This window comes from Nycticebus coucang, chromosome 21 (genome assembly GCF_027406575.1).
Source record: "Nycticebus coucang isolate mNycCou1 chromosome 21, mNycCou1.pri, whole genome shotgun sequence".
Classification (NCBI taxonomy): Eukaryota; Metazoa; Chordata; class Mammalia; order Primates; family Lorisidae; genus Nycticebus; species Nycticebus coucang.
Genome location: NC_069800.1, coordinates 65,780,051 through 65,903,794, shown reverse-complemented (window position 1 = coordinate 65,903,794; position 123,744 = coordinate 65,780,051). Strand labels below are relative to the sequence as shown.

At 50.5% G+C, this 123,744-nt stretch overlaps 1 protein-coding gene across 2 annotated transcripts; it reads left to right on the top strand.

Annotated features, from left to right (window-relative positions):
• Positions 1–35,266: 35,266 nt before the first annotated feature.
• TAF4 (TATA-box binding protein associated factor 4) lies at positions 35,267–121,607 on the top strand. 2 transcript variants are annotated; one of them, XM_053574169.1, is made up of 16 exons: positions 35,267–35,560; positions 35,636–36,634; positions 81,352–81,518; positions 82,648–82,767; positions 86,674–86,793; positions 88,203–88,325; positions 90,449–90,538; positions 91,338–91,583; positions 93,393–93,540; positions 93,944–94,058; positions 96,728–96,897; positions 97,441–97,571; positions 98,403–98,528; positions 99,157–99,213; positions 99,671–99,790; positions 120,112–121,607. In XM_053574169.1, the coding sequence occupies exons 1-16, from the start codon at positions 35,284–35,286 to the stop codon at positions 120,277–120,279; spliced, it is 3,177 nt and encodes a 1,058-aa protein (XP_053430144.1). In that variant the 5' UTR covers positions 35,267–35,283; the 3' UTR covers positions 120,280–121,607. The 2 variants fall into 2 exon arrangements, with proteins under 2 accessions (XP_053430144.1, XP_053430143.1); XM_053574168.1 differs by having other exon boundaries at positions 35,267–36,634.
• Positions 121,608–123,744: the final 2,137 nt, after the last annotated feature.

The following is a 123,744-nucleotide window of genomic DNA, read 5'->3' as shown; positions in this document are numbered from 1 at the left end:
GGATGGCAGACTGCTCCCTAGGCTGGGTCAGACAAGTTCTCTACTGGGAATTTGGACCTGGGGCTTTGTGGGGCAGAGGTGGATGTGGACTTGCTCAGGCTGGTCTCAAACCCTTGATCTCAGGCAATCCACCTGCCTCTGCCTAACAGAGTACTGGGATTACAAGCGTGAGCCACCTGTCCTGGCCCTTTGGTCAGTTTTGAGTTAGTTATCATGTATGGTGTGAGGTAAGACTCCAACTTCATTATTTTGCATGTAGGCATCCAGTTATCCAACATCAATTTTTTTTTTTTTTTGAGACAGAATCTCACTCTGTCACCCTGGGTAGAGTGCCGTGGTGTCATAGCTCACAGCCACCTCAAATTCCTGGACTCAAGTCAGCCTCCCCGGTATCTGGGACTATAGGCGCCCACCACAACACCTGGCTATTTTTAGAGATGGGGTCTTACTGTTGAACAGGCTGGTCTCCAACTCCTTAGCTCAAGCAATCCACCCTCCTTGGCCTCCTAGAGTGCTGGGATTACAGGCAGGAGCCACTGCCCCCTGCCCCCAACATCATTGGTTGAAGAGACTGTGCCCACTGAGTGTTCTTGGCACCCTTGTCAAAGATCAGTTCCCACAGTGTGAGGTTTTCCTTCTGGGCTCTCTGCTGTATTTCCTTAAATGTATATATGTCTGTCCTTACCCCAGAATCACAGTCTTTTTTTTTTTTTGAGACAGAGTCTCACTATGTCACCCTCGGTAGAATGCAGTGGCGTCACAGCTCACAGCAACCTCAAACTCTTGGGCTTAAGCGATACTCTTGCTTCGGCCTCCCAAGTAGCTGGGACTACAGGTACCTGCCACAACGCCCGGCTATTTTTTGGTTGCAGTTGTCATTGTTGTTTAGCAGGCCCAGGCTGAGTTCGAACCCATCAACCTGGGTGTATGTGACTGGCACCCTAACCACCGAGTGTGGGCACCACCCAGAATCACAGTCTTGATGACTACAGCCTGGTAGTAAGTTTTGATTTTGGAAAATATGTGTTCTCTGACTTTGTTCTTTTTCAAGATTGCTTTGGCTATTCTGAGTTCCTTAATATTCCATATGAATTTGAGGATCAATTTGGCAGTTTTTGCAAAGAAGCTAGCTAGGAGTTTGATAGGGTTTGTGTTAAACCTGATATGCCCATGGCATTGGGGAAGTTCAACTAGAAATCAGTTTGGGGAGTGCTGCCCCATTATAAGTATCAGTTTTCTTTTCTTTCTTTCTTTCTTTTTTTTTTGTAGAGAGAGAGTCTCACTTTATTGCCCTTGGTAGAGTGCCGTGGCGTCACACAGCTCACAGCAACCTCCAACTCCTGGGCTCAAGTGATTCTCTGGTCTCAACCTCCTGAGCAGCTGGGAGTACAGGAGCCCAGCTATGTTTTTGTTACAGTTTGGCTGGGGCTGGGTTTGAACCCACTACCCTAGGTATATGGGGCGGGTGCCCTACCCACTGAGCTACAGGCGCCGCCCTAAGTATCAGTTTTCTAATCTGTGAATGTAGACTGTCCTTCCATTGATTTATACCTTCTTTAATTTCTTTCATTGCAGTTTTCAGAATATGTTTTGTACTTCTTTTAAGTTTATTTCAAAATGTTTTATGGAATTATTTTCTTTTTTTGTTTATTTTTTATTTTTTATTTTTAGAGACAGTTTCACTTTGCCGCCGTTGGTAGAGTGCCATGTGTCACAGCTCACAGCAACCTCCAGCTCTTAGGCTTAGGCGATTCTCTTGCCTCAGCCTCTTGAGTAGCTGGGACTACAGCGCCAACCACAACACCCAGCTATTTTTTTTTGTAGTTTTTGGCCAGGGCTAGGTTTGAACCCGCCACCTCCGGCATATGGGACCGGCGCCCTACTCCTTGAGCCACAGGCACCACCCACCCAGCTATTTTTTTAATTGAAGTTTGTCAGGGGCTGGGTTCGAGCCTGCCACCCTCCGTATATGGGGCCGGCGCCCTACACACTGAGCCACAGGTGCTGCCCTTAATTTTCTTTTTTTGAAATAGAGTCTCACTCTTTTGCCCAGGCTAGAGTGCCAATGGCATCAGCCTAGCTCAGCAACCTCAAACTTCTAGGCTCAACCAATCTTCCTGCCTCAGCCTCCCAAGTAGCTGGGACATGAGGGGCCCACTTTAATACCCAGCTCATTTTCTGTTTTTGGTAGAGATGGGGTCTTGCTCTTGCTAAGGCTGGTTGGTCTTGACTCCTGAGCACAAGGGATCCTCCCGCCTTGGCCTTCCAGAGTGCTAGGATCACAGCGGTGAACTACTGCAGCCAGACTTGTTTTCTTTCCTTTTTTCTTTGGGAAAAAACAGAGTCTCATTCTGTTGCCTTGGGTATAGTGCCATGATGTCATAGCTCACACCAACCTCAAAATCCTGGGCTCAAGTGATCCTCCTGCCTTAGCCTCCTGAGCAGCTGGGACTACAGGTGCCCACCACAATGCCCCGCTATTTTTAGTAGAGACAGTGTCTCATCCTTGCTCAGGTTGATCTCGAACTCTTAAATTCAAGCAATCCACCTGCCTCCACCTCCCAGAGTGCTAGGATTACAACCATGGGCCACTGGCCTGGTTGCCCTTGTTTTCCTGATTTCATTTCTGGTTTGTTAATTGCTACTATGTAGAAACACAATTGATTTTCGTATATTGATTTGGTATCCTGTACCCTTGCTGAATTTATTTATTAGTTCTAATAAATTTTTAGTGGCTTCCTTAGAATTTTCTATGTTCAAGATCATGTCATCTACAAATAGAGATGATTTTAACTCTTCCTTTTTAATTGGTTGCCTTTATTTTGTCTTCTTGTTTAATGGCAAGCTCCCTCTCTTTTATGCATGGAATCAGAGAAAAGACTTGCTGGGTTGCATAGTTGGGGACTGGCAGCTGCACCTCCTATTTAACAGAACTGACTGGTTCCCACTGGTCTTTCCCTCCCCTTCTTGGTCGCTGTCTCTTGCTCCCGGGGGTCTTCACTGGAGTCCTGTGGTCCCGGGGTCCCAGGACTGAGCAAGTCAAAGGCTGGTGTGGCAGCCATGATGGGAAGGACCCAGGGTGCTCTAACATCTCTAGAAGAGCCTGCATTTTCCCATCTCCTCTCACAGGACTCCCTGGGGTCTTCCTTATCTCATAGCTTCTGGGTGGTGGAGGCTGGCCCTTAGCGGTCAGCACATGGCAAGCTGAGTCCTCAGCATTAGATGGGAAAATGAGATGCCTCTTCAGGGTCCCTGGACACTTCTGTTCCTGTGCATTGTTATCCCCGAGAGTCAAACCGGGGTAAGACGCTGACCTTGCAGGCAGGGGCAGTGGTGGACAGGCTTAGGCAGTCTCCTCTTGGGGCAAAAGATCCCAGCCCAGCACACACTCTGCCCCCATGGTAGCCTTTCTGGGGCCCCAGGAGGAACGCAGCCAGGAAAATCAGGCTGGGGCTACTGTCCTGGAGCCTCTAGGCAAGAGAGGAAGGAGAGAAGAACCAGATGGTCACCTGAGTGACCATGACAGAGGGTGAAGCTGGAGCAGAGGAGGAAGGAGAAAAGGGAGTACTGGAGACCTGATCCTGTATGGGAGTGACAGGAGACTGCATGCCAAGTCCCTGTGGTGGAGGGCAGTATGGTGTCCTTGTGGAACCAGGAAGGGGTCAGAGTGGCTGGTGTGGTGGGAATGAGGGCAGAGGTTGAGGAGCAGGGAGAGGCTGGCCAAGGGGCCCTGGTGACTTCAGAGGATTCGAGTTAGGCCACCATGCCTGAAGTGGGGATGGTTTGTACAAAATGCACCCCTGAACCTGGCCTCACACTCAAGAGGAGCTCAAAGAGAACACTCATCACCTCCATGATTAAGCTCCATCTGGAGTCGAGACACAGCTGATTGACTACTCTGCCCGGGGGCTGCAGTTCAGACAGGATGTTGCCCCTTGAAGTATTTGTAAGCTAAATGTTTAAACACGAATTTAGATAACAATGTAAGATTATTTGTACTTATGCCCTGAAATAAAGGTTACAGGCGAGAATTCCTTGAGAAAAAAGAGAATGAAAAAAATGTGAGAGGGAAGTTGGGAGAGAGTTTGTTGGAGTGGGAAAGGCAACCCGGTCCTAGAAAAGGGGATCAAACAGATGTTTCTCCACCATCCACCTTCCATTCCCTTACACAACCACCTGTTCACTCATGCATCTGTCCATCTATCTATCTGTCCATCATCCATCCTTCTATCCATTTATCTATCCATCCATCCGTTCATCCATCCATTCTTCTCCCCATCCATCTATACATCCATCCTTCCATTCATCCACATACCCACCTATCCACTCACACTCCTGTTCATCTGCCCATCTATCTGTCCATCCATCTATTCATCCATCCATCCATCCTTCTATTCATCTACACATCCATCCTTCCATTCTACACACCCACCTATCCACTAATGCATCCTTCCTTCCTTCCTTTCTTCCATCCAACTACACATCCACCTACCCACTCATGCACCTATCCATCTGCCCATTTATCCATCCATTTATCACACCCATCCTTCCATTCATTTATCCATTCTTCTATTCATTCATTCTTCCACATCTATCCACTCATGCACCCATCATCTGCCCATCTATCTGCTCATCCATCCATCCATCCCTCCTTCTATCCATCCTTCCTTCTATCTATCCCTTCTTCTATTCATCTATCTATACATCCATCCTTCCATTCATCCACACACCCACCCACCTGGTCATGCACCCATCCATCTGCCTATCTATCCTCCCTCCCTTCCTCTCTGCTTTCCTTCCATCTATCCATCTACACATCCACCTATTCATCCATCCATCCATCCATCCAGTCTTCTATTTATCCATCTATACTTCTGTCCCTCCATCTACCCACCTATCCTTCCATTCATCCATCCATTCGTCCTTTCATGCAGTCTTCTGTTTTGTTTTTTGAGACAGAGTCTCACTTTGTTGCTCTTGATAGAGTGCCATGGCATCACAGCTCACAGCAACCTCCAACTCCTGGGCTTAAGCGATTCTCTTGCCTCAGCCTCCCAAGTAGCTGGGACTACAGTGCCTGCCACAACACCTGGCTACTTTTTTTTTTTTAAGAGACAGGGTCTCGCTCTTGTTCAGGCTGGTCTTGAACCTGTGAGCTCAAGCAATCCACTCACCTTGGCCTCCCAGAGTGCTGGGATTGCAAGTGTGAGCCACCACGCCCAGTGATGCAGTCTTCTGTTCATCCATACTTTCATTCTTCCACATACCCACCTATCTGCTCATGCACACATCCATCTGCCCATCCATCCCTCCATCCATCCATCCATCCATCCCTCTCTTCCTCCCCCCCTCCTTCTGTCCATCTGTCTATCCATCCATTCTTCTATTCATCCACACACCCACCTGTCCACTCATGCACCGTGCATCTGCCCATCTATCTGTCTATCCATCTATCCATCCTCCTATCCATCCATTTGCATATCCACCTGTCCACTCATGCACCCATTCATCTGCCCATCTATCTGTCCATCCAGTTATCTATTCATTCAACCATCTTTCTGTCCATTCACCAGCCATCCATTTATATTATTAATTCATATATTTACTGTATGTCTGCCATGTGTTAGGCACATGTTTGGTGCCAAGAACACAATTGTGAGCAAACCATGCTGGTGCTCTCCCTAGCATTACCCATACAGCTGGTGGCAGAGACCACCATTACACACTAGTACCTGGTTGCAAGGGGTTAAGGCTGCCTGCAGGGAAGATACAGCCAGCAGGGAGCTGGTGGAAGTGGGGGTTAGGCACTGCTCCATCTGTAAAGGTGAGAAGGCCTTCCTGAGGAACAGGTGTGATAGGTCTTCCCTCTGGGGACACTCCCTTGGTTCCCAGGCATATGCTGTGAGGAAGGCTGGCCCAGCTTGCAGACCACATGCTGAGGCCTCCCAGCAGATAGCCAGCATCACCCCAGCCATGGAAGTTACTGAGCCCCAGATGTGCAGTAGCAGGCAGGCACATGAATTTCTGTCCCTGAACTCTGAGCCTGATGAATGGGTCTGTCACACCACTATGTTCTGGGATAATATATTATGCAGCTGTGTTACTGGGCCTGGCACTCACTGATGGGTTCAGATGACCATGCACTTTGGAAGAATCCTTAGCTGGGAGCAGGGGACAGTCTTCAGTAAGGGGGTTCCACTGCCCTGGTGGGGTAGCCAGGCGGGCCTCTTGCTCCTGAGTAGATGGTGACTTTGCCCTCTGGGCCTGAGAAGAGGGACTGGGTATATCTGCAGGCACAGACCTTCCCCTAGCTTGGCTGCTACTCTTCCTCCTCCTCTGTCTGGGGCCTCTGCTGAGCCCATGGTCCTGCCTAGAAAGCCAGCCCCTCCTCTCTCACTGTGGCTGACTTCTGCCCACACTCGCAGCTCTCCCAGGAAGCCCTCCCAGATTGGCATCCACAGTGACCTGTGTTTCTTGGAAGCTCTGAGAGAACTCACTGTTTGGATGAAGAAAGCAGTGTCTTTCCCCAACATGTGTTGGATGACTTCACTGTGTTTACCATCTTTGGTTTTATTCCAAAGCAGTTTGGCTCCTTTAGGCTGTAAAAAGTTGAGCCTGAGTGTGTGACAACATGGTCACTGTGTTCCGGGCTGAGTCCAAGTCCTACAGCTTCCTGTCCACCCCCTCGTCCTCTCTCCTCTTCCCCTCCTGCCTTCCCCCAGCCCCTCCACCAGCTCGTGTCTTCTTCCATGTCTCCAACTCTTCAGAATCATCAGCTTTCCCCTCTCACTTGGTTGCACAGGCATGAGCCCTCTTTTTCACCCGCAGGGTCACAAACATCCTGCAGTTTTGTCTCCTCTGATCTCCTGACAGCAGCCTGGACTAGCTGGTCCCTGTCCTTCTGCTGCCCTCTCCAGTGGTCTCCTAGAGAGTGGATGCTTTCTGTGATCATCACCCATTCTGCATCCACTCAGCCCAGTAGGCTTCCACCTGGTCAAGGTCCCCATGACCTCTGGGAGGTTAAGCCCCTTAAGCTGCCCTCTGGGGGGAGCTCAGCTGTGATCCTCCCTCCACCCCCCTTCCCAGCCAGCCTTGCTTCTAGGTCTTCCTTGGTTCCCTTCCAGAGCACAGCACTCTGGCCTGAGCCTGTGCATATTCTCCTGTGGAACCTGCCCATGTAGGGGCTTCTCCTGTGGGCTGCTTGCTACCATGGCCCATGATCTATGGGCCCTGGGACAGAAATCCCCTCCTGCAGATGGCCCCATCACTTGGTTGCACAGGCATGAGCCCTCTTTTTCTCATGCCTGTGGCCAGGAATTCCATTGCCCTAATTTTCAATGTGTTTGCAAAGCCTTGGCCAGCTTTGCTCGCCTTCCTTGGTGAGCCTCCACCTGCCCTGACATGCACAGGTGCCTTGGCTGTGCCCCATCTGCCCATCTCACCCCCTGGCACCTGCCCTGCTATGTGGGTCTCCTGGCTGACCCCTAATTCTGCCCCTTCTGCCTCTGTGCCCCTCTCTTTGCTGTTCCCACTACCTGGACACCTCCCAGACCCCACGTGGCTCAGTGCTGGCTGCGTCTGTTCTGCTGTCATCTTCTCAGAGATGCCACCACCTTTTAAAAACGTCAAAGCAGCCCCAACCTGACATGCCTGCCCCTACTTTTGCGTGACCGGAGACACGAACAAACAGCAGCTTTGCCGTAGGTGTAAACTTGCTCCTGTAATTATTAAGTCAAGAAACAGAGTACATGGGATGGGATGGCGTGTAGCGAAATTCTTTATTCAGGGTTTTGATTTTATACCTTTCTAGTCAGGTACACACTTAATCTATTATCTGTTAGTTTCACCATTACCTCATTTTACCTATCTGAAATTAACTTGAAAGGAAATGTCCTGTTATCATATCAACACAATCACTTTTGCAGTAAACATCTTCTTCTAGACACTGACTAATCTCTGGGCAGGTATCTAAATAAAGATCACAAAGAAGAAAGTAGCCATAGGGGAACAGAGTTAATGGAAGAGTATCTTCAAACATTCACTTAGTTTACTCAGTATGAAGTAACGACTGTGTCTTTTCCTCAGGGCAGAGCACCTATAGACCTCTGACAATATGTTGTTAACATACATCAACCCTCTGGCCTGTATCTCTGAGGAAGGGTGGCATGCCCTTTGATCTCAGGCTTCGCGGGGTGCACAGCTTCAGAGAATGGGCTTGTGGAATTTTTAACTCCAGGCAAACCAACTCTGTGTGTGTCCTGGGGGGCCCAGGTCCCTTAAGCCTCTGGAAAAAAAGCAAGCCATTTTAAACTTATGCTGAGTTCACTTTGTGTGCTCGATGTAGGATATGTTTATTTCCAAATATTATCCTACACCTACTGTGTGTGTTTTCTGTCCCAGGTTCTGCAGCAGTGTAGGCAGGCGTGCTACAGTCTTGTGCTGCCAGAGGGAGGTGTGGGGATCCTGGGGGGCTGCCCACAGGTACCATGACACTGTGGACCCAGGGCTTGCACACTAGAGGGGACAGCAGTATGTCTGGGGCCGCTGGATTTGGAAGGCACTGACCCGATGTAAGTGGGAGGCAGTGGTTGCCCTAGGCCATTTTTTTACAAATTAAAATTTGGCCAGGTGCAGTGGCTTACACCTGTAGTCCCCAGCATTTTGGGAGGCTGAGACAGGAGGATCACTTGAGGCCAGGAGTTGAAGACTGCTGTGAGCTATGATGAGTGAGACATTGTTTCAAACAGAAAAAGAAAAGTAAATTTTTATTTTACAGATAAATGCATTGCTGCTTCATGGGACTCAAGTCTAGAGCTGCTTTTTAGGAGAAACTAGAAATTTGAATTTTGTAAGAAACGCCCTGATTTTATTTATCATCAACTCATACAACTATACTAAAACACCATACCCTGGACTCCTCTGAGCTGGGGAGTGGGTGGTGGGCACACGTGGCCCTGGCAGTCATCCCTCCCCCAGGTTTTGGCTCTCAAGCTGGACCTGCATTTTCCCTTCTTTTTCTTTTGCAGGTAAGCATTTACATAGGTGACATTTCTTGATGTCCTCAGGCTTCCCACCCTCTGGCCACTGGTTCTTCGTGGTGGCACAGGCAGTTATGATAGTAATATCAGGGGCTAATAAGGTACTCATATGAAAATGCATCCAAGGGCTTGGCACCCATAGCACAATGGTTACGGCACTGGCCACATGCACTGAGGCTGGTGGGTTCGAACCCGGCTCGGGCCAGCTAAAACAACAATGACAACTGGAACAACAACAAAAAAAATAGCTGGGCCCTTGGGCGGCGCCTGTGGCTCAGTCGGTAAGGTGCCGGCCCCATATACTGAGGGTGGTGGGTTCAAACCCGCCCCGGCTGAATTGCAACCAAAAAAATAGCCTGGCGTTGTGGTGGGCACTTGTAGCCCCAGCTACTCGGGAGACTGAGGCAAGAGAATCACTTAAGCCCAGGAGTTGGAGGTTGCTGTGAGCTGTGTGATGCCACGGCATTCTACTGAGGGCAATAAAGTGAGACTCTGTCTCTACAAAAAAAAAAAAAAAATAGCTGGGCCCTTGTGGCAGGCGCCTTGTAGTTCCAGCTACTCAAGAGGCTGAGGCAAGAGAATTGCTTAAGCCCAAGAATTTGAGGTTGCTGTGAGGTGTCACGCTACAGCACTCTGCCGAGGGCGACATAGTGAGACTCTGTCTCAAAAAAGAAAAAAAACAAAATGCATCTAAGGCTAGGTGTGGTGGCTCACATCTGTAATTCCAGCACTCTGAGAGGCTCAAGCCTGAGTTCACAGGTTCAAGACCAGCCTGAGCAAGTGTGAGACCCCCGTCTCTAAAAAATAGCTGGGCATGGGCGGCGCCTGTGGCTCAGTCGGTAAGGCGCCGGCCCCATATACCGAAGGTGGCAGGTTCAAACCCGGCCCTTGAACTGCAACCAAAAAATAGCCGGGCGTTGTGGCGGGCGCCTGTAGTCCCAGCTGCTCCGGAGGCTGAGGCAAGAGAATCGCTTAAGCCCAGGAGTTGGAGGTTGCTGTGAGCTGTGTGAGGCCACGGCACTCTACCGGGGGCCATAAAGTGAGACTCTGTCTCTACAAAAAAAAAAAAATAGCTGGGCATTGTGGCGAGTACCTGTAGTCCCAGCTACTCAGGAGGCTGAGACAAGGGGATTGCTTGAGCCCAAGAGTTTGAGGTTGCTGTGAGCTATGATGCTGCAGTACTCTACTGAGGGCAACAAAATGAGACTTTCTCAAAAAAAAAAAAAAAATGCATCTAAGACTACTCCAAAAGTAAAGGGGTAACTTCCAGGTCAACATGGTGCAAGGAGCTCACACCCCTCTCAGAATCTACCTTGATGACCACAGAGGGACACTACTGATACCTCTTACCTGTGGGCAGAATCTGTCTGTTCAGCTGGAAGATAGGTGGCTGGGAGCCACCAGCTGGACAGTGCACGGGATGGGGAATCCCAGACCCCCAGACAGGCTCCTATTGGAAGAACAGGTGCCTCTGACAGGGTGTGGGCTGGGACTGAGACTCCAGGTCATGGGCTGTGGGCTCTGGTGTTAGGGGAGGTAGTGTCCAGAGTAAGGTACTGAAGAGGCAACAGAGAGGGTGGGTAACAGGCCTGGGTGGTGTCCTGAACAGTGACCTTAGCCCCTCACCCCCTTCGCCTCCCAGAGTGCTGGCAGCCAGGTGTATCTCCCAGGCAGGACCAGGGGTGCTATGGAATTGGAGCAGTGGGCATCTGTTCGGACCCTGCTGTTTCGCCCCACAGGTCCACCTTGATCAGTCCCCAGCCTGCCCCACCCATGCTGCTTCACCTCAGCACTCATGAGCCTCTCACAAAGATATGTGGACCTCAAGGACACTAGATTTGAGGGAAAAACAACTAACACGAAAGACAGATCCTCAGACCACCAGAATGTGGGAGCTCGGAGGAAACAGAAACTACAGGAGAGCAAAACACGTAACAAAGTAAAAATCCTACTGCTGATACCCTTGGAGAAAGAAGACAAAACATCACATCCATGACCTAAGAACCGGGTGTTATAAAAAAGGAACAGAGAATGAGAAAGAGCTCTTGGAAAGTAAAAACAAAAAAATAGCAGAAATGAACAATTCGATCAGATACCTTTCTCATAGAGTAGAAAAAAACGAAAACTAGGAGAGAAAACATAGAATTATACCATTAGTCTGAGCAGTCTAACATGTAATTAATAAGAGTTCCAGAAAGAGAAAGCAGAACGGATAGCAACAGGGAGCAAATAATTTACCAGAAACTGTCCTAGAGGGAAGGTGTGAGGCTCCAGGCTGAGTGAATGAAAGAAGATGGGACCCTGCCTGGCACCCTGAAACTTGCGAAATCAGGGGACATGAGGTCAATTCCAGCTGCTGGAGGGCAAGCAGGTCCCACAAGGGAGCTGGAAATCTGCTGGGAGCTGGGTCTTGAGGGGACACATGTGGACACAGGTGTAGCAGGCACAGAACTTCTCCTCTTTACATAAGAATCCTGAAGAAGGGCCCTGAGGACAAGGCCTTGAGCACCTTTCTCAGGAAACTGTGGGAAGACCCCGGCAGGGAATGAGCAGGGACGGATGTCAGCAGACCTGAGTTCATCGTGGGACAAGTCCTGAGACAGGCGTGAGAGCCCGGTGCCTGTGGGCAGTAGGTGTGAAGAGCAGCCTGCTGAGTGGGAGCCAGAGCCAGCATGCCCTTGGGGGTCCAGCCGAGGAGGGGCTGAGGGCCATCTGGCTCTCCAGGGGGGAAGGTGACCCAGAGTCCCTCAGGAGCTTCAGAGATGGAAAAGAGCCAAGCACATGGGAAATTGACCACAGGAACATGCACACCAGGAAAACGGGGGTGCTCTTCGGGCCTTCATGGGCTCAGGGGTATCCACCATGGTCAGACAGAGGAGGAAACTGGATAGTAGGGGTCCTCTAGGGGTAGGAAGAGGGAGCAGGCTGGGCTATGCTTTACCTGTGTCCTTACCTGTGCATTCACCTCTGCACTTACCTGTATGCTTACCTGTACACTCACCAGTGTGTTTACCTGTACACTCACCAGTGTGCTTACCTGGGCACTCACCAGTGTGCTTACCTGGGCACTCACCAGTGTGTTTACCTGGGCACTCACCAGTGTGTTTACCTGTGCATTCACCTATGGGCTTACCTGGGCACTCACCAGTGTGTTTACCTGGGCACTCACCAGTGTGCTTACCTGGGCACTCACCAGTGTGTTTACCTGGGCACTCACCAGTGTGTTTACCTGTACACTCACCAGTGTGTTTACCTGGGCACTCACCAGTGTGCTTACCTGTGCATTCACCTATGGGCTTACCTGTGCACTCCCCTGTGTACTACATGTGTCCTTACCTGTGTCCTCACCTGTGCACTCACCTGTGATACCTGCAGTGGTTGCTGCCACCCCCAAGCACAGGGGTGGGGCTGGGAAGCCCAGGGCAAGGTCCTCCACCCTGCTGTGCCTTGGACTCACCTGGGAGCTCAGAGGCCACCTCCAGGCATCTGGCTCAATTGGCCTGGGTGGGGCCCACTATGAGGGTTTTTCAAAGCTTCCCAGGTGTCCTCAGAGCTGCCAACCTGGGGTGAGCTGGGAAAGGCTTCTGAGGCACCTGAGAATCAAGGAAGAATCAAGGAGGCTGGGACGAACAGGAGCTGAGGAACTAGCTATGGGAGCTGGTGTGAGGATAGGCTCCAGGCTGTGAGAAGGTGGGAGCACCCTGTGTGGGAGGGCCAGCTGGGGAAGGGCATGAGGGGAGAGCCAGGGGCTACAGGAGACGCTGGCAGAGGATGGAGTGGTGGACATCACCATGTGGGCAGGGTCAGGAGGCCGGCAGGAGCTTCCAGACCCCTGGTGACAGCAAGGCCTCCCGGGACCATCGTGGGCTGGATGTTGGTGGTCAGTGTATGGAGTGACCAGCATGGTTTTCAGATATTATTCACAGCTTGGACAGGACGCTGGTTCTGATGAGTAAGGGGTGACCCTCACTGGCAGGTGGTGGAGTTGGTGTCAGCTCAGGAGCAGCCCTCTCCAGGAGGTCAGTTCTAGGGAGAGCTGGTTGGTTCTAGACAAACCCTGTGCTCAGAGAACAGACTCACCCCCAACCCAATTCTGTTGTTTTTTTTTTTTTTTTGGCCGGGGCTGGGTTTGAACCCGCCACCTCCGGCATATGGGACTGGCGCCCTACTCCTTGAGCCACAGGCGTTGCCCCCAAATTCTGTTGTATTTTTAAACTCTCAGCCAAAGGGACTTCCTCACCATCACCCCTGGCTCTCCTGAAAAGTATTTTTGTTTTGTTTTGTTTTGTCTTTTCTGGCAAAGGAAAATGAAGGGAAACAAAAGATTCATCTCATCCCAGGTTTCCCTTCCACAAGAGTCCCCTGGGGGAGGAGCAGCCTGGGCCTTAGGGTCTTTCCTTGCCTTTCACTCCTGGGTGTGAGAGGACGCTGGAGTCACTGTGGCTTAACAAACAGCTGTCCATGGCAGGCCCTTCCCCACAGCCACCCACGGCCAACTTGCCTGCATTAGAGCTGCACACTTGTGTTGGGCAGAGGGACAGTCCTGGGGGGCCCTGCCCAGCCACTGCCCCTCTTCCCCCAGCCATTGTCCCACAGCAGCCCTGGCCCAAGGCCCACACCCCCACCCCGGCATCCCCCAGAGCTGGGCTCGGGCACATCGAAGACTAGACTTGAAGGATGACAATGTCCACTCTGCTTCAGAAATCCATCTGACACTAGAAAGGCCACAGCATATTCTCTAGAGAAGGCCGCCTTCTCTGCTGTTCCTCTGTGATGGGCCCGTCTGCCCATGTGTAGATGCCTCTCCTCTGCCTATCTTCCCTGGAGCCTTCACTCTGCCTCTGGCATCACCCCACCCCTTCCATGGGGGCCTGCACTCCTCTCTCCTCTCACCCCCCACCCATCTGCTTTTTCCTCTCACTAGGGGGCAGATCTACCCTGGGGGTCATTTCATACCTCATGGTGGGTCCCTCCAGCCTGGCCCCCAATTCAAGCCTGCCATGATCCATCGCTGCAGGAACTCCAGTGCACCGTGTCCAAAGTTGCCACCCAGGGCTGGGTGTGGTGGCTCATGCCTGTAATCCCAGCACTCTGGGAGGCTGAGATGGGTAGATTGCCTGAGTTTAGGAGTTTGAGACCAGCCTGAGTAAGAGTGAGATCCTGTCTCTAAAAATAGCCAGGTGTTGTGTCAGGTGACTGTAGTCCCAGCTACTCGGGAGGCTTAGGCAAGAGGATCACTTGAGCCCAAGAGACTGAGGTTGCTGTGAGCTATGATTCCAGGGCATTCTACTCAGGGCAACAGAGTGAGACTCTGTCTCAAAAAAAAAAAAAAAAAAATCCAACCAAAGTTGCCACCTAACCTGCCACTATGCCCAGTTTGCCCCAAGTGAGGCATCAGTGCTTGCACAATCTTCCCAGAGAAGCCTCTGACAACTGTGCTTTGCTTGGGATCCAAATTATCCATCACTGCACCTTTGGGGTGAGGGGCAGGCTGGACATCGGGTGGCACTGAGGAGGGGACACCCCCAGCACGGGGACAGGTAGAACTTAGGTCAGGGCCCCTGTCACTATTGCTAGGACATTCTCACTCCCCTCTCAGGAGCGCTGGGGACTCTCCAGTCACACTGAGTGTAGGATAATATTTAGAAATAAATTTATCCTACATCAAGCACACAAAGTAAATTCAGTGTGAGTTTAAAATGACATGCTTTTCTTCCAGAGGCTTAAGACACTTGGACCCCCCGGGTTACTCACAGAGTTAGGTTTTTTTGGAATTGTAAAAATTCCTTAGGCCTTTTCTCTGAAGCAGTACACCCCGTGAAGCCTGAGATCCAAGGGCATGCCGCCCTTCCTCAGAGATACGGGCCAGAGGGTTGACATATGTTAACAACATATTGTCAGAGGTCTATAGGTGCTCTGCCCTGAAGGAAGGTCACAGTCGTTACTTCATACTGAGTAAACTGAGTGAATGCTTGAAGATATTCTTCTATTAACTCTGTTCCCCTATAGCTGTTTTCGTCTTTGTGCCCTGCTCGGAAAACTAGTCACTGTTTAGAGGAAGAGATTTACTACACAAGTGGTTACATTGATATGATAAATATTTCCTTTCAAGTTAAAATTCAGCTAATAGATAATGGATTAGGTGTGTACGTGACTGGAAGAGTATAAAACTTAAACGTGGAATAAAGAACTTTGCTATATGCCATCCCATGGTGTATAGTCTGTTTCTTGACTTAATAATTACAGGAGCGAGTTTACACCTACAGCAAAGCTGCTGCTCATTCGCGTCTCGGTTCACGCAACACTGAGGTTATGTGACCTTCATCTCATTACTTAACCTCGCTATGTCTTGGTTTCTTTTTATTCAGAATATTACAAGGGTGCACATCTTTTGGTTACATAATGTGCTTTTGCACATTTTAACTAAAGTTGTAAGTGTGCCCTTCACCCAGAATATGGACATTGGCTTATTTATCTTCAAAAAATAAAATGGGTACCAGACGCAGTAGCTCACGCCTGTAATCCCAGCACTTTGGGAGGCTGAGGCAGGGTGAGCACTCGAAGCCAGGAGTACAAGTACAGCTTGGGCAACACAGCAAGACCCCTGTCTCTACGAAAATAAAAATAAAAAAATTAGCCAGGTGTGGTGGCACACCGCAGTCCCAGCTACAGGGAGGCTGAGGCAGGAGCTTACTTGAGCCCAGGAGTTCAAGGCTGTAGTGAGCAAGGATTGTCCCACTGAACTCTTCTAGCCTGGGTGACAGTGAGTCCCCGCCTCTAAAAAAAGTGGAGCAAGGGGTGTGGCCCTTAGAGAGGGAGGGATGTCTGTTATCTACTGACAAAAACTATTCACGCCAAAACTCAGCGAGTCATGGGGCAATTGTTTTATCCTCTCTGTTTCTGTGGTCAGGGATCCAGGCAGGGCACAGTTGGGAGGGTTGGCTTCTGCTCCTTGGAAGACTCTGAACCCTTCTGCTCCATGTGATCCCAGAGGAATGTGCCCCAGTGGACAGAGGCTACCTCCTCTGCCCTATCAGGCACAGAGGGGGCAGGAACGGAGTAGACGGATTCACTTGCCAAGGTTTGTGGTTGAGAGCCGGGCATCTGGTGCTCTCTCCCTTCTCAGACCAGTGGGGGCCAAAGTCAAGGGTCAGGGGGGAGGGATTTGGTGACAGCGTTGCGGACTGGAGGGACAGGAAAGTTTGAAATTCTGCAGTTGCTTCAACTTAAAATACAGAGCCTCACTGCCATTAATGTCCAAGTTTCATCAGGGGTACTTCTGTTATTCTGGCTTTTCACTGTGGATCATTTTTATGACATTAGTCGTACAAGACTTTCTCCTCAAGAAATGCTCAAACAGCATGCAAAAGGCCACCTTCCCGGTGACTGCCCCTGTCCTCCAGGGATTCTTTCCCGAGGAGATGCAGCCGTCTCACTAGGCTTTGAAATCATTATTGAGACAGCAACTCGTGCAAATGGCAGTCCTTGTCTCTGTGGTGCTGCCCCCCATGTCCTGCCCTTCCTGTCCCAGCCCAGCCCAGCCTTCTTATCCTCTTTGAGCCTACACAGGTCCCTAAAAATCCTGAAAATTCTGGAGACCAACACAGCCCAAAGTGATCTGAGGCCCTTGAGGTCTCCAGGGCCCAAGACTGGGAGGGCCTGGAGGGCTTTGTGCCCCAGTGTCCTCCCTAAACTCTACCTTGAAATCTTTTATAACGTTTGATCAAGAAACCCACAGGCCTGTCCTGGGGGTGCTGTGACAAACTGCCAACGGGTGCTTAAGACAACAGTTCTGGAGGCCAGAAGTCCCAAACTGGGGTGTGAAAGCCTCCTGGAGATTTGAGGGAGACTCTGCTCCCTGCCTCCCTGTGCTCTTGGTGGCTGCAGCTTGTGGAAGTGTCACCCTGTCCCTGCTTCCGTCTTGATGTGGGCTCCCTCCGCAAACTTCTATGAGTCAAGTCTTCCTCTCCTTGCTCTTAGGAAGACACTGGCCACCGCAGTCCAGGCAGCCGTAGGTCCAGGATCCGTAGTTCCAGGATTATCATATCTTAAAATCCTTAATTATATTTTCAAAGACTATTTCAAAATAAGGCCACAGGCACAGGCACCAGAGGGTTAGGACTGGGGTGTGTGTGTGTGTGTGTGTGTGTGCACTATATGTAAATATATGTGTACACAGAATACACAAAGCTGAAACCCCATGTCCATTAAAAAAAGTGTCCTGGGTGGTGCCTGTGGCTCAAAGAGTAGGACGCCGGCCCCATATACCGGAGGTGGTGGGTTCAAACCCATCCCCGGCCAGAAACTGAAAAAAAATAAAAATAAAAAAATAAAAAAAGTGTCCTATTCACCCCGTCCCTGGTAACCAGAATTCTACTTTGTTTCTGTAGATTTGGTTACTTTAAATACCTCATTTAAGTAGAACCATGCAGTATTCACCTGTATATGACTGGTTTAGTTTTTTTTTTGGACAGAGTCTTACTCTGTCACCCCAGATAGAGTGCAGTGGCTTCATAGCTCACAGCAACCTCAAACTCCTGGGCTTGGGCCTCTTGCCTCAACCTCCCGAGTAGCTGGGACTACAGGTGCCCCCCCAAACACCCACGTAATTTTTATTTATTTATTTACTTATTTTGTAGAGACAGAGTCTCACTGTACTGCCCTCGGGTAGAGTGCCGTGGCGTCACACGGCTCACAGCAACCTCTAACTCTTGGGCTTACTTGATTCTCTTGCCTCAGCCTCCTAAGCAGCTGGGACTACAGGCGCCCGCCACAACGCCCGGCTATTTTTTTTGTTGCAGTGTGGCCGGGGCTGGGTTTGAACCCGCCACCCTTGGCATATGGGGCCGGCGCCCTACTCACTGAGCCACAGGCGCTGCCCATTTTTTCCTATTTTTAGTAGACAAGGAGTCTCACTCTTGCTCAGGCTGTTCTTGAACTCCTGAGCTCAAGGGATCCACCCACTTCAACCTCCCAGAGTGCTGGGATTATAAGCGTGAACCACTGTGCCTGGCTCCACGACCGTTTTATTTTGCTTAGCATTCAGTGTTTATTTACTTTGCCACGTTTCTTTATTTTTTGAGACAGAGCCTCAAGCTGTCACCCTGGGCAGAGTACTGTGACATCACAGCAACCTCAAACTCCTGGGCTTAAGTGATTCTCCTGACTCAGCCTCCTAAGTAGCTGGGACCACAGGCGCCCACCACAACGCCTGGCTATTTTTTGGTTGCAGTGTCATCATTGTTTGGTGGGCCTGGGCTGGATTCTAACCTGCCAGCTCAGGTGCATGTGGCTGGTGCTCCAACCGCTTGAGCCACAGGCGCCGAGCCCGCCATGTTTCTTTTTTTTTTCTTTTTTTTTTGTAGAGACAGAGTCTCACTTTATGGCCCTCGGTAGAGTGCCGTGGCCTCACCCAGCTCACAGCAACCTCCAACTCCTGGGCTTAAGTGATTCTCTTGCCTCAGCCTCCTGAGTAGCTGGGACTACAGGCGCCGGCCACAACGCCCGGCTATTTTTTGGTTGCAGTTTGGCCGGGGCCGAGTTTGAACCCGCCACCCTCGGTATATGGGGCCGGCGCCTTACGGACTGAGCCACAGGCGCCGCCCCATGTTTCTTATTATGGTAAAATACACATAACATAAATTTATCACCTTAACCATTCTCTCAAAAATTTTATTTTTGAATGGCAAATAGTTGTATACATTAATATTTATGGGGTACAATGTGATGTTTTCATACATGTATATATCACGGAATGATTAAATCTGGCTACCTAACATATTCACTACCTTACATACTTATGGTTTCTTTCTGGTGAGAACACTTAAATGCCACTCTTTCAGCAATTTTCTCTTTCTTTTCTTTTGTACCCACCACCCTCCCTTTCTTTCTTTTTCTTTTTGAAGCAGGGTCCCACTCGTTGACTAGGCTGGAGTGCAGGGGTGTCACAGCTCACTGCAATCTCTGAACTCATGGGCTCAAGCCATCCTCCTATCTCTGCCTCCCAAAGTGTTGGACTACAGGAGTGAATCATGGCACCTTTTAGCAATTCTTTTAGCAATTTCAAATTATACAAAGCTCCTTTTTTTCTTTTGAGACAGACTCTCCCTCTCTTGTCTGGGCTAGAGTGCTGTGGCCTCAGCCTAGCTCACGGCAACCTCAAACTCCTGGGCTCAAGTGATCCTCCTGCCTCAGCCTCCTGAGTAGCTGGGACTACAGGTGCCCATCACAACACCCAAGTAATTTTTCTATTTTTAGTAGAGACAGGGTCTCACCCTTGCTCAGGTTGGTTTTGAACTCCTGAGCTCAAGAGATCCTCCTCCCACCTTGGCCTCCCAGAGTGCAGGGATTACAGGAGTGAGCCACCTTATTGTCAACTGTGGTCACCATGCTGGGCAGTAAGAGCTCCAGAATGATTCCTCTTGACTAACTGCACCTCTGTAGCATGTCACCCCTTCCCTGGCCACCTCCCACCATTCTGCTCCCTGTCTCTATGAGCACGCACGGTCATCAGGGTCCTCCAGAGAGATAGACCCAACAAGATATCTGAGAAGAGAGTCATTAGGGAAACTGGCTCGCAAGGTTGGGAAATCCCATGATAGCTGGAGACCCAGAGTAGCTGCCCGGCCCAGCCCATGTCCAGGAGCCTCAGAACCAGCAAGGCCAATGGCTCAGCCCCCAATGAGGCTGGGGATCTAAAAGCCTCTGGGCGGGAGGCTGCTGGTGAGAGCCCCAGACTCTGAAGGCCAAGGAACCTGGAGTGTGATGTCCAAGACCAGGATTAGGGTGGGAGAGATAAAGAGAATCCCCCCTTACACCTGTCTGTCCTATCCAGCCATGTGGACAGTGCTACCCACACTGGTGGGGTCTTCCTCTCCAGTCTGCTGACTCGCAAGCTAGTGACCCCTGGAAACACCTCACAGACTCCCAGAAACAGTGCTCACTGGCCAACGTGGTGTCTGTCACCTCAGGCACATTAACAGCTGAGTGTCACCACCGAGTGCATTTGGTTCTCACATGCCACATGCAGTGAGGTCACTTGGCACCTGCCTCTGTGCCCAGCTCCCATCGCTCAGCATGACGCCCTCCAGGCTCATCCGAGTTGTTGCAGCTGGGAGTATTTCCTTCTTCTTAAGGCTGAGTAGTATTCCATCGTGCACATCACATTTGCTTTATCCTTTTGTCCGTTGGTGGTCATTTTAGGAGTTTCCAGGTCTTGACTATTTTGAGCAGTGCCAGGGTGAACGTGGGGGTGCAGGGGTCTCACAGACAATTTCAGTCCCTCTGGCTACGTGCCCAGGAGTGAGATTGCTGGATCAGGTGTCATTCTTTTTTTTTTTTTTTTGAGTCAGAGCCTCAAGCTGTTGCCCTGGGTAGAGTGCCATGGCATTACAGCTCACAGCAACCTCCAACTCCTGGGCTCAAGCAATTCTCTTGCCTCAGCCTCCCAAGTAGCTGGGACTATAGGCGCCCGCCACAACGCTCGGCTATTTGTTGGTTGCAGCCATCATTGTTGTTTGGTGGGCCCGGGCTGGATTCGAACCCGCCAGCTCAGGTGCATGTGGCTGGCGCCTTAGCAGCTTGAGCCACAGGCGCCGAGCCTCAGGTGTCATTCTATTTCCACTTTATTTTTGTTTTTTTCTTTTCTTTCTTTCTTATCTACATGACAGTTCACCTTGTGTAGTTTTGTTTTTGAGAAGGAGTTTCACTCTGTTGCCCTGAGTAGAGTGTCGGGGCATCACCATGGCTCACAGCAAATTTGAACTCCTGGGTTCAAGTGACTCTCCTGCCTCAGCCTCCCAAGTAGCTGGGACTACAGATGGCTGACCCAACATCTGGCTAGTTTTTCTATTTTTAGTAGAGACAGAGTCTCGTTCTTTCTTAGACTGGTTTCAAACTCCTGAGCTCAAGGGATTCTCCCACCTTAGTCTCCCAAAGTGCTAGGATTATAGGCATGAGCCACCCTGCATGGCCCCTTGTCTAGGTTTTTGAAGAACTTTCATGCTGTTCTCCAAAACGGCTGCACTTTTTTGCATTCCTGACCACAGTGTGCACACTCTTGACCAACATTCATCTTTCACCTTCTTTTATAATCACCGTCCTAAAGGTGTAAGGTGCTCCATCCTAACCACTTTAAACATGCAGCTCAGTAACGCTGAGTCCACTCACAGTGGTCATCAATGCCATCCGTCTATGGCACTCTCTTTATCTTGAAAAACTGAATCTCTACGCCCATGAAACACTAACTTCCCACCCCCCTTCCTGAACATTTCTTTTGTGGGGACACTACTCAACCTGCCCCAGAGCCCCACATCTTCATTTTGCGCTGGGCCCCTGTAAGTTCTGCAGCTAGACCAGGCTGAACCCCACTCCAAGTCCTCCTGTCTCTGGGAAGAAGTTGTCCCCGTCCGGACTTCTGTGTGTGCTCTCAGACTGGCGCATGGTGTTAAGGAGAAAGGAGCAAGCCAAGTGTTTCATGCGCTGCCTTCAGCTCACAAGCGCCAGCTGTGGGTGTCATTCTGCCTCCGCGTTCTGTGGCATCAGACGGGGACCCTGAAAGCAGCCATGTGGGAGCGCAGACACCTCAGAACCTGGTAGATGCTGTGGATCAGGGCTGTCTCCTCCTCAGAGTGTGAACACTCACCACACCCAGCCGCGTGACGTCTGACTCTAGGACCTCATGGTGTATTTCAGGTGGTAAAAAGTTTAAAATAACAAGAATGTTGATGAAACTGCTTTTGGATATATATTCAAAAGAACTGCACACCTGCGCGCAGAGCTGTGTCGTTCCCAAGAGCTGAGAGGTGAGAGCGAGTCAGGCGTCCATCGACAGGTGAGTGACGGAAGTGGGACGTGGTCCAGACACATGCTAGAATATTACTTAGTCTTAGAAAAGGAAAGAAATTTTGTCACATACTAGAGTGTGGATAAACCTTGAGGTCATTATGCTAAGTGGAATAAGCCAGTCATAAAAAGACAAATACAGCAGGAATCCACTTAAAGGAGGTGTCTAAAGTGGTCCCATTTGGAAAAACAGAAAGTGGAATGGTGGTGGGGGAGGGGAAACGGGAGCTGTGTTTAAAGGGTGCAGGGTTTTACAAGACGAAAATCGTTTAGAGAGTTGATGGGCAATGATGTGCCCTTTCTTTTTTTTTTTTTTTTTTTGTAGAGACAGAGTCTCACTTTATGGCCCTCAGTAGAGTGCCATGGCATCACACAGCTCACAGCAACCTCCAACTCCTGGGCTTAAGGCGATTCTCTTGCCTCAGCCTCCCGAGTAGCTGGGACTACAGGCGCCCACCACAACGCCCGGCTATTTTTTGGCTGCAGTTTGGCTGAGGCCGGGTTTGAACCCGCCACCCTCGGTACATGGGGCCGGCGCCCTACTGACTGAGCCATAGCGCCGCCCCTGATGTGCCCTTTCTTAACAGCACTGAACTGTACACTTAAACACAGTTCAGATGCCAAAGTTTGTCTTTACGTCTGACCACATTTAAAAAAATCGATGAGAGCAGATTGCTGGCTGGGAATTCAGGAAGTCTGAGTTTTGGTCCCCACTCTGCCATTCCCTGGTGGCCTTAGACACATCACTACCTTTAATCTCTGGACTCGGGTTTCCTCTTGCAGAATGTCGGGTTTGTTTTAGGCTCTCCAGTGTAGACAGCTGACTGTGCACAGGACAGCTGGACATCCCTGGACTTTCAGTCACGCATAACATGCATAAAAAACACCAGGCATCCATTCTCAGACCAACTCTCCCACCTAACACTGCTATACCAACAGATGCTGTCTTCATCCATTTCTCCATTTACTGCTGATGGAAATTTGGGTGGTTCTACGTTTTGGTAATTAGGAACAGTGCTGCTAGGACCATTCAGGGTCTCCTCTTGGGGCACAGGACTCACTTCCGCTGGCTGCATGTGGGGTGGAGTGGCTGAGCCAGGTATTAAGCTATTATGTAGCTTTGGTAGAAATCACCCAATAATTCTGAAAGTGGTTGAGCCGATGTTCTCATCACCAACGCCAGGTACAGTCCTTCCTTTTAGTTCTGGTCATTCTGGGGGTCTGCAGTGGTTTTAATCTGCACTTCCCTGGTGACCAGTGAGGCGGAGCCTCTTCTCGTGTGCCTGTGGCCATTGGGCTAAGCTCTTGTGAAGTGCCTACTTTAGCCCTTTGTCTGTTTCCTTATAGGGTATTGCACTTGTGTCTTCCCACTGTGCCTTCCCATTCACTCTCTTGTTTATTTATTTATTGTTTTAGAGACAGAGAGGGTGGAGTGCAGTGGCATCATCACAGCTCAGTGTTGCCTTGAACTACTGGGCTTAGGTGAACTTCCCATCTCAGATTCCTAAGTAGTTGGGACTACAGGCAAGCACCACCAGGCCCGGTAATTTTCTCTATTTTTTATTGACCTGGGGTCTTGCTATGTTGGTTGCCCAGGCTGGTCTCAAAGTCATGAGCTCAAATGATCTTCTTGTATTAGTCTCCTAAATAGTTGGGGCTACAGGCACATGTTGCCATGCCCAGCTAATTTTATTTTTCGGTAGAGATGTGGTCTCATTATGTTGCCCAGGCAGGGCTCCAGCAATCCTCCTGACTCAGCTTCCCGAGTGCTGGGATTACAGATGTGAGCCACTGCACCCGGCCGGCCTTTCCATTCTCAGTTCAGTCTTTTCATGAGAAGATCTTAAGGTCATATAATTTACCAGTTTTTCTCTTTATAGGCTTTAGAATGTTTTGTGCTTAAGAAAAAATCTTTACTTTTTGCTAAGATTATAAACATTTTCTTCTAAAAGTTTTATTTCTTTACCTTTCACCTTTAGATCTTCAATCCAACTGGAATTGATTTTCCTGCATTTTGTGAGGTTTGCTCAAGACTCTTTTTTTCCCTTCGTGGGTAGCCTGGCACTAATTATTGCAAAGACCACCCTTCCCTCACTACCAGGCCCCCCCAATTTGTCATAACCAGGTGGAACGCACAGAGGCGCCTCTCCTGGTGAGTCTCTTCACTCCTGCACCAACACCATGCTGAGCTCTGTGATGGTGCCGGTGGTTCATTGAGTCCCCAGCTGTCTTCTTCTAGATTACCCTGGCTGTGTTTGACTCTTTGTGTTTCCATATGAATTTTAGAATTATCAGGTCAGTTTCTAATATAAGCATTTTATTTTTTATTTTTGTAGAGACAGAGTTTCACTTTATTGCCCTCCGGTAGAATGCCGTGGTGTCACACGGCTCACAGCAACTTCCAACTCCTGGGCTTAAGCGATTCTCCTGCCTCAGCCTCCCGAGCAGCTGGGACTACAGGCGCCCGCCACAACGCCCGGCTATTTTTTTCTTGCAGTTTGCCGGGGCTGGGTTTGAACCCGCCACCCTCGGCATATGGGGCCGGTGCCCTACTCACTGAGCCATAGGCGCTGCCCAGCACTTTAGATTAAAATTCTCTCTAGGCACCCCCCAAATCTTTTTTTTTTTTTTTTGAGACAGAGTCTCACTATGCTGCCCTGGGTAGAGTGCCGTGGCGTCACAGCTCACAGCAACCTCAAACTCTTGAGCTTAAGCATTTTCTTGCCTCAGCCTCCCAAGTAGCTGGGACTAGGGTGGCTGCCACAAGCCCGGCTATTTTTGTTGTTGTTGCAGTTGTCACTACTGCTTTTTAGCTGGCCGCGGCTGGGTTCAAATCCAACAGCCTCGGTGTATGTGCTGGCGTCCTACCCACTGAGCTACGGGTGCCGCCCACCCTCCAAATCTTGATATGTTATTTTATTAAGTTCAAGATAGTTTCTAATTTTCTTTGTAATCTCTTTGACACATGGGTTACTTAGCTACTTCTGAATATTCGGGGTTTTCCTAGTTATCTTGTTACTGATTTTAATGCTTGATCTTAGCCAAAAGGCCAAGACGCAATTTTACTGATTTTCAATTCCAGTGTAATTAGAGAACACATTCTGTATGATTTCAGTCCCTTAAAAGTTATTGAGACTCAGGCAGCGCCTGTGGCTGGGCGGGCAACATAGGCAAGTGGACAGAGCTTGCAGCTGGCACTGTTTGGGGTCTTGGTCTTTATCTCGTTGGGCTTTACGAGGGCCTGGACAGCTTCAGCGCGTGCACTCACGGCCTTGGTACTGCCGGCCTGCCTTCTCTAGGCCCTCAGGACCTTGGGATCCGCCCCTTGAGAAAGTCATATCTTTGTGCTCAGGTTTCTTTTTTTTATTTTTTTTTTATTGTTGGGGATTCATTGAGGGTACAATAAGCCAGTTACACTGATTACAATTGTTAGGTAAAGTCCCTCTTGCAATCATGTCTTGCCCCCATAAAGTGTGACACACACTAAGGCCCCACCCCCCTCCCTCCATCCCTCTTTCTGCTTCCCCCCCAATAACCTTAATTGTCATTAATTGTCCTCATATCAAGATTGAGTACATAGGATTCATGCTTCTCCATTCTTGTGATGCTTTACTAAGAATAATGTCTTCCACTTCCATCCAGGTCAATACGAAGGATGTAAAGTCTCCATTTTTTTTAATGGCTGAATAGTATTCCATGGTATACATATACCACAGCTTGTTAATCCATTCCTGGGTTGGTGGGCATTTAGGCTGTTTCCACATTTTGGCGATTGTAAATTGTGTGCTCAGGTTTCTTGATGCCATTTCTGTGCCACTTTCGGGACCGGTTGTGTGTGTTGTGGTTCTTGGACTTGGCCATGTCTGAATTGTGACCCGCGGCTGCCGAAGCCCCTGGGACTGGAAGAGAAAAGCCTTTCTAGCCTTTTAGTTGATGTGCTTAATCCATTAACATTTAACACGATGACTAATTTGGTGAGATTTTGGTCTGTCGTTTTACTTGTTGGCACACCCTACACTGACCACCTCCTTAAGTTGACCTAATTTTCATAGACTGGACATGCACCACGTGTACGTCCTGGCACAGCAGGCCTGACTCCGTAATGAGCAGTGTACAGTCCTTGGGAGGCAACTTGCAGAGGTTTTACTGCATTTGTTTTATGCTCGTTCCTTCTAAAATTTCCTACTTTCTGCTTTCTTTTAGATTATTTGAGAATTTTTTAGCATTCCATTTTAGTTTATCTGTTGGATTTTTAGCTATATTTCTTTCTAACACCTTTTTCTAGTGCTTTGCTTTAGGGATTAAAATATACATCCTATTTAACAGCCTTCTTTAATATTATACCACTTCAGATAAAATGTATAAATCTTTCAACCTCACAGGCTTGTTTTTGCTATAGTTGTATATATTGCATCTACATGAAATAACCCCCCCCCAATTCAATATTATAATTTTTGCACGTTTTTGTTGTTGTAGTTGTTTAGCTGGCCCAGGGTGGGTTTGAACCCACCACTTTTGGTATATGTGGCTGGCGCCATAACCACTGTGCTACGGGCACTGAGCCTATAATTTTTGCTTTAAACAGACATATATATTTTAAAGAAATTAAAAGAGGCTGGGCGTGGTGGTTCCTGCCTGTAATCCCAGCACTCTGGGATGGATTGCTTAGGCTCAATGAGTTTAAGACCAGCCTGAGTAAGAGCAGGACCCTGTCTCTGGTAAAAATGAAAAACTGAGGCAGAAGATCTCTTGAGCTCAAGAGTTTGAGGTTGCTGTGAGCTATGATGCTATGGCACTCTACCCAGGGTGACAGGCCGAGACTGTCTCAAAAAAAAAAAGAAAAAAGAAAAAGAAAGGGTAGCACCTGTGGCTCAGTGAGTAGGCCGCTGGCCTCATATACCGAGGGTGGCGGGTTCAAACCCGGCTCTGGCCAAACTGCAACAAAAAAATAGCCAGGTGTTGTGGAGGGCGCCTCTAGTCCCAGCTGCTCGGGAGGCTGAGACAAGAGAATCACCTAAGCCCAGGAGTTGGAGGTTGCTGTGAGCTGTGTGACGCACGGTACTCTACCGAGGGCGATAAAATATGACTCTGTCTCTACAAAAAAATAAAAAAGAAAAATTTTCTGAAATTTACCATTTCTGATGCTCTTTATTCCTTCCTGATGATCACATTTGTGCCAGGCATCCTCTGCCTCCAGCCTTAAGTCTCCTTCAGCGGTTCTTGTTACGTAGGTCTGCTGGTGATGGATCCTCTTCATTTTCTTTTATATGAAAATGTCTCTATTTAACCTCATTCTTGGAAGACAGGTCGATGGTTTGTTTACAAATGGGTTGAAAAGCTTTATCCCAGCATAAAGATGTTCCACCTTCTCCTGGGTTCCCTTGGTTATAAATGTATGTCTCTTACCAAATATAGAAAATTCCAGCCATTATTTCTTCAAATATTTTTTCCTGTTCCATTCTTTCTCTCCTCTCCGTTAGTAATTTATAGCACATATATAGTGCCCTAAAGCCACCTCTCAGGTCGCCATACATAGGGAAAATGGGAAATTGTACCTAAAGATACATTTACTTACAAAATATTCACTATAAAATTTTACGAAATATTCTCTACATGTTGATCAACTCTTTGTAAAATTTTGTAATGAATATTTTGTAGGTAAAGGTACCTTTAGCTACAATTTCCCATTTTCCCTACGTATGGAGACTTTGGCAGCAGGTTTGGGACACCCGGTGTAGACACTATGCCATTCCACAGGGCCGCAGGCTCTGGTTTTTCCTGACTCTTTCTCTTCCAGATTGATAAGTTCTATTGATACATCCCCAAGGTTGCTGACTTTTTCCTCTGTCATCTTCACTCTTCTGTTAGGCCTTTTCAGTTAACTTTATATCTCAGATATTTTCATTTTTAGAATTTCACTTTTAAGGTGTAGTTTCTAGTTATCTGTTGAGATTTTTAAAATCTTTTTTTTTTTTTTTTGAGACAGAGCCTCAAGCTGTCGCCCTGAGTAGAGTGCCATGGCATCACTGCTCACAGCAACCCCCAACTCCTGGGCTCAAGTGATTCTCCTGCCTCCACCTCCCAAGTAGATGGACTACAGGCACCCACCACAATGCCCGGCTATTTTTTGGTTGCAGCCGTCATTGTTGTTTGACGGGCCTGGGCTGGATTCAAATCTGCCAGCTCAGGTGTATGTGGCTGGCGCCTTAGACGCTTAAGCCACAGGCGCCAAGTCTATTTTTAAAATCTTTTCATTTGTTAAAAGCACATTTTCCTTTATCTCAGTGGTTATAGTTGCAATAGTTACTTTAAAAATCCTTGTTTGATGATTCATCACCTGCATAAGGGGTCAATCTCCATTTTTTCTTGAGAATAGTTAACATTCTTTATATATTTAACACACGTGTAAAGAATGTATGTATCAACATTCTTTGTATATTCTTTTCTTTATATATTCGCTAATTTCGGATTGTATCCTCGAACATTGTGACAGATTGTGGTGACTTTACTAGAAGAGCCCTAAGTTTGTTTATTCAGAGACAGTCTCACTTGTCGCCCTCAGTAGAGTGCTATGGCGTCATAGCTCACAGCAACCTCAAACTCCTGGGCTCCAGCGATCATCCTGCCTCAGCTTCCTGAATAGATTGAGACTATGGGCACATGCCACAATGCCCGGCTGTTTTTAGAGACGGAGTCTCACTCTTGCTCAGGCTGGTCTTGGACTCCTGAGCTCAAGCAATACACCTGTCTCCCGGAGTGCTGGGATTACAGGCATGAGCCATTGCCCCTGGCCCCTGGTTTTATTTTGTGTTTGTGTTAGGAGGCCATTGAGCTGGTGGGACTCAGGCTGCCAACTGTATCCCTGGTACAGCAGCTTGAATCTCATTTCAGCAGTTGTATTCTTAGCCAAGCTACCTGGAGTCTGCCCCACAATGTGGGTCATTGGCCAGCTAGAGATTCAGGCAAAGTTTATACTTTGGGTCTTCAACTCTCGTTTCGGGGATGCCCCCTTACTTTCCAGAGGTTGCTGTCACCCCAACAGCAATCCTCCGTCAACTCCCCCCCCCACACACACACCCAGTGCTGCCTCCTCCTTCCAGGGCTGCCTCAGCCTCCCAGAGTGTTAGGATTATAGGCATGAGCCACCACACTGGGCCTTTTGTTCTTGTTTTTTGAAACAAGAGTCTTGCTCTGTCACCTCAGAAAGAGTGCAGTGGGTAGAGTGCCACAGTGCCATGATAGCTCACAGCAGCCTCAACCTCCAGGGCTCAATCGATCCTCTTGCCTCAGCCTCCTGAATGTGCATCACCATGCCAGGCTAATTTTTTCTATTTTTTATGAAAACGGGGTTTTGCTCTTGTTCAGGCTGGTCTTAAACTCCTGAGCTTAAACAATCTTTTTGCCTCAGCCTCTCAAAGTGCTAGGTTTACAGGCATGAGCTACCATGCTTGGCTAAGTTTTTGATGCTTTTGTAAAAGGTTTCATTTTGGGGACAGTTTCACTTTCTCGGCCTCAGTAGAATGCCCTAGTATCATAACTCATAGCAACCTCCAACTGTTGCGCTCAAGTGATTCTCTTGCCTTAAAGCCTCCCAAGTCACCTCACCTGGCTAATGGGTCTCATTTTAAGTTTCCTTACATATATATATTTTTTTACCTTAATTTCGAATATTTATTTACTTATTTTTTGGCACTTTTTGGCCAGGGCCGGGTTTGAACCTGCCACCTCCAGTATATGAGGCCAGCACCCTACTCGTTGAGCCACAGATGCCACCCCTTTTTTATATTCTAATTAAAATGCAATGGTCATCTCCATCTAATATTGGTGGACTCCACTCCAGGTCCAAGACTATAGCCTTGAGTCCCAGGGTGAGTCCCATCACTTATTAAACACTAAGTTTGCATTACCGTTGACTGTGGTTTGGTGGTTCTTTCAAAGCACCTGCCACAATACTAAAGGTTTTCAGGGATTGGGGCTTGGGTTTTGAGACTGGGCATGTGAACGAGGGCCACGTTACTTCAGGAATTAACTAAAGCCAACAGGCAATCCTCAGAAACCATCTGCCAGCACCGTGCTGGGCACTGTGCCTCTCCAGGTATGGAGGAGCTGGGTGTCGGCAGGCCTTCCTTCCTTGAGTTAGACTGTCCCTTGCTTGCACTCCATGCGGAGGAGGCTCACAGGAAGGCTGACCCTTGGAGTCCCGCCAGGGGAGGGCAGTTCCCTCCTGAACTTTGAAACTAGCTCCTCTCTGTGTTAAACTAGTAAAATCCATCCATGATGGCTCTCGTTAGTCATTGTGGGAGTCAGGCAAGAAGCTGTTGTAGTGAGTCACTCGAGAGTTTGTAGACAGCCCCACTCAGATCTAGGTCAGTCCAGGAGAGGAAGCAGGCCCGACTCCGACTCTAATGAGAAGGCATCTTCTTTGTGCTTGGGGTGTGGATGCAGACCTAGTCAGCTGGGGCAGCTTGGAGAGAGCGGTGCTTATCTTTCAGCTTTCGGGTCTGACTCCTGGGTTTCTGCTCCTCCCAAGAATGAGATCTTGGGCTACTGACTCCACCTCAAGCTGTAGTCTCTGGTCTGCACACCAGGCTGGGCCCGGCCTGTGGGGGGTGCTCAGGTGTTGGTCCTGGTTGCTGTTGGGTAGACGCCTGTACTATACCTGGTTGGAGTCTTGGCAGAGCCGACCTAAACATCATTTTCTTGGGAAAGCAGGGCAGGGAAGGACTGTCTTGATTGGTGGACTCCACTCTAGGTCCAAGACTACAGCGTCGAGTCCCAGGGTGAAGGGGCTGGGCAGGCCAACAAGTGCCTGCCACTTCTCAAGGGCTCTCCAGCAGAGAGAGCACTGCTGTTGAATGGTATTGCTCCCCCTCCCCTCAATTCACGTCCAGCCAGAACAGAAGGACGTGACCCTATTTGGAAGTAGGGTCTTTGCAGATACTATCAGTTATGGATCTTATCACGAAATCATTCTGGATTTGGGTGGGTTCCAAATCTAATGACTAGTGTCCTTGTAAGAACAGGAGACCACAGACATACCGAGAGGCCAGGTGAAAACAGATGGAGCCATGTGGCCACAAGCAGCCTAGGAGCACCTGGAGCCCCAGGAAGCTGGAGGCAGGAAGGACTCCACTAGTCTTCAGAGGGAGTGTGCAGCCCTGTTCAACCTTGATTTTGGACTTTTGGCTTCTAAACTGTGAGAGAATAAAATCCTATTAAGTGTGCGAGCGTGTGATGATTAATTTTGGTGAACTGAGAAATGTGCACATCTCCGTTTATGCAACAGCTGTGTGCTCATGAGTCTCTTTGGGATGTGGATCACTTCTGACCATGGGCACATCCCTCCATGAACGAGGATGTCTGCAGGCTGGGCTGGTGGAGTCACCCAGGACAGGGGACTCTCGGATCAGCCTTATGCCCACAGATACCATCTAGTGCTTATTTTTTTTTCCTTAAATTGTTTTATGGAGGTTGACAGACAAGAGAAGCACAGGTGACTACCAAACCTCTCACGCAGCAAGGCAGCACCGAGGCCACTGACTCCTGATTGTTTTCTCACACATATATATTTTTTGCAGACAGAATCTCACTTTGTTGCCCTTGGTAGAGTGCGGTGGCATCATATCTCACAGCAATCTCAAACTCTTGGGCTCAAGTGATTCTCTTGCTTCAGCCTCCTGAGTAGCTGGGATTATAGGTGCTCACAACGCCTGGCTATTTTTAAACACACTGGGGTCTCTCTCTGGCTCAGGCTGGTCTTGAACCTGTAAGCTCAGGCAATCCATCCACCTCAGCCTTGTAAGTGCTAGGATTACAGGTGTGAGCCACTGTGCCTGGGTTGTTTTCTCGTGTTTAGCGAGCATGTCTGATGCATCATGTGACTGAAAAGACCATAAACTGCTTAATAAATTTAAAAGGCCCACACAGCTGCTGGCCAGCAGGGCGGGGATGACTTGTTGTCCACAGCCTTGCATGTGTGCAGCCTGCAGGCAGTGAGGATGTGCTGTCTGGGGTTTTGCATTCTCAGAGCAAACATATTTCCACATTTAAACATGGTGCTTATAATTTATACTTGTTAATTCCCCCTTTTCTCTTTTTATACTAGGTGGAATTTTTTCTGCAGGTCATCACTAAAATCATATAGACAAAGAAAATTTGGCCTCAAGTCCTCAGAGTGGCCAAGGTTAACATGGTTAAGATGAGGGGAGGAGTCCTGCAGCTTCCTTATCCTCCAGCTCACCCAGGGGACAATGCAGAGGTAAGCAGTCTGCTGCTCCCACCTTGCCCAGGTCCTTTTGGTGCTCAGACCTTCCTGTAAGGGAAGGTGAGATGATGGGCACAGACCTTTAACCTGGCCACAGCTGCTGGGCTGCAGGTACTCCAGAGGACTTTAGGAGTCACGTCAACAAAGGCATGAATGCAGGGCGGTGCCTGTGGCTGAGTCGGTAAGGTGCCGGCCCCAAATACCGAGGGTGGTGGGTTCAAACCCGGCCCAGGCCAAAACTGCAACCAAAAAAATAGCCGGGCGCTGTGGCGGGCGCCTGTGTTCCCAGCTACTCCGGAGGCTGAGGCAAGAGTATTGCTTAAGCCCAGGAGTTGGAGGTTGCTGTGAGCTGTGTGAGGCCACGGCACTCTACTGAGGGCCATAAAGTGAGACTCTGTCTCTACCAAAAAAAAAAAAAAAAGGCATGAATGCAGGAGGTGAAGACTTTGAAGATGGCACCACTGACTTTTATTAAGGCAGCAGTGAACTTTTTTTTAAAAACAGTCTCACTTTATCGCGCTTGGTAGAGTGCTGTGGCATCACAGCTCATAGCAACCGCCAACTCCTGGGCTTAGGCAATTCTCTTGCCTCAGCCTCCTGAGTAGCTGGGACTACAGGTGCCCACCACAATGCCTGGCTTTTTTTTGTTGTTGTTGCAGTTTGGCTGGGGCCGGGGCCGGGGCCGGGGCCGGGTTTGAACCTATCACCCTTAGTATATGGGGCCGGTGTCCTACCCACTGAGCCACAGGTGCCGCCTGGCAGCAGTGAACTTCAGTGGTTCTCAATCTTCCTAATGCTGCAATGTATTTTCATTGTTAAAAAGGGGTTGCAACCCACAGGTTGAGAACCGCTGATAAAGGGTGGGGGCACGAGCATGGGAAGTCCCAAAGCTATGTGGGCCTTTGGGACCTGGGAGTCTCTCTGATGTGACATCCGCATTGCTCTGCTTTGTTTTTTTTTTTTTTTTTTTTTTAATTTGGCCGGGGCTGGGTTTGAACCCACCACCTCCGGCATATGGGACCGGTGCCCTACCCGCTGAGCCACAGGCGCCGCCCCATTGCTCTGCTTTGTAGCACAGCTGTTTGCTTTCTTCTGCTCTGACTCCAACCTGAGGGGTCAGGCTGTACCTGGTGTTTCCTACTATACAAGTGGCACTGCCTATGGTCTGGCCTGACCCACTTAGAAATATTCTAATTAAGGCCAGGCCTGCACCTCTAATCCTATCAATCTGGGAGGCTGAGGTGGGAGGACTGTTTGAGGCCAGGAGTCAAGACCAATGTGAGCAACAGTGAAACCCCATCTCTACAACAGAAAAAGGAAAATTAGCCCAGCATGGAAATATGCAGCTGTAGTCTCAGCTGCTTTGGAGGCTGAGGCGGGAGGATCCCTTGAGGCCAGGCCTTTTGAGGCAGCAGTGCCCTGTGTGATGCCACTGGACTCTATCTGGGGCGACAGCGTGAGACTGTCTTGGAAAAAAATTCTAATTATTTTCTGACAGTTAAAAATTCCAAGATTTTACATGTAAATTCAAATTTCTGCACTTTTTGGAAAATTAGATCAGAGCTCTGGCATGCCCTGCTTCCCCTGCCTGCGCACACTTTCCCCCACCCGCTGCTTCTTCACACGGGGTTGTTCTGGACCTTTCTTGCTTTCTGGGGGCTAAGGCCCAACTACAAAATTCCGGTTGTACATTGATAGGATTTCTCCTAACACTCTTCCCTAGGCTCCAATCTGCACTGCTCTTAGCTGCTGTTGTGGAGAACAGCGGGGGAGGAGAGATGTCTTCCAGCTGTCAGTCCATCAGTCCAAAAGGCCATGATGGGGTCCTGCACACGGGTCCGGTTACACTCTCGTTTTCAGAGCCAAGGAGTTCCTTTTGCTAAAGCAATAAAAAACCCACCTCTTTAATACGCCCACTGCCCCACTGTGCTGAGGTCCGTGCTCATTAGAGCCCTGGTCTCCTCGGCAGTGAGGACGACTCTGGTGCTTCTGCGTTACCAGTGAGGTCTGAGGCAAGCAATTCTGCCTGGGAACTGTTTTGGGGCTTTTACGAAAAAGTGGGAGAGAAGAAAACCACCAGAAATGTCCAATAACACCATCTTTTGGTAAAACAAACCACCTGGGAAGAGGGGGCTGGAACTTCAACTGAAATACTCCTATAAGGAAGGTTCTGGTCAACATTAATAGTTAGTTTACTCCAACCAACCTCCGAAAAGTAAATGGAGAGCAAACATTTACTTTCAGGAATTCCAGCTTCGTACTTGGGGACCCCATTTCGCGCTTGGCGGGCACCGTCCTCTTACCCAGTGGCGTGTCTGGGGCCTTGTCCAGGCGGCAGCCTCCCTGGGGGCCGGACACCCCGGGAACGTCCCCGCGGCCTCAAAGATGGACGGCGAGCCCGAGGGCAGCCTCCATTGAAGGGCGAGGCCGGCCGAGCGCCCAGACCCTCCCCACTGCCCCGAGCTCGGCCGGCCGGGGGGCGGTGCCAGTTCCCCCGGCCCGAAGCGCGGAGGCCTAGACCCTCACCGCCTGGCTCCCGCGCCCCTGCCTGCCCCGGCGCAAATCGCGGCCCCCCGAGCCGCAGCACGTTCCCTGGCCGTCCCGGCGGCGCTCCCGGCCCGCAGGCGCTGTCCCCGGGCAGGCTCCGCGCCACCGCCGCCGCCACCACCGCGCACAACGGCCCGCCCGGCCACGACGCCGCCCGGCGTCTCGTCAGCCCCGCCGCAGCCATTTTGGAGCGGGCGCAGACAAAGGGCCAGGCCCCGCCGCCATCCTCGTGGTCCCGGAACAGCCCCGTTCCCAGACCACGTCCCGCCCGGTCACCCTAGCACCCGGCTCAGCAGCCCAATCCCGGACCCCAGCCCCGGACCCCAGGCACCGAAACCCGGCCGCCCGCCCGCGCCCGGATCTAGCGCTCGCAGCCATTGGCCGCGCCTTTTAAGCGCGCGCGGCAGCCAATGGGCGGCGCCGACTGCCCGCGCCTGCGCACGCTGGCCCGCCCCGCCCCGCCTGCCGCGCGCCCCCGCCCCCGCCGGCCGCGCGCCGCCCCCCGCCCGCCCCGCGCCCGCCCCGCGCGGCGCCTCCTCCTCGCCCAGGCGCGCTCGGCCGAGCGGCGGCGGCGGCGGCCGAGGAAAAAAGATGGCGGCGGGCTCGGATCTGCTGGACGAGGTCTTCTTCAACAGCGAGGTGGACGAGAAAGTGGTGAGCGACCTGGTGGGCTCGCTCGAGTCGCAGCTGGCGGCCAGCGCGGCCCACCACCACCACCTGGCGCCGCGCACGCCCGAGGTGCGGGCCGCGGCCGCCGGCGCGCTCGGGAACCATGTTGTGAGCGGCAGCCCGGCCGGAGCCGCGGGCGCCGGGGCGGCCGCCCCCGCCGAGGGCGCGCCCGGAGCGGCGCCGGAGCCGCCCCCCGCAGGTAGAGCGCGGCCGGGGGGCGGGGGGCCGCGGCGCCCGCGCCCCCGCTCACCACGCCGCCCCCTTGTCCCCGCAGGGCCCGCGCCGCCCGCCGCGAAGCTGAGGCCGCCGCCCGAGGGCAGCGCGGGGGCCTGCGCCCCGGGGCCCGTCGCCGCCGCCGCGGGGCCCGAGCCCGCCGCCGGTCCCGCCAAGCCCGCCGGCCCCGCCGCGCTGGCCGCCCGCGCCGGCCCGGGCCCCGGTCCCGGCCCCGGTCCCGGCCCCGGCCCCGGCCCCGGCCCCGGCAAACCCGCCGGCCTCGGCGCCGCGCAAACTTTGAATGGGAGCGCCGCGCTGCTGAACTCGCACCACGCCGCCGCACCTGCTGTCAGCCTGGTCAACAACGGGCCCGCGCTGCTGCCGCTGCCCAAGCCCGCCGCCCCCGGCACTGTCATCCAGACGCCCCCCTTCTTGGGTGCTGCTGCCGCGCCCCCTGCGCCCGCGCCCGCCGCGCCCTCGCCCCCCGCCACCCCCGCGCCCGCGCCCTCCGCACCGCCCCCGGCGCCCGCGACCGCGACCCTGGCCCGGCCGCCCGGCCACCCGCCTGGACCCTCAGCCGCCGCCCCCGCCGCGCCGCCCGCTGCCGCCCAGAACGGGGGCAGCGCCGCGGCCGCCCCGGCCCCTGCCGCGGCTGCCGGGGGCCCCGCGGGGGTCAGCAGTCAGCCGGGGCCCGGTGCGCCTTCTGCGGCGCCCGCGCCGGGGGTCAAGGCCGAGTCTCCTAAGACGGTGGTGCAGGCGGCGCCCCCGCCGACTCAGACCCTGGCGGCCAGCGGCCCGGCCAGCACAGCAGCCAGCATGATCATCGGGCCAACTATGCAAGGGACGCTGCCCAGCCCGGCCGGCGTCCCACCGCCCGCCCCCGGGACCCCCACGGGGCTGCCCAAAGGCACCGCCGGCGCCCCGACTCAGAGCCTGCCCCGCACGCCCGCGGCCACTACCGGCGGGATCCGTGCCACCCTGACGCCCACCGTGCTGGCTCCGCGCCTGCCGCAGCCGCCACAGAATCCCACTAACATCCAGAACTTCCAGCTGCCCCCAGGTGAGTGGACGCGCCGGGCTGAGCGAAGGGCGGGTCCGAGAGCCGCGCCTACTGCCAGTTCCAGGAAGTTCTCAGCTGGTGGAAGGCTAGGGTCATCCCTTGGTCTGGCAGGCAGGCAGGCGCTGTGGCTGGAGCAGCCTGGGGGTGGGGGGTGCTGGTGTGCATTCTGTGTCCAGGTGTGGGCCTGGCGGGGTGGCAGTGTGTGAGTGGGTGTGCGCGGCAGGCAGCTTCCCCTGTTCTTCCTGTCCCTGACGTCCTGGTTGGTTGTCTGTGCCTGGGTCCTGGTCTGCATTTCAAAGTTTTCCAACAGAGATTCCTACTTGAGTGGGCCCTCCTGTTCCCAGCGAGACCAGGTGTCTGGCCCGGCACAGTTCAGGCATGTGCCTGGGTCTGCTGCTTCCCTGGTGTTGGAGCCAGGCCCAGCAGTGTGGGCTTCCTTGCCTAGTTTCTGCAGTTAGGTATGTGGCCCGTGTCCTCACTGGGCTCCCTGCTTTTCTGGGACTCTGGTTTAGGAATCCCCCCTTGTATAGGTGAGGTCCTGCAAGGTGACGTCCCTCCTTGAGATGTCTCTGCTGCCACTGGGAAGGCAGGGAGAGATGTTGGGGTTCGCTCTGGAGAGTCTCAGCAGGCAGCCTTCCTGCAAACCCTGCTCTGGAGTAGTATCTCAGCCCCTTGTGTCTCACGGTCCTTTCTGTGCAGTGACCGTGCCTGAAGGAACATCTAGTGACTTTTGTTGCTGTTCTCTGGGGGGGGGGTCATTGGTGAGCAGATGCTGTCTGTTCCATGCAGGGGTTGCGGGTGGGCCAGGTGACATTGGAGGCCAGCACATTGACAGGTGGTGCTCCAGACTCAGGGACCACTTCAACCTGCAGTTTGCTGTCTCTGCTGTCAGCACTGTGGCTCCTTAGGACCCAGCTCCTTGCCGGCAGTGCACACCGGCCTGCTTTTGTTTGGGCATCCTCTGGGAGGAGCGTCCTGCCTTCTCCCGTGCCCTCCGCCCAGCCTTCCTGGACGCAAGTGCTGAGCTTCTGGAGAGCTCCTCCCCAGTCTGTAGTAGCGTGTGCCGTGCAGTTGTAGCAGGGCGCCGCGGTGGCAGCAGTAGTAGGAACAGCAAGGAAAACATCGGTCCCTCCCTCATCCCCTCGTGCTTTCTGAAGAGAGCTGTTGGTCACTCTGGAAACAGTGCTGGATCTTCAGAAGTGAGAGGCTGTGAGCATGTGATGGGGATCTGCTCTGTAGGGCCGCACCAGGGACTCTGCTGGAAGGGCATGCCTGGGTGGCCGCAGGGCCTCCGCACTCTGGGGAGGAGGAAGGATCTGAGCTACCCAAGAGGTGCCAAGATGCTTGTTATGACTAACTTGGGGGCACTGAAGAGTTTGTAGGGGTGTTTCCTCGAAAGCTTTGTTTTGCTTGTTATGTGTAACTTTGACCTGGTGGAAAATATGGCTGATCGTTAGTAATGTTTTAGAAAGGCAGTGTGTGGTTGTCATCCCTTTCATAAGGATCGTGATGCTTTCTATTCACTTGTAAAAACATCCCTCCAGCCATCCTCAGAGCCAGAATGTGCCCATGTGCCCATGTGCCCTGTCATGGTCTGAAGTTGGGGCCAGGTCCCCACTGCATTTCTTGGGCAGTTATGGGACTGGCCTGTGAAGCTGGCTCCCTCCTCTTGCTCTGAGCCTCCACGCAGGTAAAGCGCCCCCCTTTCTTATCTGGGGAGGAGGAAGATGCAGTTCCAAAAGGGCTCCTCTGTAGTCTGTGTCATGATCCATCCTAAGACCCACTTCCATCTTCTGTTGAAGGTTAGCTGTATTTGACAAGATAACCTGAAAGATATCCGTCAAGTGTGGACTCCTTGCATGAGTTCTCATGAGTTTTTTTGAGACAGAGTCTCACTTTGTCGCCCTAGGTAGAGTGTCATGGCTTCACAGCTCACAGCAACCTCCAGCTCCTGGGCTTAGGCGATTCTCTTGCCTCAGCCTCCTGAGTGGCTGGGACTACAGGCACCCACCCCACGCCCGGCTATTTTTTATTTTTGTTGTTGTTGTTGCAGTTTGGCCGGGGCTGGGTTCGAACCCACCACCCTCGGTATATGGGGCTGGCGCCCTACTCACTGAGCCACAGGCGCCGCCCTCTCATAAGTCTTTGCATTAGTCCCCATGTATGTGAGTGCAAAGAACAGCTCATCATGACATTTAGGTGACAATGCTGAGAGCAGTGCTTTAAAGGGGTAGAATGCTTTCTAGAAAAGATTCACATCTCTTTATGTCTCCCTTCAGTTGAACTGCTGATGAGGAACTTTGTGTTATTTATTTTAATAACAGCGAAATCAAAAAAGTATAGTTATAGCTACTAATAATGGCCCAAACCACAGTACTATTTTTAAATAGTATAACTTAACTTTTAAAATTACAATGGCAATTGTAAGTATTCTGGTTGTATCTTACAGTTGATCAAGGAGAGAGTATTAAATTCTTCTAGTTGATGTTTTCCTTAGAAGGAAATCTTTCATAATAAAAATGTTTAGAACCAAGGTGGAAGTAACTCTTCCTTGGCCCATAACTCATTCTTGTTACAAGTAAGTGGACCTGGGAGGTGCAGGGTGGGCCTGCCCCACAGTCGCACGTCGATGTCAAGTGGAGTAACAGGTGGGTGGCAATTGCACTGAGTGTGAAAGGGCCTCCTCCCAGTGCCTTCCCTTTGTGGAGGTCCCTGGTGTGGGCAGGTCCACCCTGAACTCTTGGAGGCCACGTCTCTGGCTATCAGTATGTTTTATCCCCATAGCTTGTGTGTTGAATTTGGCTTTAGCAAACTCAGTCCTGATATTCCCTGTCCGGGATGGTTTTGTAAAGAGACACTTATGTTAATATAATTGTAATTTGCTGGCTTGAGGTGCTAGAGTCTAAATTTTATTCACTCAAATAAAAAATAAAAATACAAAAAAACAAAAATAAGAAAAAAATAAGAAGACACAAGTCTTTTAACAAGATCATTGCAGTTGTCCCAAGAAAACTGAAAGGCACCAGTTATGTGTAGCTGAATATAGTTATAATGTCAGAGTAATATTATGATTATAGTGAAAAGAAAAAAGTGATGTGACACCAAAATTAGCATGTGCATAAATGGCTTTGGAAAGATCTTTTTGGATAGGTATTGTTAAAGATGCTCTTTTATAAAGGTTATCTTTTGGCATGGCGATTTGGCATCGTTTTTAGTATGCCGCTGTTCATGTGCATTCTGCTTTTGTGGAGAATTTATCCTGTTGCTCCAAGATTTGGCTGCGGCGTAGATTCCCATCCCAGGAAGAAAACCATTGCCTGGGGGTATGGACAAGTTGCTCACTTTAAAAGAAAAGCTCCCCAGGTTAGTATGCTTGTAAGGACAGGTGTCTAGGGCATTGGTTCCCATCCATGGTGAGTTGCATTATTTGTTTGTGGGGAAAGGGAGAAGAGTCCACTGGTAGCTGTTGCACTGTTTGGGCCGGGGCTCGTCCCCCACCTGGGTGGCAGAGTGTAGAATACCACTCGGAGTTATGGGGACTGGACATTCTGGCGGCTAACTATGGCAGTAAGTGCTTTGGCATAAGGGACGCTCTTAGAAGATTAGATTTTGCTACTTGAGGGCACTGTTGCTGTTGGACTTGGAGAGAGCAGATTGTTCCACAGAGCCTCAGTCTCCCCAGCCATCAGGCAGGCAGGATCAGCCGTGTGGTGGAGTGTGAAGCCCCGTCAGGCTGAGTGGCACACAGCTCCAGGCAGCACTTACATCCATGCCCCTGCTCAGTCCATCCATTTTTCACTGTTTTTTATGCATGTTGCTGTGGAAGTAGAAATGTTGTAAGGGCAGCTGTGTTTAAATCAAACCTGTGTTCCTCTGGGACGTTCTCTCTCTGGGGTGGTAGCTGACTGGCTGTAAGTAAGCAAGTTGCCGAGGTAGTCACAGGTGGGTCACTCTGGGTCATCATTGCCCTTCTACTGACATGGGGTGTGTGTGCAGTGGCCTGCAGAGAGTGAGCCTGGGTCATGGGCTTGGTTTAGACCAAAATCCTTAACCCAGCTTTCCTCTTGATATACTAAGGTAACAGTGACATTTGAAAAGAACAAAGAAAAGTAACTTCTCGGGAGCTGTCCACGGACAGCACCTGACAGCTCTGCTGTGGGACAGAGGTGGCCGCCTGTGCCTTTCCCATGCCTGCCAAGGTCAGGGGACAGGTAGCTACTCCTGCCCTCCTGTTTGGTCATCTTGTCTTTAGGATGAACAGAGTCATCTTGGTGACTGGGGTTGGGATGGAACTCAAGAACCTTTGGGTGTCTCTTGGAGCTGGTGGCCCTCATGGTTTAGTGACAGCCAGGAAGCAGTCCTGTCACACTCTGGAAGCTTCTGTTCTCCTATTTTTTTTTTTTTTTTTTTTTTGAGACAGAGTCTCACTTTGTTGCCCTTGGTAGAGTGCCAGCAACCTCAAACTCTTTGGCTCAAGTGATTCTCTTGCCTCAGCCTCCCAAGTAGATGGGACTACACGTGCCCACCATGACGCCCGGCTATTTTTTTTAGAAATGAGGGCTTGCTCTGGGTTTAGGCTGGTCTTGAACCTGTGAGCTCAGGTAATCCAATTGCCTCAGCCTCCCAGAGTGCTGGGATTGCAAACATGAGCCAGCACACCTGGCCCTGTTCTCCTGTCCTTGTGCCTGTGGACTGTGTTTATGCAGGAGTATGTGACTGTGAACAGGTGATGACTTTCTGGGTCCTTTATGTTAACCGCAAAGGGTAGATCCCTATTTGTTGGGGCCCCAATGAAGCCACTTAGGAAAGTAGTGTCCTGGCCCACGTAGGTGGTTGGTGAATTGGAGGGAGGGCGAAAGTGCCTAGGGAAGCTGGCCCTGTTCCTTCCAGGGCAGAGGGCAAAGGGCAGAGCCACCCTGGCTCTCAGAATTGTCTCTGAGCTCCCAGCTGTGCTGTGAGGAGCTGCCCTTAAATCTGCTCAGGGAGTCTAATGGATGGTGTCTGATCAGAGCATTACTGACCCTGCTCAGCAGGACAGAGCAGTAGGGCGTGTGCTCTGCTTCCTTGAAGTCAAAACACAGTTAAGGTGGTTCCTGGTGCGTTTCCAGAGTCTTTCTCAGTGTATAAATGTGAGCTTTCTTCCATTTAAATGATAAATTTGAAGAAGGCTTTTATAAATAGCTGGTTACATGTGAGTTGATCAAAACATAATTAACAACTGTTTTTGAAAATCTTGAAGCAGAGATTTAAAAGGACTCTGGAGAAACTTGCCTGAGATTTGGGTAATTTGCATCGTTTTCAGAAGTGCTTTCTTTTCCTTGGTTAATGCTGAGCAGAGCCTGAGACCTAATATTTCCTCTCTAGGCCCTCCCCTAGGGAGCTTGTTTTAGGCTGCAGGTTCACTGGATTTTATTTACTCAGGCCCTTTTCAGTGAAAAAACAGTTAAGTTAAAAAAAAAAAAAAAAGCGAGGGAGTTGTTTTGGTGGGGGCCCTTCTGTTCTGGGGGTTGTGCACCTGGTAGCCTCTTGGACCCTTCTGGCAGGTGGGCTGGAGGCTGCCATGGTATCGCGGCATCGTCATTTGCAAATGTGGGTACAGCTGCTTTTCAAAACTTTTTACCCAGAAGGGTTTTGTGACATTGCTGTGAAGTAGATCAGGTACTGTAAAGTTATGTTTGAAAATCGGTGGTTTGTATTTCCATAGTTGGGCCATGAAAGCTTTGAATTAAAATTTTTGATTTGTATATATCCTTGGATTTTGCAGTAAGGAATTAAAACTTTCTCTTTTTTTCTTGCTTTTTTTTTTTGCAGTTTTTGGCTGGGGCCGGGTTTGAACCCACCACCTCCAGTATATGGGGCATGTGCCCTACTCCTTTGAGCCAGAGGCGCCACCCAGGAATTAAAACTTTCAAAAAGAAATGCATTGGCCACGATTAGGACTTTTCCCCCTTTTGAGAAAGTGCATGTCAGGCCCTGTTTGTCCCTGAACTGTCTCTTTGGATAGAAGGGTGGTGGGAACCTGTGCTCAGGGCTCCCTTGGGAGCGGTGGGAGAAGTGGGGAGGATGGGAGCTCCTTTGTAGCCCTGTGGGTCTGTCAAGCTAAGTTAGACTTTTGTTTGTCCTTTCTGAGAGTTTTGATGGGACCATTCTGTTAATTCACTGGGCATTACCTGGAAGTGTGGCCGTGGGAAGGTACACGCTTGCTTCTTTTTGCCCCCAAACTTGTGAGAAGAGTGTGACCAGACAGGGGCACGTTGAGGTAGGGTGGTATTGGGGCAAGTGGACCTCAGGGGGGCCATTTCCGAGTGTATTCCAACTCCAGAGGTCAGTAAATCCCTAAAACAGTTTTTTTTGTGGACATTAGGCTTTAGAACAAGGGCCCAGCAGTAAGAAGGTCTGTAGCTCCCAAGGGAGTTGTTTTGGGAGGAGGGGGTCAGAGGTCTGCGTGGACAGAGCTGGACACAAGAGCTGAGCCATCCTCCTGGTGGTGTGTGGCTCAGAGTCTTTGGGGTGGATGGGTCTGCTGGAGTGCTTGGGGGAGAGGCACTGCCGTGGTGAGCTGGCCATGTGTGTATGTGTGTGCGTGCGCCTCTGTGTGTGCGTGTGTGTGTGCGCGCGCTCAGCTTTCGTCTTTGTGCTGAAGTGTTGGGACAGCGGCCTGTGGAAAGTCCTTACAAGCAGTGTTTTCGGGTTCGGTGCCTGTGGCTCAAGCGGCTAAGGTGCCAGCCACGTAACACCTGAACTGGCGGGTTTGAATCCAGCGCAGGTAGCCAAACAACAATGACGGCTGCAACCAAAAAAAAAAAAAAATTAGCCAGGTGTTGTGGCAGGCACCTGTAGTCCCAGCTACTTGGGAGGTGGAGGCAAGAGAATCACTTGAGCCCAGGAGTTGGAGGTTGCTATGAGCTGTAGTGTCACAGCACTCTACCCAGGGTGACAGCTTGAGGCTCTGTCTCAAAAAAAAAAAAAAAATAATAATAGTGTTTTGGGTCCCACAGAGGAGCTTTGTCTTTGTGGTTTTTGTGTGAGCCACATGCAGGCCACGTAGATAGCAGCACCCGGCGTTCACCAGGATGGCAGCTTTGTAAAGAGGAGGCACGGTGCTGTTGTCTGCAGCACTGTGACCGTGGTGTGTTAAGGGTGAACAGGAAAGCATGCCCGATTGGCTTTGTATGCAGAACTCTAAGTATTATAAAATTACTAGTCGCTTCTTTTCCAACCTGATTTTTCTGATTATAAAATTAGTTTGTATTTACGATAGTGTAGAAAGTAAAGAAAACCACAAAGGAAAAAATGAAGTCACTTGGAATTGCATCTTGTCCAGACAGTGGACCTTTTGGGGTGTGTCACTTCTGCCTGTGTTCACAGCAGATCTGTTCTGTATTAATGATTTTTACAGAATTAGGGCCATGCCACTATCCTGAAGGCCTGTGCTATGCCAGGTCCTGCTTTGTCCTGGGGTGCGTGTCCTTCCCCATGCCGCAGGCCCCCTGCCAGGGTGCTGGGCTGCCTGACAGGTGACATCTTTACACTCGCTCTGTGTGCCCAAGAGATTGAGTGTTCCCAGGCTTTGGTACAGACTCTTTACCAGTTTACCCTTTTAAAACCATTGCCAAAATACGACTTTTTAGAAACCAGTCCATTCCAAAGGAAGAAGTATGTGTGGTTTGTTTTAACATGTGTCTCTTTGAAATTAGACCTTGTTCATTTGGATGTTGGCTGTTTATCCCACCTGCGTGAGTGCATTCTAGGGGTATGTGTTGGGCCAGTGAGGGTGCTGGGGACTCGCTGGGGGGCCCAGGCTGATAGCCCTGCTCTTGGCGTGCACATAGTGGGGAGCCCGACAGTTAGCAGGATGCAGGAGCAGGCGTGTCAGGTTGTGTGCGTGCCTGTGCTAAAAGGGGGCTGCTGGGGAGGGTGGTCAGGGAAGGCCTTTCCTAGGAGGCTGAGGGACCAGAAGAGAGCAGCCAAGTGCCTCCTGAGACCTGTGTCCAGGCTGAGGAAGGAGCAGGTGTAGAGGGCCCTGCTGATCACAAGGAAGGTCCAGAGCCAGGCACAGCCGGGCACAGGCTCAGGGGAGCATTGCATGGCAGGCCTGCAGGGGTGTAAGTTTGTCTCTGGTGCCTCAGGGGTGTTCTAAGTGGGGGGTGGTGGAGTTTGAGTCATGTTTGAGGTCTCTTTGTGTCTGGGCTGTGGCTTGCTGGGTGGCAGGGGCTGGGTGAGGTATAGGTGCCCTGCAGGCCTTGCTGATGGGCTCAAGGGAAGGGTGAGTTGAGACAGGGCCTGGAGGGTGTGGGCCATGTTTGAGATACATTCCCGAGGCGAGGGAGCACAGGGAGCAGGCAGCAGAGGTCAGAGGCCAGCATTTGGGCATCTTGGCATTGATGGTGCTATGGTCATGGCCAGCTGAGGTCCCACGAGTGAGTGGCTACAAGAGCCATAGAGGGCTGTCCCTGGAGAGCTCTGGTGGTTTAGAGGTCTGGGAGGAATGATCAGGGAGAAGCAGGTGCTGGGGCCGGCAGGTGAGGGCGGGGGACTGTGGTGGCCTGGAGGAAGCTCTACTGCCCCTTTGGGAAGACAGATTTGGCCCTGTCGTTGCTGAGCACCTTCTGGCCCCGTGTGAGCTGCGGGTGTCTTGGCAGGTTGGCCCTCGTGCTGTATTGGTGCACATGGCCACACTCTGTAATGTCTGGAGCTGTAAGGCTAATGAGGAGACCCCCCCCACCCCCAAACCCCCCTTGTGAAGACCCAGAGGTTTGTGAAGGCAAACGGCTTTTCAGAGACCCGGTGGTCCCTCGAGGGAGCCTGCCACTCCTTCTGTGTGACTCTCATTTTGTACCTTAGAGATAGCGGAGACGGCTTGTACGGGGGGAGTGTAGAAGGAGATGTCTTGAGTCAGTGTGGTGCAGGGCCACCTGGTGCCCAGAGATGACGCCAGGCAGCCTATTTGTTAGGCGTGTGGCCTTCCCAGCTGGCACAGTGCACTGAGTCTGAGGGTCTCACCCTCCGAGTCACCTGGTGGTCTCCACAGGCTCTGTTCTGCCCCGCCCTTCAGACCTTGGGTTCCTCCTGCCTCCTGCGTGGCAGCTCCTGTCGTCTCTGGGCCACGCCATCCACCTGGCCGAGGCCCATCTCTGTCAGGTCTGGCTGTTCTGGCTAGCGGGCAGCACGTGGTCACGAGGCAGCCCCAGGTCCTGAGGGTCTGGCCCAGCAGTGACGTGGGCCACTTTCTCAAGTTCCAGCCGAGAGGACTTGGTAGCTGCCTGTGCCTGTCTGCAGAGAATGCAGGGATGCTGGTGGGCAGCCAGCAGGCCCTGGCACGTGGCCTGCAGTTTGGTTGGTCAGTCAGTCAACAAACAGAATTCAGCCCCAAATTCAGACCAGACCTTGTGGAGGGAAGACACAGCTTGTGGTGGAGTTGTGGCTACCAGTGGAGGTGGACACGCCGTGTACTTTTCTCAGTGTAGATGTCAGTGGCCACTCCCATACCTCTTTCTCAAAATAGGCATTTTCTCTGTGCATTAAATGGGTTTGGGTGCCCAGAATTGTCCCTGCTGCCTAATCAGTCATTTCTGGCACCACTTGGTTGTGGGCCGGCAGTTAAGGGCTTGAGCACCATGGAGCCAGCCAGGCTCTCAAAACAGAGTGACTCCAGGTGACCTGGTGCAGTCCTGGCACTCCAGCTGCTGCTTCAGCGGGTGTAGGGTGATGCATGCATCCAGTGGGCTCCACCTGGTTTTTTGCTGCACAGCATCCTCGTTTGAGCAGGGCTGTGGCTGAACCGTTTAGGGAGCATGGACCAGGTGCCACTGAGGGCCTGACTCCAGAACTGAAGGGCCCGACACTTGTTTGTCACTGAAGACCCTGCAGGCCTGGGCAGGGTGCACTGCTTCTCCCTCCACTGTCCCTGGACCTGTTTTGTCTCTGGGCTGGAGAGGCCCCAGTGGAGTGGTGGTTCTGAGTGGCACAGGCACTCACCTCATTGGTGGATGGGGATGGGTTCCCGTGGTGTACCTGGTGTTCTCTGCCAGGGTCTCACCGGTCGACTCAGGACTGCCTGGTCACTCTGGCCCCTTGGCATCAGGGGTGGTCCTGGTTGGCCAAGGGGCTTGGACACAAGTCTGAGTCCTGGTGGTGTGGTCCATCTAGCAGGTGAGTAGGATGGGATTTTGGAGGCCCTCCCACTCAGGATGGGAGGCTGTGGAGAGAGCAGGGTGAACTTGGATGTCATGTGCATGGAATTGAGTTGGTGGTAGTCTTTGGTCCCTGCATGGCCTGCCTCTGTCGAGTCACTTCCACAATTTAGTAAGTACCAACAAGCCACCCTGTGGAATGGCTGAGATCCCGCCAGCATGCCAGGGGCCCTCTGGAGCCTGTGTGGCCACCCTCACGGTGGGGAGTGGTGGGGTCATGTCCCTCTCACCGGCCCTGTTTTGTCATGCTCATTGCCTCTTCCTAAACATACACGTTTCATGTTTAGCTGTAATTTTGTAAACAGATACCAAAGTCATTTGGGACTTTAGCCACTCTAATCCTGTGTGGCCAGGTCCCTTCCTGTCTTCGTTGGCTGCCTGGTCTTGTGGGTGTGGTGTTGTGTGGGGACACCAGCTTCTCTTGTCATGTGTTCCTTGTGGCCTCTGGCATAGGGAAAGTGTCCAGGTCTTGCAGCTGGGAGGCTGGGGAGCCCCACGACACGAGTCTGAAGCTCAGAGCATGGGTCAGGGTGGGAGTGTGCTCACATGGTATGTGTGTGGGGTGTGTGCTCACCTGGTATGTGTGTGGGGAGTGTGCTCACCTGGTGTGTGTGTGTGTGGGGAGTGTGCTCATCTGGTATTTGTGTGTGGGGAGTGTGCTCATCTGGTGTTTGTGTGTGGGGTAGTGTGCTCCCCTGGTGTGTGTGTGTGGGGAGTGTGCTCATCTGGTATGCGTGTGTGGAGTGTGCTCACCTGGTGTGTGTGTGGGAGGAGTGTGCTCACCTGGTGTGTGTGTGTGTGTGGAGTGTGCTCACCTGGTGTGTGTGTGTGTGGGGAGTGTGCTCACCTGGTATGTGTGTGGGGGGAGTGTGCTGACGTGTGTGTGTGGGAAGTGTGCTCATCTGGTGTGTGTGTGTGGGGAGTGTGCTCATCTGGTGTGTGTGTGTGTGGGGAGTGTGCTTACCTGGTGTGTGTGTGGGGGGAGTGTGTGTGTGTGGGGAGTGTGTGTGTGTGGGGAGTGTGTGTGTGTGGGGAGTGTGCTCACCTGGTATGTGTGTGGGGGGAGTGTGCTCACCTGGTGTGTGTGTGTGGGGAGTGTGCTCACCTGGTATGTGTGTGGGGGGAGTGTGCTCACCTGGTATGTGTGTGGGGGGAGTGTGCTCACCTGGTATGTGTGTGTGGGGAGTGTGCTCACCTGGTGTGTGTGTGTGGAAAGTGTGCTCATCTGGTGTGTGTGTGGGGAGTGTGCTCATCTGGTGTGTGTGTGTGGGGAGTGTGCTCACCTGGTGTGTGTGTGTGGGGAGTGTGTGTGTGTGTGGGGAGTGTGCTCACCTGGTATGTGTGTGGGGGGAGTGTGCTCACCTGGTGTGTGTGTGTGGGAAGTGTGCTCATCTGGTGTGTGTGTGTGGGGAGTGTGTGTGTGTGTGTGGAGTGTGCTCATGTGTGTGTGTGTGTGGTGTGTGTGTGGGAGGAGTGTGTTCACCTGGTATGTGTTGGGTGGGAGTGTGTTCACCTGGTGTGTGTTGGAGGGAATGTGCTCACCTGGTGTGTGTGTGTGGGGAGTGTGTTCACCTGGTATGTGTTGGGTGGGAGTGTGCTCACCTGGTGTGTGTGTCTGGGGAGTGTGCTACCTGGTTTGTGTGTGTGTGTGGAGTGTGTTCACCTGGTGTGTGTGTGTGGGGAGTGTGCTCACCTGGTGTGTGTGTGTGGGGGGAGTGTGCTCACCTGGTGTGTGTGTCTGGGGAGTGTGCTACCTGGCGTGTGTGTGTGTGTGGAGTGTGTTCACCTGGTGTGTGTGTGGGGAGTGCGCTACCTGGTTGTGTGTGTGTGTGGAGTGTGCTCACCTGGTGTGTGTATGTGGGGAGTGTGCTCACCTTGTGTGTGTGTGTGTGGAGTGTGCTCACGTGTGTGTGTGGGGATAGTGCTACCTGGTGTGTGTGTGTGTGTGGGGAGTGTGCTACCTGGTGTGTGTGTGTGGGGAGTGTGCTCATCTCGTATGTGTGTGTGGGGAGTGTGCTCACCTGGTGTGTGGGGGTTCAGTGTGGGAGTGTGCTCACCTGGTGTGTGGGGGTTCAGTGTGGGAGTGTGCTCACCTTGTGTGTGTGTGGTGTGCTCACCTGGTGTTGTGTGGGTCAGGGTGGGAGTGTGCTCACCTGGTGTGTGGGGAGTCGTGGCGAGTGTGCAGAATGAGTTGCAGGCTTGTATGCATCACCTTTCCTGACACAGCCTCTTCCTCTTGTAGCTCATAGAAGAGCTTAGCTTGTCGGGAGCCCCCAGTGAGTACCCACTGGTCAGGCGGACCAGCGGGCACAGCAAGGCTGGGAGTGCGAGCGAGGCGGCTTCCTATTTGGGGCTTGCTCTCCCGTGGGTCAGACTTGTGCAGCTGTGCCCTGACAGGTGTGGTTTCAGCCAGAAGTCTTAGGGCATCACTTTTCTCCAAGCATTGGAGTGCTGTCACCTCTTTCACATCCAGTCGTGGCAGTGATGGTGTTAGTAAGCCTGTCTGGATGAGGAAGCTGAGGCTGCTGCTGTGCTTTTCTTGGGCCCACAGCTGACTTTTGCTGGGGTGGAGCCTCTCCTGTGGTCCCTATTTCACTCTGGGCTGACCCAGCGCCAGTGTACTGGAAAGTTGAGGTGTTTGGCAGGCACCTGGCCCAGGAGTAGGTCTTGAGCAGGCAGAGGTGGGGATATCTAGGCAGCGAGAAGAGGGGTGTGGTCAGGGAAGACTCAGATACAGGCAGGTACAGGGAGTTCTGCTCACTCTAGGCATTGGGAGCCACGGAAGGTTGTGGTGAGGGAGAAGCAGCTGGCCCTTTTGGCTCTGATGCTGTGGCAGAGGTAGGAAGGAGGGTGGTTGTTGCTGGGCAGGAGTGTTCTGTGTTCACTGGGTGCTAAATAGTTTCAGGTACTGTCTGAGCCACCTGTGCTCACTGCTGCCCCTCGGGGAAATGTTTCAAATGTGTCTCAGACAGCTCACTGAGACCCACAGAAGGGCTCAGCCCAGGGTTCCATCCCCACTCATGGATGGAACCATTTGGATGGAGGGGCCATCGGAGTGGACATGGAAGGTACATTTGAGCACCACAGTGTCTGAGCAGCCGTGACGGCAGTAGGAAGGCACAGGTGGGGGAAGCAGTTAGCACTGTGGCCCAGAGTCGGGAGGTGGGTGCGTCGCATGGAGGTGTAGCCCCAAGTTGGCCCGGAAGACTGCTGCATGAGCGTGAGCTTCTGGTAGGAGCAGAGAAGACCCCTCCTACCCCTGGAGGGAGCCCAGCCAGGACCTCTGACCAGCCACAGAACTAGAGGGAGGGAGAGTCCAGCTCAGGTGCTGCAGGTGGCTCTGGCTGTCGCTGTCCTGGCTGAGCTGAGCTCTGAAAGTCCCAGGTGTCCCTCCACCTTGGCTGTTACGGGCAGTTCCTTATGCCCCTAGTGTGTCCAGGGAGAGCTTGGCGTGGGTCCCTACGAGTCTCTTGTGCCAAGCACAAGTCCAGTGAAGAACATCATTCATGGTACAGCAGAACCCCCAAAGGCACCCCAGTCTCTTGTCTAGGGCTTAGTGACCAAGCACTAGGTGCCCCCACGTGGTGGAGTGGAAGTGCTGGGCTGCCGCTGCCTGCGGGGACTGGCTCAGCACCACACCCCAGGGCTCTCAGGGTGTTCATGGGTATTTGATTTCTGCACATGACTTGCATTAGAAAGGTGCCCTCCCCAGGTAGGGGCTTCTGGTGGTGGGACAGTGGGTGACGTGCCAGTCACTTTGGGGAAGGGGTGGCCCAGTGAGGGTGTGGGGGCCAGAGAAGTGGGCCCAGGAGGAAGGCGTGTGGGGCAGCCCTTGCCGTGGGGGCTCCTGGGACAAAGTCCCCTATGAGTCAGATGCTAGTTAGCTGGGCAGCCCCTGGGTTTGAGTGTGCTGGGGAGAAACTCCTGGTGCTGGTGTTCATAAAAATAGACCTCTGGCTCCATCTAGATCCTGTGATTGTGCCCTTTTTGGTATGATTGAAACTCGATAGCGCACGTTTATACCCTATCGGGTTTTCACATGGAAGCCGGGGACAACTTTTCCTGCAGCAAAGCCCGGGAGTTCTGAAGCAGATGGCTCCTCTGGGGGCTTGACGGTACGGGCCACCTTCACAGCAGAAGGGATGGGAGGTGCCCCCTGCACACCGGGCAGTGTCCCTCCCGTCTGCTTTCACCCCTTTTCTATAAAGTTATTTGAAATGAGATGGTTCCCCTAAGGCTCTTAGGCCAAGAATCCACGGACAGTCTGCTCTGCTTGTGATTGGGCTTTGTTCTACCTGCCGTGCACGTTTCTTCACAGCATCATTCCGCAGGCGTCCTTCCATGTGTGGGGCCCTCATTGGAGGGAAGAATGTTGTGAAGGAACGTGGTAGGGCTTTCTGTGTCCCCTGGCATGTGAGGTGAGGCCTCACTAGCTTGTTGCTTCTGTGGGTGCTCGCAGTGCCTGCTCAGTCCGACCCTGGTGTGCCTGTTACAGAGAAAGGTTTGCTTCTAGAAGGCTGGTGTTTCAGGGGCTTCACTGCACCCTGGTAGAGTGGCCCCTTGGAGGTGAGCCAGGAGTCTGGTTGGCTTTGGGGCTGCAAATGGTGTCCCCATTCAGAGTCCCACCCCCAGTGACACTTAAGTTGCCGTTCTAGAAAGCATTGTAGAGGAGCAGACTGGTGAGACTATAATGGTGTCTTTCTTTCTTTTTTTTTTTGAGACAGAGTTTCTGTCACCCTGGGTAGAGTGCTGTGGTATCATAACTCACATCAACCTCAAACTCCTGGGTTCCAGTGATCCTCTTGCATGAGACTCCTGAGTAGCTAGGACTATAGGTGCCCTCCACCTATAGTCCTAGCTCTATTTTTAGTAGAGATGGTGTCTCACTCTTGCTTAGGGTGGTCTCGAACTCTTGAGCTCAAGGCATTTGCCCAACCCAGGCTCCCAGAGGGTTATAGGATTATAGGCGGGAGTGCCGTGCCCAGCCTCGTGGTGCTGTTCTTTATGACCTTAGGTTAGGAAGAGATTTCCTATAACACAAATAGCATTAAACCATAGAAGGAAAAACTGATAAATTTGACTTCAAAATTAAAAGAAATTTTTGCGAGTTGACATTGTTAAAATGAAAAGGCATGGACTGGGGGAGAATATATGTATTTAACAAGGGACTTGTATTCAGCATACATAAGGAGTCTTACAACTCAGTCCGAAGATGACAAAAGATTTGAACAGGCACACAGGGACACACAGATGGTCGGGAAGCACATGGGAAGGTGCTCACATCAGTGGGCTTCAGAGAAGTGTAAAGTAAAACCCCAGTGGGCTACTATAGCTGATAACACTCCATTTAAAACAGCTGGAATTACACCGGTTGACTATCCTGGGTGTCACTGGATGTGGAGGTCTTGTGACCCTCAGCATTGCTGAAGGGGATAGGCAGTTAGGAGAATAAACATAAAAAGTTACACATTTAGTTGCCAAGTTAGCAGTTCTGCCCCAGGAGAAATGAGAGCATGGCTGTGCGGGACTTGGCGGGGCGTTTGCATCAGCTTTATTTCCAGTGGCCCCTATTTGGAAGTGCCCTGAACGCCCCTCATGTGGAGAAAGATGAAGTGCAGTGGGTGTGTCTGTGTAGTAGCCATTGCTCAGCGGCACAGGGTGGGTGAGTCTGAAGAATATTCTGCCCTGGGAAAGAAGCCAGGCAGTAAGGACCACATATTATGGATTCCACTCACATGAAATTCTAGTAAAAGCTAAACTCTGACAACAGCAGCTGCCTAGACCAGGGTGATCACAGCACGGCATCAGGGGCCTTTTCAAGTGCATGGAAGTGTTTTAAATCTTGATTGTGGTAGTGGCCACACAACTGTGTACATTTGTCTAAACTCGTCAGATAGCACACTTGGGTGAATTTTGTTTTTTGTGAATTGTGTTTCATTAAAGCTGTGCAAAAAAGTTCACGGTGTCTTTTTCTTCCATCTTGGTGTTGCGTAGAAAGGAAGGTGGTGGTAGCTGGGGCATGATTTGTGTTCTCTGCTGTCTGCTGGGGCAGGATGCCGCAGAGCAGGAGGCTGGAACTGGCCTCAGTGGGCTTGTTTGAAACAGTTTGGTGAATTGCCTGCTAGGTGTGATGTTGTAACTTCACTTTTCTTATTTTTAAAATAGAAAGCATTTGGAAATCTTTGCATGAGAGAAAGGAGAACTTAACTAGTTGTATCTGTAAAAAAGAGGTTATTACGGCTCCTGCAGGGCACATGCAGAAGCAGGTGCATGTAGGGCCTGTGTGCCCCTGGAGCTGGTCCGTCCCCCTGTCTAATGTGTGGGAGTCCACCGGTCCCCTGAGTTTGCCTTAGGTGCACTCAGGTGCTCTCTTGCAGGGGCAGCCCTGTACTTACAAACAATGAAGATAACGTCTGGCTTTTAAATAGTTATTTTCTTTCTGAGTAACTGATACCTGCTTATCCTGGGAAATATGATAAAGACAAAAACGTATGGAAAAGAAACTCTGTGCTAATCTGTATTCCTGTCTCCAGGAGAGAATCGCAGAACTGAGACCCTCTGACTCCTTGTTCCTGATTTTAAAACTTCCCGGGTCCTTCAGTGTCTGCGTAGCCTGGTTAGCATTCATTCATGCCTCCCACACGGCTCACTGTGCTGGCTGGGTGACAACTTAGCGCCCGGCACCGACAGGGGCTCTGTGGCCGAGGAGCTTAAACAGAAATTGGCATATCCCCTCATGCCTGATCACCCACAGATGTCAGGAAGCAGGTCAGGGCAAAGGTGAGCAAGGGTGGGCAGAGGAGGCGTTTCCTGGGAGGGACGGAGAGAGCATTCCAGACGGTGTGTGGCAGGCAGGGGCGGTTGTCACCGTTGTGAGCAGGGGAATATCATGATGGGATTCCATTTTCACAGTGTGGTTTTGTGAGTTCTTTCCTTGCGTATGTAGTGGTACTGTTTCTCTCTATCTGAGATTATGTAGATACTAACCTGTATTTTCATCTCAACCTCTGAGTTCCCTTTTCCTTATAGTCTGATCTGTGTGGGGTTAATTTTCATGTATTCCCCCCTAAGTTGTCCACTTGTCTTGCACTGTGGGTCTCCGACCACTCCCTGTGTTGGGGCAGCTGTGTGCCTGGTCCTGGGGGCTGTGGCCTCCCAGCCAGCCTCGTGCCCTTTGCTCTGTCCCTGTGTTGGGGCAGCTGTGTGCCTGGTCCTGGGGGCTGTGGCCTCCCAGCCAGCCTCATGCCCTTTGCTCTGTCCTGTTTGGCCCGTGAGGTGTCAGCCTCACCCTGTAGTCCTCGGTCCCAGGCCCCCAAATCAGACTTTTCCCCAAAGAGCCTTGGATGGTGTTTAGAAGGAAATGGACTCATGAGACGCTGATGCTGGAGGTGCTGGTCTCCCCAAAATGTTACCATGTCTGAGTTTTGTTGGTGAAGAGCAAGCTTATTTGGTATTTCCCATCCAAGTTTTTAACATAGCACCCCCCCAGTCAATTCTTTGAAATCATATTTGCATCTCTTCTCTTGAATCCTGATAACAGATATACTTCAGAACTATGTCAGTAAAGGGGGAGTGAAGGTGGGGGTCCCTGGCAGCTCTTTGGAGTCTTTCTTACAAAGAGGCTGAGTCGGGGCTGTGTTCAGAAGTCCCTTGAAATAATTGTTTTTCTGTGTGTAGTCGTGTCACCAGTTTAATTCATAATTTAGTTTCATTTGTTTTGTTTTTAACGTTTCTATTTTTTGTTAAATTTTATATTTTGAGTGTGTAAAACATTTACATGGTTTGAAAGCCGAGCTTTTTAGAACTTTCATCTCTGTTCATTCCCTCAGTCTCCCTCCCTGCTCCCCGAGGGATAATTTTTTCCTTGTTGTTTTTATTAGTTTCTAGGCCAGCCTTTCAGCATGTCTTTTGTAAAAATCAGCAAACACACACGTGTGCACATTATTTTTCCTTCTTATACCAGAGGTAGCATATGCACTAATTTTAACTTTTTTTTCTTAAGATAACCTGGAGATCATCATCTGATGGCTTTTTTTTTTTTTTTTTAGAGACAGTCTCACTTTATTGCCCTCAGCAGAGTGCTGTGGTGTCACAGCTTATAGCAACCTCCAGCTCCTGAGCTTAGGCAATTCTCTTTTTTTTTTTTTTTGGCTGGGGCTGGGTTTGAACCCGCCACCTCCGGCATATGGGACCGGCGCCCCACCCGCTGAGCCACAGGCGCCGCCCAGGCAATTCTCTTGCCTCAGCCTCCTGAGTAGCTGGGACTACAGGCACCCGCCACAATGCCCGGCTTTTTTTGTTGTTGTTGCAGTTTGGCTGGGGCCAGGTTTGAACCTGCCACCCTTGGTATCTGGGGCGGGCACCCTACCCACTGAGACATAGGTGCTGCTCCTGATGGCATTTTATTTTAATTGAAAAACAAATTTTTACATCGATTACTCTCAGAGAAGAAATTACTTTGAATAGTGTCTTTTCTGCCTAATTCAGGCAGTAAGACTTAAAAAAAAAATTGAAAGGAAATAGTTCAAAAATTCATTTCATTTTTCTCTGCCAAGGTTGAAAGCATATGATGAGTCTCAGTTAGCCCCGCCTGGGAGGAGTGGGCTGGAGTGGGGGCGGGAAGGCCTTGTAGGGAGCTTGGGCGGGTGGTCCCAGCATTAGGGAGACACAGAGGCTGTGTGATGACGGCTTGCTGCCCGGCCCTATGTGGGGTTGGAAACGCTCCCTGGAATTGAGTGTGAGCCAAGCACAGTCTCGGGTCACCAGCCACAGGGATGCATTCTAAGAGCGGCATCAGGTGACTCCGGCCTTGGAGTTATACACAGAGTGGCTTGCTTGCCTAAAAGCTGGCAGGGAACAGTGCCATGCACTCTCGCATCTGAACACAGAAAGGTGCAGTGACAGCCCAGTGTAAATGACAGAAGGCTCACCTGTACGGGGCTCTCCCCATGCCTGGCACCTGTGTGGCTGCGAGTGGCTCTGGGTGGGTGTGGATGGAGGCCTTGGGTGTTGCTGTCGGCTTCACCTGTGAACACGAGACTCTCAGGCCACGCTGTGTTTATGAAAAAATATTTTCCTTTCTTCAGTAATAAGTTTAGCTCACTTTTTTACTTCATAACCTTTTCAATTTAACTTTTTTAACTTTCTGACTCTTGTAAACAGCTTAAAACTCAGAATGTAGTACTGTGTATAGCTGTACAAAGTATTTTCTTTATATCCTTTTTCTATAAACTTTTTTCTACTTCTGATTTCTTTCTAGTTTTCAATTTTTTTGCTAAAAATTAAGTCACACACACACCCACACCCCCATCCCTAGGCCTGCACAGGTTGGGGCCATCAGCAGCACTGTCCCCACCTCCACATCTGGTCCCACTGGAAGGTCTTTGGGGCAGTAACATGCTTGGAGCTGTCACCTTCCGTGATCACACTGCCTTCTGGATGCTTCTCGAGATACCTGCCTGAGGCTGTTAATTTAAAAAAAAAAAATTAGAAAGAACACACTCTAAAATAACGGTAGATTATGTAGTAGATTCATGAATCAGTGACACAGCTGTGTATCGCCACGGCCAAGTTAACGATTGTCCACAGTCATGGTGCGGACGTGCTTATGTGACTGACATTGCAATAAATTGGTTCAGATTTGTACACCGGGAGGGGTGTGTCCTGCTGTGACGTCACCAGATGACCGGAACTTCTGGCCTTTGTGGGACCTCTGTTGTGTGTCACTGCCCATGGTGGCTGAGGGTGTGGGGCTTTCCTTTGCTGTGGGTTAAAAGAAACATTTCTTTTGGGGGGCAGTTTACATATAACAATGCACCCATTTTAAATGGGCAGACTGTGTCTGCCGCTGTCACCATCACCAGGCAGAACACTTCATTTGGCCCCCAGTTTGCGGACGGATGTGCTCCGGCTGTCCTTGTCAGTGGGACCTGCCTTTCTGGAACTCCCTTGAGTGGAGTCCGAGCCGTGTACCCCACCCGTCTGGCTTCTCAGCATGGTGTCTGAGACCCGCCACTTGCAGCAGGAGTTCCTGACTTAATGCTGGAAGCTTTTCATGTTTGGACATACCCTCCGTTTGCCAGTTGACAGGCATTTGGGTTCCCTCCAGTTTTTGGCTATTGTGAATGGAGCTTCTGTGAACATTTGTGTTCAAGTCTTTGAATGCATGTGTGGACGTTCTTTTCTTTTGGGTAACTGTTGGGCATGGAATTGCCGAGGTACACGAAAAGCGTGTGTTTGATCCTATCTGCAGCTGCTGTGCTGTTCCCCGAGTGAGAGGCTGTGCTTGTGTGCCCCCAAGCGCCACACATGAGCCCCTGCTGCTGAGTGGTCTCTCCATCACTGGGTGTGGTCAGGCTTTTAATTTTGGCCATTCCAGTGTGCAAGTAGTGATATGTCATTTTTTTTTTTTTTTTCTTGAGACAAGGGTCTCACTTTGTTGTCTTCTGTAGAGTGCTGTGGCGTCACAGCTCACAGCAATCTCAAAACTCTTGGGCTCAAGCGATTCTCTTGTCTTAGCCTCCCAAGTAGGTGGGACTACAGGTACTCACCACAATGCCTGGCTATTTTGTTGTTGCAGTTATCGTTGTTTTAGCTGTCCTGGGCCAGGTTCAAACCCACCAGCCTCGGTGTATGTGGCCGGTGCCCTACCCACTGAGCTATGGGCTCTGCCCCATTTTTTTTTTTTTTTTTTTTTTAAGAGATGAGATCTTGTTGTGTTGTCCAGGCTGGAGTGCAGTGGCGCAGTCATAGCTCACTGCAGCCTTCAATGCCTGTCCCCAGGTAATCCTCCTGCTTTGACCTTCTACAGTGCTGGGACTATAGGCATGAGCCATTGTGCCTGTCCCCTCGTTGTGTTTAATTAGTTAACTAAGTAATCAATTTATTTTTTTATTATTTATGTATTTATTTTTTGAGACACAGTCTACTATGTTGCCTTTGGTAGAGTGCCCTGGTGTCACAGCTCACAGCAACCTCAAACTCTTGGGCTTAAGCAATTCTCTTGCTTCAGTCTCCCAAGTAGCTGGGACTACAGGTGCCCACCATAACACCTGGCTCTTTTTTGGTTGTAGTTGGTCCTGAGTGGATTCAAACCCTCCAGCTCTGGTGTATGTGGCTGGTGCCCTAGCCACTGAGCTACAGGCGCCGAGCCAACTAATCAGTTTATTTGAGGCAAGTCTTACTCTGTCACCCTGGGTAGAGTGCCATGGTGTCATAGCTCACAGCAACCTTAATGTCTTTGGCTTGAGTGATGTTCTTGCCTGCCACATGCCTGGCTAGTTTTTCTACTTCTAGTAGAGTTGGGTCTTGCTCTTGCTCCTGAGCTCATGTGACCCACCCACCTCAGCCTCCCAGAGTTCATTTTTTAAAGTCCCATTTATTGAGGCATAGTTTATGTACAGGAAGGTGTACTTTTAAAGTAGCATTCTGTGAGTTTCAGTGAACACAGTCCAGTCACCACTACTGCAGTCCAGATACAGAATTGTTCCCCAGCCTGAGCAAACTCCCTTTGCGTGCCTGGGTAGTGAGTCCTACCCATTTGCATCCAACCTGCATCAGCCGCTGAGTTGCTTCTGTCACTGATTCTGCCTTTTCTAGAATCTGTATAAATTAAATCGTATCCTGGTCCCTTTTTGTCCAGCCTCTTGCTTAGAAGCAGACTTGTGAGTTTTACCCAGGTTGCTGTGTGTCCTTAGTGGGCTCTTCTGTTGTGGAGAAGAACTGTTGTGCCCCATTGTATGCGGCCACAGCTCACCTCCTAACCGGCTGATGGACACTGGGCTGTTTCTAGCTTTGACTACTGTACACAGTGCCTCTGTGAGCATTTCTTGTACACCTCTGTATGGAGATAAGTTTTTCTTTCTTCTGAGTAGATAGCTAGGCATGGGACTGCTGGATTAGGTAAATCAATATTTAATTTTTTTTTTTTTTTTTTGAGACAGAGTCTCAAGCTGTCGCCCTGGTTAGAGTGCTGTGCTGTGACAGCTCACAGCAACCTCAAACGCTTGGGCTTAAGAGATTCTCTTGCCTCAGCCTTCCAAGTAGCTGGGACTACAGATGCTCACCACAGTGCTCAGCTATTTAATACTTAATTTTCTAAGAAACTGTCAAGCTGCTTTCCAGAGTGTTTACACTATTTTGCATTCCCATTTGCGATGTATAATGGCTTCACGTACTTGCTGAACGTTGTTACTGTCAATCTTTTAAATTTTAGCTGTTGGGATGGGTCTGATGCTACATGGTGTGACATCCTGGCTTTAGTCTGCACCTCTCTGATGACTAAGGATATTGGACAGCTCTTCATGTGTTTTTTTGCCATTTGCCTGTCTTCTTTTGTGAAGTGTCTATTCGGATCTTTCGCCTGTGTTTTTTTTTTTTTGTAGAGACAGAGTCTCACTTTATGGCCCTCGGTAGAGTTCCGTGGCCTCACACAGCTCACAGCAACCTCCAACTCCTGGAGCTTAAGCGATTCTCTTGCCTCAGCCTCCCGAGTAGCTGGGACTACAGGCGCCCGCCACAACACCCGGCTATTCGCCTGTGTTTTTAAACTTGGGTTGTTGGGCTGGGCGCACCTGTAATCCTAGCACTCCAGGAGGCTGAAGTGGGTGAATCAGGAGCTCAGGAGTTAGCTATCAGTCTGAGCAGGAACAAGACCTCATCTCTAAAAACTAGCCAGGCATTATGGTGGGGTTGTTCTTTTTGTTATTGTTGATTTGGTAAGCGTTTGTAAAATACATTCTCCATACAACTCCTTTATCAGATAGAATTGTTTTATAGAATTTTCTTGGTCGGTGTTTGCCAGTTCATTTACCTAGTATTTTATTTTATTTATTTATTTATTTATTTATTTATTATTTTTTTTTTTTAAGTTTTGGCCAAGGGTGGGTTTGAACCCACCACCTCTGACATATAGGGCTGGCGCTCTACTCCTTGAGCCACAAGGGCTGCCCTTATTTTATTTATTTTTTGAGACAGAGTTTTACTATGTCGCCTGTGGTGTCACAGATCACAGCAACTTCAAAGTCTTGGGCTCAAGCAATCCTCTTGTCTCAGCCTCCCAAGTAGCTGGGACTACAGGCGCCCGCCACAACACCCGGCTATTTTTAGAGACAGGGTCTCACTCTTGCTGGTCTTGAACTCCTGAATTCAAGCAGTCGACCCACATTGGCCTCCCAGAGTGCTGGGATTACAGGTGTGAGCCACCTCGCCCAGTCCTGACATGTGTTTTATTTTATTTTATTTATTTATTTTTTTAATTTTGGTGAAGTTCAATGTAGCTAATTTTTTCTCTTGTGGCTTGTGCTTTTGGTATCATATCTAAGAAATTATTTCCTAATCAAGGTCACACTTATTCCTGTATTTTCCGCTTAGAATTTTTATCATTCTAGCTCTTATATTTACATCCCTGATCCATTGTCAGTTTTTATGTATGGTATAAAGTAGAGATCCAACTTCATTTTTCTTTTACATATGTGTATCTTGTTGTTCTAGCAACATTTGTTGAAAAGCCTATTCTTTTTTTTTTTTTTTTTTTTGTAGAGACAGAGTCTTACTTTATCGCCCTCGGTAGAGTGCTATGGCATCACACAGCTCACAGCAACCTCCAACTCCTGGGCTTAGACAATTCTCTTGCCTCAGCCTCCCAAGTAGCTGGGATTACAGGCGCCCACCACAACGCCTGGGTATTTGTTTTTGTTGCAGTTTGGCCGGGGCCAGGTTTGAACCTGCCACCCTTGGTATGGGGCTGGTGCCCTACCCACTGAGCCACAGGCACTGCCCTGACATGTGTTTTAAAGTACACATTTTTAGTTTTAATGGAGCCAGTTTATCAGTTTCTTTCAGAATTCTTGTTCTCTTATCAAAGAAATTTTGCCTAACCTAAGGGACAAAGACTTTCTATGTTTTTTCTTAGAATTTTTATGCTTTTAGCTCCTCTTAATCCAATTTGAGTTAATTTGGGGATACTTGTAAAGAAGGGGATTGAGATTTATCTTTTTCATGGGATACCCAGTTGTTCTAGCCCGTGTTGAAAAGACTTTCCTTTCTCTGTTTAATTATCTGGCCACCTTTGCTGACCAGGTGTGTGAGGTCTTTGGACTATGTTCCATGCTCTGCCCTCAGCGCAGAGTGACTTGCCAGTGTGGCCCCCGTGCAGTCAATCTCCAGCTCACATAGCATGAGCCTCTCTGTTCTTTTTTTCTAAAAATGTTTGGGGCTGTTTTAGTCCTTTGCATTTCATATAAGTTCTAGAATCAGCTTGTCAGTTTCTACAAAAAAGTCTGATATCTTGCTTGGGATCGTATTGAACCTATAGATCGGTTTTACGGTGACGGACGTCTTCGCATTGCTGAGTCTCTGGTCCATGAGCACAGTGTACCTCTTCCAATATTGAGGTCTTCTGGAATTTCTCTCAGCAGTTTTCAGTGTTTATGTCTTTAACATGTTTTATTACATTTATTCTTTTTTTTTTTTTTGTAGAGACAGAGTCTCACTTTATGGCCCTCGGTAGAGTGCCGTGGCCTCACCCAGCTCACAGCAACCTCCAACTCCTGGGCTTAAGCGATTCTCTTGCCTCAGCCTCCCGAGTAGCTGGGACTACAGGCGCCTGCCACAATGCCTGGCTATTTTTTGATTGCAGTTTGGCCGGGGCCGGGTTTGAACCTGCCTTTAAGTATTCATATTTTATGGTATTGATGATTGCAAAAAACAAATTCAGCCAAAATATTTATTTATTTGAGACAGAGTTTCAAGCTGTTACTCTGGGTAGAGTGCTGTGGTGTCATGGCTCGTAGCAACCTCCAACTCTTGGGCTCAAGCCATCCTTTTGTCTCAGTTTTTCTATTTGTAGTGGAGACGGGGGTCTCGATTTTGGTCAGGCTGGTCTCAAACTCCTGATCTCAAGCAATTCACCTGCCTCGGCCTCCCAAAATATTTAAAGATTGAGTGACTGGGGCAGCTCCTGTGGGCGCCGGCCACATATACCAAGGCTGGCAGGTTTGAACCCAGCCCGGGCCTGCTAAGGCAACAACGATAACTGCAACAAAAAAATAGCTGGCCATTGTGGTGGGCACCTGTAGTCCCAGCTACTTGGGAGGCTGAGGCAAGGGAATTAATTGCTTAAGCCCAAGAGTTGGAGGTTGCTGTGAGCCATGACGCTATGGCACTTTACTGTGGGTGACATAGTGAGACTCTGTCTCTAAAAAGTAAAAATAAAAAAAATAAATAAGAATGACTGAGGCCCAGGGAGCACAGACCCCCAGGAAGCCTGGAGTAAGTGGCCCTAGGTGGTCAAATGACAGTTTAGTTTGATACATTTCAGAAAGGCAGGAATTCCAGGCCAAGATGTAAGTCAGGATGTGGAAGGTGAAATTGATCCAGCCCGAAGAGGCGGGACATCTTGAAGTGGGGGCTTAGGAGTCACAGGTGGGTTTAGGGATTTTTTTCCTTTTAATTGACAAGTGGCTGAAAGAATTAAGTGTTGTCCCAAATTTGGAGTTAGTAGCAAGGAATGCTTACATTAAGGGGGTCTGCTGTCTGTCACATGATACTTGTCAGAGCCGGGTTGGAAAATAAGCCACTTTGTACTAGGTCAAAAAGACCAGTTTTAACTAGATTTTATGGTTTGTGAAGCGTGACTCCCCAGACCCCTTAGAAAGGAATTTGAACAAGACAAAGAGGGTCAGAGTTCAGTCCTCTCCCCATATACACAGCACTTGTAGAATTTCAATTTCTAGCCAGGCATGGTGGCTCATGCTTGTAATCCTACTAACCTGGGAAGCTGAGGTGGGAAGATTGCCTGAGCCAGTTTGAGAGGAGCCTGGGTAACTTGGCAAGACCTTGTCATTTAAAAAAAAAAAAAGGAAAAAAGAAAAAAATTAGCTGAGCACGGTGGCCCACAACTGTAGTTCCAAGTATTCAGGAGACTGAGGCAGGAGGATCACCTGAGCCCAGGAGTTTGAGGTTGCTGTGAGCTGTGATGCCACAGCACTCTAGCCTGGGCAACAGAGTGAGACCCTGTCTCTAAGAAATGAAAACCAAATTTCAATTTCTAACTATTTGTTGCTAGTATTTAGAAATAACAATAGCTTCTCAAAATATTGACCATATATCCTGTGACCTTGCTCAATTCATATATTGGTTCCTATAGGTTTTTTGTAGATTGCTTAGTATTCAAAGACAGTTATGCTGCCTGCAGCAAAGAGAGGTTTACTTTTGTTCTATGCACCTTTTATTTATTCTTGCCTGGTTACACCGGCTACAGCCTCCACTGTAGTGTTGAATGGAAGTAGTGAGGAGGCAGGCTTTCACCTTGTTTCTGGTCTCGAGGAGGCATCCAGCTGTCTGTTCAAGTGTGGTGTTGGCTGTAGGTTTCTCAGGAGGCCCTCTGTTAAGTTCCCTTCTGTCTCAGTCCATCTGGGCTGATAGAAGAACAATGCCGTAGACTTGGAGGCTTAAATGCAGTGGAAGTTCATTTCTCACAGTCCTGAAAGTGAAGAGGGAGACACTGGTGCGGCCGAGCACAGGGCCCAAGGAAGGGGGAAGGGAACTCCCTGGGGCCTCTTTTCCGAGGACGCTAATCCTGTTAGTGAGGGGGTTCGTTCCTTGGAGATTAGGTTTCAAGAAAATAAGGATTTTGTGTGTGTGCTGGGGGTACATTCAGTCTGTAGCACTTTCTGTTCCTAGCTTGGTGAGATTTTATATCTCAAATAGATGGTTTTGTTAAAATGCCTTTTGTCTTGTGTCAGACACGTCGATGATTTTTCTTTTTTAGTCTGTTAATATGGTGAATTAAAATGTTTAAGTTTGCATGTTAAACCATGGCGTGTTCCTAGGATAAACTGTTGGTCACAGTGTATTACCCTTTTTTTTTTGAGACAGGGTCTCACTTAGTTGCCCTGGGGTAGAATACCATGCCATCACAGCTGACAGCAACCTCAAACTCTTGGGTTGAAGCGATTCTCCTGCCTCAGCCTCCCTAGTAGCTGGGACTACAGGTGCCTGCCACAATACTTAGCTGGTTTTTAGAGACAGGGTCTCCAACTCTTGAGCTCAAGTGTTTCTCCTGGCTAGGCCTCCCAGAGTGCTGGAATTAGAGGCTTGAACCATGGCCCCTGGCCTGTATTACCCTTTTTATAGGTTGTTGCATCTCATTTGCCAAAACATGTGTGAGTCCGGGAGGGTGCTGGTGCTTCCCTGCCTCTTCTCTTGTCTTGCTTTGGCACAGAGTGAGGTCAGTGCAGCGAGTTAGCCGTCTGCTGGCAAAGTTCTGGACCGTACTTGGTGTATCAGATGTTCCAGTTCTTCAAATCTTGGGGTGTAAAATGCCGCCACAGTAATTTTCATTTCCTTTCTCTTTAATGTTAAAGAAATTGATGTCCTTACCTGTGCTAATCACTATTTGTGGGTGTCCTTCTGTGCACTGTACTGTTCTTGCCCGGTTGTCTTTTGGATTCTTTGTTTTATTAATTTATAGGAGTTCTGTACGTATTCTGTTCACTGTTTCTTTATGGGCCATCTGTGTGGGCAGGGTCTTCTAGTTTATAGCTGATCTTTTCACTGTGGGACAGAGTCTTGCTGTCACCCAGGCTGGAGGGCAGAGGTGCAGTCCCAGCTCACTGCAACCTTCAACTCCTGGGCTCAAGCGATCCTCCAGCCTCAGCCTCCTAAGTAGCTGGGACCAGGGGTGCGTGCCACCACCTTGGCTAATTATTTTTCTACTTCTGTATAGATGAGTTCTCACTAAGTTGCCCAGACTAGTCTTGAACTCCTGGCCTAAAGGGATCCTCTTCTCTGAGTCTCCCAAGTGCTAGGGTTACAGGCATTAGCCGTCCAGCTGCTTTTACTTCTTGGTGATGTCTTCTGATGGATAAAAGTTCTTGGTTTTAATGCAGTTGAATTTATTCTTTTTTAATGGTAAATATCTGTGGAATGATCTTTAAGAAGTTATTTCTAACCTCCAGGTCATGGGGATATTTTTCTATATTTTATTCTAAAATTTTAGTTTTGCTTCATCTGGAAGGTTTTTTTTTTTTTTTTGAGACAGAGTCTCAACCTGTCGCCCTGGGTAGAGTGCCGTGGCGTCATACCTCACAGCAACCTCTAACTCTTGGGCTCAAGTGATCCTCTTGCCTCAGTTTTTCTATTTTTAGTAGCGACAGGGTTTTGCTTTTTTCTCAGGCTGATCTTGAACCTGTGAGCTCAAGCTGTCCACCTGCCTTGACCTCCCAGAGTGCTAGGATTACAGGCTTGAACCACCATGCCTGGCCCATCTGGAAGTTTTTAATCTTCCTGGAATTGAATTGTGTTTGATGTGAGTTAGGGTTTCTTCTTTTTTTTCTTTTTGAGACAGAGTCTCATTTTGTCACCCTCGGTAGAGTGCTGTGGTGTCACAGCTCACAGCAACCTCAAACTCTTGGGCTCAGGTGATTCTCTTGCCTCAGCCTCCCAAGTAGCTGGGCTTACAGGCGCCTGCCACAGCACCTGGCTATTCTTAGAGACAGGGTCTTGCTCTAGCTCAGGCTGCTCTGGAACTTGTGAGCTTGGAGATCCACCCACTTTGACCTCCTAGAGTGCTGGAATTGCAGGCTGAGCCACCTAGGTTTTCCTTTTCATTTTTCTCCTGTTTGGATAAACAGGTGACCTGGCATTACTTACCTGAGCGGTACTTTCTCAGCCTGTGGTCTGCACGCCCCCCTGTAAAATTTCAGGCCCTGGGGCATCGTGCAGGCTCTGCCTCTGGGCTCTCAGTCCTAGTCTCGTGTTTGTTTGTCCTGTTGGGCCTACCAGAGGTGGTTTTCCACTTCGTACTTGGGAATTGTCTGTGCTACTCTTGGTATTTTGATCTTGCTTATAAATTTTAGAGTCAACCCCCAAGGCCCATGAAAGTCCCTGCAGGGTATTTAGAGCGGAATCATGTGGATCAGTGGATCGGTTTTGGGAGAAGTGACTTCTGTGCCATCATGTATCCCTGTCTGTGAACGTGACGTGTCCCTGTGTTCAGTCTTGTGCAGCGTCTCTCAGTCACAGTGTATCTGTATGAAAGTTTGATGTTTTTCCATATAGGTCTTGCTAACTCCGTTAGCTCCATCCTGGGGCACTCTGAGCTCATTGTGGTATTGTAAATGGCATTTCTTTTTCATTGCATTTTCTGATTCTTTGTTGATGGTGTGTTGAATCACAGTTGAATTTTGGATGTCGATTTTATTCTCAAACTCTTCTATTAAAAATGTGTTTGTGGGGGCCAGGTACCCATAATCTCAGCACTCTGGGAGGCTGAGGTAGGAGGATTGCTTGAGCTCAGGAGTTTGAGACCAAGTTGAGCCAGAGTGAGACCTTATCTCTGAAAAATAGCCAGGCATTGTGGTAGGTGCCTGTAGTCCCAGCTACTTGGGAGGCTGAGGCAAGAGGATCGCTTGGGCCCCAGAGTTTGAGGTTGCTGTGAGCTAAGATGATGCCAGGGTGACCAAGTGGGACTCTTGCTCTCAAAAAAACAAAAACAAAAAACCAAAAACCAAACATGTAATATGTAGGGAACCTATTACATGCAATTAATAGCAATTTCATTTCATTCGAGTCCTGCACCCTCAGCCCTGTCTGTCCCTGGTCGGTGGGCCTCAGAGGTCTCTACGGTGGTGTCAAGTGGCTGTGATGATGGCTGGCTGTCTTTAATTGTTTCTGATTTTAAAGAAAATGCCTCTAACGACTTAGCATCAAAGTTGCTAGTTGCAGTAGATGTTTTCAGAGATTTCTTTCAAGGTAAGGAGTTCCTTCCTGTTCCTAATTTTTTCCTAAATGTTTTTCAAGTGTTTTTTTGTTTGTGTGTCTGATATTTGTTGACTTGTTGTGAGGGGATGTTGGATTTTATCAAATGCCTTCACATTATTGAAAACCCAGCAGTGCCTCCTTGGCAGGTCCTTTTCCCTCCCTTCCCTTTCGCTTGTCCTCTGGCCTCTCCGGTACGGTACCCCCGTCTCGGCAGGCCACTCCCCTGCTTGCTTTATGGAAAGCACCGTAGCTGCCTGCTGGACGCTGAGGCCATGATGCCTCTGGCCCCCTCGCAGCCTCCCCTGCTCCTGTAGGGGCCTCAGCCCTCAGTGTGTCTTGGCTGCTGTCCTTGCCGTCGGCTTCTCAGCGCACAGGGCAGCGCCTGCACGTCTTGCTCCTGTGTCACTTCCACGCTGCTTCCTGTTCCCCAGTCTGGACCCTGGCATGTGGTCAGGAAGCTGCCCTGGCTGGCTGGCTCTTAGAGGGCTGAGCGCCTCTTCTTCCCAGCATTGATCAAGACTGATCCATCACATGGATTGATCAGCCGCATGGACTGGAAGCTCTGGAGCGCTGGTGCCCACACGCGTGAGCGCTCAGTGTGGGCCGGCTGGCGGCTTGCTGAGCACTCCAGCTGCCCAGGCCCTGGCTTTGCCACCTCCCCCGCGTTCTGAAGTGAGGCTGCCCAGCAGCTGAGTTCCTGGAGAAGTGAAGTTTTGGTGGACATCATTTAAGGGGCATACCACCTGCCAGCTGACCGCAGATTTTCTGAGGTCCTGCATAAGACAGAAAAACATTTCAAACATTTTGAAAACAAGTGGAATGATAGGGTTCATGTGAGATGTGGTTTCATGTGCCGAGAGCCTGGTTTCTGGAAGTCCGTTCTCAGCCCTGTCCTCTGCAGCTGGCTGGACACTGTGACACTCCCAGCTCCCCCACCTCTGACACACTTTCACCATCCCCTTTGGATAAAGCCACCTTAGAAGGCAGCTAACGTGCAAGGGGAGAGGTGTTTGTTGCAGGTTGTAGGTCGGAGAAGTCTGTGCTGTGAGCAGGAGAAGCTCAGGGCCTTGTCCCCTCAGAGTAGCAGAGCTGGCTGCTCACAGCAAAGGACTAGCCCTGTAGCTGACATGGGCACACCATCCAGCACTCACTAGGTGTTTCTCTGTAAGGTGGCTGCTGAAGTATACCCAGATATGTGAAGTCTTCAATTACTAGAAGACAGTCTCCACATGAGCCAGGTGCTGCTGGCTTTGGGCAGAAAAATAAAGTGGGAGCCGTGCTCAAAACAAAGGCTTGTAGGTAACTGGTAAAGGAGAGGTCTTTTCTTTTTGCCTATTGATTATGATAAAAGTCTGGAACTTCTGGCTTGGTGCCTGTAGCTCACTGGCTAGGGTGGCTAGCCACATACATAGGAGCTGGTGGGTTCAAACCCGGCTTGGCCCTGCCAAACAAAAATGACAACTACAACTAAAAAATAGCCAGGCGTTGTGGCGGGCGCCTGTAGTCCCAGCTACTTGGGAGACAGAAGTAAAAGGATCACTTGAGCCTAGGAGTCTGAGGTTGCTGTGAGCTATGATGACACCATGGCACTCTCCCCAGGGTGATGGAGTGAGACTTTTTAAAAAAAAGAGAGGGCCGGGCATGGTGGTTCACACCTGTAATCCCAGCACTCTGAGAAGCTGAGCCAGGGGGATTGCTTGAACTCAGGAGTTCAAGACCGGCCTGAGCAAGAGCGAGTTCTCATGTCTAAAAACTAGCCAGGTGTGGTAATGGATACCTGGAGTCCTAGCTACTTGGGAGGCTGAGGCAAATGGATCTCTTAAGCCCAAGAGTTTGAGATGCCAGGGCACTCTACCCAAGATGAAAAAGTGAGACTCTTTCTAAAAAAAAAAAAAAAAAAAATGCAAAATTAAAAGTTCTCTATTAAATATGCTCTATCTCAAGATGGGTACCTTGGAAGGTGACCGATGGAAGGTGGCCTGGGCAGGGCTATCTTGACTTTGCAAACTCTGGGCTTCGAGGCTGGTGGCCCTGGGGGGATGAGGGTGTGGACAGTCAGCCTGGAGTGGTCTTACCCCATGGCTTTGGATACAGGTGCCCAGAAAGACACAGGTAACCCATATGGGTTTCACAGATTTTTGACATGGGAGAAAATTAGAAATCAGTGTTGGCTACTGAAAGTTGAGTATGTAAGTAAGGGAAGGTTTCCTGGAGGTAGACGTGATAGCAGGTGGGTGAGCTGTTTACAGAGAAGTGCTACACCTTCTCTGTGACGGAAAACCTGCTGGAGGTGATGGTGAGTCGCTTCCGTTGGCTGCACCTTGTCCAGATAGAGACAAGCAGTTTTGGGTGAAACTGGGCAGGTGAAGCACAGACTGAGGAGTAAGGGACAGTCACTGGTAGGCTGTAGAGGACTGAGAGTCAGGGATTTTCGGTGAGGTGGGGCATCTTTGCTCTTTGGCCCTTTGTGGCTTTTGTGAATCACCAGATTCAACATGGCCAGTTTTTATTTAGTCTTTTTTTTTTTTAACTTGCGTCTTGCTGTTTTGCCCTGGCTGACCTCAAGCCCCTGGCATGAGAGATCCTCCCACCTCAGCCTTCAAGACATTTGTTGTTAAAGTAGATAAGACAATTATGGTTACTGGTAACTTAGGGAATTTTGGGGGGAAAATTCTCTTTTCAAAAATTGTTACTCTAAGGATGCTCATTGCAAAATTTTAGCCTGTATTTAAGTGTATAAAGTAGGGACAGCCTCCCCCTGTTCTCCAGCCTGCCCCTACGTGTGCTCTGGAGTCAGGCCTGGTCCAAAATATGTGTCCAGATACAGCCGTTCATGGGTTCAGAAAAAGCTGGAACGGACACTGCTGGGCCAGAAGAAACCTCACTACCTGCTGTTATTCGATGACTGGAAAATCATTTTAATATTTTAGGGCTGTTTTAAATTATCTACCTTTCTACACACAGAAGCAGATCTAAATTAGTCTTTTCCTTTTATGTGGCAAAGCCTCGGTCTCTACCTTTGGGTGACATGATGTCAGGGGTGCTCACGGTGTCTCTCGAGTGTCGCCTGCTCTGACCCTGCCCGAGGAGGCACAGTGTCCAGCTCCCTGGTGCTCACACGTCCTGTGACTCACTGCTGCCTGGCACAGAGGCCTTCACTGGCTCTTCTGCAGCTTCTCCTTGCTCATGTGGCCCCAGACCTCACTGGGGGCCCTGGTCCACTGCAGGCTTGCCTGGCCGCTCCTGGCGCCCACATGGCCGCTCCTGGCGCACATGCTGTGACTGTGTTCACAGCATGTCTGGTCCCTTCTGTCCAGCCCCAGGGTTGACCCTGGCCACTGTTGGTACCACCTGTTGGCATTTGTGTTCGTTCCTAAACTGTCATTCCTGGAGACCAACAGCGCATCTTACTTTACCCTTCACCCCACCCGCAAAACACAGGGCAGCGCCTGGGTTCAGGGCTGAGAGGTGGGGAGTGTGGTGTCTGTGCTCCCAGCCCTGGGCTCTGCCGAGGGCCTGTGTCCTTGGATCAGGATGCACCTCTTCACCTTGTTACCCCCCTGGCTTCCACAAGCCAAGATCACTTTACCCAAATTTGCATTTCTGGATAACAAAGTAATCCCTGCCTCTAAGAAAATATTAGTAGCATCACTTATGTATTCCTTCCCTGGGTCCTCCAGTTTCCAGCAGTTTTAAGCAAAGCGAGTAGTTTTTTTTTTTTTTTGGTAGAGACAGAGTCACACTGTACCACCCTCGGGTAGAGTGCCGTGACGTAACACGGCTCACAGCAACCTCTAACTCTTGGGCTTACACGATTCTCCTGCCTCAGCCTCCCGAGCAGCTGGGACTACAGGCGCCCGCCACAACGCCCGGCTAGTTTTTTTTTTTTTTTTTTTTGGAGAGAGAGAGTTCCACTTGGTCACCCTGGGTAGAATGCTGTGGCGTCATAGCTCACAGCAACCTCGACTCTTGGGCTCAAGTGATCCTCTTTCCTCAGCCTCCCAAGTAGCTGAGACTACAGGCGCCTACCACAATGCCCAGCTGTTTTTAGAGACAGAATCTGGCTCTTGCTCAGGCTGGTCTTGAACTTGTGAGCTCAAGCAGTCCACCTGGCTCTTCCTCCCAGAGTGCTGGGATTATAGGCGCTCGCCACGCCTGGCTCATAGCTCATTTTAATCGGTAGCTGACACAGGGGTTGGTGTTAGTGGGCTCCATGCCCCTGCCTCTGTTGAATACCATGGAGATTTAGGTGAAGTGCTTTATGGCCTCAGTGTCTTGAGCTCATTGTGGGGACAGTTTGCTGGGTGGCTCTGGAAGCCAGAGTTCTCAGTCTCTGACAGACTTTGACTTGCACCCCTGTTCTGCTGCCAGCACGACCCAGCTTAACGAGATTTGCACACATACATGCACACTCACTGTGCCCATGTAGACACGTCCACACATCAACAGTTTATTAGAAGAATAATGCCAAATGGTTATGGGGTGTCCCTGGGTTTGTGTATGTGAAAGGTCGGCCCTCTCTATACTCAAATTTCCTCTCCTGAGAATACTATATTTTTTAAACTGCGTTTGGTTGGGGGCAAAAACCACATGTAAGTGGACCCTCAAAGTTCAAACCTGTGTTGTTCAAGGGTCAACTGTGATTTTCTTAAACCCTTGTAATTTAAAGTTAACTCACATCTAAAGAGAATTTAAGGTGCTCTCATTTTTTTTAAGTTTTTACTTATTTTATTTAGAGACAGAGTCTCACTTTATCACTCTCTGTAGAGTGCTGTAGTGTCACAGCTCACAGCAACCTCCAACTCCTGGGCTCAAGTGATTCTTCTTAGCCACTTGAGCCACAGGCGCCAAGCCCACCTGGCTATTTTTTCTTGCAGTTTGGCCAGGCCTGGGTTTGAACCCGCCACCCTCAGTATATGGGGCTGGTGCCCTACTCACTGAGCCACAGGTGCTGCCCTGTCATTTTGGACGGTTATATTTGGGTCCATAAAAACCCTGGTGGGAAAGAAGGCCAGACTCTGTGGCAAGTGGGGGATGGGGGTCTGTCCTCATTGGCACCTCTGGTTGCCCAGAGCTGGTGCCAGGCCCAGGTTCCAGACCCCTGTCCAGTGCTTCAGCGAGCCCTGCCACAGGAGCAGAGCTGTGTGGAAGCCTGTGCTGTAGAGAGGTGGCTGAGCAGACAGATGGCTCAGAAACCCAACTGACTGATTTTACAGCCTGGAAAACACCCTTTAGAGAGATGTGAGTCTGGCTGGCAGGCAGGGCTCCATGGAGGAGCCCCCAGCAGCACAGTGTGGTGGGCAGTGACCCGCCAGCCAGGAGGGGAGTGGGCTGGGAGACGGCGGGGGCGGGGTGGTGGGGGCTGTTGCTTGGTCATGTTTCTTCTCTGCATGTTGCTAGAGGACAGCGGGCCCTGCCTGTTGTGCCGCCGCCGGGCGCCAGTGCTGGGCAGGGGCCAGTGCTTCGCAAACACTTGTTGATTGTACCTGATTTAGAATGTTTGTTAAGATGAAGTTAATGATTTTTTTGTAAACCAAAGAAAAAATTATTTGTTTGCCAAGTTTATTTTATACTGCTCTGAAGAAGATAGATAAATGAGACAGTCCTGCCAGGTATCTTGTGGTCTGAGGGAGAAAGGGAGACAGACGGGGAATTCCAGGGCACTTTGGTGCAGGATGGGCTGAGGTGAGCACAGGCACATGTGGTTTGCTGAACTTTTCTCGAATTCGTTCATTTGTGCACACTTAGCTTGGGGGAGAGGTGATGGTAGTTCAGACTCGAAAGTGGTGAATTGATGGGTTTAAAGGCTACTAAAGAGCTGGACTTGGTAGGGCCATGGGGACAGTGGGTGTGGCCTGAGTGTGGATGGGGAAGGGCTGCTGGCTGAGATGGGAGTCTGAGAGCAAGTCCTGCAGTGGCCACAAGGCCAGGACAGCGTGGTGGGGGCTGATGGCTACAGGGAGAGGTGTGCAGGGCCAGACCCAGGCTACGGGACAGATGGTCAGGGAGGTGGCCAGAAAGGTGGGCATGTCTCTCGAGCCTGGCAGCGTCTTGGGAAGTGGGGAGCAACCAGGAGGGTACACGTGGCTGAGGTTGAAGGCTGGCTGAGGACAGTCCGGTGGGGGTTTCCTGCAGGGGGACTCTGCCCTCAGCAGCCCCCTGTTGGGGGGCGGTTTCTGGCTCGGCTCTATGGGAGCTCTTCTCGGATGTCACTTTATTCTGGGTGTGCAGGGGACTACATCCGATTCTATGGCCATCAGTTTCTGCACATTTAACGAGAACGATGGTCCTTGAACTTCATAGTGGATTTTTAACTCACCTTTTTGTGTATTGTACACCATTTCCTACTGATTATCTTTCTTGTGTACAGGCTTCAAGGGTAAGCATTCCCTTTGAGTCACAGATGAATTAGTGAAAGAAAAAAATCATTAGTAAAATTCCCCATGGGTTGGCATTTAACTCAGCTCTAAGGTGAGCAACTGTGTATTTGTGGAGTTTGACTGAATGATGGGGGACAGTGAGTGGGCAAACTCAGTTGTAGGCTGCCTGCAGGCCCAACGGTGAGCCCCAGGATCAGAGCCCAGGGGAGAACACAGGGTGGGAAGATGCGGGGTGCATTTGGCCTGGCTCCCCACTGGCAGGGTGGCAGTCAAGAACTGGGGGTTCTGAGAGCTCGGAGCTCCGAGAGCTGGGGGCCCTGCAGCTAGGTTCTCTGTGAGGTGGGGGTTCTGCTGCTTGGGGGCTCTGCGAGCTGGGAGTTCTGCTGTGGGGGGCTCTGCAGCTAGGGACTCTGAGACCTGGGGGCTCTGCAGCTAGATTCTCTGTGAGCTGGGAGTTCTGCTGCTGGGGACTTCACAGCTGGGGGCTCTGAGAACTGGGGTCTCTGCGAGCTAGGTGCTCCTCAGCTGGAGCCGCAGAGGCTGCGTCCAGAACACTTGACGCCTTCATGGGAGGAGCACGGCCGCTGGGTCTGTTTCTTGCTGAGGCGGAGCCTGGGGTGAGTGGACTGGCAAACTGAGCATGCAGCCTCTCCACCTGCAGCTCCTGGGCGCTGCGCCATAGCAGGCTGTCTGGGGCCTGGGCCTGGGCCCGTTCCTTGTGCCTTCAGAAGAGCTAGTCCACATGTGTTAGGTTGGGAGACATGGACGTGCAAGTTTTGCTCTGAGGACCCCCTTGGGTGCCACGTCCTGGTACTGGTTGAGAGGGCAGCGTGGAGGGTGCAGCTCCAGCTCTGCCATCGGCTGACCTGGGACCCCTGTGTCACGTGGAGTCAACGCTCTTGTGCGTTGTGATAGACAGAGGTGGTAGTGCACCTGTCAGGCGGCTCCTGGCTCTCTGAAGGCCAGCAACTAGCTGCGGGGGTCAGTTATTTTAATTGGGAAGGATAGTGGAAAGAAGAAAATGTTAAATTAAAACTGTTTTCCAGGGCTGTGCCTGTGGCTCAGTCGGTGGGGCGCCGGCCCCATATACCGAGGGTGGTGGGTTCAAAACCGGCCCCGGCAAAACTGCAACCAAAAAAATAGCCGGGTGTTGTGGCGGGCGCCTGTAGTCCCAGCTACTCGGAAGGCTGAGGCAAGAGAATCGCCTAAGCCCAAGAGTTGGAGGTTGCTGTGAGCTGTGTGAGGCCACGGCACTCTACTGAGGGCCATAAAGTAAGACTCTGTCTCTACAAAAAAAAAAAAATAACTGTTTTCCATTATTTTTGGAGCAGTATCTTTTTCTACGGACTGTGTGTGTGTTTGAAGAGCTTTCTCCATGTATCATTGACATGCAATACACTCTTATGTATTGTGCAGGCCAGCGAGGCCACTCCCACAGTCAGGATGGTGGACATCTGTCCCGGGTACCGCCTCATGCCCTCCCCTCACCTGCTCTCTGTCCCTGCAGGTGATAGGCGTGTTCTGAGTTGGGTGTGGGTGGACTCGCGGTGGCCAGATCTTCCTCTGGCTTCTACACTCAGCACCGTCACTTGAGATCATCCTGTGTGTGTCTGTAGTTCACCCGGTGTTCTGCACTCAGCACCGTCACTTGAGATCGTCACGTGTGTGTCTGTAGTTCACCCGGTGTTCTACACTCAGCATGGTCATGAGATCATCATGTGTGTGTCTATAGTTCACCCGGTGTTCTACACTCAGCACGGTCATGAGATCATCATGTGTGTGTCTGTAGTTCACCCGGTGTTCTACACTCAGCACGGTCACTTGAGATCATCATGTGTGTGTCTGTAGTTCACCCGGTGTTCTACACTCAGCACGGTCATGAGATCATCATGTGTGTGTCTGTAGTTCACCCGGTGTTCTACACTCAGCACGGTCATGAGATCGTCATGTGTGTGTCTGTAGTTCACCCGGTGTTCTACACTCAGCACGGTCATGAGATCGTCATGTGTGTGTCTGTAGTTCACCCGGTGTTCTACACTCAGCACGGTCATGAGATCATCCTGTGTGTGTCTGTAGTTCACCCGGTGTTCTGCACTCAGCACCGTCACTTGAGATCGTCACGTGTGTGTCTGTAGTTCACCCGGTGTTCTACACTCAGCACGGTCATGAGATCATCATGTGTGTGTCTGTAGTTCACCCGGTGTTCTACACTCAGCACGGTCATGAGATCGTCATGTGTGTGTCTATAGTTCACCCGGTGTTCTACACTCAGCACGGTCATGAGATCATCATGTGTGTGTCTGTAGTTCACCCGGTGTTCTACACTCAGCACGGTCATGAGATCATCATGTGTGTGTCTGTAGTTCACCCGGTGTTCTACACTCAGCACGGTCATGAGATCATCATGTGTGTGTCTATAGTTCACCCGGTGTTCTACACTCAGCACGGTCACTTGAGATCATCATGTGTGTGTCTGTAGTTCACCCGGTGTTCTACACTCAGCACGGTCATGAGATCATCATGTGTGTGTCTGTAGTTCACCCGGTGTTCTACACTCAGCACGGTCATGAGATCGTCATGTGTGTGTCTGTAGTTCACCCGGTGTTCTACACTCAGCACGGTCATGAGATCGTCATGTGTGTGTCTGTAGTTCACCCGGTGTTCTACACTCAGCACGGTCATGAGATCGTCATGTGTGTGTCTGTAGTTCACCCGGTGTTCTACACTCAGCACGGTCATGAGATCGTCATGTGTGTGTCTGTAGTTCACCCGGTGTTCTACACTCAGCACCGTCACGTGAGATCGTCACGTGTGTGTCTGTAGTTCACCCGGTGTTCTACACTCAGCACCGTCACTTGAGATCGTCACGTGTGTGTCTGTAGTTCACCCGGTGTTCTACACTCAGCACGGTCATGAGATCATCATGTGTGTGTCTGTAGTTCACCCGGTGATCTACACTCAGCACGGTCATGAGATCATCATGTGTGTGTCTGTAGTTCACCCGGTGTTCTACACTCAGCACGGTCACTTGAGATCATCACGTGTGTGTCTGTAGTTCACCCGGTGTTCTACACTCAGCACGGTCACTGGAGATCATCATGTGTGTGTCTGTAGTTCACCTGGTGTTCTACACTCAGCACGGTCATGAGATCATCACGTGTGTGTCTGTAGTTCACCCGGTGTTCTACACTCAGCACAGTCATGAGATCATCATGTGTGTGTCTGTAGTTCACCCGGTGTTCTACACTCAGCACTGTCACTTGAGATCGTCACGTGTGTGTCTGTAGTTCAGCCGGTGTTCTACACTCAGCACGGTCATGAGATCATCATGTGTGTGTCTGTAGTTCACGCGGTGTTCTACACTCAGCACGGTCACTTGAGATCATCATGTGTGTGTCTGTAGTTCACCCGGTGTTCTACACTCAGCACGGTCATGAGATCATCATGTGTGTGTCTGTAGTTCACCCGGTGTTCTACACTCAGCACGGTCATGAGATCATCATGTGTGTGTCTGTAGTTCACCCGGTGTTCTACACTCAGCACGGTCATGAGATCATCATGTGTGTGTCTGTAGTTCACCCGGTGTTCTACACTCAGCACGGTCATGAGATCATCATGTGTGTGTCTGTAGTTCACCCGGTGTTCTACACTCAGCACCGTCACGTGAGATCGTCACGTGTGTGTCTGTAGTTCACCCGGTGTTCTACACTCAGCACCGTCACTTGAGATCGTCACGTGTGTGTCTGTAGTTCACCCGGTGTTCTACACTCAGCACGGTCACTTGAGATCATCATGTGTGTGTCTGTAGTTCACCCGGTGTTCTACACTCAGCACGGTCACTGGAGATCATCATGTGTGTGTCTGTAGTTCACCTGGTGTTCTACACTCAGCACGGTCATGAGATCATCACGTGTGTGTCTGTAGTTCACCCGGTGTTCTACACTCAGCACGGTCATGAGATCATCATGTGTGTGTCTGTAGTTCACCCGGTGTTCTACACTCAGCACTGTCACTTGAGATCGTCACGTGTGTGTCTGTAGTTCAGCCGGTGTTCTACACTCAGCACGGTCATGAGATCATCATGTGTGTGTCTGTAGTTCACCCGGTGTTCTACACTCAGCACTGTCACTTGAGATCGTCACGTGTGTGTCTGTAGTTCAGCCGGTGTACTTCCAGGCTTTCCCAGAACAGACTGTATCAGAAATTACTCATCTTTGCGTCTGTGGGGTGTGTCAGGGCTGTTTCCCATTGTAGGATGTCATGTATGAGTCTTTGTTGTCTCTGGGTAGGTGCTGGGCACTGGAATGGCTGGGTCCACAGTCCGGTGTGCTCGATTCCTGAGAAGCTGCGGGAGGGGTGGGGTGCGTTGAGTCCCCAGAGCGTGTGAGAGCTTTGGCTCCTGCCTGTGCTGGATGGTGAGCACTTGGCTTTGTGCTTTTGGCTGTTGTAGTGGGTGTGCGATGGAAATGCTGTGGGTCTGATTTGCATTTCCCTCACGACTGCTGACGCTGAGCCTCTGTCCTGTCCTTATTTGTGTATGTTTGTTTTCTTGGTGAAGTGGAGTACCTGTTCAGATCTGTTGCCTACTTTTCTGTATTGGTTTTTTTTTTTTTTTTTTTTTTTGGTAGAGACAGAGTCTCACTTTTTCGCCCTTGGTAGAGTGCTGTAGCATCACAGCTCACAGCAACCTCCAGCTCTTGGGCTTAGGTGATCCTCCTGCCTCAGCCTCCCAAGTAGCTGGGACCACAGGTGCCCACCACAACGCCCGGCTATTTATTTGTTGCAGTTTGGCCGGGCCGGGTTTGAATCCGCCACCCTTGGTATATGGGGCCGGCGCACTGCTCACTGAGCCACAGCACTGCCCTCTGTATTTTTCTTTATTTTCTTGTTGAGCTTTGAGAATTCTGTAACTATTCTGTATGCGAGTCCTTCAGTAGACACATGCTTTCTGTGGAGTCTCTCATCCATGCCTGCCCTCTCGTTCTCTTGGCAGTGTTTTTTATTTTTATTTATTTCTTTATTTAGAGACAGAGTCTCACTCCATCGCTCAGGCTAGAGTGCATCATAGCTCACAACATTCTCAGACTCCTCGGCTCAAGCGATCCTCCTGCCTCAGCCTTCCAAGTAGCTGGGACTATAACCACCCACCATAACGCCTGATTATTTACTTTATTTTTAGTAGAAATGGGCTCTCACTTTGCTCAGGCTGGTCTATAACTTCTAAGCTCAAGAGATCCTCCTGCCTCGGCCTCCCAGAGTCCCGGCAGGGGCTCACTGTGCAGGCAGGCCACCTGGCCCCCCGGAACCAGTGTCCCATGTGTTTGGAAGGCACTGGTGCCCTGTTCTGTGTCCATGTAGCTAGAGGGCTGTGGGCGTGGGGTGCTGGTTCCCCTTGGTGGAGGGTTTGCTTCTCCTTCCTGGGAGTGCTGAGGGTTCCTCTTCTGCTCCATAGACTGACCTGCAGTACCCCGGTGTGTATTCTGCTGGACCCGCTGGGCTGCTCCCTCAAGGGAGTGGGCCCTTTCCCTCAAGGGAGTGGGCCCTTGTCTCTGGAGCCGTTGAAAGCGAGCGCTCCTTCCCGCCTCTCCTGGAGTTCTCTTGACCACCTGTTGGATCTTTGAGATTGAGCCTTCACGTTTTCTCATCATTTCTTCCCAGTTCTTTTTTTTTTTTTTTTTCTCTCCATAGTGTTTTCTGGGAGGATGTTTCAGCTACATGCTCTGCTAATCTGTGAATTTTTGACTGTCATAAAGCATATTCTTTGTAGTTTTAAAGGGGATTTCTTGTCTGTGTCTGTCAGTTCATGTTCTGTTTTCTGGGTTTGTGTTGGGCTCCGGGTAGCTAGAGGTCTGTGGCCAATGGCCACAGAGGAGGGGCTGTTACTGAGTCGTGACCCTGATGGTGAGGCCGGACCAGACAGTACGAAACACTCAGGAAGGCTGAAGAAACTGGACAAATGTTATAAATGGAGAGTTTAGGCTCAGCGCTGAAGCTCAGCGGTTAGGGTGCCAGCCACATACACTGGAGTTGGGGGGGTTCGAATCCAGCCCTGGCCTGCCAAACAACAACTGCAACCAAAAAATAGCCGGGCATTGTGGCAGGTGCCTGTAGTCCCAGCTACTTGGGAGGCTGAGGCAAGAGAATCACTTGAGCCCAAGAGTTTGAGGTTGCTGTGAGCTATGACGCCACGCACTCTACCAAGGGTGACATAGTGAACTGTCTCAGAAAAAAAAAAAACAAAGTAGGAGTTTAACTTCCTAGAAAATAAAACCAGCAGGAGTTGGAAATGGAGTGGATAGGAGCTAGTTAGTGGGTTGGGGACATGTTTCCACACCAAGTCGGCCAGAGAACCACCAGGAGGAAAGTTGGAGTCGAGAGGCTGCAGGGCCAGAAGAGGACCAGCCCTGACAGAGGGGAAGAGGCCCTCAGCCTGTCCTACTTGGGCTGGGCTTGGATTCCAAGCTGATGAAAGCCCTGACTTCGGAAGAGGTAAAGGTGAACCCTTCTGGGGACTATGCCTTTGAGCCAGGCCACACACGAGTGCCCCAGACAGAGCTGATCTACAGGGATGCCCTCCTCAGGGAGCTGACGTAGGGCACACAGGTGGGAATTGGAGACCCAGGAGTGGAGCGGTGCGTTATCATGTAAGAGCGGGCAGATTTGAAAATGAAGCAGATAGAAGTTCTAAAGTGTGGATGAAATTAGAACTCAGTGGACAGACGACAGAGCCCAGTAGGTGGCAGCCACAGAGAGAATCTGGCTGCTGGAAGCAGAGCCGAGCAGGTGTCCCCAGATGGTGAGGCGCACGGCTGTGGCAGAGCTCTGGCACCACTGTCTTGTGAGTGTGCCAGGGACACAGGTGCCCAGCCTCACTGAGGAGGGCGGCTGGAGTTTACCTGTGTGTGTGAAGTTCATGACTCAGCTGTCCTTAAAGAAGCAAGACCCCTGGTCTGTGCTGACCTGAGCACCGCCTGGCCTGGCGAGTCCTTGTGGGGCTGGGTTGTGCTCTCACTGGCTCCTGCCCAGCGGGGGTGGTCTGTGCTGACCTGAGCACCGCCTGGCCTGGCGAGCATGCAGCTGCAGCACTGAACAGAGACTCGTGTCTGTGCCGGAGCCCGGGGGCCTGGGGGCCTTTCTCTTGTCGGCTCAATCACAAGCTCCCAGGTTTGGGGAAATTTCAGCAGAATATTTGAAGCAGCTGGGTTTTCTTTCTTTTTTTTTTTTTTTATTTCATCATGGTTTAGCTTGAAAGGGATGTTTGGAGGGAACTTTTCTCAATGAACGTAAATGTGGTTCATTTGGATCAAGAATTTTAGATGTTAGCCCAGAGAGAGGTTTCTCTGTTATTTCTTAAATCACGATGGGTTTTGAAAGAGCCTGGAGCCCGAGGTTGCTCTGAGGCTTGGGTCTCCCAGAGGAGGAGGCCTGTGTTCACTTGCCGGGAGGACCAACAGGAGGTTTTCAGGGCTCACATTTTGAGAGTGTTGTTTCCAATCACCCTAATGGGGAGGCTTCGAGCAGCTGCACAATGCAGGGCCCCTGGGCATCTCCGTGGCTTAGGTGCATGTGGACATGGGGGCTGTGTCATCTTTCTCCTTCTTGCTTGGACCTCTGCTGGGCTTCACTTGCGGGAGGCTGTGGTATACAGCTTCCTCCTACAGCCTCCTCACTGCCTCTGTCTTAAAAGTTATGTAGTTGCGTTACTGTTTCTAATGGAGTTTTTGATATAATTGGTTTCTGTGTTGTGAAGCTGAACCTGTCGCCAAGCCTGACTGGTAGGATTTGCTCTCCTGTGATTTAGCCAAAGAGCCACAGATGGCGCTGGGCCCCTCCTGCCACAGAGCAGGGCGCCGCTCTGTGGATGTCCCAGATCGAGGTGTGGACCACGCTGCCCACCCCCACCAGAGGGGTGTCCCCATTGGGAATAGAACAGGCCACTGTCTTCTGTTTGGTTTGCACATCCCAGGACACAGGGTGGGGAAACCTTTTGTGTGTGGGCAGAGATGGTTGTGTCCCTAGGCTCTGGCCCAGCCCCGTGGCCTGTGCGAAGAGCCGGCCCCTGGCTGGTGAGAAGTGGGACGCCCGGGCTGGGGTGGGGTAGTGTGTGGACGGCAGCAGTTAATACGTGGCCTTGCCACTTGTCTTATAAGGGGAAGGCTGATTACTGTTCTGAGTCCAGGCTCTTCTAACAGCCTGCGGCAGCCCTTTCATCCTGTCCACCATCTCTATAGGAAAGTGTTTTGAGGCTGGTGAATTCATGTGTTGTCTGACTTGTCATGTTTTCTTCTCACAGCTGCCAGCTTCCCTGAGTAAGGCCAGGGCCTTCGTCAGTACTTTGGGGTGGGGTGTGTTTCCTGACACCAGGCCCCTCTGTCCCCAGGAATGGTCCTCGTGCGGAGTGAGAACGGGCAGCTGCTGATGATCCCTCAGCAGGCTTTGGCCCAGATGCAGGCCCAGGCCCATGCCCAGGCCCAGCCTCAGACCACCATGACTCCCCGCCCTGCCACCCCCACCAGCGCCCCTCCTGTCCAGATCTCCACCGTACAGGTGAGTGCATGCGTGTGCTGGCAAGGGACAGTCCCAGAACTTGCAGTCCATCCCCCTGCCTGAGGCCACCTCCACCTTGTAGGCTACTGGGGAGGTCTGCAAGGGCCAGGTGCATCTGTGTGACCTGGAGGTCCAGGGATGTTGGGTCACCTTGGTGGCAGGGTGTTGGGGGAGCCAGCTCCCAGAGCTGGTGCTCACTAAAGCCACCTGCCTGGGGTTGGAGCAAATGCTCCAGGGTTGGCTGCCCCAGCTCGAGCCTGGCCCCTTCCCTTGGCTCCCTGAGCTCAAGTGATCCTCCCAAGTAGCCAGGACTACAAGTGTAAACCACCAGACCCACACATTGTTCTATTTTTGGGAGAGATGGGTTCTCACTCTTGCTTAGACTGGTCTCTAACTCCTGAGCTCAAGTGGTCCTCTCGCCTTGGCCTCCCAGAATGCTGGGATCCTGGGCATGAGCCATTGTGCCCACCCTCCATGTTCTGAGCTATTGGCAGGTTAGCAACCACAGTGAAGATTAAAATGATCTTGACCACTTGCTTCTCCAGGAAGGAGGAGTCTTGCTTCCATAGACTGGAGAAGGTGGAGGCAGCACAGAGCAGTGTCCTCAAGTCTTGTGGTGTCACTGAGTGGACGCAGCAGGTGGCACCTGGGGCTTTGCTTGAGTGGTGGCCTCCTGTTACCAATGGGCGCTGGCCCCTCGTTACCAATGGGCGCTGGCCCCTCCTCAGGCCGGCCTCACTTCAGCAGGCTCAGGGCATCTTCCCTCTTCCTGCTGCCTTGCTTTCCTTCCACCAGCTGCGCAGGCCCTTTGCCCCAGGGCAAGTCTGCTTGTGCTCCCCTCCCTTTTTAGTGCTTGTTAACAGGATGACAAGCAGCAGAGCAAGGGCAGGTTTCCAGACACCTGTATTCTTTGAAAGAAAGCTTAGTATTTTTATTACAGTACATGAAGAGATTTCTTACTTAAGAAAACTTCCAACTTAGGGTGACTTGCTGGAAAACTGCGAGTAAGCGTGTGGAACTACCTGAGTAGACTAGTTAGTTGGTGTTTAAGTGTTGACTTTCATGTCCAGTGGGTGGGGAAGTCCTTTGACAGGTAGCTTGTGTTTGATGACTCTTCCTTGTCTTTCAGGCACCTGGGACGCCAATCATTGCCCGGCAGGTGACCCCGACTGCCATAATTAAGCAAGTGTCTCAGGCACAGACAACGGTGCAGCCCACCAGCACGCTGCAGCGCTCACCTGGGGTCCAGGTGAGGAAGGCGGCTCCGTGGTCTGAGGCCACAGGGCCTGCAAAGCGCAGTTTCTCTCTTACACAGGCGTCAGGCTTTGTGAGCTTTTATGCTGGATACCGAGTTGAATTCTGGGAGGAAGTTTCTCCACGACAAAGCTGCTTTTGCTCTGGCAACCAGCACAGGGTAGATCAAGGTTTCTTTTTCTTTAAAGCCACTCAGAATTTAATACCAGCAGCACTTATTAAAACTTCCTACTATGCCAGAGAATAATTAAAGATACTACCTTATAAATATTTGATATGAGGCGTCTCTGAAGCAGAAGGTGGCCACAGTGAGGGTAACTCAGGTCTGTGCACATGAGGCCTTGGCAGTGACTGTGGTGACAGCGTCAGACCGCCCCAGGCATCCTTCCCATGGCTCTGTTCGTGTTCACTTGTTTAATTCTTGCAAGGCTGAGTGAGGGCAGCGCTGTTGTTCATCTTCCTCTCACTGATGGGGCGTTTAGAGATGAGCTGAAGGAGCATCTGAAACTGGCCCCTGGTCTGGCTGCCAGCACTCTGGCCACCTCCCTGTGGCCAGTGCCCTTCGCCAGCAACAAAACCTTAGCTGTAGAATGTTCCGTGTCAACCCTGTGGCTTGGTTTTATCCTCAAATAGTGTTTTAAGCTGTGAGAGGGGAGAATGTTCTGGGACAGGTGCTGGGGCTCCTGACAGCTCAGCCTGGGGCCTACAAAGCCACGGAGGAGAACTGTGCATCTGCCAGTGGTCCCTCTGTTACAGAGGGGGCAGCGGGGTCCATGAGGGGGCAGGCCGGCGGGTGAGGAGACAGACCTGGCCTGGGAGGACACACTTCCTAGCAAGAGAAGATACACCTGGCTCCAGAGGGCACATCTGGCCAAGGGCGACATACCTGGGCAGGAGAGCGGCCTTCTCTGGGCAATCAAGTGGAGGTGGAAGCAGCTGGGACCAAAGCAGTTCCAGGCTTTGGTGAGCTCCTGTTAGAACACAATCTCTGGGGCTCGGCGCCTAAAGCTCAGTGGCTAGGGGGCCAGGGTTCGAACCTAGCCTGGGCCTGCCAAACAACGACAACTGCACCAAAAAGTAGCGGGGCGTTGTGGTGGGTGCCTGTAGTCCCAGCTACTTGGGAGGCTGAGGCAAGAGAATCACTTAAGTCCAAGAGTTCGAGGTTGCTGTGATCTGTGACGCCACAGCACTCTACTTGGGGTGACACAGTGAGACTCTGTCTCAAAAAAAGATTTAAAAAGAGGAACATGGTCTCTGGAGCCATGTTCGAATGATGACGAATCACCTGATGACGAATCACCTGCCGTGTGGCAGGCGCTCGCCTGGTTGCCTGCTGAGTGGTCCCGAGTCCTCACGCAGTTCTGTGGGAAACTGGCTGAGTGGGGGGCAGGGCACTCCAGGGGCAGCCTGGCTCTGGGCTTCCCACTCTCACTGGGTCTTGTCTGGCCTTGGGCGGCTGTGGCAGAGCAGCTCTGTCTGAGTAAATGTCTGGATTTTGAGTGTACAGTGATTTTCCTGAGAGGGTAGTGAGGTTCATAGTCAAGTTTTTGCATCAAACTTAGTGGAAGATAAATTTATCAAATAGGTGGACACCATCTTGATGTTAGCCTAGGTGAAATACGTACTCACAGGCTAGCTCCATAGAAGTAAATGTAAGGAATACATTTTGATGAGAAAATTCCCAAAGGGGGGATGTGTCCTGGGTGCTCCTGGGGTTCAGAGCAGCCCTCTGCCCGCCTGCTTTGGCGTGGAGGTGGCAGCCCTGTGCCTGCCTGCTCCAAGGCGACAGCCCTATGCCCGCCTGCTCCAAGGCAACAGCCTTGTGCCCCCTGCTCTGGGCGACAGCCCTGTGCCCACCTGCTCTGAGGTGGAGGTGGTGGCCCTGTGCCCCCTGCTCTGAGGTAAAGGCCCTGTGCTCCCTGCTCTGAGGTAACGGCCCTGTGCCCGCCTGCTCCCAGGTGACGGCCCTGTGCCCGCCTGCTCCGAGGTGACGACCTTGTGCCCACCTGCTCTGAGGTGGAGGCGGCAGCCCTGTGGCCCCTGCTCCGAGGTAACAGCCCTGTGCCCACCTGCTCCAAGGTGGTGGCCCTGTGCCCTCCTCCTCTGAGGTGGAGGCGGCAGCCCTGTGGCCCTTGCTCCGAGGCGGCAGCTCAGCTTGTCCTTCCAGGTCTTCATTTGAGGTGTTTTTTCAGACATTTCTCAGTCTCACAGTGATGCGTAAGGCTGTGACACGTGTGTAGGTGAAAGGCCACATAGACGTGGAGGAGATAGCCACTGCCCCTCCCCACCCTGGCCCTCCTACGCTGTGCCTGGTCTTTGCAGCTCTCCATACCTCAGCAGGTCCACAGGAATTGGGATGAGCCTACCTTTCACTTTCAGAAGTTGCAGGAAACAAGTGTTTAAAAAATTGGAGACAGAAAATGTTGATGGCTAGATTTATAAACTAGGAAAGTATTTTTTTTTTTTGAGACAGAGCCTCAAGCTGTTGCCCTGGGTAGAGTGTTGTGGCATCACAACTCACAGCAACCTCCAACTCGTGGGCTCAAGTGATTCTCCTGCCTCCGCCTCCCAAGTAGCTGGGACTACAGGCACCCGCCACAATGCCCAGCTATTTTTTGGTTGCAGCTGTCATTGTTGTTTGGCGGCCAGGCTGGATTTGAACCCGCCAGCTCAGGTGTATGTGGCTGGTGCCTTAGCCGCTTGAGCCACAGGTGCCAAGCCAAACTAGGAAACTATTAATTAAAAAAATCAATAGTTTGCATCCTGATTATTTGTGTAAGATACAAATGTTAGGAATTGGACTAAGGGCCAGTAGTTTGGGTTGATGTCTGGCTGTTCATCTGCTTAGCAGAGTGGCGTCTCTCTGCTAGCAGGGCGGCTACCACCCTCAGCAGGATACTCAATGCTGGCCACCACCCCCAGGAGGATGGCTACTGCTGACCACTGCCCCCAGCAGGGTGGCTGCCCCTGACCACTACCCCTTGTTTCTCAGAGAAGCTTGTTGAGCTTCACTTTGGGAGAGTAAAGAAAGGTTGGTTTAGGGACCCTTCCGTCCTCCTCAGTCCTGGTGGGGCCCCAAAGTAGGGACTGTAGATGGGTCAGACACATGCAGGCCGTCAGCCTTGCTGTGCTGCTGGAGAGGAAGGCTTGCAGAGTAGTCCTCCTGTTTTGTTCTTTAATTTCTTTTTTTTTTTTTTTTTTATTTTGTAGAGACAGAGTCTCACTTTATGGCCCTCGGTAGAGTGCCGTGGCCTCACACAGCTCACAGCAACCTCCAACTCCTGGGCTTAAGCGATTCTCTTGCCTCAGCCTCCCGAGTAGCTGGGACTACAGGCGCCAGCCACAACGCCCGGCTATTTTTTGGTTGCAGTTTGGCCGGGGCCGGGCTTGAACCCGCCACCCTCGGTATATGGGGCTGGCGCCCTACCAACTGAGCCACAGGCGCCACCCTTGTTCTTTAATTTCTGAGAGAGGGGGATCTGGTTTGGTTGTCAGGGTTGTTTACAATGGTTGCTTTCACTGTTGACTTCTGAAAACCAGGACTTACCCATGGCCGGCTGGGTCTCTTTAGTGCCCTAACTGGCTGGGACTCAGGAGACCTCAGTTCTTAGTGCAGGTGCACACGACTTCCGTGGGTGCCTGGACTGCAGCCCTGGGAGTGTGGCTCTGGGGCACGGCAGTCCAGAGGAGCTGTTGGCGCCTTGGGTGTCCACCAGCACTCATTTGTCTAGCTGGCAGGAACACGATGATGCTGGGCCTGCTTCATAGGTGGCTGTGGCTTCAGATCTGGGTTTCCCTGCCTCTCTGGGAAGCCTTGTTTTCCCTACTGGACCTGGGGCCAGTCTCACTTAACCTGTTTGTGGCACAAGATGCATTTATCTCATGTTTTGGATTCTTGTAGCCTCAGCTTGTTCTGGGTGGTGCTGCCCAGACAGCTTCACTTGGGACGGCGACAGCTGTTCAGACGGGGACACCTCAGCGAACGGTCCCAGGGGCGACCACCACCTCCACAGCTGCCACGGTAAGAAGTGCTTCCTTTCCCAGGACCATCAGATGCGGCCGAGCCGGTGCTTGATGGTTGGAAAATGAACCCTGAGATTGCCCGCCCATGTCGACTTCTGCCCCACGACTCTGTTTGGTTCTTGAGGGATTTTGTGGACGGTTTGGGACCCATGTGAATGCACGGAGCCTGCACCTCCTTGTAAGGGGGGCCCCAAGGGTAGTGGCCTTTTAGGGGCAGCAGGAAAGGCTCTGTCTTCTTGCTCACGGACTTCGGACCAAGCAGAAATCTCAAATGGCAAAAGTCCAAAATTATTGATTTGAAAAAGTCATGTGGGGGTGGTGCCTATGGCTCAAAGGAGTAGGGTGCCGGCCCCATATACTGGAGGTGGTGGGTTCAAACCCCATCCTGGCCAAAAACTGCAAAAAGAAAAAAAGAAATAGAAAAAGTCAAATGGGGCTCGGTGCCTGTAGCTCAGAGAGTAGGGCGCCGGCCACATACACCAAACCTGGCAGGTTTGAGCCCGGCCTGGGCCTGCTAAACAACAATGACGGCTGCAACCCAAAAATAGCCAGGCGTTGTGGCGGGCGCCTGTCGTCCCAGCTACTTTGGGAGGCTAGGGCAAGAGAATCGCTTAAGCCCAAGAGTTAGAGGTTGCTGTGAGCTGTGACACCATGGCACTCTACTGAGGGCGACATAGTGAAACTCTGTCTCAAAAAAAGAAAAAGAAAAAGTCATGTGGACTGTACATTTGTCATCTATAAACATTGCTACCATTCTTTTATGTTTGTGTTTCCACAGAGGGTGTCAAAAAAACACATACTCATTTTAAGCAAGGAAAAAAACTGTATTAAATTTGTAATTTGTAATTGTAAGTGGTGCTTAACGTGACTTGTATTCATCTTTTGTTATTGACAGATGTTACTACAATTTTAATACAGTTTTTTCCTTTTTAAAAATACGTATACAGTTTTTGGGGCACAATCTGTATAAAAATCTTTAAACCAAATGGAGGAATCATACTTTATAACTTCTTCATGTTTCTTTGCAAAGTATTTTTTTACCACTTTTGGTGGCTGCATCCTAATCTGACTGCTTTTATGTGCATTCAGGTGGCACTGGTTTGTCTTTATGACAAGCAGGATTGTGACGACTGTCTCCGTAGAGGTGTCTTTCTCACGTTGTTCCCTAGACTTGCTGGGTGCAGAGAGAGGCAGCTCTGTGGCTGGTGTGGCCAAGGGCTCGGCACAGCCCAGCCTGTCTGCACACCCCTCAGTGGGCCACCAGAGTTGGTGCATTTTCTTAAAGTTTAGGGAATAAATATCTGTATCTTTTATACATATATGTGTTTTAGTTAAACCAAAGGCTATGATGAAAATCTGCCTTTTAAGTCTTTTATCACTTATATCTTATTACTTACTTTTTACTAGGAAACTATGGAAAATGTGAAGAAATGTAAAAATTTTCTATCTACATTAATAAAACTGGCTTCATCTGGTAAACAGTCTACGGAGACGGCAGCCAACGTGAAAGAGCTAGTACAGAATTTACTGGTAAGAGGTCTTTAATGTGAAATCCCTTTGCCTTAAGCATGTTGCTGGCCGGTATCAGCAGCCCAGAGCGCCTGTGGACAGTCATAGGTGGCAGGAAGCTGTGCAACTTGTTAGGAGTGTATGGCCCCCCTGGGAGACCTGCTTCCTGGGTTCTAGGGACTTTGCCATGTGGCCACTCCCTGAGCCCTGCTGCGTGAAGGGCCAGCATGGGCCATTTCCTGAGCTCTGGTGTTTTCTGAGATATTCATGCTTCTCGGGGTGGCCGTAAGGGAAGTGCCTGCCTATTGGCTGAAAGGCGTCTATGGAGCCGCTTTTCTGTAGCAGTTATTGTCGCATGGGCGGCACAGGAACAATTTTAAATACATCCAATAGGCGATGTCTTTAGGGCGTTTGCTTTGTCTTCTCCTGCCTCCCAATTTGTTCTATTTTTTTTTTAGAGATTCATGAAAAGATAATATTCAAACAAAACAAAAAACCACAAAAGAAAACAAAACACCAATCTTCCTTCCATTCAATTTTCAACTTTTAATATCAGAAAATCTAAATCTCATTCTTAATTCCCTTCTTCTCTTACCCCAACAAACCATCAAACCAAAGCTCTATATATTCATCTTCAAGATTTCTATTCCCACACTCACTGCCTTAGCTCAGGATCCCATGGCTTCTGTCCCGCACTCTGGCTACAGGCTTCTAATTTGTCTCTTCACCTCTAGGTTCATTCTTCTCAGTTGATCCCCCCAGAAACCACTAGTGAGATCTCTTAAATGCAAATCTCTTCATTTGACTCTTGTTAAGAGCTCAGAGGGCATCCTATCAGTGAAGGATAAAGGGACCTTCTAGAGCCCGTGTTTTCTGTCTTCCTGCTGGTGGAGGATGTTGGCCCAGCCCAGGAGCCAGGGTGGGCTCCTGTACGCGTTCCTTGGGGCCAGCGTCACAGTGGGTGTCCTGGGCAGGGCTGCACTGCCTGGCACTGCTCTTGTCTGTGTACTGCTGCGGGAGGATGCCACGGTGCTTGGTCTGTGGTTCTTCACTTGCTGTGTTCCTGTCAGCATCCCTGGCAGCCCCTTCCTTTCTCTATGTGAACTCTTTCCCTTGAACCCTACTGGCCGTTCCTGCCGCCCTCAGCCTCTGTTACGGTTGGGTGTGGCTACAGCAACAGGTGACCTTGACCAAGAGTGGCTCTGCCTCTCGTAGGATTCCCAGGTGTCAGCAGCTTGACTGGGATGGGTGCTCTGTGCCCTGAGCCCCCAAGAGCCCGGCTCTATCCCCTGCCATGGTGCAGGCCACCATGATACATCTGTGCTACAGACGCAGCTCCCCCTGCCCTGTCTCAGTGAGGGACACTCTGTCCTTGGGCCGTGAGCCCCAGGCCCCACAGCTGTGCCCAAATATGAGGGCTGGGCTGTCTGCTCTGCTTTAGTCCTGCTGCCCTCTGATAGCCCAGGTCTGCGGGCTCTTGGCTGGGTGGTGCAGTGGTCTGGAGCAGCCCAGGTGGTTTGAGCCCCCTCTCAGGGTCCAGGCTGTGCTCATCTAGCTCCTGTGCAGGCTGTGTGTTTCCCTCACACGGAGCTCCCTCAGTTTCTGCCACAGACTGTGACCCTAGCTCTGGGCTCGTGTTTGCTTGTGTGCAACTCTCAGCCCCTCTGCTAGCCTGCAGGTGTGGTGGTATGCCATCTCCTCCTGAATAGGCTCTGACTCCCTGACCAGGCAGGTGCCTGTCTACGTTGGCCCCTGTGCTGGCAGTGCTGATGGTGGTGGTGGGGTCACTCTTGAGCCGGTTACCTCCTAGCACTGTTCCTGTCCTGGGCAGGGGTGTAGCAGGCATTCAGGGAGAGCGGGCATGGAGTGGGACCCTTAGGATGGGATGAGGAGTAGAAGCGAACCTCCCAGGTGGACACATAGTGGGGAGCTTGCCGCTCAGGATGTCCATTGTGAACGCCCACCACATGTGTACCGAGGAGCCTGTCTGTATCTGCTGAAGCACACAGCATGCCAGCTTTCCCATCTCCTCTAGGAGATGCTGGGCAGAGCGAGCTGTGAGACGAGAGTCCATGGGACTCTGGGTGGCGGGGTGTGTGAAGCCTCACTCACCGTGGGGCCTCAGTTCAGGTCTTGTTTTTAAGGATGGGAAGATGGAAGCGGAGGACTTCACCAGCAGGTTATACCGAGAACTTAATTCCTCGCCTCAGCCTTACCTCGTGCCTTTCCTGAAGGTAAGTTGAAGGTCCTGGTCTCTGTGCTGGTCGCCTGGGGTTGTGGGCCAGAGCAGGGTGGAGTAGGGCTGGGGACAGGTCTGCTCATAGAGGGAGCCCTTGGCTGGCGAGGTGCTGCCCACGTGCCCTGGGAGGGTGCAGGTGGCACTTACGGAGCCATCCAGGACTGGTTCCTGCAGCACTGGGCTGTTTCTCTTGGGTGGTTATTGGTATCAGCACTTTTTTTTTTTTTTTTTTGGAGACAGTGTCTCACTGTGTTGCCCCTGGTAGAGTGCTGTGGTGTCACAGCTCATAGCAACCTCCAACTCTTGGGCTTAAGTGATTCTCTTGCCTTAGTAACTCCTAAGTAGTCGGGACTACAGGAGCCCGCCACAACGCCCAGCTATTTTTTGTTGTAGTTGTCATTGTTTAGCAGGCCCAGGTTGGGCTCTAACCCACTAGTCTCAGAGTATGTGGCTAGCACTGTAACCACTGTGCTACAGGTGTCAAGCCAGCATCTGCACATTTAAAAAAGTACTTTATATGGTTTTCTTTGTTTTTTAAAACAAATTTTGGGTAATTCTTTTTTTTTTTTTTAATTTGGCCGGGGCTGGGTTTGAACCCGCCACCTCCGGCATATGGGACCGGTGCCCTACCCGCTGAGCCACAGGCGCCGCCCTTGGGTAATTCTTAATAGAGAATAATTCTGCTTGGTGGGATGGAATTAGTGGTGAGAGATGTTGACATCCAGAGGGACTTCTGAGAGGGGCTGAGTCTGTTAGGGAGGGGGGTGTCCTGACCCCGGTCTGTCTCCACCCAGAGGAGCTTACCCGCCTTGAGACAGCTGACCCCCGACTCCGCGGCCTTCATCCAGCAGAGCCAGCAGCAGCCTCCCCCCGCCTCGCAGGCCACCACCGCACTCACAGCCGTGGTGCTGAGCGGCTCAGTCCAGCGCACCGCCGGGAAGACGGCAGCCACTGTGACCAGTGCCCTCCAGCCCCCTGTGCTCAGCCTCACGCAGCCCACGCAGGTGGGCGTCGGCAAACAGGGGCAGCCCACACCGCTGGTACGGCTTGCGCCAGCCCTCCACAGCTCACCTGCCACACCAGTGCTCCTGCCTGTCTCTTAGGAAGATTGCCTGGAGCCTGTGGGAAGGCTCCTGCTAGAAGGGAACTTGCATGTCACTTTAACAGTTAAGATCTAGAGGCTGAGACCGTGACTTTGTGTTTCGTTTCTCAGTGAAGTGAAATGCACATTTTGCTGGTCTTGAGCCCTCAAGTGTCCCTTGCTGGTGTTGCTTGGGGCTCTTACTGGATGTGTCCGGGTAGACGTTCTCCTGGGCAGGTACCGTGCCTGGCATCAGAGGTTAGGCCGCATCCGGGGGCCTCTGGGTTCTCATGACCCGTGTTGGGGCGGGGGTGGTGGTGGGGGTGGCCCAGGGGCTGCTGCAGCGCAGTGCAGACCTGGCCCTCAGCTGCAGTCATCGTCTTGTCCCTGGCTCTGCTGGGGAGGGGTGCGTTCTGAACGTGCCTCCTCCTAGAGGTGTGGTGGGTTCACAAGACAGGTGCTTTTTTTTTTTTTCTTTTTTTTTTTTTTTTTAATATTAAAGGTGTTTTATTGCTTTAAAGACAAATAAATACAATAAGACAGTGCAGGCTCCATCATCGTTAGGTTGGATAATTTCGTTTAGCTGGGCCATGGTTGGATCCACAGGGCCGTTCCCGTGTGAGCTCAGCAATGGTGTCATTTGCTTCTGCTTGGATCAGTTGGGCGGAGGCAGGGTGAAGTGGCCATAGGGAAGGGTGGGCAGCAGGAGGGCCGAGGCCCACGTGGACAGGGCTTCCTGGTGCTGCTTATGGCACTGGGCAGGAGAGCTTGGCTGGGCCCTTTGCTTCACTGTCCTGTGAGGACAGATGCCTTCTGCAGTCCATAAGGCGAGTTTTGCTGGAGCAGAACCTGGTGGGTTGTCATTTTCCTAGTAAGATTTTGGCCCCTGGTTCTGGTTACATGTGGTACCAGTGGGTATCTCTGTGTGGGCACGTGCTGTGTTCTTTGGAAGGCTTCTTCTGTGTCTGCCTCTGGATCCTGTTCAACTCTGGAGGCTGCAGAGTGTATGAGTCAGGTGGGGCAGGGTCTGATTTCTCACCTGTGCTCTGGAGTCTAGAAAGAGTGGGAACTGTGGCTTTCCTGGGTGGGGGCAGCCTTCTCAGGTGGCAGTAGGTAGGCCAGCCCTGCTGAGTAGGAATGCTCGTGGTTTGTTGCAGACAATGTTCCATCCCAGTGCACTTTGTGGCCCTCACATGCCCTTAATGGGGGTGTACCCCAAGGTTTGGGCCGGGCTGTGTGACCTGGAACTGTGTGGCTTTCTGCAGGGATCACATGTCCCTGAGCACTCGGGGCCCTGCTGTATGTGGGGGATCACAGAGGGAAGGGAAAACAGTGGCAGTAAGGGGCCAGCCCGATGTGGGGGGCTGAGCACAGCAGGGGAGGGGTAGCAGGCTATGTTGGGGGCTATAGCGGGGCCCACCTTATGGAAACCTCACAAGGGGAGAGTTGCTTGGCCTGTGGCCACCAGGCAGCAGCATTACTTCTGCTGACATTTGGGGGTAGAGTCCATTCCTCATGGGGTCACTGAGCTCAGTGGGCTATTCCCAGCCCTCTGATAGCCACCCAACATGCTGCCCACCTGCCCTGCCCTGATCTGTGGGGGTGTCTGACAGAGAGTGGTGCTGGGGCTTTTGGGGGCCCCCCAAAGCTGCTTGCTGAGGGCGGGAGGTGGGTGTGAAATGACAGGATGAGCCTGCTGTCGGGGGCGGGCGCAGGCTTGGAGGCTGTGCTGGCCTGTGCTCACCGCTCCCTGCCGGCCCTGCCCCAGGTGATCCAGCAGCCTCCGAAGCCAGGAGCCCTGATCCGGCCCCCGCAGGTGGCATTGACGCAGACGCCCATGGTGGCCCTGCGGCAGCCGCACAGCCGCATCATGCTGACCGCGCCCCAGCAGATCCAGCTGAACCAGCTGCAGCCAGGTGGGCTGACAGGGGCGGCACTGGGATTTCAGTTTGTTTCAATTGTGGCAAAATAACATAAAACATGATATTTGCCATTTTAAATCTATTTGATTCAGTAGCATTAATTACATTTACAAAATTCTACAACCATCACCACTATTGATTGGTGTGATTTTTAAAACTAAATACGTACTTGCTACTGTTAGTTCATCAGTAATCATCCTTGTACTTAACAAAAGTTTGATGAAACACAGGAGAATCAGTGCTTGGGAGATGCTGCTAAACTCTCACCTGTGACGTAGACTTACTAATCCGAAGTGTTTGAGGGCTCTGTTGTGGCCAGCTGGGAGAGTGACCGCGTCCCCCCAGCAAGTGGCGCCCGTCCAGCCTCACGTGCTGCCAATGTGCCTCTGCCCCACAGTCCCCATGGTGAAGCCTACCGTGTTACCTGGAGCCAAAGCCCTGTCCACCGTTTCGGCACAGGCGGCTGCTGCACAGAAAAACAAGCTCAAGGAGCCTGGGGGAGGTTCGTTTCGGTAAGGAGCAAGCCCGCGGGTGGAGGGGAGCCCAGGGCCCTGTGATCCACGCCTCCTTCCCACTCTGGGGCTTTCCCGTGTGGCACCAGCAGCTGCCACACTTTGTCCCTTTGTGCTCAGTGTGGGCCTGACTTCTGCACAAGTGCGTGGAGTTAGCTCAGAGAGGTTTGGGTCATACAAAGGCAGGAAAGTAAATCAACTGATGTTTTTACGTGAACTAAGAGAAAAGTCATTTTTGCAATATCACGACGTAGTATCTCCAGGTCATCACAATTCAAATTAGGACGCTTCACTTGCTATTCGACCCTTTGTTCAGCTTCAGAACCTCCAGAAATGCTGAACTTTGCCTTGGTCTGGGAGTGACTGGGGGAGGCATCTCTGGGGCCTGGGTGGTGGGGAGGCTGCACAGACCTCCATTCACAGTGGTCAGGCGGCCGGGCGTGTACCTGTGTCAGGGATTTCTCTGTGAATCTTTACCTTCTTGGATGCTTTGCTCCCAAAGCCATCAGGCAGGGTAGGGTTGGTGACTGACAGTGGCCTAAGTCTACATGGGGCTCTCAGCAGGGGCGGACACCTGAGTGGGAGGATCGGTGCACCTGCAGGGGGCTCAGTGGGGTGGACACCTGAGTGGGAGGGTCGGTGTACCTGCAGGGGAGCTCAGTGGGGCTGGACACCTGAGTGGGAGGGTCGGTGCACCTGCAGGGGGCTCTCAGCAGGGCTGGACACCTGAGTGGGAGGGTCGGTGCACCTGCAGGGGAGCTCAGTGAGGCTGAACACCTGAGTGGGAGGGTCGGTGCACCTGCAGGGGGCTCTCAGCGGGGCTGGACACCTGAGTGGGAGGGTCGGTGCACCTGCAGGGGAGCTCAGTGGGGCTGGACACCTGAGTGGGAGGGTCGGTGCACCTGCAGGGGGCTCTCAGCGGGGCTGGACACCTGAGTGGGAGGGTCGGTGCATCTGCAGGGGAGCTCAGTGGGGCTGGACACCTGAGTGGGAGGATTGGTGCACCTGCAGGGGGTTCTCAGCAGGGCTGGACACCTGAGTGGGAGGGTCAGTGCACTTGCAGATCAAAGAGCAAGTTAATGGAGGTCATGGGAGGCCATGGGGGTTAAGGGAGGGAGTGGAGACAGAGTGGGAGGAGGGAAGTCGGCCATGTATGGGGCAAACCCTGGACTTGGTGCATGCTGTGAAGCACAGACACTCACCTACCTTGTCCTCTGGAGGAGCTGGGGTTAGTCATGTCCACAGCAGGAAGCCCACCTCAGTCTGGGTCTGATCTTCTAGAAACCATTTCCCACTAAAGTGATGAGGGCTCCTCACAGAAAAGGCCCAGTCCAGGGCCAGAGTACAGAAAATACAAGGTGAGCCGGGCCCTTCAATAGCCTTTAAGACAGAGGGTGGCCTGTCATTCCAGCACTTTGGGAGCCTGAAGTGGGTAGATTGGTTGAGCTGGAGACCAGCCTGAGCCAGAACTAGACCTTATCTCTAAAAATACCTGGGGGTTGTGGTGGGCACCCGTGGTCCCAGCTATTCAGGAGGCTGAGACAAGAGAATCACTTGAGCCCAAGAGTTTGAGGTTGCTGCGATGCCAGGGTACTCTACCGAGGGTGACAAAATAAGACTCTGTCTCAAACAAAACTGAGGGAGAAAGTCAGAGATGCCCTCCCTCCCACCTGAGAGCACTGGTTGTGACCATCGGGAAGCCCGTGGCTGTGTCGCTCTGTGTGTGAGCAGCCCGCGGAGGAAGACCAGGTTTGTGGACCGCCCCACCGTACTTCCCTGAGAGGCACTGGTGACACTAGGGAGATTCTGGGCAGGCCCCCCGCCAAGTGGAGCCACCTTTGGGGCCTAAGACTCCTGTTGGTGTTCTGGCCGGTGGCACAGCCTGTGTCTTTTCATGGAGGGACAGCCATCAGACCTGATAGAAGGACGTTCTGCAGACAGCTGGCCTGCAGCTGACCTACGACACTCCCGGTGTCAAGAGCACAAGAGAGTCAGGAGTGGCTGAGGAAGCACAACAGCTGGATGCAGCGAGTGATGGGACGTGGACCATCCTGCTGGGAGAGCCACTTTGGGGACAGTCAGCCCCACCTGGGAGTCCTGGACTGCTGCCTGCAGCCTGGCTTTGATGGTGCCTCTGGCTCTGCAGGTGACACCCCATCTGTGGTGACACGCTCGGAAGTGCCCTGGGTGAGCGCTGTCCTGTCGTCAGCTTCCTCTCAAATGCTTCAAGAAGAAAGTGCTTCATAATTCTTCCAGCTTTTCTGAGGCTTTGTGATTATTTTAAGAAGAAATTGGTGCTGGCTGAGATTTTCAAGGTGTCATGAGGGGCGTGGTACTTGAAGCAGCAGGTGGTGCTTCCAGTCTGGCCCCTGGGTGAGGCCCCACCATGACTGCACGTTGGTGTGCTTTAACCCTGCTGCTCTCCCTGAACACAGCAGGGCAGGTTTCAGAGAAGGCAGACAGATGTCTTTCACCTTGTCAATTTTGAAAATCACAGAGTCTAACTCAGGAGATGCGGGGCTGGAGGACAGCGCTTGCTGTGGGTGCCAGCTGGGATTTCCACATCGGGTTTTGCTATCCCATGTTGGTTGCCCACCACGTCAGGAGCCCCCCAGCCTCCTCTTGATGAACCGCTGTGCTGTTAGAGTGACCTTTTTTTCTTTCTCAAGGGACGATGATGACATTAATGATGTTGCATCAATGGCTGGAGTAAACCTGTCAGAAGAAAGTGCAAGGATATTAGCCACAAACTCTGAATTAGTGGGCACATTAACGCGGTCCTGTAAAGACGAAACCTTCCTCCTCCCTGCGCCTTTACAGAGAAGGATATTAGAGATAGGTGAGTCTGCATCCAGTGTCCACGTAGGGCCTAGTGTGCGTCCAGTGTCCACGTAAGGCCTACTGTGCGTCCAGTGTCCACATAATACCTACTGTGCGTCCAGTGTCCACATAGGGCCTAGTGTGTGTCCAGTGTCCACATAGGGCCTAGTGTGCGTCCAGTGTCCACATAAGGGCCTAGTGTGCGTCTATTGTCTGCATAGGGCCTAGTGTGCGTCCAGTGTCCACATAGGGCCTAGTGTGCGTCCAGTGTCCACATAAGGCCTAGTGTGCGTCCAGTGTCCACATAAGGCCTAGTGTGCACCGTGGAGCCCAGGGCCTCCCATCAGCATACTTGGTGCCTTGTTCTGTGTTGGCTTGAGTTTCCATGTGGCTGCTGGTGCCTCAGGTGGCCAACCTGTGGGTAGATACATCTCCCACCTGCCTGGGCTGCCCCAGACTCTGTAAGGTAGTAATTTATTGATAGAAAAAAACAATAGTGAGGAAAGAAAAGTGTTTAAATGATTCTAAAATAAATACTCTTTTTTTATTGGCTAACCTTTAGGTAAAAAACACGGCATAACAGAATTGCATCCCGATGTAGTAAGTTATGTATCACATGCCACACAACAAAGGCTACAAAATCTTGTAGAAAAAATATCGGAAACAGCTCAGCAGAAGAACTTCTCATACAAGGTAATGGGGCTGCTCTCCCAAGGAGTGACGTTCAGTCAGGCGCTGTCTGGAAGCTTCTTTCCCATGCCAGGCACAAGCACAGTTGTCCCAAGAGCCTCATGTCCTTTTTGAGCTTGTTCTGAATTTTTCACAGGGTGAGGTTTTGGGAAGATTTTATTTCTTTTAGCCACATGGTCTCCTGGTGCTCTGTGAACGTGGGTTGGGCAGGCTCTAGCTACACTTTCTACCGTGGGTGGGGCTGGTGAGGACACTGCTGAGGGATTTCACTTCTCCAAGGTGAACCTCATCAATTTTGAAAATTACAGAGTCTAACTCTTTTATTCAGACCTACTGGTGTGCACCCCCTCCCCAGGCCAGGAGCTGAGCCCGCAGACCCCAGGTGGCTGCAGTCCCTGTCTCCCAAAGTAGGGAGGGCTCAAAGGGACACTTATGGTCTTTGTCTCAGCACAGCAGCCAGGAGAGGGCCGGGTCACTTGTGGCTCTGCCTCTCCCCGACAAGGTCTCAGTGCTGCCATCAGAGCAGCAGTTGAAGTAAACACACTTGGCTGTGTGCTTTAAAAGTGGTCAGTGTTGCTGCAAAAAAGGTTATGTGATGTTAAAAAAAATCAGACAATATCAGACTGTATAAAATAGAAACTACCAAGAGCCACCAGAGTCACAACCTGAGGCTCTTCCCTGTGCACCCAGACGACAGGGCTCCGGGTGCAGAGTCCATCTGGACAGTGAAAGGAGGTCAGGGCTGTTTGCCGGCAAGGGGCTCGGCCTAGGAGGGCTCTGCACAGACTCTGGTTTCCCAAACGTATGATGAACGGTATTTCACCTTTGTTGTAGGATGATGACAGATACGAGCAGTCGAGTGACGTCCGGGCTCAGCTCAAGTTCTTTGAACAGCTTGATCAGATCGAGAAACAGAGGAAGGACGAGCAGGAGCGGGAGATCCTGATGCGGGCTGCGAAGGCAAGTGCTTGGTGATGGCCTCCCAGGCCCTGGGGGTTCCGGGCTGGCCTGGAGGGAGAGGGGACGTGTGCAGGTGTGAGCAGAGCGTGGAGAGAAGTGGAGCTGCTTTAAGGGTCCCCGCTCCTTAGTTTAGGTGTGAGGCCTGTGTGTAGGGAGCCCCCGCATGTGCGCCAGACCGCGACTCGTACGCCTATGTCACTGTGCATTCTAGAACATTGAGAGCCCTCAGTGGTGTGGCTCATCACTAATAGCCAGGCAGGAGACAGTAATTCCATGGAAAAGTTGCTGTGACAGGGGAGGGGTCACTTCTTTGGTGATGGCCAGACACTAGCCCTTCGGCAATGTCTGTGAGTCTGAAGCCCTGCGAGGCCCCTCCAGCTTGCTGTTGTGTCCTCGGGTCAAGCTAGAGGCCTGCCACTGGCAGACAGGTGCCCAAGACTGTCTTACTTCTTACCATAACAAGGTGGTGTTGATTTTCCTAAATTTTCATCTTTGGGTTATAAACATTAAAAAGTTTAATGTGCTTTGTTTCATATGACCTATGTGTTATTGTATGATGAGTAAGATAACATTTGTTGGACAATAAACATTTAGGTCATAACTTCTTTTCTGCCTCTTCCACAAATAGTCTCGATCCAGACAAGAAGATCCTGAACAGTTAAGGTTGAAACAGAAGGCGAAAGAGGTAAGGTTTTCAGAGTCTTCACTGTGCACTTGAAAGTGTGTTCATGTTCAGCCAAAAACGTCCATCAGAAGAGAGAAAGGTTAAGGCAACCTTGGTAGTTCTGTACCGTGAGCGCTTGTGTTGCTGTTTAAAATGTTTGCAGAGTCTCAGGAACAGCTCTGTCCAGGGGCTGTCCAGCGCGGTCTGTCTCCTGTCACTGGCCTCAACAGCGACCTCTCTTTGGGCGGCATTAGTCCCTTTGCCGGTTCATACACGTTGAGCATTTTAAGATGAGCATCCCTTGCTTTAGAAAAATCTTTGTTATTTTTCTGATTATAGAATATACTTACTGTTACAAAAATCAAAACATTAAAGAAATTATAATTTAGAACATTTTAGAAAACGCTCTGGTATTTGCTTTTGTAGTCAGTGAGAAGCAGAAGGAAATGACGTTGCTTGTTTCCTTTACAAAATAAAGATGCAGCAGCAAGAGCTAGCGCAGATGCGACAGCGAGACGCCAACCTCACGGCACTTGCGGCCATTGGGCCCAGGAAGAAGAGGAAAGTGGACGGTCCCGGGCCGGGCGCAGGCACAGAGGTACAGCAGCGAGGTGGGGCTGAGCGGGGCCGGGCGCAGGCACAGAGGTACAGCAGCGAGGTGGGGCTGAGCGGGGCCGGGCGCAGGCACAGAGGTACAGCAGCGAGGTGGGGCTGAGCGGGGCCGGGCGCAGGCACAGAGGTACAGCAGCGAGGTGGGGCTGAGCGGGGCCGGGCGCAGGCACAGAGGTACAGCAGCGAGGTGGGGCTGAGCGGGGCCGGGCGCAGGCACAGAGGTACAGCAGCGAGGTGGGGCTGAGCGGGGCCGGGCGCAGGCACAGAGGTACAGCAGCGAGGTGGGGCTGAGCGGGGCCGGGCGCAGGCACAGAGGTACAGCAGCGAGGTGGGGCTGAGCGGGGCCGGGCGCAGGCACAGAGGTACAGCAGCGAGGTGGGGCTGAGCGGGCCGGGCGCAGGCACAGAGGTACAGCAGCGAGGTGGGGCTGAGCGGGGCCGGGCGCAGGCACAGAGGTACAGCAGCGAGGTGGGGCTGAGCGGGGCCGGGAGCAGGCACAGAGGTACAGCAGCGAGGTGGGGCTGAGCGGGGCCGGGCGCAGGCACAGAGGTACAGCAGCGAGGTGGGGCTGAGCGGGGCCGGGCGCTGGCACCTATAGCAGCGAGGTGGGGCCGTGTGTGGCTGGGCACAGGCACAGAGGTACAGCAGCCAGGTGGGCTAAGGGGCTAGGGGCAGGTGCACACTCTGGGGAGCAGCTCTCTTAGCATTTACACATTTTCTCACCTTCCTCAGGATATCTGTTTTATATTTGATGCTTTAAATTCAAATCAGCTTATTTGCGGATATGGCACGAGCTAACACTTCCTTCCCTAAAGATGTTTGATCAGCATGGTTTACCTTGAGAGGGGAATGGGGAGATTATGACCATCAGACGGTCAGCTGTCCTCCTGAGATAAGCCCCTCTGGGAGAATGGGCAGTTCTCAGGGTGAAGGAGAGGCGTCTTCACCTGTTTGTCTGAATTTTGTTAGTTTCTTGTTTTGTTGTTAGATTTTTTACTCTAATATATAAAAACCCGACTTGGATGTATTATTGTTTTGCTTCAAACTTTGAGTTGTTTTTAAGTAAATTATAGGAAGAAAGAAGGAAAACAGTCTTTTCCGTTTGCCTGCCGATTCACCTCTTCCGGTGTTTGTCCCTCCCCACAGAGCTATGTGTCCATTCCCCCTTGGTGTCCTTCTGTTGCAGGAATCTAGGCCTGGTGGGAAGAAAGCAGAGTCACTCAAACATCAGGGATGGAAGAGGAAGGGGTTTTATTTCAGCCGTGGAGATGTGGCAGACTAGAGTCGGCACCGGCCGAGCTCCCCGCCAGCTCTGTCCCTGGCCTTTTATTGGACTCACAGGTAGACAGAGAAAGGAATTTCCATATTGCCTCTCAGTGGAGGTGTCAAGTCACCTGCAGGGTTTACACAAGTGGAAGTAAGCAGCAAGAGTTAGTTTCAAAGACCCAGAGAACTTAAGTTTTACAATTTTTTTTTTTTTTTTTTTGCAATTTTTTGCCGGGACTGGGTTTGAACCCGCCACCTCCGGCATATGGGGCTGGCGCCCTACTCCTTTGAGTCACAGGCACTGCCCAGTTTTACAAATTTTTAAGGGCTGGGTTACCATGGGGAGGACCTTGAGAATGTGTCCTTGGGGTTCTGTGAGAAACCTTTGTTCTTTTAGACTTCACTTTTCCCAGGAATCCTCCTTCACTTCGGCGTGAAGGGCAGTGCTGGCATTTCTCGCGGTGCAGGGTTCCTGGTGTGACTTTCTCAGAGCCTGCTTGCTTGAAAGTTTTACCGTGGTGGGCAGTTTGTGTACATGTGCCCCCAAAGGCCGAGGCAACTCAGGCCGAAGAAAGAGGCTGACAAACCCACTTTCTCAGAAAGAAACATTTCCTCTGAACTTAGGGGCAGGACAAAGTTAAGCAGCAGAGAAACACACCTCCTCACCCCTCCAGGGTGCCCCTCCAGCACCCTTTCGGGGCAGACTTTCTTGTGAAACTCCTGAGCACTGGGGCTGTTAGACAGATGTCTCTACAAGGGGTTTCCTAGCAGTGGGCAGTGTTTTTAGTGAGGGTCCCCTAGCTGATGGCACTGTTTTTTAGTGAGGGTTAAGATGTGGACACTTTTTTCCGTGAGGGTCCACTAGCCTCAGGTACTGTTTTTAGTAAGGGTCACCTAGCCTCGGGCAATGTTTTAGTGAGGGTCCCTGAGCTGAGGTCACTGTTTTTTAGTGAGGGTTAAGCTGTGGGCACTGTGTTTTTTTGTGAGGGTCCCCTAGCTGGCGGGCGCTATTTAAAGACCTTGCTACAGAGCACCTCGTGGGCCGAAGTCAGATGCAGGTCCTCATGGTGGTTTCCCGCAGAGGTGCTGTTGCCTACATGCCACCCCTGGAAACTCGGTCGTATGATCTCACACCCCACCTCTTTCTCAGCGTCCTGTGCCTGGAGGGTGGGGGCGTGCTGTCTTGAGGCTTGGGTGGCAGAGCACTGGCTGGGGAGAGCAGGCCGGGGCCCCCAGAATTCCAAGGGAAGGCGATGACCTCCAAGGCTTTGTCAAATCATCTCTAGTCTTTGGAATACCATGATTTTGGGTTTTTTTTGGAAGAAGTAAAAGAATGAGAGAGACAGGATTGATAAATTGAAAGAAATAATAGAGATACAAGGCACACAGCAGAAATATAATACACCCAAGGATTACAATCAAAAAAGGAATCTGTGTGCCAGAACTGGGAAACACTAACTAGGTCATCACATATGAAATGTCTGATTGTCAATGAGAGTTTAGTTTTTTTGTATTTCAAACAAGAAGCAGTACAGTTACTCAGAGTATGCACCTAAACGCTTGACAGTGTTGCCATCTTAACGGCAGCTCGTTATTGAAAGCGGAGAGCAGGTGGCGGTAAGACTGTGAAAGGCACTTTCCCCAGCCTGTTAAAAATTGAGTATTTTTCCTTTCAAGAAGTGGTCCAAGGCCTGGAAGGAGTGATAGGTGGTGTAAGGTCTGATAAGTATGGCAGATGACGGAGTTTCCCAGTCCAGCCTCTATAGCGTGAGCGGCGGCTAGTGGCAGTGCTGCCTTGCGAGAGGACGGGCTTGTCTCACTCACAAGCATCCTCCTCATTTTGTCCAGTTGCAGTGGACATTCGCTGTAATCAACTGACCAGCTTTCATGAAGCTGTGGTGGGCAGCACCAGCGCTGGACCACCACACACACCCCTCAGCTTTTTTTGACGACTGTGTCTCAGCACTTCACTTTCACCCAGCCCTTGTGCTGAACCCCTGTGTGAGGCAAGCCCCAGGGTGGGTAGAGCCTCTAGGTTTCTGGGAATGAGGCAGAGAGAAGACGCAGTTGCTGGGTGTAACACAACCGCACAGCCGAGGCAGTGTGGCACTGACTCCAGATTCCCAGGGGTATTTATTGAGATTTAAAGAAGTGTAAAGAGAAAGTTACAAGGAAAAAGTTACCAAAACCATTAAAAGTGTAGTGGGATATGCAGAAGGTGCAAAATGTGGAACGGGACTGTTTTTTGACATGTCTGGTGTGGGGAATGTGTGCTTTGACACCTGCTGTTGATGGGTCTGATGGTGCCTGCCTCGCTGTTTCTGCCCAGCTCAGGGATGAATTTGCTGTGCAGATGGCTACAACTGCTGCTGCTGACACACATGCCCTAGTCCTCACTGTGCATGTGGCTGAATGTCGCAGGTCAGCAGCTTTTGTTACTGCCCTGGACATCGCCTTCCCTGTGCATCTCCGGAGACGTCCTTGTTATGTGTTTCTCACACCTGTAATTCATGGCTCATCGTATGTTACTTTAAGTCACAGTCAGGTAGCCAGCAAGCGAGTACAAGGTTAAGCATAGTGAGAATTGCAGTGGTTTCATGTTCTCCACAGTCATTGATGAACATAAAAAGAAACAGCAAGTATCATTTTATAAAGAACAACTGGATTTTGTTCTCCCATACCTGCAATGGTTTTAAAGAATCCACTTTTCATCACACATAGTAATGAGGTGTAGAAATGGTTCACTTTTATGTCATGACAGCAAAGAAAGACAAGCTTCAAAATGATTTCTCTACTGATGCTCTTGTTTAATTCACGTGGACCCATCTAACCAGGGTCCTTACCTGCTGATTTGTTTCAAATGGTCCAGTCCTGTTGGAATAATAACATCAGACCTTGCTGCTAATTCAGCAAGTTGAGATGGATTTGCTTCCACTACAGCTTCCAGCTCATCATCATCCACCTTGGTCTCAGGTTGCCCATGTGGCTCATTTTCAAACTTAAAATCACCAGAACAGAACTTTTCAAACCATCACGTGTGGCATGTTCAGTGGCCACGTCCTTCCCAAGTGCTTCGTCGACATTTCGAGCTGTCTGTGCCGCAGTAGTCCCACAATGGAACTTGTATTCAAAAATAACACAAATTTTTGTCTTGTTCATGGTTTCAAAAAATTGCTCTAAGAAAATGTGAAAGACAATCACAAGCCAAAATGTATTTGAAAGAATGGGGATGCACCTTCACAATCAAAACAGGGAATGTCCCAGGGAAATGTCACGGCTGCTGTCAAACTTAGTACTGGAGGAAATCAGACATTTCATACTTAATGACCTGACAATATTGGGGACCAATTAAAAACATCATGAAGAATATTAAAACCCAGCTCTTCGGCGGCACCTGTGGCTCAGTGGGTAGGGCGCCGGCCCCATATACCGAGGGTGATGGGTTCAAACCCGGCCCTGGCCAAACTGCAACAAAAAAATAGCCGGGTGTTGTGGTGGTCGCCTGTAGTCCCAGCTACTTGGGAGGCTGAGGCAAGATAATCACCTAAAACTCAGGAGTTGGAGGTTGCTGTGATTGTGATGCCACAGCACTGTACTGAGGGTGACAAAGTGAGACGCTATCTCTGCAAAAAAAAAAAAAAAAAAACCCAGCTCTTCCTTAGAGACTTCTTATAGCCTAGAAATGATTCAGGATTCAATTTAAATTGTAGGCAAATAATAAATAGGTGGGACATGGGTGTGCCGTAGTTTTTCTTGTGAAACACAATTTTCCTCTGTCCAGTCCCCCTTTTCTACCAAAGGGAAGTCACAGACCAATTTATGTGCAAAGTTTTAGTCTCACTGCACTTGGCCTGGTTACTTCCATCAAGTGCGGAGGGGGCAGCAGCTGGTGGCACAGGCTCCCTTAAAGCCAGCTTCACTGCAGCTTCTCAAGGAATCTCAGGTTAGTTTTTTTTGTTGTTGTTTATTTTTGAGACAAAGTCTCACTCTGTCACTTAGGCTACAGTGCGTGGTGTCATAATTCATAGCAACCTCAAACTCTTTTGAGTTCAAGTGATCATCCTGCCTCAGCCTCGTAGGTAGCTGGGACCACAGGTTCCCACCATGCCTGGCTAAGTTTTCTATTTTTAGTAGAGACAGGGTCTTGCTCTTCCTCGGGCTGGTCTTGAACTCCTGAGCTCAGGTGATCCACCTGCGTCAACCTCCCAGGGTGCTGGAATTACAAGTGTTGACCACTAAGCCCGGCCTCTCAGGTTAGGTTTATTTACTTATTTATATTTTTTTGAGACAGAGTCTCACTGTGTCGCCCTGAGTAGAGTGCTATGGTGTCATAGCTCACAGCAACTTGAAATTCTTGGGCTCAAGCAATTCTCTTGCCTTAGCCTCCCAAGTAGCTGAGACTATAGGCGCCTGCCACGGTACCTGGCTATATATATGTTTTTTTTTTTTTTTTTGTAGAGACAGTCTCACTTTATCGCCCTTGATAGAGTGCCGTGGCGTCACACAGCTCACAGCAACTTCCAACTCCTGGGTTTAAGCTATTCTCTTGCCTCAGCCTCCCGAGTAGCTGGGACTACAGGCGCCCGCCACAACGCCCGGCTATTTTTTGGTTGCAGTTTGGCCGGGACCAGGTTTGAACCCGCCACCCTTGTTATATGGGGCCGGCGCCTTACCGACTGAGCCACAGGCGCCGCCCTATTTTTTTTTTTTTTTGTAGTTGTCGCTGTTTTGCTGCCCTGGGCTGGATTTGAACCCTCCAGCCTCAGTGCATGTGGCTGGTGCTCTTAACCACTGTGCTATGGGTGCCACCCTCAGGTTAGTTTTTTTAAAGCTCCCAAGACAAGGAGCCAAGCCGAGGACTCCCTGAGTCTGTGTCTGATGCCCACGTGAACTGGAGACCCCTCTCTTCTGCATGTCTTTGGAGATCTTGAGGTGCCTGGACTTGTCAGAGAGTGACTTTCTTCACTCAAGAACCTTGAGAGGGAACCACAGACCAAGTGCTGGGCTGGTCTTCCCAGGGGACTCTGGGGGTTCAGCAGAGTCATCCTCAGTCCTCAGGACCGTTGAGTCACAGCTGACGGGGCAGTCAGAACCTGCGTAAAATTACCATGTCACCATGGTATCCTGTTAAAAAAGAAAACATTGATTTTTTTTTCTTTTCCTTTCTAAGAAATTTAATGATTTTTGTGGTTTTTTAATCTTATTGTACTTTTTTCTTCACCCCCCCCATCCTAGAGACAGAAGGAAAATATGTCCTCATACTGATTAAACTTGCGCAGATAACTGTATTGCCATAAAATAAGAATACTCACAAATAATTTCCAAATTTTGGAGAAATCAGCTATAGAGAAAGGTAAATGTTTCAGTTTTGCTCACGAAAGTATATTTTGCCATTTCTGTAAGCTACAAATAGTAGCTCAGAAGAAAAAAGTTTTCTTAACTCTGAAAAGTAAAACATGAAAAAAAATCAGAACTATTTCAAACAAAAAAGGAAGAAAAAAATAATTTCACATCTTTATGAGTTCAGTCCAATGGGCTTCTTACTGTGCTGGAAGTGTTTACAGTGCCGTCTCCCAGTCATCTGAAGCCTGCATTCCAGATTACTTGTCAGGGCTGTTTCTGAGGGTTTCCTTGAAGACATAGGATTTGGGACTTGCAAACATCTTTTAGGAAAAAACATCATAATAAGCCAATTTACTGCTTATACTAAGATGCATTAGGGCGGCGCCTGTGGCTCAAGGAGTAGGGCGCCGGTCCCATGTGCCAGAGGTGGCGGGTTCAAACCCAGCCCTGGTCAAAAAAAACAAAACAAACAAACAAACAAAAAAAAGATGTATTAGATTTTTAGGAATCTCATGCAATTTTACAGCACATATTAATAACATTCCTACAAATATAATTCAGACACCATTTCTCATTGGACAATGTCTTTGTATAATTTTCATATACCAAACAAGCCTAATATGTCTCTCTTGGCCTTTAGGGGCCTTATTTTTTATGTCCTAGTTAGTTTAGGTCAAAAAGACTTAATTTTAGAATTTGAAATTTGATTTTGGGAAGTATGTCATGTATCAAAGGTTTGAAATACTTGATACCAAAATTAAAAAGTTTTAAAACCTTTTAACTGTAAAATAATAGTTATTCCTTTATCCAAAGATGTCTAAAAGTGAAAATCTTTCCTCTTTGGCAGGTGGGGGACTCAGTCTTGCAGACAAAAGGCCTGATAAAGGGAGCGCGGTGCTGACACACCCTAGTATGTGTAGAATCTCTCCCACTCTCCCCTCACCCCTTTATAACTGTAGTTTACTCAAAAGGTAAACAAAAAACCATTATTTTTTTCTATTAATACTGTGTGAGGATTTTACTCAAAAAGAGAAAACTCAGGTTTTACCCTTGCATCTGTGTATCGTTAGTAGAGGCTGCAGTTTTGTGGCTTTAAAACATCTATCTGAGATAAACCTGTCTGCCCAGTAGACCCAGGTGAAAATGTCACACGTTTATTTAATACTTACAAATCTGAATGTATTCCTCCTATTTTATTTTACCTGTGATCTGAAAACTAGTTTTTTTTTTATTTTTTTATTATTTATTTTTTTTTTGTAGAGACAGAGTCTCACTTTACTGCCCTCAGTAGAGTGCCATTATGTCACAGGACTCACAGCCACCTCCAGCTCTTGGGCTTCTGCGATTCTCCTGCCTCAGCCTCCCGAGCAGCTGGGACTACAGGCGCCTGCCACAATGCCCGCCTATGAAAACTAGTTTTATTTACCAAAGATTACTAAGGCCACAGGAAGTTGAACTATTTGGGCATACTAACTTACAACCACTTATTTATAGGTGAATCTGGTACCATCTAGACAGGTACAGACACGTGTGCACACAGGGACACAAAATCACAAAGATTTTTATAGCTTTGATTTTAAAATTTTAGCCATGAAACAGGTAGAAATAACTAGTTGAAAGGGGCAGCTGTATTCATAACGCGTAAGTGGAGGAAGTTAGTCCGTCCCTCACAGCCAAAGTGCTTACTGAGTTTGAGAGGAAAGAGGGTAACGAATTGACATCCAAAGCTTCTTAAAGGAATTTGGGTGTTATGAGAGGAAGGTTAAAAATGGATGCCAAGGTAACACAAGTCATAGGAATCCGCCATAGGATTTTGGAAGCGTCTGATTTCACTTAGCTGGGCAGCGTTCAGTTCGGCCTGCTGAGCTCAGGGCAGAGCCCACCAGCAACTAAGGCCAACAGGCATTTGCTGTTTCCGGGGCCGACACTTAACACGAGAAAATCAGCTGCCACCACAGCAGAATGCTTTGATTCTCCCAGCCCAGAAGCCCATTTCTATACTAATTCTGGGTTCCCCAAAGAGGGGCTGGGCGGGGGGACCACAGTGCACCTTGCTGCGGGGACAGCTCTTGGCCTGCTCTGCGGCCCTCCTACCCTCACTCCCCCAGGTGTCTTGTCCCCAGCGGCTTCTCACTGCCTCAGCCGGAGGTGCACAGAAGCGGGCGGCCTGCGCAGTAGCAGCCGCTCGTCTCAAACGCTGCTGGCCGGTTCCGAAGGTGCAGCCCTTACCAGAGACCCATCCTGCCTCACTCCCGAGCCCCAGCTCTCTTGCAGCGCAGAGTAATCTCTGGTACCCCCAAAGCCACAGAGGTTGGGGGCCCAGGGCCTAGAGTGGAGCTTTAGACCTGGGAGAAGCCTGCTGTGACTCTGGGAGCTCCACTGGGTGGGCAGAAGACCCCAGACGGTGTGTGGTGCTTTCTTCTGGGCTCCCCTCAGGCTCCTAGACGTCTTTAGACTTCTTCCCATAGTATTGAAGGGATGGGGTCAGGGGGAAGAAATGGAAGGAGATGGACAAGTCCCAGAGGAGCCAAACTGAGATTTTAAGGTTTTTAGAAGGCAGAAATCACGCCACCAAGAAAGGCTCCAAGGAACAGAGGGACCAAGGATATAATTTTTAAAAAGGTGTTTTCAGTTAGCTGAATACAGGTTCCTAGAAACAGGGTCCAAAAGTGGGAAAGCAAGACAGAAAGGTCCCCTCTCCAACATGCAGAAATACAGGCTGAATGTCAGTTTTCTTTCTTTCTTTTTTTTTTTTTTGAGACATGGTCTCACTTCATCACCCAGGATTGAGTGCTGTGGTGTCAGCCCAGCTCACAGCAACCTCAAACTCCTGGGCTCAAGTGATCCTCCTGCCTCAGCCTCCCAAGTAGCTGGCATTACAGGCTTTTAAATTTTTAGTAGAGACGAGAGCTCATTCTTCCTCAGGCTGGTCTTGAACTCCTGAGCTCAAGGGATACTCCCACCTCGCCCTTCCATCTCCCAGAGTGCTGGGATTACAGGCACAAGTCATACGGTGTAGCCTAAATATCAGCTTTTTTTTTTTATTTGGCCGGGGCTGGGTTTGAACCCACCACCTCCGGCATATGGGACCGGCGCCCTACTCCTTGAGCCACAGGGGCCGCCCTAAATATCAGCTTTTAATTAATCTTTGAACATAGGGTTCTTTTAAAAAAAATCTTTATACTTTTGCCACTAGCTGGGCTTCCATCACTAAATGGACAGCCCACAGAAGTGGCCATGGCACTGCCCCAGGTGCCTGCCGCTCTTCCTTACCCACAGCGTGACAGGTGGCTCTCAGTTTGCAGTCAGTATAAACCCACGGGCTCGGGGTGTTCTCATAATGTGGTGGGCCACACCAGTGCATGGAGAAGTGCTGGCCACCCTGGCCATACCTTTTGATAAGAAATCTGGAGGAGACATCTGGCAGCCCTCAGACCCCTTAAGGGGCACAGGAGAAAGTACCACACACCCCCTTTAGGGTCTTCTGCTTTTCCGTGGAGTCCCAAAGGTTGGGGCGGGGGGAGATTCCCCCTCCATTCCCTTTATCCATTTCTTGATCTTTTGGTTCTTGGGTGGCTCACTTAAGTATTTGGGGGCGAGCAGGTCTGTGCACACCTGCCCCCAAAGGCTGAGGGAGCCAAGAGGCCTGAGAAAGAAGCTGACAAATCTAGTTTCTCAGAAGGAAGCATTTCACTGATTCTCACAGACAGAAGCGTCATCTTGGATGGCCCCAAGATTGTGGATTCCCACAACCCCTCCAGAAAGCAGCCTCTATGTAGCAGATATTTCTGTGAAACATGTAGCTGGCCATGTGTTAGATTTTGTTGTGAACCTCTTGACCACTGGGCTGATGAGATAAGCACCTTTACGAGGCTTTCTGTGCTGTGGTCCCACTGAGGCCCTCGCTGCAGAGCGCCTGCCGTGGGTCAGATGTCGCCCCCAGGGGCTCCCTTTCCAGACGTGTCATGGCTGTGCAGCCAGCTGTTTTCCTACAGAATGATTGTGTTTCACCCTTATTTTCATATGATGTTTTCACTGATTATAAAATTCTCAGCTGTTAGGTTTTTGCTTTCAGGGTGATGCTCCCCTGCGTCCTGGGGAGGGGTCTGTGATTTTTGTCCTTGTTTCTCTGTGTATGTGTCACTGCCTTGGCTGTGTTGAGACTTGGTTGTCTGGATATTCGGCCTGCTCTGGGTTCTCTGAGCCTCTTAGATCTATAGGGCATCATTTTTCATCTAATTTGGAACGTATTGGCCATTATTTCTTCAAATAGTTTTTCTGTTTCAATCTTGCTCTCTTTTCCTGGGGCTCCAGTTACATGTTTATTATACCTATTGTTCCTGCCCGATTGAGCCTGTGTTCATTTATTTCTGTCTTTTTTCTTTCTGGTCTTCAGATTGGATAAATTCTATTGATCTGGCTTCAAGGTCTTGGATGGCCCATCCAGTGAAGTTTTCACTTGTTAAAGTATTTTGCAATTCCAGGGTTTATGATTTATGATTATTTAGTTAACTCTGTGTTTGCTCACTTACCGAGACTGCATTTTCTTCTGATTTTTGAGCACTGTGTCAAAGCTGTTGTGGACGGTTTCTGTCAAGTCTGACACCTGGGCCAGCTCAGGTCCGTTTCTCTTGGCTGCTTTTCCTTGACTTTGGTTCTCCTTTTCTAGTGTTTTGGTGTCTGGTGGTAGTTGGGTGCTGGATGTTGTCATTACCTGTGGAGAGACCTGGGCTCCACTGTCTGTCTTGCTTCGGCAGGCCGCGTAGTTACTGGCAGGCCGTCTTGAACTTGGGTAGCCCTTTTGCTGCGTGGGTAAGGGCCTATGGAAGGCCCAGCTCCTTCTCAAGTCCCTTTAACTTAGCGGGACTCAGCCCACAAGCCTGCTTTCCTGTTTGTGCTTGGATTTAGGCCTTCTTGGTGGGGGCAAGACGTCCGGTGTCATAGTTGGATGCCAGGAGTGCTAACTAGGGGTACTCGGGCAGCCCATATTCCACACCCCCATTCTTCCCTAGCACCTTCTGCCCAGTTGCTGACATCTTCATTTTGTCCCCTACCGTGTAGCGCATGGTCTCTGTGGCACTCTGGATAGTCTGGCCATCCTTGGTGGTGTGGAGGTGGCCTCTGGGACAGCATCAGGATAGTGACCCTCATGGGGCAAGGCTTTCTCTCATCCTCCAGGGCTGTTGGGAGTATATAGGGCCTGGAACCTGTGTGTGCTGGGCTCACTTGCCCAAATGCCAGTGGTGACCTCTGTATGGCACTTTCTTGCTGTGGAGGGGGTGCTCGGGGGTGAGTGAGGTCTGGGCTTTGGCATCCTCAGGTTCAGAGAAGTCTTCCAGTACAATGCAGGTGAAAATGGTGTTGGAAGAGAACCCAAGCATCTTTTATTTTATTTTATTTTTTATTAAATCATAACTTTATACATTGATGCATTTATGGGGTTCAGGGTACTGCTTTGATATACAATGTGAAATGCTTACATTGAACTGAGTAACACATCCATCACAATTATACTCGTTTCTTAATAGTTTTGAAATGTCATTGCATCATGCACATTAGGTGAGGTCCCCCCATATATCCTCCCTCCTCTCAGACCTCCCCTCCTCTCCTCTCCCCTCTCTTCTCTCTCCTCTTCCCTTCTACTTTCTGGACTATAGTTACGTTTTGCTATTCATATGAGTGTGTAGGTGATTATATATTGATTTCATAATAGTATTGAGTACATTGGATACTTTTTTCCCCCATTCTTGAGATAACTTTACTAAGAAGAATATGTTCTAGCTCCATCCAGGTAAACATAAAAGATGTGAAGTCTCCATCCTTTTTTATGGCAGCATAGTATTCCATGGTGTACATATACCACAATTTGTTAATCCATTCATGGGTTGATGGGCACTTGGGCTGTTTCCATGTCTTGCCAATTATGAATTAGGCTGCAGTAAACATTCTCGTACAAATGTCTTTGTTATAAAATAATTTTTGATTGGGCGGCACCTGTGGCTCAAGGAGTAGGGCACCGGCCCCATATGCTGGAGGTGGTGGGTTCAAACCCAGTCCCGGCCAAAAACCGCAAAAAAAAATAATAATAATTTTTGATCATCTGGGTATAAACCTAGTAGAGGAATTGCAGGATCGAACGGTCGGTCTACTTTTAGTTCCTTGAGGAGGTGTCACATTACCAGACTTCAGGCTATACTATAAATCAGCATGGTACTGGCACAAAAACAGGGAGGCAGATTTATGGAACAGAATAGAGAGTCAAGAGACGAACCCACCTACGTATCGTCATTTGATCTTCGACAAGCCCATCAAAAACATTCAGTGGGGGAAGATTCCCTATTTAACAAATGGTGCTGAGTGAACTGGCTGGCGACCTGTAGAAGACTGAAACTGGACCCCCACCTTTCACCATTAACAAAAATTCATTCTCACTGGATAAAAGATTTAAACTTAAGACATGAAACTATAAAAATATTAGAAATTAGTGCAGGGAAAACACTTGAAGAAATTGGCCTGGGATAATATTTTATGAGGAGGACCCCCAGGGCAATTGAAGCAGCATCAAAAATACATTACTGGGACCTGATCAAACTAAAAAGCTTTTGCACAGCCAAGAGCACAGTAAGTAAAGCAAACAGACAGCCTTCAGAATGGGAGAAGATTTTTGCAGGTTATGCTTCTGACAAAGGTCTGATAATTAGAATCTATAGAGAACTCAAACTAATCAATAAGAAAAGAACAAATAACCCCATTTCTGTGTGTGCAAGAGACTTGAACAGAAACTTCTCTGAAGAAGACAGGCACATGGCCTACAAACACATGAAAAAATGCTCATCATCCTTAATCATCAGAGAAATGCAAATAAAAACCACTTTGAGATATCATCTAACTCCTGTAAGATTAGCCCACATCACAAAATCCCAAAACTACAGATGTTGGCGTGGATGTGGAGAGAAGGCAACACTTCTGCACTGCTAGTGGGAATGCAAACTAATATGACCTTTTTGGAAAGAAGTTTGGAGAACACTCAAGGAACTAGAAGTAGATTAAGCATCTTTTTGTAGGTGCATGTCTGAGCTGTAAGTAAGATACTGGGATTCTTATGTGGGTAGAAATAAGAAAGTATATAGTTCTACGACTAGCAAGGGCCCTGGCCAGTGTGAGCTGGAAGTGCCGGCCTGGGACGGGGCCAGAGTGGGAGAGAGCTTGTGGTGCCTGGGCCTGATGGTGTACAGAGCCCATCACAAGTTTCTCTTTAAACCAAAAAAGAAAGAAAATTCTGAGCAATGGGCACACGCATTGAGAATGGAAATTAGAAGTAAAGATTCTTGTGTGTGTTCAGTGTGACCACTTTTGCCACTGCTACTGGCCATGAGGGCTCTTCGGTGGGTGAGAGGGTTAGGTGGGAAAAGCCGTTGATTAACTTCTGGCTTAAGTGTTAACATATCCAGAATAAACATCTCGTAAAGAATGAAACCGAGCACATCCCCCCCTCACCCTGTGAGGAAGGGGGTGGGGGAGCAGGGCCTTGGGTGAGGTGGGTGTGTGTGCGGGTGGTCCCCTGAGACGCTGCGGGAGGGCAGAGCGTGTCGCCAGGGTCTTGTTTTATACGCTGTTTGTTTACCTTTCTTTTTTTTGGCATGTTGGGATATTTGTGTGTCCAGAATTTTAAAAATCCTTCCTATAAGTTCTTTATTGAAGATAATTCTCAGTATTTTCTTTTTCTTTTTTTTAGAGACAGCGTCTCACTCTGCCACACAGGCTGGAGTACAGTGGCCTGATCTTAGCTCACTGCAGCCTCACACTCCTGAGCTCAAGTGCCTCCCGAGTGGCGACTGCAGCAGGCACATGCCACCACCACACTTGGCTTATTTTTTTATATTTTGTGGACATGGGGTCTTGCTATGTTATCCAGGCTGGTCTCGAATTCCTATGTTCAAGTGATGCTCCTTCCTTAGCCTCCCAAAGTTCTGGGATTACAGGTGTGAGCCACTGTGCCTGGCCCTATTTCAGATTTAGGATTATTTCTGTAGGGTGGGTCTTTATCTTTTTTTTATTTTTAATTTTTTTTTTTTTGCAGTTTCTGGCTGGGGCTGGGTTTGAACCCACCACTTCCGGCATATGGGGCCAGTGCCCTACTGCTTTGAGCCACAGGCACCACCCTCTTTGTCTTTTTTTTTTTTTTAATTCATTTTGAATTAATTCTAGACTTACAGAAAAATTATATAGCACAGAGGTTCCATACATCTGTCACCCAGTTTTCCCTGATGTTAAATGCTGGTATGATACTACTTACTAGAGACCTTATTTGATTATTTTTCTTAATTTTTTTTTTTAATGATATTTTTAATTTTTTTTTTTTTCTCAGTTTCTGGCCGGGGCTGGCGCCCTACTCCTTTGAGCCATAGGCATTGCCCTTCTTAACTTAATTTTTAAAAAATTTATAAACTTGGGGCGGCACCTGTGGCTCAAAGGAGTAGGGCGCTGGCCCCATACATTGGAGGTGGTGGGTTCAGACCCAGCCTTGGCCAAAAACTGCAAAATAAAAAATTTATAAACTTTAATAGCAGTGTTAGGTTCAGTGAAGAACAAGAGGAAAAGTACAGAGATTTCCCACATGCTCCCACCCCCACACACAGCCTCCCTGCTGTCGATGCTCCACCAAGTCCGAGTGTGGTGTTTGTGCAGCGTGAGAACCTGCAGGGACTCTCCCTTGTCATCTGGAGTTGGTGGTCTGCACGGGAACCACTCATGTCCTTGGATTCGATGGAGTCTGACAAATGTCAGGATCATGCAGGGTGTTGGTGCTGCCTGGGACCCCGTGCTTCACCTGCCCAGGCCCTGCAACCTCTGGTCATTTCACCTTCTCCAGAGGGCGGCCTTTTCTAGAATGTCAGTGAGGTGGAGTGACACATCTGGGCCTTCTCAGCCTTTACTGACCTATTCGACAGAATGTGTCACCTGGTGGCTTGGTAGCCCGACCCTTTAGCGTTGGTGATGCTCTGTTGTCCGAGATGTCAATATCCAGCCCTTACTGAAGGACGTCTTGGTGGTGACAAATGAGGCTGCTGTGACAGCCGTGTGCAGGGTTTTATGGGGACACATTTCTGTTCCTATAGGGAAATATTGAAGAGCAGGGCTGTGGTATGTGAGAAGCTACTGGACTGTTCTCCAGAGTGGATCCTCCATCTGGGCTTGTCTAACGTTGCCTCAGGAGTAGCCCCCGCTTGTCCTGCAGACGCTCCTGGTGCAGAAGTGTGGTCAGGTCCTTCTTGCAAGTGTGTGCCGTTGGTCTGCCCGTCGCTGCTGCTAATCTGAGCGCTGCAGTGAGGCGGGTCAGGTTTCTCACTGTGAAGTTCCCGTTTTTCTCTCTGTGTGGAGACACTCAGAGATTATGCTGACAGCCTCTTTCTCATCATATCCTCACCTGCCGAAATTGTGGTCAGTGAGGGTTTTTGTCTGATGAGCTGTACCTGAGGACTTACCCTGACGATGGTTTCTCATTTCTGTCTTTCTACATTTATTAATCAGAATTCTACTGTAAAGAGCACTGTCCCTTCTCCCCTTACCCTAGTGAGGGTGTTCACAGGTGCCAGCCTTTCACTGTGAGCGCCTTTCATTTCATTCCTATGCCCTTTTGCCAAGACCTCTCCTTTTTTGCTCACTTTCTGATACCTCAAAGTATTCCAAGCTCATTTTTATTTTCCCTGCCATAACTGTGGACTCAGCCATTTCTCTAAGGAGTGTGGGTCCTTTGGTTAGAGATGGTGTTTGGAAACTAGGATCTGGGGCTGGGTGGGGTGTCTCACACCTGTAATCCCAGCACTCTGGGAGGCCGGAGTAAGAAGACCCCTTGAGTTTAGAAATTCAAAAGTAGCCTGAGCAAGAGCTAGACCCTGTCTCTACTAAAAATAAATAGAAAAATTAACTGGGCATTGTGGTAGGCGCCTGTGGTCCCAGCCACTTGAGAGGTTGAGGCAGGAGGATTGCTGGAGCCCAGGAGTTCGAGACTGCAGTGAGCTGGGGCTGATGCCGCAGTAGTCTACCTATGTGACAGAGTGAGACTGTCGAAAAGGAAAAAAAGGAGAGACCAATTCTGGGTGTGGTGTTTTATGGCTAAGGTCTGTCCTCAGCGGTGTTCTTTCTTTACTCCCTGTGTGCCCTGAAGGTTTGGTTTGTGTTGGGGGTTGTTGTGTTATGTGACACATGAACATCAACCAGTTATAGCTTCATTGTGAGTTGTATCCTTTGGCATAAGAAGTGTTCATGTCTCTTAATAGCAGGCCAGTGGTCCAGGTTCTGTGGCCGCCAGCCCATGAGGCCCTGTGAAGCCTTGCCTTTCTGAATCTCTCTGACTTAGGTGTGCCTCTGTGTACCATGTGGTTGTGCCTTGTTATATAAGCCAAATTGAAAATCTTTTCCTCTTCTCCGCCCCCCCCCCCCCCTTTGAGACAGAGTCTCACTTTCTTACCCCTGGTAGGGTGCTGTGGCTCATAGCAACTCTTGGGCTTAAGCGATCCTCTTGCCTCAGCCTCCCAAGTAGCTGGGACTACAGGCACCCGGCACCACACCCAGCTAGTTTTAGAGGTGGGGTGTTGCTCTTGCTCAGGCTCGTCTTGAACTCCTGAGTTCAGGCAGTCTATCTGCCTGGGCCTTCCAGAGTGCTGGGGTTACAGGATGAGCCACCGAGCCTGGCAGTCTTTTCCTTTTGATTACACGAATTAAGCCCATTCATCTTTATTGATATGACCGACATGTTTTATATATCTCTGTCATAAAACTTTATTATGTGCATTTTTATATTTGCTGTGTTTCTTTACAAGCAGTGTATTTTCTGCTATTTAATTACATTTATTTTCAGTGCTTAGGAAAGTTTGCATTTGTTATTCTAAGTTAAGTCTTCTTCTCACCTGGCAGACTGACCAGCCTCTCTAAGAACGGAGGGTTGTCTGAGGAGTCTCAGAGTTTGTTGCTCGGGTTCATTGTTCCAGGCTCCCACTGGCCTCTTTCCAGTGTAGATTTTGGTCTTTTTCTGTATTTGGAAAGTTTTCCTTGGATTGTACTTCACATCTTACTTTTGTTCTCTCTTCTTCTCAGGGACCCTGTGATGTGGACACGGCGCCCTCTTTGCTTTTGTGGCTGTGTTTCCTGACCCTTTACCCTCCTCACTGTCTTGTTTTTGTCCCCGTTTCCTGCCTCTCTGCTGGGCTTTTCATTACAGTCTCATTCACGGCCATCCTCCCTTGAGCCCCATTTCTGAGATAATTTGGGTATTTCCTTCCATTTCTTTTTTTTCTTTTGCCTTTTTCTTTTTGAGACAGAGTCTCAGTCTGTTGCCCTGCCGAGAGGACCCTGGTGTCACAGCTGACAGCAACCTCAAACTGTTGGGCTCAAGCCATCCTCTTGCCTCAGCCTCCAGGTAGCTGGGACTACAGGTGCTGCCACAACACCTGGCTGGTTTTTCTGTTTTTCGTAGAGACAGGGTCTCGATCTTGCTCAGGCTGGTCTTGAACTCCTGAACTCAAGTAGTCCACTTAGCTCAGCTGTGCTGGGATCACAGGCCTGAGCCACCGCACCTGGGCTCGTCCTTCCATTTCTACCCTGAGTTCACTCAATTCCAATTTCATTTCCTTCTGTTTTTTTTTTTTTCTTTTTTGTTGTTGTTTGATTGTAAATCTGTTTCCTAGTTTTGGGAGATTTGGTTCAAGGTAATTTTCATTCCCTTAAATGCTGGTTTTAAGTATATTCTACTTTGTTAAAAGCATTGACTTAGTTACCTTCCGTTTTTCGAGGGTGGATTTGGCCCTGGTGCATGTGGAACCTCATTTTGTGACCATATGCCTCTGCTCTTGATGCTCTGCCTGGTCCTGCTCCTTTTCCAGGGTCTTGGTGTTTTCCAGCATCTGTGGTGCAATGGTGCCCTCTCCTGGCGGCATGGCAAAGTACAGGCCACCGTTGGCTGCTCAGATTGCACCTGTCCCCAATCTTGTTGGGTGGCACCTGTCCCCGGGGAGACTCTTGTCAGGGGCTCTGCAAGACACTCCCTCCTGCCCCGTGAGGACCCTTCTGTCTCATGCCCCAGGTCCCTTCCCTGTGCTCTCACACCCTGCAGTGACTGACCTCGGCCGCCCACTCGGTGACATCTGACTTTTCACTTGTAGTTATTGGGAAGCTTGGCTGTTCCTGGTCCTCCCCTGTGCAGATTGTGTGATGTCCCATGGACCTCCTTTCCTTCTTGTTTGGACTTGTTTTGGGGGAGCTACCTGCAGATGGGCAGCACGTTGTCCTCAGCTTCCTGGGATTGATGCTGGTCTCCTTGAGCTGCGTCTCTGCTTTTGTTACCACTGCCTTTCTCTACACCCTGCCTTCAGGGCTAGGACACGTGTGCCTCTGCGTGCAGCATCCATGACAGTGGAGGGAAGGGACGTAAGCTGGCAGTGCTGGGGGAGCAGCGCCAGTGGGGCATGTGTGTTGTAACTGCGTGACACGCTGGTGCTGGCGCCACCTTGCCCTTGACTGTTGTGGCTGCGCATAGGGACACTTGGAGGAGGTTAGAAACCCCCACTCCAAGGCCACTTTTGCTTTCTTGGGGCTGCCGTGGGCTCAGAGCGCTCAGCACACTGCTTGGGTGGGGAAAAGGAACAACCAGCCCCCCACCAGCAGGTCCCACCCACTCCAAGAGAGCCCTTGAGGTTCTGGGGCGCTGTGGGTAGCACTGAGGTCTGCAACTCTGGGCTGGTTTGAGGTCTTCTGCCCTCAGCCACATTTGTAAATGGGAAGGAGAGGGTTGTGTCCTAAGCAGTGAGCTTACCTCCCAGGGGTGCCCAGTTATCCAGTGATTCTAAACACAGCTCCTGGAGGGGAAATAGCAGGTGCTGCCTGCTGTGGTCCTGGCCGCCTGCCTGGCAGGCTGTACCCTGAGGCCCAGCCAAGCTTTCCTGTGGGGGTGCGTGTCCTGGGCCACCAGGTGCCCCTCTGAGGGTGGCGCTGCAGTGCGGCCCATTCTCCTGCTTGTTCCTTTTCAGCATTTATTTCATCCCAGCCCTTGGAGGGGGGTCTCAGTTTGTCTCAGGCTCAAATTGCTCCTTTAAGACTATTATGGAGATTGAAAAAATAGAACTACTGAGAAAACCTAAATAATTATTTCAAACAAGGGGAATATAGCCACAGAGTGACTTTGTGGCCGGGTCTGAAGGAGGGCCCTCTTCCCCTGACCCTCTCTCAAATAATTAAGACACACTTGTGCCTTGAGATACTTTGTGAATGAATGGTGGCCCCAAGGCCAGTGAAAGGACTTAGTGCCGCAGGGACAGGCCTGGGTCTTTCCTGCCTGCTGCTGGCCCCTCACTGCTCTCTCGGCCTCCTCTCTCGGCCTCCTCCTCCAGGTGGCACTCAGGGTGGGAAGTATCCGTCGCGAAGTATCCGTCGCCTCCAGCCTCTGAGCATTTGCTGGAGGGTGTGCTATAGCAATGCTGTGACAACGTTGTACTTGAATATACATGAGTGACTTTAACACTCCAAACGGTGGAAAATCAAGAGCTATCCATTGCGGCTTCCGTGGTCTGTGCCAGTGGGGTGATGGGGTAGAGGTGAGGTGATAAAACATCCTGGGGGCCTCTGAGCCCTGAGCTGCCCCTTTCCTTCCCACTCCCCAGCCACCTCTGAGCCCACTAACGTGATTGTCTTTCTTGTCTCCAGGGGTCGGGCCCAGGCTCGGTTGTCCCAGGCAGCTCCGGTGTTGGAACCCCCAGACAGTTCACGCGACAAAGAATCACGCGGGTCAACCTCAGGGACCTCATATTTTGTTTAGAAAATGAGCGTGAGACAAGCCATTCACTGTTGCTCTACAAAGCATTCCTTAAGTGACACAGGACTGGCATGGTGTTTTTGACAGAGACGCCTGGGGACGTTTTTATATATTTGCAGATTACGCCTTTTTGTAACAAGCGAATGGGATATTGTTTAAAAAACAGCCACCTCTTTACAATGGAACAGTTTTATATTCCTGTTTCTAAATCAGCTCTTCAGTATGGAAGAAAATACGTTTCTGTAACAGAGAGAACACAAAGGCCTGTGGATACTCTGAAAGGACAATTAAATCTTAACTCATCTTTGATTGAGTGGCCTTCTTGCCAAACAAGCCATATATAAAGACTGATGGAATCGTTTAGCAAATAACTAGCTGCCCTCTGTCACCTCGTAGCGACCCCTGTAGTATTTGTGCGTCTTGCTTCAGTTCACCTGGCTCACTGCGCAGGTGTGTGTCTGCAGTCCGTGACCTCATTTCATTTATTTTATTTTTGTAATAGTCAGTTGGCAAAGCAAACTGATTTTTTTAGACTATTTATCTCCTCCTCCCCGTCCCCCATACAGAATTCTTGAGGACACACGATTTGCTGTCACTTGTCCCCTCGGAGTGTAATCACATTTCTGCCCAGGAGAGGCCGAGCCCGGCACAGGTGGGCTCCCTCTGAGTGTGTGGTCAGCATCTGTACAAATGCATTTTATTTGCTATAGTTTGTAAAGCTGTAAAGTTAAAAGAAATGGAAACATTTTCAGCATAAATATATTTTACTTGCACTGTGTTTTTTAGCTAAAAGTGAAAACTTAGATTAAATAAAATCAAAGTTGAGAAGAATCATCAAAGACTGTTTCTCAGTGTGAATCAAGTTGAAAAATGGTTGGTGTATTTTGTCAGTGATTGTACATAATCTTTGGCACACGACATAGATGGCTGTGTAAACTATAATTATTTTGCTAAGAGACTGTATGCAAGCCTTGGGCCCACTTTACAGGTGCCCAGAGCAAAGCCCCTTCTTTGTACCTATTTTTTTATTACAAATATACTAATTGGTTCTTTATATTTTCAGAGGTTATTGTATGAAATTGTCTATTGATAGTACTTTTATGACTGTAAATACTCTGGCTTTCTCGTGTGAATTCTCACATTAGACTTTAATTCGAGCGCGTGTGAACTGAACGCTGATCAGTATTTTTTATCAACCTTGAGAACTGTTACACCTTTTATTTTGTCTTTTAGGAAATCCCTGTCTTTCCATTTTTCATGTAAATTTTGCACAGTTACTTGTTCATATGTAAATATTTTACTTTCAAAAATGAAGTTTTTAATTGCTATTGTTTTATATAGGATTGAAAGAAAATTAACTCCTTTATTAAAAACAAATTTATCTGTATTTGTTTTGCCTATTTTTCCCAGTTTTCCCATTTCAGATTCTGCAGAAGCATTTGCTTATAGCTGCCTGTTAAGAGTCAGTAACTAAAGCACACTAGAGCTTACAGAAGACTCTGAGGGTGGGGCCTCCCTGATGCTAGGCAGACTTGCCCACCATGTTCGAGGCCCTGAAGCTGAGCTGACGCCATCTGTGCTCAGCCCAGCCTGGCTGGGACATGGGGGGTGGGTTCTGCTGTGTCAAAGATGGGGCTCTTGTGTCCTGGGCACAGCCTGGAGGGGCAGGTGGGGGAGGACCCAGCAACATCTGTGTGCTGGCCTAGGTGACCAGATGGTCCCACCCCTGATGAAGAACCCCCCCCCCACCTCATGAGGCCCTGCCTGGTCTCTGTGGGTGCATTAATGTCATTTGGGCGTCCTCAGTGAGTCCCAGTTCCTGGCAGGGCTCGTGTCAGGGGCTCAGCTGCCCAATGCATGCCAGTGTGCAGCCCAACATGTGGCCTGTGGGCATGGTCCTAGGGTGATCCGAGTTGGTTTTCGGTTACAGAGGATGGCTCTGCAGCTCCACGGGGGCAGTTTGCAGCTTCTAGCAGACATCCTGCTTTGGTGTGGGGGCTGCTACACTGGTCTCTGGGGCGCCATGCTCCGCGGTGAAGGACCACATGGGCCTTGAGCAAGGGGTTCATATCCATAGCTCTGGTGGCCGGAAACCTGGGGCCTGGGTGTGGGTGGCGGGTTTCCTTCTGAGTCTGAGGGGGGTTCTGCCTTCCTAGTGCCTGTGGTTGCTGGCAGTCTTTGGCGTCCCTTGGTTTGTGGCAGGAGCACTGACCTCTGGCTGCACCCACACAGGGTGTTCTCCCTGCGCTGGTCTCTGTGTCTGGGGTGTCTCATCTTGTAGGACATTAGGCGTGTTATATCAGGCCCCACCCAGTGGACCCCACTTCAACTCTGTGCTGTCCTCAACACATCTCTTGTGAGCTCACCTCAAAGCACATATGATGTTGGACAGTGAGGGCCTATACAGCCCTGTCCTCTCTCTGCATGGACACCCCAAGGTGATTTATTAATTAGGCTCCAACCTTGACTGATACTTTTCTACTGAGTTCCCTGCCTAAAGTAAATTAGCTCAGTCAGGAGAGGACGGTTATACCTGGATTCCATGAGTCAGTCCCAGGCACAAGCCTTCCCAGAACACGAGCGTCCTCCACAGCGAGGCCTGGAGCAAGGCTGGGTTCATGGTGTGTCCGTTGTGTTCTCTTCAGATTTGCTGGTTAGTGTCACCTCAGTCCAACTGGATATTTGACAAGGACATCTGTTCTCACTGCTCCCTCCCCCAGTGTGCCAGCGGTTCCAGTCAGGCAAAAAAGGCAAGAAAAATAAGGCACCACGTGTAGAGAGGAAGAAGGAGCTAAGAATTCCAAGGTGACACAATTCTGTGCCTCAGAACTTCAGAGGAATGCACTGTCACATCACTGATGGTGGCAGGTCAGTAGCCAGGGTCACCTGTAATTACAGATCCTAGCAAGAAATGATTAGAAGATTTTTAAATGTTCCATTGACAATAGTGCCAAGAACAGGAGTGTCTAGGATACACTTTACTGGATGATACGTGAGGTCCCCAGGCTGAAATCGGAGAAGTTAAAGGCCTCAGTGGAGAGCTGTGCCGGGCGTATGGAGCAGGAGCCCAGTGCCACGGAGAGGGCAGTGCTGTGCAAGTTGGAAAGGAAATGTGGTGCTGTCTCTGTCAGATTCACAGCAGGTTCTTCACTGAGACTGACAGACCAATTCCAGAAACGTATATGGAAATGCAGGGTAGTTACAGTAGCCAGGGCAGTCTAGAAGGAAACTTGAGTAATCGACACTCCTGCTGCCAGGATGTACCGTGAGGGGACAGCAGGCGTGAAGAGCGGCACAGTCAGTGGCACAAAACAGCCCACACGTTGTGGTCACTAGGTGTTTGACAAAGGCCCAGTGCAGTTATCAGGAGAGAGGAAGGCTGCCCCGTGGGGGGCTTCACGGCAAACATGAAGTAGAGGGGGATTGTGGGCCTGGAAATGAACGTGAGACCACGGAGCACCCGGCAGAAACAGGAGAGAAGAGCTGCGTGACCTGGAGCCGGCACATTCACGGACACAGCAGGC

Coding starts and splice junctions, on each gene's coding strand:
- TAF4 (XM_053574168.1), top strand. CDS start 35,284: ATGGCGGCGGGCTCGGATCTGCTGGACGAGGTCTTCTTCAACAGCGAG. Junction 82,768..86,673: donor AGCGCTCACCTGGGGTCCAG/GTGAGGAAGGCG, acceptor GGATTCTTGTAG/CCTCAGCTTGTTCTGGGTGG. Junction 90,539..91,337: donor ACCTCGTGCCTTTCCTGAAG/GTAAGTTGAAGG, acceptor GTCTCCACCCAG/AGGAGCTTACCCGCCTTGAG.